Below are 121,303 nucleotides of genomic sequence, written 5' to 3'. Positions count from 1 at the left end.
CTAAACAGAGCCACCCTCCTAACACATAGACTGGAAATAGAGAAAAGCATGTGCTGTTTGAAAGTACTGAGCTGGGAGTGTTTGTCACAAAGCCCTGCTGTAGCATTGCTGAAGCAATACAACATGCCTGTCTAGCCTGTCTAATATCGGTGCTATTTCTATTCTTGGGAGTGGCTTTCTCAAAGATAGCACTTGTCAGCTCCCCTTTATACTGTGTCTTAGCCTATATAGTCTGTCTGTTGCTGAGAGGCTAAGGGTGACCATGGCTGAACTGTATTTAATAGGAGGTCTGATAGAACAACTTTTCACACATCAATGTATGGAGTAGTAGTTCTGGCTTATATATGATTTAACTTTAACTAACTAGAATGGCCTGTTTTATGGTTATTATACACATATACTATACCTCTGCTTTTAACTATTAAAGAAAAAAAACACATTTGAAAATCAAAATGCAGTAACTATGGTTCATGCATTCAAAATGTAGCTGCAAGGCCATTGTGTCTGGGTAGATTGATTGATTTTTATGGATGTGGTTTTAGACACATTTCTACATTACTGAGAACTTGATTTTCTAAACTTTCCGGTCAAGGATGTGACCAGTCATTCTCAAACAATACTTGCTACCAGCTGCCAGCTTCAACCTTATGGCTTCAAGGCCTCCCTTGTAACTATGCAACCGTTTTGGACTCCAACCAATTCTTACTTATGAAGCATCCTTACTTCTTGCAACATCCAATCCTAATTTTTGGCAAATATTTTATGTACTTTCGAGACTTTTGCCTCTATAGAAACATCATGTATTTTGTAGTCCAGCAGAATACAATTCAAGGGCTTCTTCAATCTGCGTCTCAAGGGCCATAATGCTCAGTTTGGCCCTCAAATAAAACACTTTTCTATTCCTATTGATTATTCCCATCAACAGGTCCTTGTGGCTCTCAAACTAAATCAAATTCCCCAGTGTATTTTCTAATAAGGATATTTGTCTTCTATATTTACTCTTTCACAAAAGAAGGAAGGTACTATAAATTAAAGACTCACTGGAAATGTAGGCAAAAGGAGCATAATTGTGAAACCTTTTTTTTTTTTAATGGATTTTTTTTTATTTATTTTTAAACTTTACAATATTGTGTTAGTTTTGCCAAATATCGAAATGAATCTGCCACAGGTATACATATGTTCCCCATCCTGAACCCTCCTCCCTCCTCCCTCCCCATACCATCCCTCTGGGTCGTCCCAGTGCACCAGCCCCAAGCATCCAGTATCATGCGTCGAACCTGGACTGGCAACTCGTTTCATACATATTATACATGCTTCAATGCCATTCTCCCAAATCTTCCCACCCTCTCCCTCTCCCACCGAGTCCATAAGACTGTTCTATACATCAGTGTTTCTATGCTGTCTCGTACACAGGGTTATTGTTACCATCTTTCTAAATTCCATATATATGCATTAGTATACTGTATTGGTGTTTTTCTTTCTGGCTTACTTCACTCTGTATAATAGGCTCGTTTCATCCACCTCATTAGAACTGGTTCAAATGTATTCTTTTTAATGGCTGAGTAATACTCCATTGTGTATATGTACCACTGCTTTCTTATCCATTCATCTGCTGATGGATATCTAGGTTGCTTCCATGTCCTGGCTATTATAAACAGTGCTGTGATGAACATTGGGGTACACGTGTCTCTTTCCCTTCTGGTTTCCTCAGTGTGTATGCCCAGCAGTGGAATTGCTGGATCATAAGGCAGTTCTATTTCCAGTTTTTTAAGGAATCTCCACACCATTCTCCATAGTGGCTGTACTAGTCTGCATTCCCACCAACAGTGTAAGAGGGTTGCCTTTTCTCCACACCCTCTCCAGCATTTATTGCTTGTAGACTTTTGGATCACAGCCATTCTGACTGGCGTGAAATGGTACCTCATAGTGGTTTTGATTTGCATTTCTCTGATAATGAGTGATGTTGAGCATCTTTTGATGTGTTTGTTAGCCATCTGTATGTCTTCTTTGGAGAAATGTCTATTTAGTTCTTTGGCCCATTTTTTGATTGGGTCATTTCTTTTTCTGGAGTTGAGCTATAGGAGTTGCTTGTATATTTTTGAGATTAGTTGTTTGTCAGTTGCTTCATTTGCTATTATTTTCTCCCATTCTGAAGGCTGCCTTTTCACCTTGCTAATAGTTTCCTTTGTTGTGCAGAAGCTTTTAAGTTTAATTAGGTCCCCTTTGTTTATTTTTGCTTTTATTTCCAATATTCTGGGAGGTGGGTCATAGAGGATCCTGCTGTGATGTATGTCAGAGAGTGTTTTGCCTATGTTCTCCTCTAGGAGTTTTATGGTTTCTGGTCTTATGTTTAGATCTTTAATCCATTTTGAGTTTATTTTTGTGTATGGTGTTAGAAAGTGTTCTAGTTTCATTCTTTTACAAGTGGTTGACCAGTTTTCCCAGCACCACTTGTTAAAGAGATTGTCTTTAATCCATTGTATATTCTTGCCTTCTTTGTCAAAGATAAAGTGTCCATATGTTTCTTAGAGGCATGACCATTGATCTTAGAAGGATTTTTTTCTTTTGTAAAATAACAGTTAGGCCTGGGCTAGGACACAGGTCTAAATAATTGAAATGCAGGAGGAAAATAAAAGGTTTATAATATGGTCCTCAGCAGATTTTCAAGTCTCCCAGAAATCTATTTGCAGACGAATTCAACATTTGTTTAGCTATATACATTAACAGTGTTCAGTCGTCCAGTTGTGTCTGCGTCTTTGCCAACCCCAAGGACTGCAGCATGCCAGGCTGCATTAACATAGGTTTCTGCTTTTTAGAGGGTTGATTCATCCATTTAAGGACCAAAATCAATAATTTTTAGAATGTTCTTTTTGTGTCAGCATTGAAGAATCAGGCTTTAAACTTTGCTAAAAACCAGTAATCCACATCTGCTCAACTGTCAAATCATCTAGGTAATTGCTAAGAAGGTCCTTTAGTGACACTGTGTCCAACATGTTCTTTTCAAGAACACATGGACTCTTTACCGAAAGAGATAGAACACAGTATACACAGAAAATAGCCATTAACAAACATCTGACAGGAAAAAAATGTAAAGGCAATATGTTCTATTTACATGAACACAAAAATTCCAAATAAACTATGATGCAACACAATCCATAAATATTTCATTACTATATGGGGTTTACTAGAAAAAATTCAAATTAGTTAACACTCAAAAATTATTCAAAGTAATTCAGCATATTGAGAATAAAAAATCAACAAGATCTTTTTGCTAAATAAAATATTGAAATAATTGATAAAGCAAACACAGATGACGGTTAAAGTAAATCTTAAAAATATGCAGAATAGGAGCATCTTAAGTCTGGAAAGAGATAAAAATATGCAACTAACATTCTACTTAAGAAATCAGCTTTCTTCTGAGTTTGAAAAGAAAAAATAATTTCCACTGTCTTCAGTTTTTAATATATTGTATTGAAGGTCACCTATGGAAATAAAACAAAACAAAGGAAATGAAATTAATACTGGTAAAGAATTAAAACTTTAATTATTTTTGAAAAACCAAACTGTGTGCAAATTATACTCTAAAGGAACTATAAACAAATAAGTAAACAAAAACTAGAAAATTAATACATAAATTTGGTAGTTTTCCTGGAAAAAAATCAACATAAAATTTCCATTTTATTTTTAAATTCTAGCACACTGGCATTATGCCTTCTGAATTTTTCAGGCTGTATAACAGAATATTTTAGATATTAAAGTCATTCACATAATGACACTTGAACAGACAATTCCTGTGCTCTTAATATATTCTAGGTCTCTAGTACTCTTGCCTGGAAAATCCCATGGATGGAGGAGCCTGGTGGGCTGCAGTCCATGGAGTTGCGAAGAGTTGGACACGACTGAGCAACTTCCCTTTCACTTTTCACCTTCATGCATTGGAGAAGGAAGTGGCAACCCACTCCAGTGTTCTTGCCTGGAGAATCCCAGGGACGGGGGAGCCTGGTGGGCTGCCGTCTATGGGGTTGCACAGAGTTGGACACAACTGAAGCAACTTAGCAGCAGCAGCAGCAGCAGAATGTTTATCTAACTATATAACTATAGAACACTAACTATAGAACACTAACATCCTTAAAACTATGAAACACCACAGAGTAAAACAAAGACCTTTGTAAATGTAGAAATATTATAAGTTCATGGATTGAAAGACTCTTTTAGCGCTAGTGGTAAAGAATCTGCCTGCCAATGCAGCAGACGCAAGAGACGGGTTCAATCCCTGGGTTGGGAGGATTCCCCTGGAGGAAGAAATGGCAACCCACTCAGATGTTCTTGCCTGGAAAAATCCCATGAACAGAGGTGCCTGGCAGGCTAGAGTCCATGGGTTGCAAAGAGTCAGACACGACTGAGCTCTTGTTAGCAGCAGCAGCATAATAACACAATATTAATTCTTACCAAATTGATTTAGATATACAAAAAGAGCATAAGAAAAATCTCAATAGTTTTATGTGGAATTCTCTTTTCAATATCGATTCTAAAATTTAGAGGGAAATACAAGTAAGTTAGTAAGTGTTAGTCGCTCAATCATGCCTGACACTTTGCGACCCCAAGGACTGCAACCCACCAGGCTCCTCTGTCCATGAGTTTTCCAGGTAAGGATACTGGAGTGGGTTGCTATTTCCTTCTCCAGGGGATCTTCCCAACCCAGGGATCAAACCCGGGTCTCCTGCACTGCAGGCAGATTCCTTACCGATTGAGCTAAAAGGGAAGCCCTGGGAAATACAAAATGCCTAGAAAATCCTAGACAAGCTTAAGAGGAACAAAATTAATAGGATTTATACTCTCAGAATTAAAATATACTGTAAAGCTACTCCAGACACTCACATGATTATATCATAATTTTAAAAAAGTAAATATGTATAGAACAGTCTTATGGACTCTGTGGGAGAGGGAGAGGGTGGGAAGATTTGGGAGAATGGCATTGAAACATGTAAATATCATGTATGAAATGAGTTGCCAGTCCAGGTTCGATGCACGATACTGGATGCTTGGGGCTGGTGCACTGGGACGACCCAGAGGGATGGAATGGGGAGGGAGGAGGGAGGAGGGTTCAGGATGGGGAACACATGTATACCTGTGGCGGATTCATTTTGATATTTGGCAAATCTAATACAGTTATGTAAAGTTTAAAAATAAAATAAAATTAAAAAAAAAAAAAAAAAAAGTAAATATGTATAACAACAGTTTTTCCAGTGGTCATGTATGGATGTGAAAGTTGGACTGTGAAGAAAGCTAAGCACTGAAGAACTGATGCTTTTGAACTGTGGTGTTGAAGAAGATTCCTGAGAGTCCCTTGGACTGCAGGGAGATCCAACCAGTCCATTCTAAAGGAGATCAGTTCTGGGTGTTCTTTGGAAGGACTGATGCTGAAGCTGAAACTTCAATACTTTGGCCACCTCATGTGAAGAGCTGACTCATTGGAAAAGACTCTGATGCTGGGAGGGATTGGGGGCAGGAGGAGAAGGGGATGACAGAGGATGAGATGGCTGGATGGCTTCACCGACTTGATGGACATGAGTTTGAGTGAACTCTGGGAGTTGGTGATGGACAGGGAGACCTGGCATGCTGAAATTCATGGGGTTGCAAAGAGTTAGACATGACTGAGCGATTGAACTGAACTAACTGAAGGAAGAAAAGTGCTACATCAACAGAAACAATGGAAGACAGAGGACAATGGAATCATAAATTCTATCCTCTGAGAGAAAGCAAAACTACTCTTGGCTTAGAATTACATACCCAGCAAGTGTATATTTTAAATAAGTGTAAATTAAATACATTCTCAAATGAACAGGTATGGGGTGTTTGCAATATTTGTTGAAAATTATGTTTTTGCCTTTGTTTGACTTTTGATAATCAATTGAATTCATTTCATGTTTACAGGCCTGCTCTTGTCATCTCATCTATCCTTATTCATTTTAAGAATGAATTTTCAGGAAATATGAAGTTGGGGAAAAGAACTTGCTATATTGTAGCACATGTGTTGCAAGATATTTGAATTTTCTTTCACAAAATACTTTGGAATGTTGCTTTCTAATTAATTTCCAGCAGGATAACACTGATCTTTTTGCTCACTGTGAAAGCATTTTAACGTCTTCCAACTGCATGATGAATAACACTTAAATTCTTTATCCTGTCATTGAAATTCCTACAAAGTCTTTCCTACCATAAATTCTCACTGCTTCCTGTGGTCCAGCTGATAATAAGCTACCTGTTTTCTTGTATGCTTCAAATGTCCTTCTGCACATACAGCTCCTTCTTTCTGAATTACCCCTAAACCCTTACGTACACGTTTCACCCTTTCCTCTAAGGTTCAGCTGGATAGAACAATATTTCTCTGGAGAATTTTTTGATCCCATTGAATAATACAATTGCACTTTTCTCTGAACTCCTTAGTTATTTAATTTAAACTTCTATCAGTTCCTTAGGAAAATGATCTATGACTACTTCACTCATAGAGCCCTCTAAACTCAAAGTGCCTTGCATATTATTGACAATGAATATAGTTGTTGAATAAGAAAACAAAGCAAAAATAATCTTTAACCAACTGTCAAATTTCATCTAATATAGGTTAGTACTATCTTATGGGTTTTTAAGTATTAACAAGAATAATATAATCAAATTTGGGGGCCAGAATATAGATCCATATATTTAAAGAAACAAATTCAAAGTATGTAAACTGTCACAGAGGATAGAATCAGTTTTTGGCTGGGAAGCTCTCCCTGGAATAATAACGACCTTCCAGTCCCAGCCATACTCACCTGGTGAGTCAACTGTGATCACCACATTCATATATATCCTGCCTGGATTCAGAAGGCATGTTTTTGTTGACTTTCATTTGATACTTTTCTATATCCTGATTTACATAATATAGTATCTAGTAAATAAATGGAGTTGGCCTGAAATCAAGTGGAAATGTTATATTAAATTTACACCCAAATATATTGTGAAAATGTTTTTACATTTATGCACTGCATTATTGAAATAGATATTATATAGTAAATCATTCAAACACTCATATTTAACAAGCCATTACATTCAAATCATTGATTTTATTAACTTATTTCAATCTTCTGTAACATTAAACATAATTTAGAGCAAATATATGAACATGAACGTATGCTTTTCTTTAGAACTTAAAAAATCATTGAGATGGGTTTTAAAACACATTGAGAATGCCCTTATAGCTAAACAAATATATATTATACATTCTAGAATTAATATTAAGAAAATTATCAAAGTGGCTCATAATTCTAGCATAAAATTAAGGTACTATGTGATATATGTGACAAGTAATATGAAAGTAATACATTTAAAAATAAACTATGGGTTTGATAATGTAACAAAGTTTAGGTAAACTTTCATTGACTCTACAGTTTATTGCAATTTAAATTTTCTGTTCTACTGTTTAAAAATAAATTCCATGTTTCTTTTTTTTTAATTTTATTTTATTTTTAAACTTTACAATATTGTATTGGTTCTGCCATATATCGAAATGAATCTGCCACAGGCATACATGGGTTCCCCATCCTGAACCCTCCTCCCTCCTCATACCATCCGTCTGGGTCGTCCCAGTGCACCAGCCCCAAGCGTCCAGTATCGTGCATCGAATCTGGACTGGCGACTCGTTTCATATATGATACTATACATATTTCAATGCTATATCTCCCAAATCATCCCACTCTTTCCCTCTCCCACAGAGTCCAAAAGACTGTTCTATACATCTGTGTCTCTTTTGCTGTCTTGTATACAGGGTTATCATTACCATCTTTCTAAATTCCATATATATGCGTTAGTATACTGTATTGGTGTTTTTCTTTCTGGCTTACTTCACTCTGTATAATAGGCTCCAGTTTCATCCACCTCATTAGAACTGGTTCAAATGTATTCTTTTTAATGGCTGAGTAATACTCCATTGTGTATATGTACCACTGCTTTCTTATCCATTCATCTGCTGATGGATATCTAGGTTGTTTCCATGTCCTGGCTATTATAAACAGTGCTGTGATGAACATTGGGGTACACGTGTCTCTTTCCCTTTTGGTTTCCTCAGTGTGTATGCCCAGCAGTGGGATTGCTGGATCATAAGGTAGTTCTATTTCCAGTTTTTTAAGGAATCTCCACACCATTCTCCATAGTGGCTGTACTAGCTTGCATTCCCATCAACAGTGTAAGAGGGTTCCCTTTTCTCCACACCCTCTCCAGCATTTATTGCTTGTAGACTTTTGGATCGCAGCCATTCTGACTGGAGTGAAATGGTACCTCATAGTGGTTTTGATTTGCATTTCTCTGATAATGAGTGATGTTGAGCATCTTTTGATGTGTTTGTTAGCCATCTGTATGTCTTCTTTAGAAAAATGTCTATTTAGTTCTTTGGCCCATTTTTTGATTGGGTCATTTATTTTTCTGGAATTGAGCTGTAGGAGTTGCTTGTATATTTTTGAGATTAGTTGTTTGTCTGTCGCTTCATTTGCTATTATTTTCTCCCATTCTGAAGGCTGTCTTTTCACCTTGCTTGTAGTTTCCTTTGTTGTGCAGAAGCTTTTAAGTTTAATTAGGTCCCCTTTGTTTATTTTTGCTTTTATTTCCAATATTCTGGGAGGTGGGTCATAGAGGATCCTGCTGTGATGTATGTCGGAGAGTGTTTTGCCTATGTTCTCCTCTAGGAGTTTTATAACTTCTGGTCTTGCGTTTAGATCTTTAATCCATTTTGAGTTTTAACATCATCCTGAGAAAGTTCCTTGAATATAGATAGATTAGATGAATTTTGCATTTTTAAAAACACTAAAGAGGAGATACGGCAGTTCCATTTTGAATGTCCATGATTTACCCAATGAAGAAGGCTTTGCATAAATTGTGATGGTTCTGACATGTTCCTGCAGTAGTTTCATAACAAAATTGAGAGAAAATTCATTAAAAATGGCTTTTATCTTCCTAAACTTGTGAACAATACCAGCAACTGTTTAAGTCAGTTAAATAAAACTATGCTTTCATAATTTACTAAAATAAATCTCATTTTATGTGATATTTTACTTTTTTACATGAATTAATATAAAACATTGTATCAAATGACAGATGTTTTTAGAGCTGGGAGCAAATTATATTAGAAGACTTGAATGATGTTTGCAAAGCTTTTGACTTGCCTATATATCTCTTCTAAATATTTGAAAGTTCTTTAGAACAAAAACTGGAAAAAAACTATAGAGAATATGAAATAAGTAACAATTTTAGTAATGTACAAAATCTATCAAACTTAAATACCATAAGGCTGCTTAATTATATGGGTGTATGAATGAAGAATAATAGTTCCAAGTTTCAGACTGAATAGGGTATCATATCATGATATTGTAAGGCAGCTTAGGAAGAATTTAAATAAATTAGATAACTATAATCTGTATACAGTAAATACACACACACACACACACACACACACACGCACTGTGTCTTATACTTGTGTTACGTGTGTCTGGGCATATGTGTTCTCAATCATCCTTCAATCAGTCATGTACATATGGCTTGGAGCCATAAACACTGGGAGACATGAACTGGGTTTACAGTGAGGGTGAGGTTCAGTTCAGTTCAGTTCAGTCACTCAATCGTGTCCGACTCTTTGCAACCCCATTAAATGCAGCACGCCAGGCCTCCCTGATGTGTATAAAAGGAAGAAATTGCAAAAACAATATTTTGATGGTTATGATTTATTTAAACAGTAGTTGATATTGACTTTGTTTTTTTACTAGTCCCTGTACTAACCATCATGATTATCTTGGTAGTGAAGAACCATTAAGATGGCTGCTGCTGCTGCTGCTAAGTCGCTTCAGTCGTGTCGGACTCTGTGCGACCCTATAGACGGCGGCCCACCAGGCTCCCCCGTCCCTGGGATTCTCCAGGCAAGAACACTGGAGTGGGTTGCCATTTCCTTCTCCAATGCATGAAAGTGAAAAGTGAAAGTGAAGTCGCTCAGTCGTGTCCGACTCTTAGCGACCCCATGGACTGTAGCCCACCAGGCTTCTCCACCCATGGGATTTTCCAGGCAAGAGTACTGGAGTGGGGTGCCATTGCCTTCTCTGTTAGGATGGCTACTACTGACAAAACAAACCACAAATGAGTACTAGTGAGGATGTGGAGAATCTTATGTTATGTTGATGGGAACACTAAACAATGTAGCTGCTGAGGAAAAGAGTATAGCAATTCTTCAAAAAATTAAAAACAGAATTGTCACATGATTCAGCCATTCTGCCTCTGGGTATGTACACCAAAAAATGGAACATGGAGTCTCAATGGGACATCTGTACACCCTTGTTATAGCAGCATTATTTCCAATATCCAAAAAGTAGAAGCAAGCCAAATGTCCATCACCAGAGGAATATATAAAAAAAATGTGGTATATAAATACAATGGAATATTATTCACTGTAACACTGTGACTACATGAATGAACCTTGAGGACATTAAGCTAAATGAAATAAGTGTTCACATAAAGGAAAATACTACATGGTTCAATTTATATGAGATAGCCTTAGTAGTTAAATTCAGAGTCAGAAATGGAGTGGTGGTTGTCAGGGGCCGGGACAAGGGGAGAATGGGTAGGTATTTAGTATGTGCTAGATAGAGAGTTTCAGTTCTGCAAAAGAGCTCTGGAGATGGATGGTAGTGATGGTTACACTATAGTGGGACTATAGCTAATACCCCTGAACTGTACAATTAAAATGGTTAGGATGGTAAATTATGTTATGTATATGTTACTGAAATTAAATAAAAATAGTTAAAAAATGACTTGTCAGTCACTTATAACTGTAGACAGCATGCTTTAAGTAAAATAAAGCTATCTACAAATTTAGTAGAGATAAATCAGTAATGATCTATATGTACTTGAAAATTCTGACTTTTCTAAAGTAATAATAGATAAAACTCTGAACATTCCCCCATAGGAAACCCAGAAAATTGAGCCTTAGAAAAAAGAGGGGAAAAATGCAAAATTAGATACATGACACAAAGAATCTAGTCAGTACATTGCTTCCCTAAGTATTAACATTAAACAAATAAATATCAATATCTACATCTATATTTATCTATCTACCTTGCAAATATTTCCACTGCTGAAAAACATTTATATATCACTCTTAATTGCAGCATAACAGAACTGAGATAAAAATAAGTGAGAGAAAGTGTGAATGTTAAACTAATGATTAACAGAATAATACTCCATGAAGAAAAAATAATAGCAAATTTTCATGCACCAAATATATCTTAAATTGAAATAAAAAAAGGAAATTTTGAGAATATTCAGCAGAGATGGGAAGAATCCACTAAGCTATACATTAAAATTCCTTGCTTTGAAACATATACTGACAAAAAGTAAGAAAATGTAGAATATATTTGAAGAACACAATTAAGAGCTTGCATGCAAATAAATATTGATAGAGCATTCTTTTCAAAAAAAACTTTCACAAACCTAAATTACCTGAGTACTCCTACTTCCCATAATCTATTTGTCTAAAATTAAAAGGAAAATGTCTTAATTTTATTGAATCAAATTAAAAATGGAATCAAAGCACAGCATCTGGTACAAATAATATTCTTAGGGAGGATGGCAGGAGGTGGAGGAGGGGCAAGGAAAGGACAAAAGATAACAAGGACCAAAGATGTATTCATATCTCAGAGATTAAAAATATACTATATTCCTCAACCTCCACCTCTTTAATATTTTTAGTTTAAATCCTAAATCCTTATGTTGTTGTCATTGTTGTTTAGTTACTAAGTCATGTCCAACTCTTTTGTGACTTCATGGACTATAGTCCAACAGGCTCCTCTGTCCATGGGACTTCCCAGGCAAGAATACTGGAGGGGATTGCCATTTTCCTTCTCCAAGTCCTTATAATAAGGTTTAAAACATCATAAAGCAGAAAGGGGAGGGTAAGGAGAAGATTGAGGGGAGAAAGAATGAGAGGACAATGAAAAAAGCATGGGGATCAGAAGTAAAGAATGAAATCTGCAGTGATTTACAGATGATAAAGAGAATACAACAAAGTATTGGAATGAATAAATGAGCTTATCAGTTTTGGCAGAAGTCAGATAAATACACAGAAATCATAGCATTTCTAGTTGCTAGCAGTTAAAATCATAAAATTTAATTTTAAAAGTATTGGAGAAGGAAATGGCAACCCACTCCAGTATTCTTGCCTGGAGAATCCCATGGACATAGGAGCCTGGGAAGCTATAGTCCATAGGGGTGCAAGAGTTGAACACAACTTAGCAACTAAACTACTACTACTACTACTACTATATTAATAAAAATCACCAAAATACGCTTAGGAATATATCTAACAAAACATGTGTAAGATTTTTAAATACTGAACAAATGGAAAAGAAAGATAATTTGTGTAAGTTGAAAGTATAAACTGTTTAGATGTCAATTTCTACCAAATTTATAAATTTAACACAATTTTAATAAAATTTATTAAAATACAATTATTGAGTTAGTAATTTTAAATTTCAAAAGGAACTGTGAAGTTGTATAAGTATTCAAAATAATTCTGAGAACATATTAACACTTAGACATACCCTATCTAATATTGAGACATAAACAATGGTAGCTCAGAAGAATGTATAATTAATAAAAATGGAAACTTTCACCAAAACAGTCATCAAAATTACAGATTTAAGCACACAAAATTTGTTCATATTTATACCAAAAGACATATTAGGGTAATTAGATATTATTATGTTTTATATATTGGTTTCTATTGTGAAAAGCATAGTTGGATTCACAAAACATATGACACACTAATCAAGATCCTGAAAGTAAAATAAGAAAAAAAAAATATAAGATAGAATAGGGCAGGAGACCTAACTATAGATTTCTCCAAAGAAGACACCCAGATGGCCAAAAACCACATGAAAAGATGCTTAGTGTTGCTAATTGTTAGAGAATGCTAATCAACACAGCGAGGTACACCTCACACTGGTCAGAATGGCCATGATTAAAATGTCTACAAATAACAAATGCTGGAGAAAGTGTGGAGAGAAGAGAACCCTCCTACACTGTTAGTGGGAATGTAAGTTGGTGCAGCCACTATGGAAAACAGTATGGAGGTTCCTCAAAAAGCCAAACAGAGTTACCATATGATCCAGCAATCCCACTCCTGAGCATATATTCAGACAAAACTATAATTCAAAAAGATATGTGCATCCCTATGTTCACAACAGCACTATTTACAATAGCCAGGACAAGGAAACAATCTAAATGTCCATGGGCAGATGAATGGATAAAGATGTGGTACATATATGCAATTGCATTAGTAAAGAATACTACCATCAGTCAAGGTAATATTATTATCATCAGTCAAGGAGCAGAGAAATTAATAGTAAAAACAAAATAATGCTTACTAAAAAGATGAGTAAGTGTGAACAATCCTGAAATTTTGAAAAACTAACAAAATTAAATAATGGGAGAAATAATAACCATGGAGTCTAGATAGTGTTTAAAGTGTTAGTCGCTCAGTCATGTCCGACTCTTTGCATCCCCGTGGACTGTAGCCCACCAGGCTTCTCTGTCCATGGAATTCTCTAGGCAAAAATACTGAAGTGGGTTGCCATTTCTTTCTTAGAACTTAATTTTTAGAATTACAAATTGACCTTTATATATATATATACACATTTTTCCTAATGTATGTACTAATAAATTACTCATTTATATTTCATAACTGTAAATATGCCTCCACACTCTATATAAGATGTATCCAGTAACCAGTTCTTTATTTATAGAACTGAAAATATTCTGTAAAGTTTAAGGAAAAGCTCAACTAAATGTTTCATCCTAATATGTACACACAGAGAGTAAATATATCTTGGTTTTAAAGGCATGCAATTATAATTCAATTATTATTCTCTTCAATTCAATAATATTCTCCTGAGCAAAACATTTAAAACATTTTATTAAAATATATTACAGCTTTGCTTTCTTCACATGAACACTTTGAAAATATGCTTAGTTCCAATTTTCTTAAAACATTTTGACATGTTTCCTTTTTTCAGTACATTACATAGCATCAGATTCACAAAGTACATACAAACAGTACTTTTAGAATATATAACCAAGTTATTATGTAATATTAAATCAAATAATTTAATTTGTAATATGTGCTTAAGAATTTTATTTCCCAACATGGACTTAATTAGAAATCTAGAATTGTATGTTAATTTTACTCATTAAAAATATTTTAGCATTTTCATTTAAATATACTTCCTCCTCCAAAGCAGTGAACCCAAGATAAAAGTTTCATGAACTAGATTTTATATATTTGATTCTTATACTACATATTAATAACTGGAATTCACTAGTTGCAAAGTTTGTACAGTTTTCAGGAAATAGACAAAATATACATGTGTTTTCAGACAAAATTTTTAGAGAGGATGATATTTGTGGATGACATCCATATTAGAGTTCTCCAGAGAAACAGACTAATAGGATATATAGATAGATAAGAAGAGATTCATTATGGGAAGAGATTCACTATAGGAATTGGCTCATGCAATTTGGGAGGTTGAGATGTGTGATTATCTGGGGCTTGCAAGCTGCAGATCCGGGAAAGTTGGTGGTATAATGCAGTCAACGTCCAAAGGCATGAGAAGCAGGACTCTCATGTCCAAGGGCATGAAAACAGACGTTGTATCTTGAGAATGAGATACAACACTCACTTTTTGCCTCTTCTTTGCCTTTCAGTTCTACTTGCACCCTCAACGGATTGGGTGATGTCTCCTTCAATCACATTGGTAAGGCTGGTTTTCCTTATTTAATCTAATAAATGATCATCTCTTCTTGAGACATCTTCATGGCTATACTCAGAAATAATGTTTTACCAGCTATCTGGGCAACTCTTAGACCATTCAAGTTGATACATTAACCATCACAGCACCTCATAAAATGTGTGTACCACAGTATAATTCACAGAGTTGGTATAACTGGCAACCACTGGAAGGATAATTTGCTTCTTATATGCATTGATTTTTAAATAACTTAGTGTTATCTATATATAAGTATGATGATAATGTCAAGAAACACAGGTACTGATATTTTGAAAAATGTGGCTCCATAAAACAAAGGCACCAAACAAAAGGGTAAATATTTTGGCACAGAAAGTAGATACTTGACAAGTTTTGTTAAAATGAAAATCATTCTTATGTGTGTGACATCAGTGTAGCATGATGATTTAAGTTTTAATACATTTAAAAATTATTTTTGAGGAAAATATTTCTAAAATGAGTATATCTTCTCTTTTATCTTAGTTTCAAAGTCATACACACCCATGTAAAGTATCTAGAAAATGTAAATTGAGCAATTGTATAAATATTATTAAAATACTGTTTAAATAATTTCACAAACTCAAATAAATAATGTATAACATTAAAATTCTCAACCTGTGATTTATGGTCTATGAGATGAATTCAATCTGGCTTTAATTTTAATCACATCTTGACCTCCAATTATGCATATTCTGTACTTACTATTGTTGATGTATGTGACTTTTCATCCAACCTTGACAGTGTCAGATAGGAAACTTTGAATGCTTCAAGGTAAAGATGACAAATTGATGTGTGCACACAACTATTTCTCATATGCTTCATTAGTCCTAGGATGAACTTAAAAGTTATTGTGCCCCATATTTCCCTTCTTACACTGTACTTACACATTTACTTTGGAGATTCAGGAATCTCCATGCATATGTATATGCATTTGATCAGTTTAGGATTGTTTATTACAGAAAAAGAAGTGACTTTTTCTCTACCAAGGCACATTATTGTTTGGGATGAAGAATCTCCAATTAGGGTCCTTTACTTTTACTTAAAATGTCTTCATAAGCTTTATGATATAGCTCAGTATTTTGCAAAATACATTCTTCAGATGGCTAATTATTTTTTATATTCTCTCAATAGAAAGTTTCATTCAATTCAGGGTTTCTTTTTTAAATTCACTATAGTCTCTGCCAATGATTCTTTTTATGTGTCCACAATCAGATGCAAAGCCAAGAGACTTATCTATATTTTCATATTGTTTAGTTTATTATTTAATCCATTATCATTTCCATGCATTCATTAAAGAACAGACAATGTTAAGAGGAAACCACTCCGGGCTTTAAGTTACTTTTGTCACAAATCTGTTACATATATCTCTAGAGTTACTAATCAAAATATCTCCTTAACCATTCAAATCTTTTGGTATATCTTTACATTAAAAATATATTATTGACAGAGAATACTATTCTTAACAGTGAAAGTTTTCAAAATGCTCTCATCTTTAATAATTTTGATTAGAGAATTATTAGTGCCCACATTGTATATCATGCATTATGTGTCTAAATTCTGTATGTGGACATTTTCCCTCTTTTAAATGATTCTATTTACTCCTAGATAATTAAGTCTATATTGTTATTCTCATGGTAAACTGTAATCATGTTCTAAATTCACGTTAGATGTTATCTCCACTATAAAGGTCTTTCTGACCTTTATCCAATACCAAATATAATTAGCCTCTACTTTGTTACTATTACTGTTGCACCTCCTGCAATGATTCTGTACGGCAAATAACACACTGTTTTGTTATCTATTTATATGTTTGACTCTCCAATTATACATATAGCTCACAGAGGAGCTATATTTTATTCTTAATTGAATTAGAATTGCATTAAAGATATAAAATACATTTAATATGTTGTAATCAAAATATAAAACTAATAGCACTTATAAAATTCTTGAGAATTTAAAATGTGCTAAAATTTAATTAGTTAAAAATTAAATTAATTATATTTTGATAACATTTGTTAATTTTACATATTGATAATATATTGCAGATTTTAAGATAGATATAAAAATATTAAAGTTGAACTGCTCTTTTTTAAAAGTATAGGTAAACATGATATTTGATGAGTCTTGACTTTTTTCTAAATCATCATTTAAAAGTACTAAAAATACCATTTTGATGTAATGGAACAACAGAGAATACATAGTATTTTAGCATTAGGTAAATGATATGGTTTGTTTCCAATGCAAACCATTCAACATCACATTAATCCACTTCTCCACAAATTCAACCAATAATGCTGAAGAAGATGAAATTGAATGGTTCTATGAAGGTCAACAAGAACTTCTAAAACTACCACCAAAAAGAGATGTCCTTTTCATTGTAGGGGGTTGGAAGCAAAAGTAGGAGGTCAGAGACACCTAGAGTAGCAGTCAAGTTTGGCCTTGGAGTACAAGATGAAGCAGGGAAAATGCTAACAGAGTTTTGTCAAGAGAACACACTGAACATAGCAAACACCCTCTTTCAACAACAGATGACTCTACACATGGACATCATCAGATGGTCAATACTGAAAACAGACTGATTATATTCTTTGCAGCCAATGATGGGGAAACTTTCAGTGGTCAGCAAAAATAAGGCCTGGAGCTGACTGTGGCTCAGATCATGAGCATCTTATTGCAAAATTTAGATTTAAATTGAAGAAAGTAGGGAAAACCACTAGGCCATTCAGGTCTGACCTAAATCAAATCCCCTATGATTATTCAGTAGAGGTGACAAATAGATTCATGTGATTAGATCTCATAGACAGAGTGACTGAAGAATAATGAACAGAGGTTCTCAACATTATACAAGAGGTGGTAACCAAAATCATCCCAAAGAAAAAGAAATTCAAGAAGGCAAAGTGGTTGTTTGAGGAGGCTTTATAAATAGCTGAGGAAAGAAGAGAAGCAAAAAGCAAGAGGGGAAGGGAAAAACATGCTCAACTGAATGCAGAGATCCAGAGTAGAGCAAGGAGAGATAAGAAGATCTTCTTCAATGAACAATGCAAAGAAATATAGTTAAACATGAGAATGGGAAAGACTAGAGATCTGTTCAAGAAAATTAGAGATATCAAGGGAATATTTCATGCAAGGATGGGCACAATAAAGGACAGAGAGAGTAAGGACCTAAGAGAAGCACAAAAGATTAAGAAATAGCAACAATACATAGAAGAACTATACAAAAAAGATCTTAATGACCCAGATAACCATGATGTGGTCACTCACCTAGAGCCAAACATCCTGGAGTGTGAAGTCAAGTGGAAGCATGAGTATGAACAAAGCTGGCAGACGTGATGCAATTCCAGCTAAGCTATTTCAAATCTTAAGTGCTATACTCAGTATATCAGCTAATTTGGAAAACTCAGCAGTGGCCTCAAGATTGGAAAAGGCTCAGTTTTCATTTCAATCCCAAAGAGAGGCACTACCAAAGAATGTTTAAACTACTGTACAACTGTGCTCATTTTACATGCTAGCAAGGTTATGCTCAAAATCCTTTAAGTTAAGCTTCAATAGTACAGGAACAGAGAACTTCCAGAAGTGCAAGCTGTTTAGAAAAAGTAAAGGATCAGAGATCATATTGCCAGTATTTGACGGATCTCAAAGAAAGGAAGGGAATTCTATATAACAACAACAACAAAAAATCTACTTCTGTTTCATTGATTATACTAAAGACTTTGCGTGCATCACAATAAACTGTGGAAAATTCTTAAACAGAACACCTTACCTGCCTTCTGAAAAACCTGTATGCAGGTCATGAAGCAACAGTTAGAACTGGACATGGAACAATAGACTGGTTCCAAATTGGGAAAGGAATATGTCAAGGCTGTATATTGTCACCCTGCTTATTTAACTTGTATGTAGAATCAAGATTTCTGGAAGAAATATCAATAACCTCAGATATGCAGATGACACCACCTTTATGGCAGAAAGTGAAGAACTAAAGAGCCTCTTGCACAAAGTAAAAGAGGAGAGTGGAAAGTTGTCTTAAAGCTCAACATTCAGAAAACTAAGATCATGACATCTGGTACCATCACTTCATCACAAATAGATTGGGGAACAGTGGCAACAGTGACAGACTTTATTTTGGGGGGCTCCAAAATCACTGAAAATGGTGACTGTAGCTATAAAATTAAAAGATGCTTGTTCCTTGGAAGAAAAGTTATGGCCAACCTAGACAGTATATTAAAAAACAGAGACATTACTCTGCCAACAAAATCCATCTAGTCAAAGCTGTGCTTTTCCAGTAGTCATGTAAGGATGTGCGAGTTGGACTATAAAGAAATATGAGTGTGAAGAACTGATGCTCTTGAACTGTGGTGTTGGAGAAGACTCTTGAAGAGTCCCTTGGACAGCAATGAGATCTAACCAGTCCATCCTAAAGGAAACACTCCTGAATATTCATTGGAAGGACTGATGTTGAAGCTAAAACTCCAATACTTTGGCCACCTGATGTGAAGAACTGTCTCATGGAAAAGACCCTGATGCTGGGAAATATTGAAAGCAGGAAAAGGGGACGACAGAGGATAAGATGGTTGGATGGCATCACCGACTCAATGGACATGAGTTTGAGTAAACTCCGGGAGTTGGTGATCGACAGGGAGGCCTGGCGTGCTTCAGTCCATGGGATCACAAAGAGTTGGACACAACTGAGCAACTGAACTGAACTGATGATGGCTGTCTATTGTCACCCACCCTGCTTATTTAACTTCTATGCAGAGTACATCATGTAATATGCTGGGCTGAATGAAACATAAGCTAGAATCAAGACTGCTGTGAAAAATAACATCAGATATACAAATGATACCACTCTAATGGCAGAAAGTAAAGAGGAACTAAAGAGTTTCTTGATAAGGGTGAAAGAGGAGAATGAAAAAGCTGGCTTAAAACTCAATGTAAAAAACTAAGATCATGGCATCTGGTCCCATAACTTCATGGCAAATAGAAGGGGATAAAGTGGAAGCACTGACAGATTTTAATTTCCTGGTCTACAAAATCACAGCAGACAGTGACAGTATCTGTGACATTAAAATGCGCTTGTTACTTGGCAAACCTAGACAGCATATGAAAAAGCAGAGACATCACTTTGGCAACAAAGGTGCATATAGTCAAAGTTATAGTCTTTCTAGTAGTCCTGAAAGGATGTGAAAGTTGGACCATGAAGACGACTGAGCATTTAAGAATTGATGTTTTCAAATTGTGGTGCTGGAGAATACTCTTCAGAGTCCCTTGGGCTGCAAGGAGATCAAACTAATTCATGGGAAGGACAAATGCTGAAGCTGAAGCTCCAATACTTTGGCCACTTTATGTGAAGAGCCAACTCATTGGAAAAGACACTGTTGCTGAGAAATATTGAAGAGAAAATAAGAAGGTGGCAGCAGAGTTTGAGATGGTTAGATAGCATCACTGATTTGATGGACATGAGTTTGAGCAGACTCTAGGGGATAATGCAGAACAGGGAAGCCTGGCATGCAGCAGTCCATGGGGTCACAATATAAGTCAGGGCTTAGTGACTGAATAACAACAAATATACTATTAACATATCCTATAAAATGAAACATTTTAACAACAAATAAAGAATTCTATTTTGGTTCTTCCAAATGTTGCATAATTTTTGATAGTTACTGATCGATTCCCAACTCAAATTCTTACTGATGTTTCAAGCAGAAGATCTGCATCAATACAAGAGTTTTTCAAAGGGGTAAATTTCTGTGTCTATGCTGGGAAGTAGTAGATAAAGCATGTTATCCGTGAATTTGAAAAAAGATTCAATTATTTCCAGACCAAACGAGAACAGAAATTTAGAAATGTACAAATCTTCAATTTTTTTCTTCTATAAATGAGAATTAATGAAAATACTCAACACAAATTTGTTATTTGATTAAGTGTATGGATCTCTTAAATGATTCATCAAACAAAGATACCAAAATAATTGATTTTTACGATAGTGATATTGGTGGTATATGTTGTGTAGTCACTCAGTTGTGTCCAACTCTTCTGCAAGACCAGGGACTGTAGCCCACCAGGCTCCTCCGTCCATGGGATTTTCTAGGCAAGAATACTGGAATTGGTTGCCATTTCCTTCTCATCCATCACCATCTTTCTCCATCTCCATCTCCACCACTGGTGGTGCATAGTGAAAACTAACTAGAATTATTCAAAGGATCACAATATGAAAATTGTACATGGAAAAATTTAGAGATAATCTATGGAGTAGACACATGAGAATTTTACTAGCATCCCTGAGAGGACTGATGATAGATATAACATCCTATTTCCTTATTCTCAACAGTTACATGTCATGTGGACTGTAACATAGGCAAATAGCAGAAGATCTGTCCATCCTCTAGTAACCTTTATTAATTCAAAAAGTTAGCAGATCAAGATAGCAGAGTCGGAAGATGATGAGGTCACCTCCACTTATGAACACATCAAAAGTACAATACATGTTGAGAAATTCTCACTGAAAACAAACTGGCAGAAGACTCTCCTACAACCAAAGCTATAAAGAAAGATCCACATGGAGCCAGGTAGGAAAGAGAAGTAATCATATCAGGACTTGTGCCCCTAGGAGAGTACACAGAGGGGTGGGGTGTATCACAGAAATTTTCTGAGGAGTGAGGGAATCCAACAACAGCCCTAGGATCTAACACCAGGAAGAATAATCTCCTTAGTTTGTTTAAAAACCATTGGTACTATGAATTTGTGGGGGAGAAAGTGGTCTCCCCATTCTATTCCTATAGATTCAATACAATACCTATCAAGCTACCAACGGTATTTTTCACAGAGCTAGAACAAATAATTTCAAAACTTGTATGGAAATACAAACAACCTTGAATAGCCAAGGCAATCTTGAGAAAGAAGAATGGAACTGGAGGAATCAACCTGCCTGACTTCAGGCTCTACTACAAAGCCACAGTCATCAAGACAGTATGGTACTGGCACAAAGACAGAAATACAGATCAATGGAACAAAATAGAAAGCCCAGAGATAAATCCACACACCTATGGACACCTTATCTTTGACAAAGGAGGAAAGAATATACAGTGGAGAAAAGACAATCTCTTTAACAAGTGGTGCTGGGAAAACTGGTCAACCACTTGTAAAAGCATGAGACTAGAACACTTTCTAACACCATATGCAAAAATAAACTCAAAATGGATTAAAGATCTAAATGTAAGACCAGAAACTATAAAACTCCTAGAGGAGAACATAGGCAAAACACTCTCTGACATAACATCACAGCAGGATCCTCTATGACCCACCTCCCAGAATATTGGAAATAAAAGCAAAAATAAACAAATGGGGCCTAATTAAACTTAAAAGCTTCTGCACATCAAAGGAAACTACAAGCAAGGTGAAAAGACAGACTTCAGTATGGGAGAAAATAATAGAAAATGAAGCAACTGACAAACAACTAATCTCAAAAATATACAAGCAACTCCTACAGCTCAACTCCAGAAAAATAAATGACCCAATCAAAAAATGGGCCAAAGAACTACATAGACATTTCTCCAAAGACGACATACAGATGGCTAACAAACACATGAAAAGATGCTCAACATCATTCATTATCAGAGAAATGCAAATCAAAACCACTCTGAGGCACCATTTCACACCAGTCAGAATGGCTGTGATCCAAAAGTCTACAAGCAATAAATGCTGGAGAGGGTGTGGAGAAAAGGGAACCCTCTTACACTGTTGGTGGGAATGCAAACTAATACAGCCACTATGGAGAACAGTGTGGAGATTCCTTAAAAAACTAGAAATAGAAGTGCCTTATGACCCAGCAATCCCCTGCTGGGCATGCACACCAAGGAAACCAGAATTGAAAGAGACACGTGTACCCCAATGTTCATCACAGCACTGTTTATAATAGCCAGGACATGGAAGCAACCTAGATGCCCATCAGCAGATGAATGGATAAGAAAGCTGTGGTACATATACACAATGGAGTATTATTCAGCCATTAAAAAGAATACATTTGAACCAGTTCTAATGAGGTGGATGAAACTGGAGCCTATTATACAGAGTGAAGTAAGCCAGAAAGAAAAACACCAATACAGTATACTAATGCATATATATGGAATTTAGAAAGATGGTAATGATAACCCTGTATACGAGACAGCAAGAGAGACAAAATGTATAGAACAGTCTTTTGGACTCTGTGGGAGAGCTAGAGGTTGGGATGATTTGGGAGAATGGCATTGAAACATGTATAATATCATATGAAATGAATCGCCAGTCCAGGTTCAATGCATGATACTTGATGCTTGGAGCTAATGCACTGGGACGACCCAGAGGGGTGGTATGAGGAGGGAGGAGGGAGGAGGGCTCAGGATGGGGAACATGTGTACACCCGTGGTGGATTCATGTTGATGTATGGCAAAACCAATACAATATTGTAAAGTAATTATCCTCCAATTAAAATGAATAAATTAAAAAAAAAAAACATTGGTACTTACAGAAAGGCTGTAAGATACCAAGGTTTTACTTGTGAAGAACATGTAAATGCTTGCTTATTACTTACTTTCAGAAACAAGGTAGATGAAACAGGTTGAAACTGTCTAGAAGTCTTAGTAATATGCCAGAACCATCCCAGCATGTGCCTTGTCTACATTGAGAGCCAGCTCTGCCCACTTTGGCTTCATCACAACTCTCCCCTAGGGCAAACACTACCACCATGGAGGAGTGCCCACTTGGGAGACACAGCTGCTTGGACATAGCACTGCCTCTGCAAGGGAGAGGGCAGCCATCATTGACACACACAGAGGTGGTGGATTAGGAGCTATCTGGAGCTCTAACTGGTGTGCTGGAACTGGCCTAGTATATACCCAGGCTTGCACTAGGCACCAACTTCAGCTCTTCTTGCTTCCATGCTGCTAGCCACTGGGGTGAAGTGCTTTGCCAAGGACAGCAAACTTTGAATGAATAGTGTCAGTATGGACCTGATACTAAGGACTTCAGCTCCAGCACCTTGGAACATGCACCTATTTTTAACCAGAGAGCCATGACCACAAAGCATAGGAGAGTGCAAGGCTCATATCTAGCCCTTGCTCTAGCCCATTCATCTCCAGATCTACCTCCCATCCACTCATGATAAAGACTCTTATTAGAGTTGCTATAGAGGGAACATACCTCAACAGAATAAAGGTCATTTATAACAAACCCACAACTAACATCATACTCAATGATGAAAAGCTGAAAGATATTTTTCTTTTCTAAAATAAGTAACAAGAAAAGGATGCCCACTCCTGCCCACTTCTATTTAACATAGTATTGTGAGTCCTTGCTGCAGGAATTGAACAAGAAATAAAAAGGATCCATAATGGAAACAAAGAAATAAAACTCTCACTATTGCACGGGACATAATATTGTACTAAGAAAACCGTAAAATCTCCATTCAAAAACTATTAGAAGTAATAAATTAAGTTGCAGAATACAAGATTGAGATACAAAATTTTTTGCTTTTCTGTATACTAATAATGACTAATCAGGAGAATAAAGCAAAAAACAATCTAATTTAAAATCACATCAAAGGAATAAAATACATAAGAATAAGCTTCAACTAAGGAGAAAAAAAGACCTATGCTCTAAAGTATAAAACGCTGATAAACGAAATTACAAATGATGCAAAGAAATGGAAAGATATCCCATGTCCATGGATTACACAAGTTAATATTGTTAAAAGGTCCATAAAACACAAAGAAATCTATAGGTTAATGCTATCTCTGTCAAAAGGCCCATAGTATTTCTCGCCAAAGATGATGCACTTAAAGCCAGTTCAATTCAGTTCAGTTGCTCAGTCGTGTCCAAATCTTTGCGACCCTATGAATCGCAGCAAGCCAGGCCTCCCTGTCCATCACCAGGTCCCAGAATTCACTCAAACTCATGTCCATCGAGTCGTTGATGCCTTCCAGACATCTCATCCTCTGTCATCCCCTTCTCCTCCTGCCCCCAATCCCTCCCAACATCAGAGACTTTAGAACATAGCAGTAATTAAATTGCACGCAGTATAATTGCCCTATTTAGAACATAGGGGTATATTCGCATGAGGTGGCCAAAGTATTGGAGTTTCAGCTTCAGCATCAGTCTTCCAATGAACACCCAACACTGATCTCATTTAAATGGACTGGTTAGATCTCCTTGCACTCCAAGGGACTCTCGAGTCTTCTCCAACACAATTCAAAAGCACCAATTCTTTGGTGCTCACCTTCCTTCACAGTCCAACTCTCACATCCATACAACACGGCTGGAAAAACCATAGCCTTGACTAGATGGACCTTTGTTGACAAAATAATGTCTCTGCTTTTCAATATGCTGTCTAGGTTGGTCATAACTTTCCTTCCAAGGAGTAAGCATCTTTTAATTTCATGGCTGCAGTCACCATCTGCAGTGATTTTGGAGCCCAAAAATTTAAAGTCAGCCACTGTTTCCCCCTCTATTTGCCATGAAGTGATGGGACCAAACGCCATGATCTTCGTTTTCTGAATGCTGAGCTTTAAGCCAATTTTTTCACTCTCTTTCACTTTCATCAAGAGGCTCTTTAGTTCCTCTTCACTTTCTGCCATAAGGGTGGTGTCATCTGCATATCTGAGGTTATTGGTATTTCTCCTGTCAATCTGGATTCCAGCTTGTGCTTCTTCCAACCCAGCATTTCCCATGATGTACTCTGCATATAAATTAAGTAAGCAGGGTAACAGTATACAGCCTTGACATACTCCTTTTCCTATTTGGAACCAGTCTGTTGTTCCATGTCCAGTTCTAACTGTTGCTTCCTGACCTGCATATAGGTTTCTCAAGAGGCAGGTCAGGTGGTCTGGTATTCCCGTCTCTTTCAGAATTTTCCACACAGTTTATTGTGATCTACACAGTCAAAGGCTTTGGAATAGTCAATAACGCAGAAATAGATGTTTTTCTGGAACTGTCTTGCTTTTTCCATGATTTAGCGGATGATGGCAATTTGATCCCTGGTTCCTCTGCCTTTTCTAAAACTATGTTGAACATCTGGAAGTTCACGGTTCATGTATTGCTTAACCCTGGCTTGGAGAATTTTGAGCATTACTTTACTAGTGTGTGAGATGACTGCAATTGTGCAGTAGTTTGAGCACTCTTTGGCATTGCCTTTCTTTGGGATTGGAATAAAAAGTGACCTTTTCCAGTCCTGTGGCCACTGCTGAGTTTTCCAAATTTGCTGGCATATTGAGTGGAGCACTTTCACAGCATCATCTTTCAGGATTTGAAAAAGCTCAACTGGAATTCCATCACCTCCACTAGCTTTGTTTGTAGTGATGCTTTCTAAGGCCGAATTGACTTCACATTCCAGGATGTCTGGGTCTAGGTGAGTGATCACACCATCTTGATTATCTTGGTCGTGAAGATCTTTTTTGTACAGTTGTTCTGTGTATTCTTGCTACCTCTTCTTAATATCTTCTGCTTCTGTTAGGTCCATACCATTTCTGTCCTTATTGAGCCCATCTTTGCATGAAATGTCCCTTGGTATCTCTGATTTTCTTGAAGAGATCTCTAGTCTTTCCCATTCTGTTTTTTTCCTCTATTTCTTTGTATTGATCACTGAGGAAGGCTTTCTTATTTCTTCTTGCTATTCTTTGGAACTCTGCATTCAGATGCTTATATCTTTCCTTTTCTCCTTTGCTTTTCACTTCTTTTCTTTTCAGAGCTATTTGTAAGGCCTCCCCAGACAGCCATTTTGCTTTTTTGCATTTCTTTTCCATGGGGATGGTCTTGATCCCTGTCTCCTGTACAATGTCACGAACCTCTGTCCATAGTTCCTCAGGCACTCTATCTATCAGATCTAGTCCCTTCCATCTATTTCTCACTTCCACTGTATAATCATAAGGGATTTTATTTAGGTCATACCTGAATGGTCTAGTGGTTTTCCCTACTTTCTTAAATTTAAGTCTGAATTTGGCAATAAGAAGTTCATGATCTGAGCCATAGTCAGCTCCATAAAGTCAGTTAATGTATAGCAAAGGAAGTAAGAATATACAATGAGGAAAATGCAGTCTCTTTAATAAGAGAGTAGTGAGAAAGCTGGTAAGTGAGTGAGAAAACTGGAGTGCTACATGAAAAGGAATGTAATTAGGACACTTTTTCACACTATCATGCACACACAAAATGGATTAAAGACCTAAATCTACAATAAGAAACAATAAACTCCTAGAATAAAATGTAGGTAGAACCTTTTTGACATAAATTGTAGCATATTTTCTATATCCCAAAGCAAAAGAAATGAAATTAAAAATAAGTGAGAGCTAATTAAATGAGAGCAACTTAAACTTTAAAGCTTTTGTTCAAAGCGTGTGCTTAGACGCTCAGTCGTGTCTGATTCTCTGCAACCCCAGATTGTAGCCTGTCAGGGCCCTCTATCCATGAGATTCTCCAGACAAGAATACTGGAGGAAGTTGCCATTTCCTTCTCCAGGGGATCTTCCCGACCCAGGGATCGATCCCGGGGGTCTCCTGCATTGCAGGCAGATTCTTTACTGCTGAGCTACCAGGGAAACCCAAACTACTGAATAAGAGAAAGTCTCTGCAAATAATACAACCAATAATGTGTTAATATCTAGAATATATGAACAGTACATGCAACTCAATAACAAACAATCTAACAAATGGACAACAAATGGCCAGAAGACTGGAATATTTTTCCAGACTACATACAGATATCAACAGGTACATGAAAAGATGCTCAACACTTCAATCAGAGATGTGCAAATGAAAAACCACAAAAAGATATCTCACACCTGTCAAAATGGCTTTTATCAAAAAGTCTACAAATAGCAAACATTGGTGAGGATATGGAGAAAAGGGCACCCTTGTACACTGTTGGGGACATGTAGATTGATCCAGTCACTATGAAAAACAGTTTAGAGTTTCTTCACAACACTAAAACTAGAACTACCATATGGCCCAAAAATTCCACTCATAGGTATATATCCAAAAATAGAAAACACTAATTTGAAAAGACACATGTACCCTAATGTTCATAGCAGCATTATTTACAATAGCTAAGTTATAAAAGCAACCTGCTGCTGCTGCTGCTAAGTCGCTTCAGTCGTGGCTGACTCTTAGTGACCCCATGGACTGCAGCCCACCAGGCTCCTCCATCCATGGGACTCTCCAGGCAAGAATACTGGAGTGGGGTGCCATTGCCTTCTCCATAAAAGCAACCTAAGTGTCCATTAACAGATGACTGGATAAATAACATGTCTCTCATTCTCTGTCTCTGTCTCTCTCTCTCTCTCTCAAACACACACACTCAGAGGATGGAATATTAGCCATAAATAAGAATGAAATTTCACCTTTTGTATCAACATGGATGGACCTGGAAGATATTATGCTTAGTGAATTTAAGTCAGCAGAGATAGAAAAATACTATTTTATCACTTATCTGTGAAATCTACAAAATGAAATAAATGCATGATTATGAAAAAACAGAAATGGAGTTAGAGACATAGAGAATAAATTAGTGGTTATCAATGGGGAGAGGGAAGGTTGGAAAGGGCAAAACAGGGGTAGGAAATTAAGAAATACAAATTTAAAATAAGATATAGAACATACTGTACAGCACAGGGAAAATATCCATATTTTATGATAACTTTAAATTTAGTATAATCTATAAAATACTGGATCACTGTGTTTTACACTTGAAGCTAATAACTCATCTATATTTCAATCAAAATGGTGTGTTCATTTTTTTTTATCAGTTCCACATATGTGCTATAACTTTTTTGAGTTCAATGAATTTTATAAAGGACTTTACTGCCCTGCTTTAAGATTTGGCTCTGCATACTTTTCTCCCAAATATACAAATCTATAAACCAGTGAGAGCAAACTATAGTTAATTTAAATCCTTATGCTGTTCCTTTCTAATTATCTGAAAGAGTCAAGGATTTTTTATGTCAATTTCCACCAAAGAAAAATAAAATAAACTTGGATTTATAAAAATGACTACGGTACAGAACAAGAAAAGCATATAATTGAAAAATACTGTAGTTAAAGGGTAAATGAGAATAAGTTCTTAAAAACAGATTACAATGAAATGGGGCAATTATTGAGAAAAAATGTGGGTTCTCAATATGATTTAAGACACAACAACCATGAAATTAGAACAAGAAGAATAAATATGAAGTATATCCAAATAGTTTATAAAGATAGCAACACTATATACAATGCATACATTTCATTATAACAGTTAAAAGAGAAGTATGAATCTTGAGAAAATAAAATCGCTGAAAGTAAGGGAATGAAATTAAGTTTACTTGACCTTGAACCATCTGAGACAATAACATTTGGATCTGTCGTTCACAATAATGTTTTCAAAATAATGCTTGTTTGGAAATTAAAACATTAAGATAAATGTGAAATCATAACTGCCTCATTTGCTGTGAAATTCTGGATCTATGGAAATGTATCTGGTCATGAGTTACTGTGAGTGAGCCTGCAGGCCATGAAATATGTGCATGTTAGTTCAATTCAGCCACTCAGTCTTTGTGGCCCCATGGACTGCAGCATGCCAGGCTTCCCTGTTCATCACCAACTCCTGGACTTGCTCAAACTTATGTCCATTGAGTCAGCGATGCCATCCAACCATCTCATCTTCTGTCCTCTACTTCTCCTGCCTTCAATCTTTCCTAGAATCAGGGTCTTTTCTAATGAGTCAGTTCTTCACATCCGGTGGCCAAAGTATTGGAGTTTCAGCATCAGCCCTTCCAATGAATATTCAGGACTGATTTCCTTTAGGATGGACTGGCTTGATCTCCTTGTAATCAAAGGGATTCTCAAGAGTCTTCTCCAACACCACAGTTCAAAACCATCAATTCTTCAGTGCTCAGCCTTCTTCACAGTCCAACTCTCACATCCATACACTACCACAGGAAAAACCATAGCCTTGACTAGATGGACCTTTGTTGGCAAAGTGATGTCTCTGCTTTTTAATATGCTATCTATGTTGGTCATAGCTTTTCTTCCAAGGAGCAAGCATATTTTAATTTCATGGCTGCAGTCACCATCTGCAGTGAGTTTGGAGCCCCCAAAAATAAAGTCAGCCACTGTTTCCACTGTTTCCCCATCTATTTGCCATGAAGTGATAGGACTGGATGCCATGATCTTAATTTTTTGAATGTTGAATTTTAAGCCAGCTTTTTCACTATTCTCTTTCACTTTCATCAAGAGGCTCTTTAATTCTTCTTCACTTTCTGCCATAAGGGTAGTGTCATCTGCACATCTGAAGTTATTGATATTTCTCCCAGCAATCTTGATTCCTTGTGCTTCATCCACCCAAGAATTTCACATGATGTACTCTGCATAGAAGTTAAATAAGCAGGGTGACAATATACAGCCTTTACATACTCCTTTCCCAATTTGGAACCAGTCTGTTGTTCCATGTCTGGTTCTAACTGTTGCTTCTTGACCTGCATACAGATTTCTTAGGAGGCAGGTTAGGTGGTATGGTATTACCATCCATTTAAGAATTTCCCACAGTTTGTTGTAATCTATACAGTCAACGGTTTTAGCATATTCATTGAAGCAGATGTTTAAAATAAAAATTGTTGTGCAGTCACTAAGTCATGTCTGACTCTTTCTGATCTATGGACTGAAGTACGCCAAGCTTCCTTGTCCTTTATTATCTCCTGGAGTTTGCTCAGACTCATGTCCAATTAGTTGGTGATGCCATCCAAACATCTCATTCTCTGTCACACCATTTTACTTCAGCCCTCAATCTTTCCCAGCATCAGGGTCTTACCTCCAATGAATCAGCTCTTTGCATCAGGTGACCAGAGCACTGGAGCTTCAGCTTGAGCATCAGGGTTGGTTTGTTTCCAAATGAATCAGGGTTGATTTCCAATGAACATTCCAATGAATATTCAGAGTTGATTTCTTTCACGATTGAATGGTTTGATAAAAAATAATCTGTTGGAAACTTAGACTGTGGCTTCTGTGTGTTAAGAGGATTTTCATACGTCTACTCTCAAGCTCAGCAGATGCATGTGCCCCATTTTAATGAGTAAAGACACAGAGGTAGCTCCAGGGTCAAGTGATGAAATAAAGATGCTGAGCAAGCTGCATTTTCTGTTCAGTTCTTTTGTCAAGTCATGTAAACAAAGTATTATTTTAAAAACCCATTGCTTCTTTTAAGTCTGACTGACAACTGCTATTTGAAGAGGGTGAAATAATACATAAGATTCGACTTAGAGATGATCAGAATTACACATAAAAAGAGCTGACAGAGGATAAAAACAATAACTTAAAAATAACTTAAAAATTAAGTCTCATGCTGCTAAGTCGCTTCAGTTGTGTCCAACTCCGTGTGACCCCATGGATTGCAGCCTACCGGGCTTCTCCATCCATGGGATTCTCGAGGCAATAACACTGGAGTGGGTTGCCATTTCCTTCTCCAATGCAGGAAAGTGAAAAGTGAGAGTGAAGTCGTTCAGTCGTGTCTGACTTTTAGCGACCCCATGGACTGCAGCCAACCAGGCTCCTGTATCCATGGGATATTCCAGGCAAGAGCACTGGAGTAGGTTGCCATTTCCTTCTCCATTAAGTCTCATGATTAGTTGTAAATGAGAATTTGGTGAAAAGTTGTCAAAACCTAGATATATTCTAGTTTTTAAAATGTGTAAGAATAATGAAAAAGCTACACAAGCTAAACGTATTAATAAGGACAAAGAGACAAAGAAGGACAAAGGCAAAGACAAAGACACTTGGGCTTTGTATAGGATTCTCTCCTTTAAAATGGACATCATCAATCAATAAAGGGAAAATAATGAGATGAAAAAAAAACTAAATTATTCAGTAGATATTTAAGTGTGGAGGCAAATAAAAGATACTTCCTAATAAAAAATAATTTTAAGTTTATATTTATAAAAATCTCACAAAACACTCCTAATAACCATGAAATTCATAAATATAATTCCAGATGTGAAGAAGTTGTTATATAAAAGATCTAATAATGAGGTAAAAATAGGAAAGATTAGAAATTCTTTTAAATAAATATAATTAATTTAGTTATAAAACCTATGTGACTATCAAATTTGGGAAGGGTAAATCTATCCAATAAAAATTAATAATCATTTTCCATTTCTAAAATTTTAATGTATGATCTTCATATAAAACTCAAAATGTGAAAGTTTTTACAAGATCTGTATCAACTTTATAGAAGAGAAAGCTCAACATTCAGAAAACTAAGATCATGGCATCTGGTCCCATCAATTCATGGCAAATAGATGGGGAAACAGTGGCTGACTTTATTTTTGGGGGCTCCAAAATCACTGCAGATGGTAATTGCAGCCATGAAATTAAAAGATGCTTACTCCTTGGAAGGAAAGTTATGACCAACCTAGCCAGCATATTCAAAAACAGAGACATTACTTTGCCAACAAAAGTTCATCTAGTCAAGGCTATGGTTTTTCTTGTGGTCATGTATGGATGTGAGAGTTGGACTGTGAAGAAAGCTGAGTGCCAAAGAATTGATGCTTTTGAACTGTGGTGTTGGAGAAGACTCTTGAAGAGTCCCTTGGACTGCAAGGAGATCCAACCAGTCCATTGTAAAAGAGATCAGTCCTGGGTATTCATTGGAAGGAGTGATGTTGAATCTGAAACTCCAGTATTTTGGCTACCTGATGCGAAGAGCTGACTCATTTGAAAAGACCCTGATGCTGGGAAGGATTGAGGGCAGGAGGAGAAGGGGACAACAGTGGATGAGATGGTTGGATGGCATCACTGACTTGATGGACATGGGTTTGGGTGGAGTCTTGGAGTTGGTGATGGACAGGGAGGCCTGGCATGCTGCAGTTCATGCGGTCTCAAAGAGTCGGACATGAATGGGCAACTGAACTGAACTGAACTGTGTAATATTTTAAAATACTTTATTATTATCACTACCCCCAATGGCTCAGTGGTAAAGAATCCACTTACAAAGCAGGAGACACAAAAGTTGCAGGTTCAATCTCTGGGTCAGGAAGATTCCCTGGAGAAGAAAATGGAAACCCACTCCAGTATTCTTGCCTGGAGAGTCCCATGGACAGAGGAGCTCAGCAGGTCTACAATCCATAGGGTTGCAAAGAATAGGACACAGTGAAGAGACTTAGCAAACATACATTATAGACATCATTATAATTTTTATCCTTAGCACTCTGCTTATTGTTATTATTTAGTCTGTGTTTCTTAGCAGGAAGTATATACAATCATGCCAAAAAAGTTAGTTAAAACAGAAATATATTCTTTATAAAGCTCAGAAAACACTGAAGAGCTTATTACAAAGTAATAAATGTTTCTTAAAAGCACTTAAAATCTTTGATTATGCAGTGTAAGTATAAAGTAATAACAAAATAATTAACTTTAATAATTAAAATTTGTTTTTTACCATTGAAAAGAAGACTATCACACTTACATATGACAATCAGCCATGTTGTACTTGGAATAAATCACATACATATAAAGAAATTATAAAACAATAAACATAGAGTCCTACAATTTCATTGAGTTCCAATACCAGAGATCAAAATTTGAGAAAAGAAAGTCAGTAAAATTTGTACAATGTATTCAAATGGAGGAAGATATGAAGGACAGAGTTCTCAAAGCCTTACAGAAGTCTTCTTGAATCATCAGTTGAGTATCTACCTGAAGACACATAAGGTAAGTCACTGAAACTAGGAAAGACAAATTACCACAGGAGAAAATTAAATCTAGATATCATACAAAGCCAGAAATTGAGTTCCCAGTGTCCAGAGCAGAGAAATCTTATGAAACAAACAGGGCATTCATAAATAAGTACCACACCTTAGTGGGCAAGTATCCCTTAGAAGGAATGGAACAGCCCTCACAGTCCACAAAAAAGTCCAAAATTCAGTATTTGGGTGTAACCTCAAAAATGACAGAATGATCTGTTTGTTTCCAAGGTAAACCATTCAACATCACAGTTATCCAAGACTATGCCCCAACCGCTAATGTCAAAGAAGCTGAAGTTGAAAGTTTCTATGAATATATACAGGATGTTCTAGAACTAACAACAAAAAAATGATGTACGTGTCATCATAGGGAACTGGAATACAAAAGTAGGAAGTCAAGAGACACCTGGAGTAACAGGCAAGTTTGGCCTTGGAGTACAAAATGAAGCAGGGCAAAGACTAACAGAATTTTTCCAAGAGAACACACTGGTCATAGCAAACACCCTCTTTCAACAACACAAGAGACGACTCAACAGATGGACACCACCAGAAGGCCAATACCGAAATCAGGTTGATTATATTCTTTGCAGGTGAAGATGAAGACACTCTATGCAGTCAGCAAAAACAATACTGGGAGCTGACTGTGGCTCAGATCATGATCTCTTAATTGCAATATTCAGACTTAAATTGAAGAAACTAGGGAAAACCATTAGGCCATTCAGGTTTGAAGTAAAAAAATCCCTTGTTATTATACAGTGGAAGTGACAAATAGATTCAAGGGATTAGATCTGATAGAGTGCCTGAAGAACTATGGACAGATGTTTGCAACATTCCACAGGAGGCGGTGACCAAAACCATCCCCAAGAAAACGAAACGTAATAAAGCAAAATGGTTGTCAGAGGAGGGCTTACAAACAGCTGAGAAAAGAAGAGAAGCAAAAAACAAAGGAGAAAAGGAAAGATATACCTAACTGAATGCAGAGTTCAAGAGAAAAGCAAGGAGATAAGAGAAAATAATTCTTAAGTGACCAATGCAAATAAACAGAGAAAAACAATAGAATGGGAAAGACTAGCGATCTCTTCAAGAAAATTAGAGATACCAAGGGTACAATTCATGCAAAGATGGGAACAGTTTAGGAAAAAAACTGTAAGGACCTAACAGAAGCATAGATTAAGAAGAGGTGGCAAGAATACACAGAAATGTACAAAAAAGGTGTTAATGACAGGATAACCATGATGGCATGGCCACTTACCTAGAGCCAGACATCCTGGAGTCTTAAGTTAAATGGGTCTTAGGAAGCATTACTATGAACAAAGCTAGTGGAGATGATGGAATTCCAGTTGAGCTATTTCAAAACCTGAAAGACAATGCTGTTAAAGTATTGTGCTCACTAAGCCAGCAAATTTGGAAAACTCTATAGTGGCCATGGGACTAGAAAATGTCAGTAATCATTCCATTCCCCAAAAAGGGCAATGCCTAAGATTTTTCAAACTACCATACAATTTGCTCATTTCACATGCTAGCATGATAATGTTCAAAATCATTCAAGTTAGGTTTCAAAAGTATGTGGACTGAAAACTTCCAGATATAGAAGCTGGATTTAGAGAAGGCAGAAGAACAAGAGATCAAATTGTGACCATCCATTAGATTATCAAAAAAGCAAGAAAATTCCAGAAGAACATCTACTTCTGCTTCATTGACTATGCTAAAGCCTTTCACTGTGTGGATCACAACAAACTGTGGAAAATTCTGCAAGAGATGGGAATACCAGACCACCTGACCTGCCTCCTGAGAAATCTGTATGAAGGTCAAGAAACAGCAGTTAGAACTGGACATGGAACAACGGACTAGTTCCAATGGGAAAGGAGTATGTCAGGGCTGTATATTGTCATCCTGCTTATTTAACTTATATGCAGAGTACATGATGTGAAATTCCAGGCTGGATGAAGTACAAGCTGGAATCAGGATTGCAGGGAGAGATATCAGTAACTTCAGATATGCAGATGACACCACCCTTATGGCTGAAAGCAAATAAGAACTAATGAGCCTCCTGATGAACATGACCGAGTAGAGTGAAAAAGCTGGCTTAAAGCTCAACATTCAAAAAACTAATATGGCATCTTATACCATCACTTCATGGCAAGTAGATGGAGACACAATGGAAACAGTGACAAAGTGTTTTTTGGGGCTCAAAAATCACTGCAGATGGTAACTGCAGTCATGAAATTAAAAAATGCTTGCCCCTTCGAAGAAAGGCTATGACCAACCTAGACAGCATATTAAAAAGTAGAGACATCACTTTGTGATAAAGTCAAAACCATGGTTTTTCCAGTAATCATGTATGGATGTGAAAGTTAGACTATAAAGAAAGCTGAGTGCCAAAGATTTGGTGCTTTTAAACTGCAGTGATGGAGAAGACTTGTGAGAGTCCCTGGGATGAAATGAGATCATCCCAGTCAATCCTAAATGAAGTCAACCCTGAATATTCATTGGAAGGACCAATGCTGAAACTCCAATACTTTGGCCACCTGATGCAAAGAACTTACTCATTAGAAAAGCCCCTGATACTGGGAGGAAAAATTGAAGGCAGGAGGAGAAGGGGAAGATAGAGGATGAGAAAGTTGGATAGAATCACCAACTCAGACATAAGTTTGCACGAGCTCCAAGAGTTGATGATGGACAGGGTAGTCTGGTGTGTTGCAGCCCATGGAGTCACAAAGAGTAAGACAGGACTGAGTGCCTGAACTGAACTGAAAAACTAACTGAATGCCCATGCTGACCTAATCATAGGTAAGTTTCCAAGTGGCCCTAAACTATTTCATTACCCTCTTCTCTATTCCCCATTTCCATAGAAGAAATCTAAGTTCCTCTTTTCCTTTTCCAGAGGCATTTCATCTGTTTTGAATGGTATGCCATGAGTTCTCCAAAGGAAGTCAGCTGGGGATTTAAGAGCACATCATCTCCTGAATCTCTTTTACTCTGATAAGCTCTGATGCTTCTACCAGAACCATGATCCCTGCTGCTCCACACCATCTCCAAGACTCAAACCCATCTTGTCTTCAGTAACTACAAAACTTAGATTTTGGATAAAATTTAGCTTGCCTGTAAATTATTTATAGAACATTTGCATGTTTAAACCATTCAATATCACAGTAATCCAAGTCTATGCCCCAACTAGTAACATTGAAGAAGCTGAAGTTGAATGGTTCTACGAAGAACTACAGGACCTTTTAGAACTAACACCCCAAAAAAGATGTCCTTTTCATTATAGGGGACTGGAATGCAAAATAAGAAGTCAAGAAACACCTGGAATAACAGGCAAGTTTGCCCTTGGAATACAGAATGAAGCAGGGCAAAGACTAATAGAGTTTTGCCAAGAAAATGCACTGGTCATAGAAGACACCCTCTTCCAACAATGCAAGATAAGACTCTACACATGGACATCACCAGATGGTCAACACCGAAATCAGATTGATTATATTCTTTGCAGCCAAAGATGGAGAAGCTCTACACAGTCAACAAAAACAAGACCAGGAGCTGACTGTGGCTCAGATCATGAACTCCTTATTGCCAAATTCGAATGAAATTGAAGAAAGTAGGTAAAAGCCACAAGACCACTATGGCCTAAATCAAATCCCTTGTGATTATACAGTGGAAGTGAGAAATAGATGGAAGGGACTAGATCTGATAGATAGAGTGCCTGATGAACTATGGACTGAGGTTCATGACATCGTACAGGAGACAGGGATCAATACCATCCCCATGGAAAAGAAATGCAAACAAGCAAAATGGCTGTCTGGGGAGGCCTTACAAAGAGCTGTGAAAAGAAGAGAAGCGAAAAGCAAAGGAGAAAAGGAAAGATATAAGCATCTGAATGCAGAGTTCCAAAGAATAGCAAGAAGAGATAAGAAAGCCTTCCTCAGCGATTAATGCAAAGAAATAGAGGAAAACAACAAAATGGGAAAGGCTAGAGATCTCTTCAAGCAAATCAGAGATACCAAGGGAACATTTCATGCAAAGATGGGCTCAATAAAGGACAGAAATTGTATGGACCTAACAGAAGCAGAAGATATTAAGAAGAGGTGGCAAGAATACACAGGACAACTGCACAAAAAAATCTTCACGACACAGATAATCACGATGGTGTGATCACTGACCTAGAGCCAGATATCCTGGAATGTGAAATCATTGGCCTTAGAAAGCATCACTATAAACAAAGCTAGTGGAGGTGATGGAATTCCAGTTGAGCTATTTCAAATCCTGAAAGATGATGCTGTGAAAGTGCTGCACTCAATATGCCAGCAAATGTGGAAAACTCAGCAGTGGCCACAGGACTGGAAAAGGTCAGTTTTCATTCCAATCCCAAAGAAAGGCAATGCCAAAGAATGCTCAAACTACCTCAAAACTGCACTCATCTCACACACTAGTAAAGTAATGCTCAAAATTCTCCAAGCCAGGCTTCAGCAATACGTGAACCATGAACTTCCCGATGTTCAAGCTGGTTTTAGAAAAGGCAGAGGAACCAGAGGCCAAATTGCCAACGTCCGCTGGATCATGGGAAAAGCAAGAGAGTTACAGAAAAACATCTATTTCTGCTTTATTGACTATTCCAAAGCCTTTGACTGTGTGGATCACAATAAACTGTGGAAAATTCTTCAAGAGATGGGAATACCATACCACCTAACCTGCCTCTTAAGAAATCTGTATGCAGGTCAGGAAGCAACAGTTAGAACTGGACATGGAACAACAGACTGGTTCCAAATAGGAAAAAGAGTATGTCAAGGCTGTATATTGTCACCCTGATTATTTAACTTATATGCAGAGTACATCATGAGAAACGCTGGGCTGGATGAAGCACAAGCTGGAATCAAGATTGCCAGGAGAAATATCAATAACCTCAGATATGCAGATGACAGCACCCTTATGGTAGAAAGTGAAGAGGAATAAAAAGCCTCTTGTTAAAGGTGAAAGAGGAGTGAAAAAGTTGGCTTAAAGCTCAACATTCAGAAAACGAAGATCATGGCATTTGATCCCATCACTTCATGGGAAATAGATGGGGAAACAGTGGAAACAGTGTCAGACTTTAGTTTTTGGGGCTCCAAAATCACTGCAGATGGTGACTGCAGCCATAAAATTAAAAGTTGCTTACTCCTTGGAAGGAAAGTTATGACCAACCTAGATAGCATATTCAAAAGCAGAGACATTACTTTGCCAACAAAGGTCCGTCTAGTCAAGGCTATGGTTTTTCCTGTGGTCATGTATGGATGTGAGAGTTGGACTGTGAAGAAAGGTGAATGCCGAAGAATTGATGCTTTTGAGCTGTGGTGTTGGAGAAGACTGTTGAGAGTCCCTTGGACTGAAAGGAAATCCAACCAGTCCAATCTGAAGGAGATCAGCCCTGGGATTTCTTTGGAAGGAATGATGCTAAAGCTGAAACTCCAGTACTTTGGCCACCTCATGTGAAGAGTTGACTCATTGGAAAAGACTCTGATGCTGGGAGGGATTTGGGGCAGGAGGAGAAGGGGACGACAGAGGAAGAGATGGCTGGATGGCATCACTCTATGGATGTGAGTCTGAGTGAACTGTGGGAGTTGGTGATGGACAGGGAGGCCTGGGTGCTGCGATTCATGGGGTCGCAAAGAGTTAGACTCGACTGAGCGACTGAACTAAACTGAATTGAACTGAAGGTACTATTTAGAAAAATGAAAAAAATTGCTGACAGTAAACCAATGGCAGATCAGGAATGGAGAAAATTATACAAAACAAATACATATTTTAAAATGTAACTTATCATATCATGTTTGCCATAAGAAACAACATTGTGCAATATTACAATAAATGTTTCAGGTGTTTTACCATACAATTTCATTCAAAATTTACAATTTCATTCAATATTATGGCAAAATGTTCCTAAGGTTCTCATAGATGTATTACTAACCACTAAAACAAATGACAATATTTATATAAAATGAGACTTTATTTATATACTTTTTAAAATGTCTGATACAACAGTGATTGAACAACAACAAAAAAATAAAACATACAATGAGACAATAAGAAAATATTGGTGTTAAATAAAAATAGATCAATATCTTAACACTTAAATTTCTACAGACGTTGTCAAATTTTTTAAAAAATGTTTTTGACTTGCCCCAGGAGGAAATAAAAAAAATACAGAGGATATAGACTTTGCATTAAAATTATTAAACCTGCAAAATATATTTTAAATTTTGGACAATTTTTCAACCCTGTGCTTGCATGCTGCTCTAAATTAAATGTACATGCAAAATTTTGCAAAAGCTATTCTGGATGTGGCTCTGGGAGTTAACAATGCAGTTGTAGAGCAGACTTATACAATAAAAAGAAAATATGAATTGCTTATATAAAAATAAAGTGTACAAAAAATGACAGAGAAGGGGCAAACGTTAAAGACCTCCAAACTACCCATGATACTTCTCATTGTTTTAGTTGTTGTTCAGTCATTCAATCATGTCCAACTCTCTGCAACCCTATGAGTGCAGCACACCAAGCTTCCCTGTCCTTCACCAACTCCTGGAGCTTGCTCAAACTCATAATCATTGAGTCTGTGATGCCATCCAACCATCTCATCCTCTATAATCCCCTTCTCCTGGCTTCAATCTTTTCCAGCATCAGGGTCTCTTCAAATGAGTTGGTTCTTTGCAACAGGTGGTCTAAGTATTGGAGCTTCAGGATCAGTCCTTCGAACAATTATTCAGGGTTGATTTCCTTTAGGATTGACTGGGTTGATCTCCTTGCAGTCCAAGGGACTCTCAAGAGTCTTCTCCATTACAGTTCAAAAGCATCAATTCTTCAGCACTCAGGTGTCTCTATGGTACAACTCTCACATCCATACGTGAGTCCTGGAAAAATTATAGCTTTGACTATACAGACCTTTTAGGCAAAGTAATGTCTCTGCTTTTTAATACTCTGTCTTTGTTTGAGACTTCCTTCCAAACATACCCATTCTGTTTCAGTCTTACACAGCACTAATAACTCTGATTACACAATATAGCATCAAGCTTCTTGGGTTGGTAAACATATATTTCTTCAGATTTCCTCTAAAGATAGAAAATTGCAGCTTAACTTCATAATTTGAGGGAGTTTCCTTGAACTCATAAATTTTTTCATTGAAGTGTGGTTAGTAATTTAAATACAGTATTTGGAGAAGGCAATGGCACCCTACTCCAGTACTCTTGCCTGGAAAATCCCATGGATGGAGGAGCCTGGTAGGCTGCAGTCCAGGGGGTCACGAAGAGTCGGGCACGACAGGGTGACTTTACTATCCCTTTTCACTTTCATGCATTGGAGAAGGAAATGGCAACACACTCCAGTGTTCTTGCCTGGAGAATCCCATGGGTGGAGGAGCCTGGTGGGCTGCTGTCTATGGGGTGGCACAGAGTCAGACACGACTGAAGCGACTTAGCAGCAGCAGCAACTAGAGTATTATAGAAAATGGTGGGATGATTCGGGAGAATGGCATTGAAACATGTATAATATCATATATGAAACAAATCACCAGTCCAGGTTCAATGCATGATACAGGATGCTTGGGGCTGGTGCACTGGGATGACCCAGAGGGATGTTACAGGGAGGGAGGTGGGAGGGGGGTTCAGGATGGGGAACGCGTGTATACCCATGACGGATTCATGTTGATGTATGGCAAAACCAATATAATATTGTAAAGTAATTAACCTCCAATTAAAATAAATTAATTAAAAAAAAAGAAAGAAAAGAAAGTCAATACTTTAGCCATGTAGCTACTTCAATACTTAGTGCTATGGACTGAACTATATCCCAAATTTCATATGCCACAGAATTAAACCCAGCATGACTGCATTTGGAGACAGGGTCTACAAGGAGGTAATTAAGGTTAAATAACGTAAAGAGTCCACCTTCAAAGCAGGAGATCCAGGTTCAATCCCTGGATGGCAAAAATTCAGCAACTAACACTTTCATTTTTTACTTCAATGTCAATATAACATAGTAAATCAACTATACTTCAGTATAATACATAAATTTAAATGATGTCATAAAGTAAGGTCCTGATATAATAGGACTAGTGTCTTTATGAGAAGGGCATGGCAACCCATTCCAGTATTCTTTCCTGGATAATCCCCATGGACAGAGGAGCCTGGCGGGCTACAGTCCATAACATCACAAAGAGTTAGACACGACTAAAGTGACTTAGCACAAGCCCACAGTGTCCTTATAAGAGGCACTGAGAGCTTGCACTCTTTTGCCCTCCTTCACCCTGCCATGTTTGCAGGTAGGTAGCTACAAACCATGAAGAGTGTGTTACCAAAACTAAATTCTTCCAGAGAATGATCTTGGACTTTCCAGCCTTACAAACTGTAAGAAAATAAATTTGTCATTTAAGCCACCTACTGTTATAGCATCTTGAGTCAAGAAAGATGCTTATTATACTCAAATTTGCATTTGGGAACAATTACATGTTTATGGTTATGAGTGGAGGTAAGTTAAAGAGAAAACTAACTGCAAAATTCTGCAGATGGATGGGTGGACAGATAAAATTGTTAAAATTAAATATTCTTCCCACAATTATTAGGAGTGAATAACATATGGTATGTCCATGTTCATCGTGTCCTGCTATGAAATCTGTCTCTATTCAAACCATTCTTGAGGAAGACTTCCTGGGTGATCTGGAAACATATCAGTGAAAGCAAAGAGTAGGTGAAGGTAAAAATTTTCAGAGGATGTTTAAACATCCTCAAGTAGTTGCATAATCACATCTCAGAGATGTAAATAAAAAGCAGAATTCTTACATGCAAGTGGACAAAGTAATATGCAAAGTGGACAAAGCAGAATCTTCCAAGCAGAGTGAAAATCATGTATTGGTAAGTGAACACCCTCTTCCAACAACATAAGAGAAGACTCTACACATGGACATCACCAGATGGTCAACACTGAAATCAGATTGATTATATTCTTTGCAGCCAAAGATGGAGAAGCTCTATACAGTCAACAAAAACAAGACCAGGAGCTGACTGTGGCTCAGACCATGAACTCCTTATTGCCAAATTCAGACTTAAATTGAAGAAAGTGGGGAAAACCACTAGACCATTCAGGTATGACCTAAATCAAATCCTTTATGACTATACAGTGGAAGTGAGAAATAGATTTTAGGGACTAAATCTGATAGATAGAGTAACTGATGAACTATGGAATGAGGTTCATGACATTCTACAGGAGACAGGAATCAAGACCATCCCCAATAAAAAGAAATGCAAAAAAAGCAAAATGGCTGTTGGAGGAGGCCTTACAAATAGCTGTGAAAAGAAGAGAAGTGAAAAGCAAAGGAGAAAAGGAAAGAAATACCCATTTGAATGCAGAGTTCCGAAGAATAGCAAGGAGAGATAAGAAAGACTTCCTTACCAATCAATGCAAAGAAAGAGAGGAAAAGGCAAAAAATAGAATGGGAAAGACTAGAGATCTCTTCAAGAAAATCAGAGATACCAAGGGAACATTTCATGCAAAGATGGGCACAATAAAGGACAGAAACGGTATGGGCCTAAAAGAAGCAAAAAATATAAAGAGGTGGCAAGAATACACAGAAGATCTGTAGAAAAAATATCATCATGACCCAGATAATCACCATGGTGTGATCATTCACACTCACCTAGAGCCAGACATTCTGGAATGTGTAGTCATGTGGGCCTTAGGAAGCAGAACTATGAACAAAGCTAGTGGAGGTGATGGAATTCCAGTTGAGCTATTTCAAATCCTGAAAGATGATGCTGTAAAAGTGCTGCACTCAATATGCCAGCACATTTGGAAAACTCAGCAGTGGCCACAGGACTGGAAAAGGTCAGTTTTCATTCCAATCCCAAAGATAGGCAATGGCAAAGAATGCTCAAACTACCACACACTTGCAATCATCTCACATGCTAGTAAAGTAATGCTCAAAATTCTCCAAGCCAGGCTTCGGGAATACACGAACCGTGAACTTTCAGATGTTCAAGCTGGTTTTAGAAAAGGCAGAGGAACCAGAGATCAAATTGCCAACATCCACTGGATCATCGAAAAAGGAAGAGAGTTCCAGAAAAACTTCTATTTCTGCTTTATTGATTATGCCAAAGTCTTTGACTGTGTAGATCACAATAAACAGTGGAAAATTCTGAAAGAGATGGGAATACCAGACCCCCTGACCTGCCTCTTGAGAAATTTGTATGCAGGTCAGGAAGCAACAGTTAGAACTGGACATGGAACACCAGACTGGTTCCAAACAGGAAAAGAATACATCAAGGCTGTAAATTGTCACCCTGCTTATTTAACTTCTACGCAGAGTACATCATGAGAAACGTTGGGCTGGAGGAAGCACAAGCTGGAATCAAGATTGCCGGGAGAAATATCAATAACCTCAGATATGCAGATGACACCACCCTTATGGCAGAAAGTGAAGAAGAACTAGAGAGCCTCTCAATGAAAGTGAAAGAGGAGAGTGAAAAAGTTGCCATAAAGCTCAACACTCAGAAAACCAAGATCACTGCATGTGGTCCCATCACTTCATGGCAAATAGATGGGGAAACAGTGGAAACAATGGCTGACTTTATTTTTCTGGGCTCCAGAATCACTGCAGATGGTGATTGCAGCCATGAAATTAAAAGATGCTTGCTCCTTGGAAGGAAAGTTATGACCAACCTATATAGCATAATTAAAAGCTGAGACATTACTTTGTCAACAAAGGTCCATCTAGTCAAGGCTATGGTTTTTCCTGTGGTCATGTATGGATGTGCGAGTTGGACTATAAAGAAAGCTGAGCACAGAAGAATTGATGCTTTTGAGCTGTGGTGTTGGAGAAGACTCTTGCGAGTCCCTTGGACTGCAAGGAGATCCAACTAGTCCATCGTAAAGGAGATCAGTCCTGGGTGTTCATTGGAAGGACTGATGTTGAAGCTGAAACTCCCAATTCTTTGGCCACCTGATGCAAAGAGCTAACTCCTTTGAAAAGACCCTGATGCTGGGAAAGATTGAGGGCAGGAGGAGAAGGGGACGACAGAGGATAAGATGGTTGTTTGGCATCACTGACCTAATGGACATGGGTTTGTGTGGACTCCGGGAGTTGATGATGGACAGGGAAGCCTGGCATGCTGTGGCATGGGGTCGCAAAGAGCCAGAGACGACTGAGTGACTGAAATGAACTGAAGGAGGCATTGAATCTCAAGGAATTAGCTAGCTCAACAGAAGCTAGGATTGAAAAGGAAGGATGGAGAGCTATGCTAGGGAGTTTATATAAATATATATAACATAAGTATGTAACTATACATATATATGTATATTTGCATGTCATAGATTGTGGAGTTTATGTCAATACAAATGGTAAAACAGAATCTTATAAGCATGGAGTTATACAATCAGATGTATATTTCTAAAGATCACTTTAGTTATGGTGTGTGAAGTTGGTTCCAGGAGTAGAAATGAATGTGGAGAAAGCTTGTATTTGGTCAATGAAGCTGTCCAAGTGTGTATAAAAAGTATTAAATTGGGGAGAATCCCAAGGATGGGGGAGCCTGGTGGGCTGCCATCTCTGGGGTTGCACAGAGCCGGACATGACTGAAGCAACTTAGCAGCAGCAGTAGGGCATACTAAGGAATTTTTAGAAAGAGGACTTAGTGATAAATTGTTAAGAAAATGTGCAAGAGTAATTTATGGGAGATTCTAAGATGTGTATTTAAACACAAGTAAATGGCTGCACATTCACTGAGATTGAAGAGCCTAGGTGAAGAAAAGGTAGGGAGAGTGAGGGGTGATTATTTTGGGGGTACATTTTCAGACATTTAACAGAAACTGTTACATAGGAAGTAATTATAAATACAAACAACACAAAAGAGTGGTCTGAGCTAGGGATAAGTGATTGGGAAGTCATTTCATATACATAGTAATAAAGCCAGAATAGAAAAGGGGACCTAGTTGGACTACTACATGATGGTGCGAGTTTATATGTGAAGGAGACCACAAGAAAAAGAATTCAGGAAACTAAATCCATGCATACTGTGACAAAAAAAAAAAAATGACAACAGACGTATTTCAAAAGGAATGTGTGCTGGGCTGTGTGAAACACTGCTGCTAAATCAAAAGTTGTGTCTAAAATTGCTGATCAGATTTATTGGATGGAAATCTCTGGTGTGGTCCTTTCAGACATTAACCATAAAATTCAAAATAGTTTGGAAATGAAAGGGGTTGAGGAAAAGAAACTTCTTCACTAAGTTTATCTAGGAGAACATGCAGAGAATTAGGATGATATAGGTAAGAGGAGATAAAATTCTCTAACTTTTTGAGACATTTTAGACCTACAGAAGAGTTGCAAAGATAGTACAGAGGGTCACCATATATATTTTGAGTTGACTTTTTTTTATATGTTCTTTATGAGACACACGTGAAGAGCATTTTTAAAAGCTATTGAAGTTGTGTTATAGACAAGCAAGTTTGGACAATAATAATAAGAGATAATGAGTAAGATATTGAGTAATGGATATAATGTAAGATAATGAGTAATGGGTATTATGGATATTATGAGTCTCCTGAAAATGCTATCACATTTAAGACACTACTAGAGAAGATGGCTTTCAATGTATAATTATGAGGGAGGAAGGAAAAAATATGTTTCTATGTAGGAATATATGGAAATTTGATGCTATGAATTTAAAGAGGTTATCTCCTAATGTTTTGTTTTTCTGTTTATTGGTAGATTGAATAATCTTGTTACTTTGAAGTAAATGGGAAATGAGGCTCTGAAATGAAGGCCTAGAAGGAACAAAAAACTTAGATCCCTCTCCAGTGGTTGTAAGGATGGGTGAGCATAGAGACTGTGGGTTTGCCAAACAATTGGAGGTAGTCAGATCCTTAGTCTTGCCACCCACCTGGATCTCTGATTTTTATCTCTATATTCCTATAGCTGGCATAGGCTGGACAAGGCAGTTTAAAGAATATGGCCAGAAGTGTAACTGGGCTTCGAGTTTGAGAGAAAAACAAGCAAAACAATTTCTCAAGCACTAAGAAAAGAGAGTTTGGAATCAGAAGCCTAGGGATTTAAAACAGAGAAACAGAAATGAGACAAAAAGCCCTATTGATGAAGGAGTAGAAACGTTGTGGATTGGAAATCCCAGTAAAGAAGAGCAGGCATGGTGGGGCCTTAGACTACAAAAGGTGGAATTATGGTAAGTGATCATAAACTTCCTCTCCAGACTAAATTTTAAACTGATTAAGGATAAAAATACCCAATGAGATTTCTCATTAAATTTTATTATGTGTATACATCCACAAGGGAAAAATAATATATTTACACTGTTGGACATTCTCAGTCAAAAGTATGTTAAATAGTTCATGCAAACCTTATTTCACATTGTTTTGCAGTATTTGGTTATGGTCTGCAATACACCTTACGATTGTGTGAACCATTGGCATTCCACTAGGTGTACACTCTCATGTCTTCAGCAAATTAAATGTTTAAGTCACCAAATTGATGACTGTTTCTTTAGCTATTGAGCAGAATTCAGTAACAGGGACTCCATAGCCTGTCAGGGAAAATGTTTTAGTAAGGCTGGCTCTGGCTATTTGAGCTATAATTAAACCTTATGCATGCTTATTCTGACATACTGGCTTCTTAAACTGTCCAAAGTAAACATTACACTTTATTTTGTGTATGTTATTGACCTTTTGAATTTTAGTTTTCAATTCCATATCATGGATTAAGAAAATAAAATTTTATTCTAATAGAAAAGTTATCTTCTTTATTTCCTTTCAGCCAGCCTATTGCGAGGCTAAAAACAATGGTTAAATCAAATATTATACAATATAAATTATCATGAAATGTAATATATTAGCATCGATATCTACTAATATTTACAATATCTATCAATGTTTTTTTCCATGTTAACCTGAGAACTTCAAACAATGCCCAAGGAAAGCTGCTCTAATAGCATAATACTGGATTTTTTGAAGTGTTTTGTTCCCCATCAGAGAAAGAAACAAAATGAGACCCAAGGAGATATAAGAAATAAGTAATCTGTTTAAGAACAAAAAAATGGCCCTATGTTGGAACACAATGTGCCAGGAAAATAGATTTGAAATGATATAGAATCTAGATGTTCACAGGGGAGGTGGGGGGTGGAAGATGTGCCATAATGAAAGAGAAAGACTGCACAAGACCACTCCAGAAAGTACATTTCTATGCTGTTATCCCATTTTCCCTTCTCTTTCAGAAGTAATACCTCTCCAAATTAATTTCCATCCATGTATTCACCATGTATTACTTAGAAGAGAAGCGCTTCATGTTTTAAGAGAAGATAAGATTATAAAAGGAGGAAAGCTTAATGATGTAGAAGATTGAAGAAAAAAAAAACATGAAATTAAGATTGAGAGAAATATAAAAGAAACCATATAGTGGTATTTAATATTATAACCAAACAACTTTGTTGCAAAAAAACAGCTGCTGGCAAGACAGTGTGAATTTTCAGCCAGTGTTAAAATGCAATTCATTTTGTCCTTTTCTCAAAAGATATATTTAGATAATAGTTCAATTTTGCTGATTTTTCACCAAATCAGCTTTCTTAATTATTGCATTTAGGAACCATGTCCAAAATAATTCTCTGAGGGTGGCATTTATTAATACATTTGGTAATTTTCTTCTAGCCCTTGCTATGAGTTAAGACTTGTGTGAGGTACTGAATGCTCCACGAAAAGTAAGATGTGATTTCCACTTTCAAAGTCTTAACAGTCTATGGATAAGAAGCCAAAACATACTTGGAATGTGCAAAGTGATAAAATGGCAATGCGTTAGTTTCCTGTGCTTCCCATAAATACATCAGAAATTGGTAGCTTACATCTATACAAATTTATTGTCTCATAGTTTAGAGGCCTAAGGTCTAAATCAGAATGTTGGCAGGGCTACACTCCCTCTGAAAACTATAGTGGAACATCTATTTTTTCTACTTCAAATTTTGATGGCTCCAAGTGTTCTGTGGCTTGTGGCCACACTGCTGAAGTTTCTCTGGGTCAGACAGTCTCCTCCTCTTGTGCTTTTCTCCTTTTCTGATTGTCTCAAAATAGTCTCTCTCATAAAGATAAATGTGATTGTATTTAGGGCCATTCTGATTAATATAAAGTAACTTCCTTCAAGATTCTTAATCACAACTTCTTCCATCAATTCACTTCAGTTGCTCAGTTGCATCTGATTCTTTATGACCCCATTGAATGTAGAACACCAGGCTTCCCTGTCCATCACCAACTCCTGGAGCCTGCTCACATTTAGGTTCATCAAATCCGTGATGCCATCCAACCATCTCATCTTCTGTCTTCCTCTTCTCCTCCTGCCATCATTCTTTCCCAGCCTCAGGGTCTTTTCCAATGAGTCAGTTCTTCAAATGAGGTAGCCCAAGTTTTGGAGTTTCAGCTTCAACATCAGTCCTGCGGATGAATATTCAGGACTGATTTCCTTTAGGATGGACTGGTTAGATCTCCTTGCTGTCCAAAGGACTCTCAAGAGTATTCTCCAACACCACAGTTCAAAAGCATCAATTCTTCGGCGCTCAGCCTTCTTCACAGTCCAACTCTCACATAAATACATGACTACTGGAAAAACCATAGCTTTGACTAGATGGACCTTTGTCAGCAAAGTGATGTTTTGCTTTTTAATATGCTGTCTAGGTTACTCATAGCTTTTCTTAAAGGAGCAAGCATCTTTTAATTTCAATACTGCAGTCACCATCTGCAGTGATTTAGGAGGCCAAGAAAATAGTCTCTCACTGTTTCCATTATTTCTATTTGCCATGAAGTGTTGGGACTGGATGCCATGATCTTTGTTTTCTGAATGTTGAGCTTTAAGCCAACTTTTTCACTCTCCTCTTTCGCTTTCTTCAAGAGGCTTTTTAGTTTTTCTTCACTTTCTGCCATAAGGGTGGTGTCATCTGCATATCTGAGGTTATTGATATTTCTCCCAGAAATCTTGATTCCAGCTTGTGCTTCCTCCAGCTCAGCATTTCACTTGATGTACTCTGCATAGATGTTAAATAAGCAGAGTGACAATATACAGCCTTGATGTACTCCTTTCCCAATTTGGAACCAGTCTGTTGTTCCTTGTCCAGTTCTAACTGTTGCTTTTTGACCTGCATACAGATTTCTCAGGAGGCAAGTAAGGTGGTCTGATATTCCCATCGCTTGAAGAATTTTCCACACAAAGGCTTTGGCATAGTCAATAAAGCAGGCATAGATGTTTTTCTGGAACCCTCACTTTTTCAATGATCCAAAAGATGTTGGCAATTTGATCTCTGGTTCCTCTGCCTTTTCTAAATCCAGCTTTAATACCTAGAATTTTATGGTTTCACATACTGTTGATGTCTGGCTTGGAGAATTTTGAGCATTTCTTTGCTAGTGTGTGAGATCAGTGCAATTGTGCAGTAGTTTTAATACTTTGGCACTGCTTTTCTTTGGTATTAGAATGAAAACTGACCTTTTCCAGTTCTGTGGCCACTGCTGAGTTTTCCAAATTTGCTGGCATATTGAGTGCAGCACTTTTACCACATCATCTTTTAGGATTTGAAAGAGCTCACCTGGAATTCATCACCTCCACTAGCTTTGTTCATACTGATGCTTCCTAAGGCCCACTTGACTTTTCATTCCAGGATGTCTGGCTCTAGGTGAGTGATCACACTCTCATGATTATCTGGGTCATGAAGATCTTTTTTGTATAGCTCTTCTGTGTATTCTTGCACCTCTTCTTAATATTGTCTGCTTCTGTTAGGTCTATACTATTTCTGTCTTTGTGCCCAACTTTGCATGAAATGTTACCATGATATCTCTAATTTTATTGAAAAGATCTCTATCTAGTCTTTCCTATTCTATCATTTTGCTCTGTTTATTTGCATTGGTCACTTAAGAATACTTTCTTATCTCTCCTTGCTTTTCTCTTGAACTCTGCATTCAAATGGGTATATCTTTCCTTTTCTCCTTTGCCTTTAGCTTCTCTTCTTTTCTCAGCTATTTATAAGGCCTCCTCAGACAACCATTTTGCCTTTTTGCAGTTCTTCTTCTGGGGGATGATCTAGATCACAGCCTCCTATACAATCTTCAGGCACTCTGTCTGTCAGATCTAATCCCTTGAATCTATTTGTCACTTTCCACTGATAATCATAAGGGATTTGATTTAGGTCACACCTGAATGGTCTAGTGGTTTTCTCTCCTTTCTTCAGTTTACGTCAGAATTTTTCAATAAGGAGTTCATGATCAGAGCCGTAGTCAGCTCCCAGTCTTGTTTTTGCTGACTCTATAGAGCTTATCCATCTTTAGCTGCAAAGAATATAATCAATCTGATTTTGGTATTGACCATGTAATGATGTCCACATGTAGAGCCATCTCTTGTGTTGTTGGAAGAGGGTGTTTGCTATGACCAGTGCATTCTCTTGGCAAACTGTGAGCCTTTTCTCTGTTTCATTTTGTACTCCAAAACCAAACTTGCCTGTTACTCCAGGTATCTCTTGACTTTCTACTTTTGCATTCCAGTCCCCTATAATAAAAAGGGCATCTTTTTTGGGAGATAGTTCCAGAAGTCTTTTAGGTCTTCACAGAACTATTCAACTTCAGCTTCTTCAGAATTACTGGTTTGGGCATAGACTTGGATTACTGTGATATTGAATGGTTTGCCTTGGAAGTGAAGAGAGATCATTCTGTCATTTTTGAGATTGCATTCAAGTACTGCATTTCAGACTCTCTTGTTGACTCTGAGGACTACTCCATTTATTCTAAGGGATTCTTGCCCACAGTAGTTGATGTAATGGTCATCTGAGTTAAATTCACCCATTCCAGTCCATTTTAGTTCACTGATTTCTAAAATGTTGATGTTCACTCTTGCCATCTCCTGTTTGACCACTTTCAATTTACCATGATTCGTGGACCTAACATTCCAGGTTCCTATGCAGTACTGTTCTTTACAGCATGGGATTTTACTTCCTTTATCAGTCACATCCACAACTGGGCTTTTTTTTTTTTTTTTTTTTCCCTCTCGCTTTGCTCTGTCTCTTCATTCCTTCTAGAGTTATTTCTCCACTCTTCTCCAGTAGCATATTGGGCACCTACCGACCTGGGAAGTTCATCTTTCAGTGTCATACCTTTTTGCTTTTTCATACTGTCCATGGGGTTCTCAAGATAAGAATACTGAAGTGGTTTGTTATTGCCTTCTCCCTTGCCTTCTTTTTCCATACTAGGTAATGATTCAGACATTCTGATTATTAGGGCATGGAACTATCTTTTGGGGGTCATGATTCAATTCATTATGGTCAATGAAATACCAAAATCTAGAAGAAAAGAGAAGGAAGTCAGGGAACCCTTTGCTTTTAAGGTAAGTATTTTGAACCTGACAGAAAGTTTTATTTTTAAAGACAAAAAACAATCCATGCTGAGTAACTACTTCTGTGTTTATCATGATCCTATACACGAATACATGCCATTTAAACATCACAAAACCTTAATCAGCAAATGATTATCCTAAGTGATTTGTAGTGGATTTCAAGAATTTCAGGGACATGACCGTTCTAATTTCTCCAGCCATAATGCTCCGAAGTGTGAAAGCCAGGACTCCTACCCACATTTTTCTGAGCCAAAACTCAGCTTTTAAGAATAAAGAATATAATAAGTAGTATAGTTACTGTTAACTAGTGAAGTCGCTCAGTCGTGTCCAACTCTTTGCAACCCCATGGACTGTAGCCCACCAGGCTCCTCCATCCATGAGATTCTCCAGGCAAGAGTACTGGAGTAGGTTGCCATTTCCTTCTCCAGGGGATCTTCCCAACCCAGGGATTGAACCTGGATCTCCCATGTTGTAGGCAGACGCTTTACCGACTGAGCCACCAGGGAAGTCACCAGGGAAGTGTTAACTAGAAGAATATATTAATATTTTCTTTTATATTTTGAGTGTGATATGCTTACTCTGTTTGTTTTCTTTTTATTATCTCAGAATAAGGACAGCACTCTGGATTATTTTACCAGCTACCCAGTCATTGTTAGAACTGCTACTACCCTGAACTGGTGAGCCAATAAAAGCAGCCTTTAATAGCAAGAACCTTTCAGCCATATGCCTATGGGGCTTGCTGCCAAAGCAATCCTGATGCATCTCATACAGACAAAGAAAATGGAACCTCTGAGCCAGAGGTAACATCAGCAGAACTGATGAAATGAGAAGATGTGCTCGCAGGCTTCAGTAGCATCATCATCTCTTCCCATTTATTGATATATTCTTACTGAGGATAAGGAAAGGCTTTTTGAGGCAGGCTTACCATTGATCAGTTCCAGAATGCTTGGAGGTGAGGGAAGCTTAGCTTATACATGAAGCGCAAAGAATCTACATTTTATTAGGCTGAGCATCACATAGGCTGTTTTGCCTTAAAGCATAAATGAAGATCAAAGTGGAAAAGAGATTTAGTGGCACATTTTTTAGATCACTGTTTTTTTTTTTTTTTTTTAAAGAAATCATATAATGAACTAATAATAGAAGACAAGAAACTTTGAAAACTCTAAGGGAACTGGGCTGTTTATTTCCAGTTATAACACTGTTTGATGAAATTATTTTGAAGTTTTAGTAAGCTTCAGGCTTTGAGAGATCAAGCTATAAATCTAATAGATTGACCCTCCTAATTTGTAGTTTTGTTTTCTTGTTCTTCACTTTTTGATGGCATGAGTACTTCTAAGCCACCAGTTGATGATAAGACAAAGAGCAAATGATTGTATTAGTGTGGATCTTGATCTACATTTTGTACTCATTAAAAAGAGAGAAAGAGTGTAATTTGTGGACCAAGAGGTATCAAAGATAGTCATTCTTTTCATGGCTTTGTTTAATCTCATTTTGTAGCCTTGCTGCTGCTAAGTCACTTCAGTCGTGTCCGACTCTGTGCAACCCCATAGACGTCAGCCCACCAGGCTCCCCCCTCCCCGGGATTCTCCAGGCAAGAACACTGGAGTGGGTTCCTTAGTGTCTGGAAAACGTGTCTGTTAGTTGCTTAGTCGTGTCTGACTCTTGGCAACCTCATGGACTTGTAGTCTGCCAGCCTCCTCGTTTCTTGGAATTCTCCAGACAAGAATACTGCAGTGGGTTGCCATTTCTAGTTTCTTAATAAAGAAATATGTGATGACTCTAGATACATTGCATTTATAAGACCTTCAACGTTAAACCTACAAACTCAGGATCTTCTATATATTCCTGGCCTCTCCTTTTCTCCCAATTTCAGCCTAAGCAGAGGCACAGCCTGTCAAAGGGAATTTATTTTCTTTTGGTCGCAGGTGCTCACAGCTGATCCTCATTAGGGAAAACAAACCTCACTTTAAATAGAACTATTGAGGGCTAAGGCAGAGGTCAATGTAAATTAGTTCACAAAGTGAGACTTCAATAGTTACCTAGTGGAGAGGCAGGAAGCCATATAAATAGACACATCAATTTGAAAGAAAAGGCCTAAGGCCTGTTTTGTTCAAAGCTAAGCCTTTAAGTGAGTCTCTCTCCTGTCTTTCAGCTTTCTTTTTTCTCTTTCACAGATGTTTACCTGCCTATGAATAAGCACTGAGCATCCTTTTTGAAGTTTGTTTCCATGCAACATCTGTGAGAATTTTGGCTTTAGGTCTTACTTCAAAGCTTCTGTACCTAATGATAGCCCCCAACAGATGATTCAACAGTAAAGCACACCCTCCCAGGAAGGCATTTCCATGTGACACAATTTTTGATGTTTAATAGCAGCATAAACTTTCAAAAGGCAAACAAGATATGCTGGGTGCATGCTAGGAGACAAATCAACTTTTCTGGGCCAAAGAAATGATACCAAAATTGTAAAATGAGTTTCTAATACTATCTTTTTGGCAAATCTCAACTTGAATTTTTCTTAGCTCTAAAAAATAACAGAGCCTCTATTTAGTAAATGTCTTGATACTGAAAAGAAAAGCAAAGCAAAGCCAATGCCTTGAACAAGCTCAGAAATTAAGTATTGTGTGTTCTCGTTGCACAGAGACTTGTCCTAATAATCTTATACAGTCTACCATATTTAAATTTTACAATAAGGCAGGAGCTCAGTACTAGATTTACCTAATTTTATAGATGAGGAAGCTGTTATTTTAAAAAATTGTGTGAATTTTCCAAAATGACATACCTAATAGTGGATGAAATCAAAATTTAAACTCACTAGATTTACCAAGTACATGGAATCATTATTTAAAGAATATTCCTGGAATAATGAATACTTTAACCTATCTTATGTATAGCCACTTTTATATTTTTAAGAAATAGGGAAGACAATAAGTTCAGTTCAGTCGCTCAGTTGTGTTCAACTCTTTGCGACCCCATGGACTGCAGCTAAACAGGCCTCCCTGTCCATCACCAACTGCCGGAGTTTACTCAAATTCATGTCCATTGAATTGGTGATGCCATCCAACCATCTCATCCACTGTCGCAACCTTCTCCTCCTGCCCTCAATCTTTCCCAGCATCAGGGTCTTTTCAAATGAGTCAGTTCTTCACATCAGGTGGCCAAAGTATTGGAGTTTCAGCTTGAACATCAGTCCTTCCAATGAACACCCAGGACTGATTTCCTTTAAAATGGACTGGTTGGATCTCCTTGCAGTCCAAGGGACTCTCAAGAGTCTTCTCCAACACCAAGTTCAAAAGCGTCAATTCTTTGGCGCTCAGCTTTCTTTATAGTCCAACTCTCACATGCATACACGACTACTGGAAAAACCATAGCCTTGACTAGATGGACCTTTGTAGGCAAAGTAATGTCTCTGCTTTTGAATATGCTGTCTAGGTTGGTCATAACTTTCCTTCCAAGGAGTAAGCATCTTTTAATTTCATGGCTGCAATCACCATCTGCAGTGATTTTGTAGCCTAGAAAAATAAAGTCAACCACTGTTTCCACTCTTTCCCCATCTATTTCCCATGAAGTGATGAGACCAGATTCCATGATCTTAGTTTTCTGAATGTTGAGCTTTATGCCAACTTTTTAACTCTTCTCTTTCACTTTAATCAAGAGACTCTTTCAATTCAGTTCAGACGCTCAGTCGTGTCCGACTCTCTGTGACCCCATGAATCGCAGCACACCAGGCCTCCCTGTCCATCACCAACTCCCAGAGTTCACTCAGACTCATGTCCATTGAGTCAGTGATGCCATCCAGCCATCTCATCCTCTGTCGTCCCCTTCTCCTCCTGCCCCAAATCCCTCCCAGCATCAGAGTCTTTTCCAATGAGTCAACTCTTCCCATGAGGTGGCCAAAGTACTGGAGTTTCAGCTTCAGCATCATTCCCTCCAAAGAAATCCCAGGGCTGATCTCCTTCAGAATGGACTAGTTGGATCTCTGTGCAGTCCAAGGGACTCTCAAGAGTCTTCTCCAACACCACAGTTCCAAAGCATCAATTCTTTGGAACTCAGCTTTCTTCACAGTCCAACTCTCACATCCATCCATGACCTCAGGAAAAACCATACCCTTGACTAGACAGACTTTTGTTGGCAAAGTAATGTCTCTGCTTTTTAATATGCTGTCTAGGTTGGTCATAACTTTCCTTCCAGGGAGTAAGCGTTGTTTAATTTCATGGCTGCAGTCACCATCTGTAGTGATTTTGGAGCCCAAAAAAATAAAGTCGGACACTGTTTCCACTGTTTTCCCATCTATTCCCATGAAGTGATGGGGCCAGATGCCATGATCTTTGTTTTCTGAATGTTGAGCTTTAAGCCATCTTTTTCACTCTCCACTTTCACTTTCATCAAGAGGCTTTCTAGTTCCTTTTCACTTTCTGCCATAAGGATGGTATCATCTGCATATCTGAGGTTATTGATATTTCTCCCGGCAATCTTGATTCCAGCTTGTGTTTCTTCCAGCCCAGTGTTTCTCATGATGTCTTCTGTGTATAAGTTAAATAAGCAGGGTGACAATATACAGCCTTGACATACTCCTTTTCCTATTTGGAACCAGTCTGTTGTTCCATGTCCAGTTCTAACTGTTGCTTCCTGACCTGCATATAGGTTTCTCTTCTTTTTTAATTTTATTTTTAAACTTTACAAAATTGTATTAGTTTTGCCAAATATCAAAATGAATCCACCACAGGTATACATGTGTTCCCCATCCTGAACCCTCCTCCCTCCTCCCTCCACATACCGTCCCTCTGGGTTGTCCCAGTGCACTAGCCCCAAGCATCCAGTATTGTGCATCGAACCTGGACTGGCAACTCGTTTCATACATGATATTTTACATGTTTCAATGCCATTCTCCCAAATCTTCCCACCCTCTCCCTCTCCCACAGAGTCCATAAGACTGTTCTATACATCAGTGTCTCTTTTGCTGTCTCGTACACAGGGTTATTGTTACCATCTTTCTAAATTCCATATATATGCATTAGTATACTGTATTGGTGTTTTTCTTTTTGGCTTCCTGGTGGTCCAGTGGTTAGGATTTGGTGCTTTCACTGCATATAGGTTTCTCAAGAGGCAGGTCAGGTGCTCTGGTATTCCCATCTCTTTCAGAATTTTCCACAGTTTATTGTGATCCACAGAGTCAAAGGCTTTGGCATAGTCAATAAAGCAGAAGTAATTGTTTTTCTGGAACTCTCTTGCTTTTATTTCTTCACTTTCTGCCATAAGGGTGGTGTCATCCACATATCTGAGGTTATTGATATATATATATATATATATAGATAGATAGATAGATAGATATATTAGATAGATATAGAAGACAATATGAAACACTTATCAAGGATATATAGGTTTATACTGTGTTGGTCGAATTTAGGTTGCAGGTTATTCATGGTAATAACAATGTCCAATGAACACTGCTAGAATTTAAGCTGGATAAATGGGTTGATTGTTCATTTATCCCCAAAGTAGCTCCAGTTATCATAAATATACATGCAAGATACCATGGCTCCTATAGGAAAATGACGAGAAATTGTCAGACCTTCTTTATGTCATAAAGACAAGATTCTTGGGTTCACAGATATTCTATATAGTTTTTTTTTTTCCAGTTAAAAAAAAATATTATTTGATATCTTCATTTACCATTATAGGTCCTGTATGACTTTTATCATTGTGTTCAAAATAGCTTTAACAAAATAATCTGAATAATAACATCAAAAATCATGTATGTAAAATTTTGAATCAGCCAAGTGAATATCATCCACTATTTCCAGGAGGAATAGTGAATATGAGATTTTGTGAGGTTGTTTTGCATGCTTGTTAGCTAGTCAATAGTGGCATGCTTTAAAATGAGAGTTGGTTACTCTGAATTTATGAACAAATTTTGTCACTATCAAAAGCATTTACAATATAAAGTTTATTTTGTCAATAACTATCAAATCTTAATGGTAAACAAGAAAAGCCACTCTTGTCTCAAGGCATTTTATGATCTCCTAAAACTCAAACCCTAACAACAGAAGACCAAAAAACTTTATTATATAGTTATAACATGCTATTTATTTTTTGATAGTGATAGGTACTATAAAAAAAGACCACAATATTAAAGAAATATATTGTGGATGTTCTATATGCATTTTAGAAGTACCATGAACTGCTCATCTTAAATCATGAGAGAAAGCCCAGAACTTTAAATACTAGCAGTGGAAACTGAGTAGATCTGGTCTGAAGCAGGGATATAACCTTAGATGTGCATGTGTGAGTGCTCAGTTGCTCATGTCCAACTCTTTGGGACCCCATGGACTATAGCCCGACAAACTTCTCTGCCCATAGAATTTTACAGGCAAGAATACTTGAGCAGATTGCTCTTTGCTGCTCCAGGGATCTTTGCAACCCAGAGATAGAATCCATGTCTCCTGCACTGGAGGTGGGTTCTTTACCACTGAGCCACTTGGAAAGCCCAACTTTTAGACATGTACAATATTTCTCTTGTGTACATCGAGGAATAAAAAGTAAGACACTGATGTGAAATGGATCTCTATCAAAAAGACCAACTCAACAATCCTGAAGGGCAAGGACTTCAGATGCACTTCTACTACCAAAGCTGTCCTTACTAATAGATTTTGTAGTGAAATTGTTTGGAGAACTGATGCCGTCCTCTTTTGCATGTGTCTTAGGCATAAAGTCACTATTCTTAGTGTCTTTTGTCCACTTATAATGATATATAAAATAAAAACCCACCAGGAGAGTTAACATATTACCTTGTGTTCATTCACACGAAGGATGTTCATTGCCTATTCACAGACAGGTGAGCCTCTGTGAGACAGATAAAAAGATAGACTCACAGAGGGTTAGCTTTGAACAAAACTGGCTACTGGTTCTTTCTTTCAAACTGATGTTTCAGTACAACTTCTTGCCTCTCTACTAAGTAACTACTGCTCTTCTTTTATTAGGCTACATTTTGATATTGCCTGGCCATTTAGGCATTCAGGAAAGAGAGAAGGGAAACGAGAAAAAATTCTACAAATATAATTTGAAAAAATGAACAGCAGAGTACCAAAGTTGATTTTCAACTACTGAATACATTTTACATATAGAAGCCAATGGCCAGCGTTTCAGCCCCTGAAAGTTCATTCTTTTTTTTCAGATACTTCTATAAATTCTAGAATAGTTTGTGCAGTCATGCAAATCACAAACTCTGTTAGGAAGAAGGAAGTCAAATGGAGGTTTGCATATATACATTTACCGTCCTTTTCATACATGGATGGCAGTTTGTCAGAAAGTGTTTTCTGTACCGAGGCCTAGAGTCATTTCTCTCTGGTGACAGCACTGGGAAAAGAGCAAAGGGGCAACCAACCGGGGAGATCCATGCCACCTCTCCATTGACAACGTAGTCCTGTTCACAGACTCCACAGAGGAAGATAAATTGATTGCTTGGAAGAAATGGGCAGTGAAAGTCAAATTGTTGAAAATGTGCTGGGGTTTGTCCTCCAAGAGTGGAAAAGACTTCTCTACAGATGTTTTTGCCTGTAAATTTCAAAAGTACTTGTACTTAAAATTGCAAACACTTTAAAGAGGGCTTTATTTATAGATGTTTCTTTCAAAAATTCTGGATTAGAATAATCTGGTGTGATATTGGGAAAAAATAGCTATCAGACTGTGGGGAACTATAGAATTAAAAAGTTAAATCTGATATACAATTTCAAAAAGATGAACACATTAAGATAGTGATAGAAAGTATAATTTCCACAGGAAAAAAAAAATGTTAATATAGATGACAGAATTTAAGGGACTGATTTATTTGTACACTGAGGAAAAAAACATGAGTAATCAATAAGAAAATAAAAATTTTGTGTAAGCTACAAGATATTTTCTCTATCAAAATATCATCTTCCTCAAACTGCAATCCATTAAGGAAGCTTCTGCTAATGTGTTATGTGTTTATTGGATATAGGATGAAACACAGGAAAGAAATATATCCATTTATTTTCTACCCAAATATATTTGAAGTAAAATTTTGGAGATTACAATGAATGTCAAATTTGCTCTACTATTCTATCTTAGCAAGTAATATCTGTGCAAAAAGTTGTTCTATGGAAGATTAGATGTTTTGATCTCATACTATTTTAGCAATTCTTCAGGAAACATTTGTCTCATACGCACGAATGCTTAAGTATCATAGACATACATATAAATCAATTCAACTGTGAGGATTTGTATGCTAAATCTGAACATTTACTTTTATGTAATATATTTTGATGGTATTCCCTGTAATTTTTTAATTACAATTTTTCCAGCACATTATTTGCTTGGTTTTGTAGGTTTATTCTTAGGTTTTAGGTTGACAGTTGAAAAATGCAATGTTTAAGTAATAAAATGTTCCAAATCTGAACTGTAACACTTTAAAATTTATACTTGCTAATAGAGTGCTGGAGTGGATTGCCATTTCCTTCTCCAGAATAATACATATCAAGCATTGTTTTTAGCCATAATGCTATAAAGTCTTAAAATAAAATTCCAGTTCTCAGATGGCTTAAGTCCTAATCAGGGAGAGAGTATAGATATTAAATCTATTACATTATCATAAGGTCAATATAAAATTATATTAAATGCTATTAGAAACTATTAATCATAAGTAAATTACTTAATTAAATGATATAATAATACTATATTATACATAATTCATAATATATCACAACTTATAAATATATAATTATGCCTAAGTTTATCATGAAATTAAAAGATGCTTGCTTCTTGGAAGAAAAGTTATGACCAACCTAGATAGCATATTGAAAAGCAGAGACATTACTTTGCCAACAAAGGTCCATCTAGTCAAGGCTATGGTTTTTCCAGCGGTCATGTATGGATGTGAGAGTTGGACTGTGAAGAAAGCTGAGCGCCAAAGACTTGATGCTTTTGAACTGTGGTGTTGTGTTGGAGAAGACTCTTGAGAGTCCCTTGAACTGCAAGGAGATCCAACCAGTCCATTCTAAAGGAGACCAGTCCTGGGTGTTCTTTGGAAGGACTGATGCTAAAACTGAAACTCCAGTACTTTGGCCACCTCATGCGAAGAGTTGACTCATTGGAAAAGACCCTGACGCTGGGAGGGATTGGGAGCAGGAGGAAAAGGCGACGACAGAGGATGAGATGGCTGGATGGCATCACCGACTCGATGGATGTGACTTGAATGAACTCCGGGAGTTGGTGATGGACAGGGAGGCCTGGCGTGCTGCAATTTATGAGGTCTCAAAGAGTCGGACATGACTGAGTGACTGAACTGAACTGTAGTTTATCTATAATTTATATGAATATATAATAAATTTAATGGATTTTTTAAAATGAAAATTAACTTTGAGGTTGTAAAAAATGACCAACAATTATTAGCCCCTGCAACAGGACTATAACTGCAGCTGCTACTGCTACTGCTGAGTCACTTCAGTCGTGTCCGACTCTGTGCGACCCCGTAGACGGCAGCCCACCAGGCTTCCCCGTCCCTGGGATTCTCCAGGCAAGAATACTGGAGTGGGTTGCCATTTCCTTCTCCAATGCCTGAAAGTGAAAAGTGAAAGTGAAGTCGCTCAGCCGTGTCTGACTCTTAGCGACCCCATGGACTGCAGCCTACCAGGCTCCTTCATCCATGGGATTTTCCAGGCAAGAGTACTGGAGTGGGCTGCCATTGCCTTCTCCGAGCTATTTCTTTAAATCTCCTCAAATCTTTTTATGAAAAGACAGATCAAAAGAGATAAAATAAGTAATTCACAGATGACACATTCACCAGAAATCCTCTAAGGCCCTCTGAGTGGGGATGTGTGGCCAAACCATTCCAGGGCATCAGATCCATGCTGGGTCAGCTGCAGCCCAGTGGCAGAAGGGGAGAGAAAGCTGAACACCGAAGGACCATACACCTCGTGGAACCCAGGAGTAACAGACAAAAACTTCACTTCAAAAGTATCTAGAACAGTCTGCAATACTGTAAAAAGAACTTGTAGGCTCCAGGTTTCAGATATATTTGAAAAATAAATAAAGAGCCAAGGAAGCACCCTGGGGCAAAAAGATCAAACCATAACAACCTAAATCCTTAGGCATCATTTGAATGTACCACAAATAGGCTTTTTCAGAAAGACAAAGACCTACCCTGAAGGAAAGCTGTTGGGGACATAATCCATGCTGAGAAGATGGGAGTACTAGGAATTCCAAAGAAAGATTGCTTAGATGCCAGGGGTAAATGGATCCAGAATAAATGGACTTCAGAAAGCAATATTCCAAAATACCATGGTATTGTAAGTGAATTGTTACTTTAGAAAGCATGCAGGACAACAGTGTTACAGTCACACTAATGCAGACATGGCATCACTGGAAGTTGGTGATGGACAGGGAAGCCTAGGGTGCTGTAGTCCATGGGGTTGCAAAGAGTTGGACATGACTGACTGTGACTGAACTGAACACAGAGATGTGGAACCATGGCCACACAGAAAGGACATGTTTTGAATACTGGACAGTAACAACAGGAAAGGACTTCCTTGAGCATGAAACTCATCATGACTCCTACAAATGAAGTTCCTACTACAAAACCTACTGTATCATTCAGGGTTCTCCAGAGAACAGAACAAATAGGAGATGGACCTCTCCCTCTAAAGAGATTTATTACAAGAAAGAGCTCATATGAATGTTGTGAAGTTTCAAGATCTGCAGTCAGCATATGGAGACCAGGAACAGCTGATGCTGTCTTCCAGTCTGAGTTCAAAGGCCTGGAGCACCAGGAGAGCTAGTGCTGTAAATTCTGGTAGAAAGCCTGTAGGACTGAGAGCCAAGAACTCAGTTTCATGTTCCACTTTGAATCTGAAGGAAGGAAAATAACAATGGCCCAGCTAACATGCAGTTAGATTGGAAGTGTTCCCTTTAACTCAGCACTTTTTTGTCCTTTTCAGGTCTTCCATTGGTTGGATTAGATCTACTTACCTTCAGTTCAGTTCATTCACCCAGTCTTGTCCAACCCTTTGTGACCCAATGGACTGCAGTACACCAGGCCTCCCTGTCCAACATCCTGGAGCCTCCTCAAACTCATGTACATCGAGTCCATGATGCCTTCCAAACCTCTCATCCTCTGTCATCCCCTTCTCCTGCCTTCAGTCTTTCCCAGCAACAGGATCTTTTCAAATGAGTCAGTTCTTTGCATCAGGTGGCCAAAGTATTGGAGTTTCAGCTTCAGCATTAGTCCTTCCAATGAATATCGGGCTGATTTCCTTTAGGAGTAACTGGTTGGATCTCCTTGCAGTCCAAGGGACTCTCAAGAGTCTTCTCCAACACCATAGTTCAAAAGCATCAGTTCTTCGGTGCTCAGCTTTCTTTATAGTCCAACTCTCATATCTATACATAACTACTGGAAAAACCATAGCTTTGACTAGACGGGACGGACCTTTGTTGGCAAAGTAACGTCTCTGCATTTTAATATGCTGTCTAGGTCAGTCATAGCTTTTCTTCTAAAGGGTAAGCATCTTTTAATTTCATGGCTGTAATTACCATCTGCAGTGATACTGGAGTGCCCCAAAATGAAGTCTCTTACTGTTTCCATCATTTCCCCATCTATCTGCCATGAAGTGATGGGGCCAGATGTCATGATCTTAGTTTTCTGAATGTTGAGCTTGAAGCCAACTTTTTCACTTTCCTCAGTTTCATCAAGAGGCTCTTTTGTTCTTCTTTGCTTTCTGCCATAAAAAAGGTGTGTGGTGTCATCTGCATATCCGAGGTTATTATTTCTCCCAGCAATCTTGATTCTAGCTTGTGCTTCATCCAGCCTGGCATTTTGCATGATATACTCTGCATATAAGTTAAATAAGCAGGGTGAAAATATACAGGCTTGACTACTCCTTTCTCAATTTAGAACCTACCTTAGTGAGGGCAATCTTCTTTACTAAATCTTCTGATTCAAATGTTAATCTCCTCTAGAAACAGCCTTGGGCTTCCCAGGTGGCTCAGTGGTAAAGAATCTGCCCTCCTATGCAAGACAGGCAGGTCAGAAAAATCCCCTGGAGTAAGAAATGGCAACCCACTCTAGTATTCTTGCCTGAAAAATTCCATGGACAGAGGAGGCTGGGGGACTCCAGTCCATGAGGTCACAAAGAGTTGGACATGACAGAGTGCACACACACAGAAACAGCCTCACACACTCAGGGTAAATTTAACCAAATGTTTGGTCACCTTGTGGCATAAAATTAACCATTACACCTCCCATGAAACTCATTTCTTTGAAACGTAAGCAGCAGAACAGGAATACTTTTGAAACCCTGGCAGAAAATTATAAAAATAATCGATTGCAGTAACAAAACCACAGATACTCTCAGGATGGAAGATATTCAAAGTAGTTAACTTGCTGCTAAGTAGACAGTAAATCTCAAGAAATTATGTAATTTTGGAGCTTAGTTTTGGTCTTTTTTTTTTTTTTAACAAGTTGGACATTTGGCAGTAGCAGTAGCTAGATTAGCCTTAGTAAGAATTCATGCCCTCCAACTCTGCCATCATGACCACTTCATCCTCTAAATAAGAGTCTTACAAAATCCTTCTTGGTGCTAACTATTTGAATGGAATAACATTCTATCCTCAAAGCAATGGATTCATGTACTACTCTCAGCAATGTTCAGATAGTAAGAGATGCCATTGGACTACATTATAGCAGAGGAAAAGAGAGTTACAACTCAAGGGCAAAATTTACAAATGTTTATCACACATTGGAACTGAACAATAACTCTCCCTGATTCTCTTTTCTTATTCAAATAGAAAAAAAAGTACATGCCCAAACATGCCTGAACTTGAGACTACATCTCTTCTAGTAAAGTTACCACATCTGTCAAGGCAGTGTCAATCAGGACAACCACTGGGCTTGCAGGAGTTACAGTTATCTTCCAGGAGCCGCCTGGTTCCTGCAGAGTCAGTGCTAGGTAATTAAACTGGATGTGATGAGGCCCACCATTCTTTCATCTGTTAGAAACTCATGACTGACACAAATCTCCTAAACTTTATAGTAAATACATCATACAATGTATATATTTTTACTAACTTTGTCATAGTAGGAATAGTTTCAGAGGCTTCCACTTTGCTTTCCCCATTTTGGTAGTTATTCAAGGCTTCCCTGGTGGCTCAGATGGTAAAGAATTCACCTGCAATGCAGCAGACCCTGGTTCAATCCCTGGGTTGGGAAGATCCCCTGGAGAAGGAAAGGACAACCCACTCCAATATTCTTGCCTGGGAAACCCCATGGACCGAGGAGCCTGGAGGGCTTCAGCCCATGCAGTCACAAGAGTTGGACATGGCTAAACATGCATGCATGCACATAATCAAGGATCCAATTTGTGCCAAATTTCAAGTATGTTAATACCAATTAAACTTTCAGGCTCCAGGGAAATGACTACCAAGGAAATCTATGTAAGCCATTTATAATGTCCTCTTACATATAGGAAGGCCACAATAATGTTTTAAAGTATTCATAGTTCAGTGTCACAGAGATCAGATACCCTATGTCAACAGTCCGAGAAACAGAGTAATCCCTATCTCCCAATATACAGTCAACTGAGTAAATGGTCCTCGTTTTCTTTGGGGAAAAACTCAGCAAATCATTGTTGTGTAAACATGCTATGGTACTGCCATCCACTTGGAACTAATGTTAAGTGAGTTTTGATTTTTGAACAACGGTCTCTGGTGTGAGACATATGCAAGGAATCATGGCATTTTTATTAAGGTGGTTATCATCAGATGTCCAGACACCAAACCTTGGTTTCTTCTGCTAGTTCAAGCTGAGTAGTGCAGTAGTCAGCTCCCAATCTATTTTGCCCCTCTGGAGGTCATATTCTATTAACCATCCTGTAGTTTCTTATGTATTTGGTTCTCAGGGCTTCTACCCCAACTTTGCTAGTCATCACAATATCTGTGGTTAAGTACAACCTGGTTACTGCCAATTAACACTGCCACATAGTCTCCACTGTTCAAAGTCCATTCACGGACATCATTTTCAGCTATATAAATTCTTTAAAAAGCATTTCCTATCTCCAATGCTAAACTGAAAAGTGGAGCCACTATAGAACTTAATGCTTCTTTCTCACCAGGCATTCATGTGGCCATGAAAAAGTGTGTGTCTATTGCCAACAAAGGTCGGTCTAGTCAAAACTATGGTTTTTCCAGTAGTCATGTATGGATGTGAGAGTTGAGCTATAAAGAAAGCTGAGTGCCAAAGCTTTTGAACTGTGGTGTTGGAGAAGACTCTTGCGAGTCCCTTGGACAGCAAGGAGATCCAACCAGTCCATCCTAAAGAAAATCACTCCTGAATAGTGAAACTCCTAAATAACTGAAAATGCAATACTTTGGCCACCTGATGGGAAGAACTGACTCATTAGAAAAGACCCTGATGCTGGGAAAGATTGAAGGCAGCAGGAGAAGGGGATGACAGAGGATGAGATGGTTGGATGGCATCACCAACTCAATGGACATGCTGCTGCTGCTGCTAAGTCGCTTCAGTCTTGTCCGACTCTGTGCGACCCCATAGACAGCAGCCCACCAGGCTCCCCTGTCCCTGGGATTCTCCAGGCAAGAGCACTGGAGTGGGTTGCCTTTTCCTTCTCCAACGCATGAAAGTGAAAAGTGAAAGTGAAGTTGCTCAGTCGAGTCTGACTCTGAGTGACCCCATGGACTGCAGCCTACCAGGCTCCTCCATCCATGGGATTTTCCAGGCAAGAGTACTGGAGTGGGTTGCAATTGCCTTCTCCCAATGGACATGAGTTTGAGTAAACTCTAGGAGTTGGCGATGGAAAGGGAGGCCTGGCTGCTGCAGTCCATCGGGTTGCAAAGAGTCAGACACGACTGAGCGACTGAACTGACTGACTGAATTGGGCCTTTCCAAGGAACATAACAATCATGCTCATTTTCTGACTGTATATATTACATCCATTTGAGCATGTCTACTTCTCTGAACTTTTTAATCTCTTTATCCATCATCTGACATGGCAGTTCACACATTTCAATTTTGCTCAGGTTGGCCACTGTGTGCACCATGCTGCTGGGAGACACTTTATTAATTTGTAAAATATTCTGAGTTTCTTTCCAGAAAGCTAAATCCTTTATCTCCCAAGAATATTCTCAAGTAAATAAACTCTTTCCTTTCAATTCTATGTTCCAGTTCCTTTAATAAACAATCTTGTAACCCAATGTCATGCATACTTTCCAGATGTCTACTGATACATATCAGTAGATTTGCAGCATCTTAAAACTTTAGTACTTTTATTACGTAAGAAGCCCAATGCATCTTCTGTTCGTTGGCATTGTGTCTTAAAACCTAGGTATAAACCATGTGGCCAGGAAGAAGATAGAGGGCAGATCTTGAGTGCCTTTCAGGATTATTTGAGATGATTGTGCTTAATAGAGACAAATGGAATATTTCTACAGGCTTAGATGGTTCAGAAGAGTCAGAGGAATCAAAGTCTTCAGAAGAAATCATCCATATGTCTAGATCCTGTGTGTTAGGGATCCCGATTTTCCAATGGGGCACTGCTCCTGGCACAACCGATCTGTTGAGTTTAACCTCCTTTGAAGTTAGTCACGCAGAATGATAAATCTCAGGCCTCATGCTAGACTTTCTCTGCATTCCTTCTGCAAGACATGAGGGCTTCTTTGCTTAAGGAGTCCCTTTGGCTTTCACACCTCATTTTTAATTCATTCTTATTTTTGTCATCATCTATTATTATTCTGTAGAGAAATTACATCCCATGAAAGTGTGCCAGACAGGGGGCTGGAATTATAGAAATTGAGGAAGGGCCTGAAGGTTTCCTTGCTTCTGGATGAATTCATGTCTACATTCATAGTAGTGTACTCCTACTTGTGAATCCCATCATTTTACTCCCTTTCCCAAATCTTTTTAGGATAAGCCATAAGCATGACACGTTAAGACTGTACTATCTGTCGTCTACCTAAATATTAAACTCATTTAATATGCACTCCAGACGGTAAAGAATCCACTTGCAATTCAGGAGACCTGGGTTTGACCCTTGGTTGGAAAGATTCCCTGGAGGAGGGCATGGAAACCCACTCCAGTATTCTTCCTTGGAGAATCCCCAGGGACAGAGGAACTTGGTGGGCTACAGTCCATGGGGTTGCAAAGAGTTGAACATGACTGAGCAGCTATTTCAAATCCTGAAAGATGATGCTGTGAAAGTGCTGCACTCAATATGCCAGCAAATTGGGAAAACTCAACAGTGGCCACAGGACTGGAAAAGGTCAGTTTTCATTCCAATCCCAAACAAAGGCAGTGCCAAAGAATGCTCAAACTACTGCACAATTGCTCTCATCTCACATGCTAGTAAAGTAATGCTTAAAATTCTCCATGCCAGGCTTCAGCAATATGTGAACCATGAACTTCCCGATGTTCAAGCTGGTTTTAGAAAAGGCAGAGGAACCAGAGATCAAATTTCCAACATCCGCTGGATCATGGAAAAAGCAAGAGAGTTCCAGAAAAACATCTATTTCTGCTTTATTTACTATTCCAAAGCCTTTGACTGTGTGGATCACAATAAACTGTGGAAAATTCTGAAAGAGATGGGAATACCAGACCACCTGACCTGCCTCTTGAGAAATCTGTATGTAGGTCAGGAAGCAACAGTTAGAACTGGACATGGAACAACAGACTGGTTCCAAATAGGAAAAGGAGTATGTCAAGGCTGTATATTGTCACCCTGCTCATTTAACTTATATGCAGAGTACATCATAAGAAACACTGGACTGGAAGAAACACAAGCTGGAATCAAGATTGCAGGGAGAAATATCAATAACCTCAGATATGCAGATGACACCACCTTTATGGAAGAAAGTGAAGAGGAACTAGAAAGCCTCTTGATGAAAGTGAAAGTGGAGAGTGAAGAAGTTGGCTTAAACCTCAACATTCAGAAAACGAAGATCACAGTATCTGGTCCCATCACTTCATGGGAAATAGATGGGGAAACAGTATCAGACTTTATTTTTTTGGGCTCCAAAATCACTGCAGATGGTGACTGCAGCCATGAAATTAAAAGACGCTTACTCCTTGGAAGGAAAGGTGTGACCAACCTAGATAGCATATACAAAAGCAGAGCCATTACTTTACCAACAAAGGTCTGTCTAGTCAAGGTTATGGTTTTTCCTGTGGTCATGTATGGATGTGAGAGTTGGACTGGGAAGAAGGCTGAGCACCGAAGAATTGATGCTTTTGAACTGTGGTGTTGGAGAAGACTCTTAAGAGTCCCTTGGACTGCAAGGAGATCCAACCAGTCCATTGTGAAGGAGATCAGCCCTGGGATTTCTTTGGAAGGAATGATACTAAAGCTGAAACTCCAGTACTTTGGCCACCTGATTCGAAGAGTTGACTCATTGGAAAAGACTCTGATGCTGGGAGGGATTGAGGGCAGGAGAAGGGGATGACAGAGGATGAGATGGCTGGATGGCATCACTGACTCGATGGACATGAGTCTGGGTGAACTTCCGGAGTTGGTGATGGACAGGGAGGCCTGGGTACTGCGATTCATGGGGTCGCAAAGAGTCGGACATGACTGAGTGACTGAACTGACTGACTGACTGAACAACTAAGCACAGCAAGCCAATTTACTTTACCTACTGAGTAGTATAGATTAAAATCCTAGACATAATATTTTATCAGGAAAAAAAAATGACTAAAAAAGGCAAAAAAAAAAAAAAAAACAAAAAACAAGACAAAACCTTTCCCAAATTTCTGCACACAAATTTAACAATAAACCTTTAATACTGAAAAAATATAGTCAGTGTGTATATCCCCATGGTATATTATGCTATGCTATGCTATGCTAATTCACTTCAGTCATGTCTGACTCTGTGTGACCCCATAGACGGCAGCCACCAGGGTCCCCCGTCCCTGGGATTCTCCAGGCAAGAACACTGGAGTGGGTTGCCATTTCCTTCTCCAGTGCATGAAAGTGAAAAGTGAAAGCGAAGTCGCTCAGTCGTGTCCGACTCTCAGCAACCCCATGGACTGCAGCCTACCGGGCTCCTCCATCCATGGGATTTTCCAGGCAAAAGTACTGGAGTGGGATTTCTTTGACTTTCATGATTTTTTAAAACACACAGATTTAACAAGATTTTTGATTCAGATTTGATTGGTGAGATTTCTTCATAGCTGATGTGCTGTCCTTTTTATTACTTCACATCAGGCAGTACATATCTGGCAGTTCCAAGTTTTATGTTCTTAAAATTAATCACTAGGTTCATTTACTTAAAATCTCTTTAGAAATGCTATAATTCTTAAATACTAATACTTCTGGATATAGAATTTTCTCTATGGCTTTGAATGCCCAGAGCATACTTTTAAAATAATTATTATAATGCCATATGAGTAAAGAAATAAAGTAATTAACAAGGATTAATGCATAGGAACACTTATTATAGAATGATTGGAGATAGAAAAAATTAGAAATACATTTAATATTAAGTAATAAAGACAGATAAGTTAATGTGATACTTGCATCACATGGAATGTTTTGTAACATGCTTTCAAAAGTTTTTAACATGGAAAATGTTCTTAATGTATGCTACATTAAAAAGTGGTAATGACATACTTTTCCCTAAAAAAATACAAAAGCTTATCAGATGTAATTTCAAAAGCAAAGAACTGATATGTAATTTTAATTTCCTGGCTTTTCTGATACTCTGTAAATACACTAAATTTTAATTTTGGATAATGGATAATAAGAACCCAATATTGTTGTTGTTCAGTCGCCCAGTTGTGTCTGACTCTTTGTGACCCCATGGATAGCAGCACACCAGGCCCCCCATCCCTCACCATCTCCCAGAGTTTGCCCATGTTCATATCCATTGCATCAGTGATGCCATCCAGCCATCTCATCCTCTGGCACCATCTTCTCCTTCTGCCCTGAATCATTCTCAGCATTAGCAATTTTTCCAATGAGTCATCTGTTCGCATCAGATGACCAAGATACTGGAGCTTCAGTTTCAGCATCTGTTCTAGCAGTGAATATTAAGGGTGGGTTGAGCTCCCTTAAGTTTGACTGGTTTGACCTCATTGCTGTCCAAGGGACTCTCACGAGTCTTCTCCAGCATGACTGTTCGAGGGCATCAATTCTTTGGCATTCTGCCTTCTTTATGGTCCAATATTAATAAATATAAAACTAATTTGAAATTATATATGGCTGAATAAAGTTGTTTCTTTTGCCCTCAATAATTTTGTGCCAATAACCAAATAAAAGTTAATGAAAAATAATAAGTACATGTTTAGTAAAAACAGAAAATATGTTTTACCTCTCAAAAGATTGTTAGCATAAGGAAATATGATAAGATTGAGGAAGTACTGTGAGATCACAAGATTAACAATACAGATTTCAACAATGCAAAGCAAAGTTCTAAAATTTGGTGACCATCCTTGTGATTCCTGAATTAAATTCTGGGAAAAGGGGCAAGTTTCGCCAGGAGAGTTAATGAGTGTCAAGGAAACATATATCAAACCAAATTGTATGAATAAGGTCGTCCCCTATAGAATTGCTTACATAGCAACAAGTGAGGATAGCTCAATTTCCCCATAAGGATGGTGAATTATAAAGAATCTAGAATATATAGTACTATGAAGGTACTTTGAAAAATGTATACATTATAAACAGACATGAAAAGTCTCTAAATCTTATCAAATAGAAAGCAGGATCCAAAATGATACATAGTATTAGTATAATGTTTATATTTCTACCAATTTGAATAGTTTACATTTAACAAATTTAATTAAATGTACAGACAAAACATTCATATTATTTTTATTTAAAATTTTGTTTTGCTGAACACTGGTTAGTTTGAACATTTGATTGTATTTAGTTTTTTTACATTTGCTTTTGTGAATTACTTCTTCCTAGCATTTGTTCAATATAATGTTTATCCCTTTTTTTTAATGAAAACGTTTGTCCCTATATTGATTACTTTGCATTACATACATTATTTCTCTATTTTGAGATTTGTTTAAACTTTTTGAAGCTTTTGGTTTTTATGAAAATCTATCTTGATGGCTACTTTTATTGTACAGCTCAGTTTCAATTATCTCCTATAATATTTCAGTAATTTTATGTTCTATATATTTCTGCCCTTATTCCATTTGGATTTTATTTTGATTTGTATTTTAAGATCTATAGAAGGAGACCAACCATCTGCTAACAAATATGTAATATGTATTTTGCATTATCGTATGATATTTGTATCCTACAGAAATCATAGAATATAGCTTGCTACTGTAGCTGATGGGAAGAGTGAGGTAAGAGTGTATCCATAAAGGGAATAACTTATCATCAAGGGAAGAGCAGGTCCTTAGAGAGAAAACAGAAACTTAACAGAAAATGTTAACTTGTTGGGCAAGAGAAAATATATTTTGCTTTATTCATCTACTATGCTCTGCCTCCTGAGAAATTTGTATGTAGGTCAGGAAGCAACAGTTAGAACTGGACATGGAACAACAGACTGGTTCCAAACAGGAAAAGGAGTTCATCAAGGCTGTATATTGTCACCCTGTTTATTTAATTTCTAGGCAGAGTACATCATGAGAAACGCTGGACTGGAAGAAACACAAGCTGGAATCAAGATTGCCGGGAGAAATATCAATAACCTAAGATATGCAGATGACACCACCTTTATGGCAGAAAGTGAAGAGGAACACAAAAGCCTCTTGATGAAAGTGAAAGCGGAGAGTGAAAAAGTTGGCTTAAAGCTCAACATTCAAAAAACGAAGATCATGGCATCCGGTCCCATCACTTCATGGGAAATAGATGGGGAAACAGTGTCAGACTTTATTTTTCTGGGCTCCAAAATCACTGCAGATGGTGACTGCAGCCATGAAATTAAAAGATGCTTACTCCTTGGAAGGAAAGTTATGACCAACCTAGATAGCATATTCAAAAACAGAGACATTACTTTGCTAACAAAGGTCCGGCTAGTCAAGGCTATGGTTTTTCCTGTGGTCATGTATGGATGTGAGAGTTGGACTGTGAAGAAGGCTGAGCACCGAAGAATTGATGCTTTTGAACTGTGGTTTTGGAGAAGACTCTCGAGAGTCCCTTGGACTGCAAGGAGATCCAACCAGTCCATTGTGAAGGAGATCAGCCCTGGGATTTCTTTGGAAGGAATGATGCTAAAGCTGAAACTCCAGTACTTTGGCCACCTCATGCGAAGAGTTGACTCATTGGAAAAGACTCTGATGCTGGGAGGGATTGGGGGCAGGAGGAAAAGGGGATGACAAAGGATGAGATGGCTGGATGGCATCACTGACTCAATGGACGTGAGTCTCAGTGAACCCTGGGAGTTGGTGATGGATAGGGAGGCCTGGCGTGCTGCGATTCATGGGGTCGCAAAGAGTCGGACACGACTGAGCGACTGATCTGATCTGATCTGATGCTATAGAATGCCAACCACTTGAGAGTATTCACTTTTGATAGCAGGGGATAGTGTCTATTAAGTAATTTTGATACCCACTAGCCACAGACATCACTTTGCTGACAAAGGTCTATATATTCAAGGTTATAGTTTTTCCAGTAGTCATGTACAGATTTGATACTTGGACCATGAAGAAGACTGAGCCCTGAAGAATTGCTAGAGAAGACTCTTGAGAGTCCCTTGGACAGCAAGATCAAACCAGTCAATCCTAAAGGAAATCAACCCTGAATATTCATTGGAAGTACTGTTGCGAAAGCTCCAATACTTTGACCAACTGATGTAAAAAGCTGACTAACTGGAAAAGACCCTGATGCTTGGAAAGATTGAGGGCAGGAGAAGAAGGGGGGCGACAGAGGATAAGACGGTTGGATGGCACCATCGGCTCAATGAACATGAGTTAGAGTAAACTCCAGGAGACAGTGAAGGACAGGGAAGCCTGGCGGGCTACAATGCATGGGGTTGCAAAGAGTTTTCAGACACAACTGAGAGAATAAACAACAGGAAGATCCCCTGGAGTCGGAAATGAGAAACCACTCCAATATTCTTGCCTGGAAAATTCCATGGACAGAGAAGGCTGGTGGGCTACAGCCCACAGGGTGACAAAGAGTCAGACATGACTGAGCACATAATGATTGTGGCATTATGCTTTTATCAGATCAAATGTTCAGTAATTATCAGCTTCATCTTGACTTTATATTCAGAAATGTCGAAAGGAATCTGAAACTAGTAACTGATAAATTACTATGTCACTTTCTGGATTAAAAAAAAAAAAAGAATCTCATAATTTATAAAAGTTACCAGTGTGGTGTTACCTAATTTTGCCTTGTACTTTTATAGCTTTATAATTTTTAATTAAAAAAATCAAAGCTTATCAACTAGCCCTTCCTTTTACATTAACAAGGCATCTTTTCCATTCAATATTTTATCACTTGATTTTTTCATGAAGTTACAATTTTCTGTAGATTGGATTTTATGTTCTACTTTTCTCTCTTCACACCTCGTTTCTATTATTTTCCTCTGAATTCTGAGAAAAATTGCTGAGTATGTATTTAATTGTGTTGATTTTCTAAGGAATCTAATTTGCCGCTTACTGCTGCTGCTGCTAAGTCGCTTCAGTCGTGTCCAACTCTGTGCGACCCCATAGACAGCAGCCCACCAGGCCCCGCAGTCCCTGGGATTATCCAGGCTAGAACACTGGAGTGGGTTGCCGTTTCCGTGTCCGACTCTTAGCGACCCCATGGACTGCAGCCTACCAGGCTCCTCCATCCATAGGATTTTCCAGGCAAGAGTACTGGAGTGGGGTACCATTGCCTTCTCCCGCTTACTGCTATGTCAATGATTTTAAATTTGATAATTCTATTTTTAATCAGAAACAATAATTTTTCTCATCTATACAATAATTTTGTGAATTAAGAGGTAATGATAGCTTTGAATTGCATTGAAAATGGAAGTGCTGGCTAGACCCTGGGTTTCCGGGTCCTAGGTATATCCCAACCACATCTGGGGCTGCCCATGTCTAGACATGCTCAGAGTGCTCAGCTCACATGTGGTAGGTCCCTATTCACTTTGTCATGTTCCCCGGTGTGGCAGTCAGCATGCTGAAATCCTTTCTGTGTGCACCAGAGAAAGCATAAGAACCCAAGATCTTTGCCTACCTACATATCTGCATCAGGCCCAAGTTCTTTCCCTAGGGAGATGGTAACCATTCTTTACTCCATAACCCTCCTTTGAAGCCCTTCTGACCTGCAATCAAGATGAATAAAGAAAACCTGAACCACTGTTCTGCATTGTGGACCAGAGATCAGGTTTGGACTATGTCTGCACATGGACCAGTGAAGTGTACGGGATCTTAAGCTCATGTTTTTTGCATCAGATAATGACCGGTAGACTGATTTTCCCATCCCTTTGCTTGTAGCAGGAGATAAATAAGTATAAAAATAAAAGGAAAGAGAAAAGGTAGTAATAGGAAGACCATGCCTCACACCCTCCTTCTGCTTTTCTTGTTGCCCTAGGTTTCACACTTCCCAGTACAGAGAAACAGTCAAGACCTAAGTTCACAAGAAATACTTGACATTCTTGAAATAGATAAAAATCTTGGAAGGAAAGGCTTTCATTGATATTCAGCACAATTAAACCAGTGTCCAAACTATTTTAATATGTTGACCTGGGGTAAAGAAAACTACATTTTGCCCTAAAAGTTGTGGTAGGGTGAAATAAGAAATGGGTGATTCCTAGTATGTAGCATGAAATCAGAAGACAAATGCTTTTTGGAAGGAAAGCTATGACAAACCTAGACAGTGTTTTGAAGAGCAGAGACATTACTTTCAGCCAACATAGGTCTGTATAGCCAAAGCTATGTTCTTCCCAGTGGTCATGTATGGCTGTGACAGCTGGACTGTAAAGAAGGTCGAGTGTCAAATAATTAATGCCTTAGAACTGTGGTGCTGGAGAGGACTCCTAAGAGTCCCTTGCAGCAAGGAGATCAAAGCAGTCAATCTTAAAGGAAATCAACCCTGAATACTCTTTGGAAGGATAGATGCTGAAGCTCCAGTATTTTGGTCTCCTGATGCGAGCAGATGACTCATTGGAAAAGTCCCTGATTCTGGGAAAGATTGAGGGCAGAAGGAGAAGAGGGTGTCAGAGGATGAGATGGTTGGATGGCATTACTGATACAATGAACATGAACTTGGGCAAACTCTGGAAGATGGTGAGGGACAGGGAGGCCTGGAGTGCTGGAGTACATGGAGTTGCAAAAAGTCGGACATGACTGGGTGACTGAACAACAACAACAGTACGTACCACTGCATTTTTTATTTGCTTTGATCAGTTAACTTATTTTTGAATAAACTTTGAACATCTATATTTTTTAAAGTTTACTAAAACTGTATTATTTTCATTTTTAATTAACTATCAAACTTTTTATTTTGTATTGGAGTATAGTTGATCAACAACCTTGTGATATTTTCAGGTGGTTAGTGTATTTTATAATTATTTAAGTAGTTTCTGTGAACTAGTTGCAAAAAAAAACGATAAAAGTGGATCTCTTCAGTTCTTCTAGTAATTAGCAAATATTCTAGCATAGTAATAAAAATATTTTATGATGTGTTTTTGGTCAAGATGAAAATTGGCAGGTTAATGAAACTAAAATAACATTTACAATTTTTTACATGCATTGAAAATTTCTGTCTTAAATAAACTTCATTTTTTAATCTAACATTTGCAAAATGCATTTGAGAGGCTACCATATATTTTTCTATCATAATATCTACTAATATATAATTAATGGTCTGTTTCTTTCAGATTACTTATAAATATGAGCTTTAAAAAACAAGCATAGTGAGTAAAAACACAAGAGTTTGGAAAATCATCCATTTTACATTATTTATAAGAGGACCATAGTTTGGTCTACATGATAAAATTTTTTTCAAGAAGGTGGTATTTCATAACAATAGAAGCCTAGATAACATGAAATAATATTAAGAGTTTAAAAAAATTTCAACTGTGTTTACTTCAGTTCAGTTCATTCGTATCTGACTCTCTGTGACCCCATGGACTGCAGCACACCAGGTGTCCCTGTCCATCACCAATTACTTCTCAAGTTAAACGGTTTATCCAGTGACCCAGAATTGCTGAAAGTTTCCCAAAAGAGGAAAAGAGTGATTTAAAGGAAAAACAAAATGCAACTTCAAAACTAGTTTTTCTACAAAATGAAGGCTATCTTATGCCCCCAACTCCAGTACTTTGGCCACCTGATGCAAAGAGTTGACTCATTGGAAAAGACTCTGATGCTGGGAGGGATTGGGGGCAGGAGGAGAAGGGGATGACAGAGGATGAGATGGCTGGATGGCCATCACTGACTCGATGGACGTGAGTCTCAGTGAACTCCTGGAGTTGGTGATGGACAGGGAGGCCTGGCGTGCTGCGATTCATGGGGTCTCAAAGAGTCGGACATGACTGAGCGACTGATCTGATCTGATCTGAATGATATAGTCCCACTGGCAAAGCGGTTTGTAAATATTGTTTTTTAAAATATGATTTTAATTAGGGATAGGACTCAAATATGTTCATCACTTTCTCTTTATGCACTGTATTTAACACTTAAAAACAATTTTATAATAAGACATGATGCCTACAGCAACATTGATAACATATTAGAAAATTGTTTAAATTGTCATTATGTAAAACAAAACTCATCTAAACCTAGAAACAGTTTAATATAGGAAGCTAAGTTTATAATGAATAAAAGGAAGCTTACTGTTTTATGATTAAAAACATGATTTTTAAAAAAGCTCAAATATGTAAAATAAAGTCATTCAATAAATATATTGGCAATATTAAAATTTATTGTGTCTACTAATTAATAATTCAATTCTAGGAACATTAATCCTTTTAGGTATATAGCTATTTGGGCTTCCCTGGTAGTTCAGTCAGTAAAGAATGTGTCTGCAGTTCAGGACACCCTGGTTCGATCCCTGGGTCATGAAAATATGCTAGAGAAGGAAATGGCAACCCATTCCAGTATTCTTGCCTAGGAAATCCCATGGACAGAGGAGCCTGTCAGGCTACAGTCCATGGAGCTGCAAACAGTCTATTTGTGCCATTATTGGAAAAGTGGAGACAAATGTTATATTACTGAAGAAAGTTTAAGTTTCAAGTCAACCTTAGGAAAAAATTATCACAGGCTATGAAACCAAACAATCATTATGAAGATGAATCATTGGTTTAGTGGATGGTTCACTGAGGAAGGGGTCAGAAGAAGGAATTAAAAAGCTTCGAAAATCTCTACCATATTTTTGGGAATCTGGACACACATATACCCAGAGAAAAACCTATAAAGGTACTCTGACCTCTGCCTGAGCTTTAGGCTTGACACCAGCTGTAACTGAAGGTTAAAGCATCATTTAAGACTACTGGATAATGCATTAAAGATGTACCCTATCCCCCCACACAGAGACCTTGGCAAAGGCCCATAAATGTATCAGTTCAAGGTGTTTAAGTATATCTCTCTTTTGTGATATTCACCAAGTAGAGACTTCAGCAGATATGCACAGCAAAGAATGTAATTGAAAAAATAGTTCAGAGAAGTCCTAAACAAACAGAAACTACAAAAAGAGAAGCAAATAGCAAAATAAAAAAATTCAGAAGAATATGATTTCTAGAGTTGTTTTTAATAAGATTTTTTTGAAACACACAAAATCAATAAAAACTGCCCATAATGAAACTCAAGCATTGGCTTTACTAGACAAATAACTTTAACCAGGTTTTTGAGATATGTTTAATATAACAACTGAAACTATGACTAAAGAACTACAAGGAAATATAGAAGAAATCCATCACCAAATAGAGATTGTTAAAAGAGATGGATTTATAGAAAAATAATAAAAAATACATTCCAAATCAAAAGCTTAATAACTGAAATAAAAATTTCATTAGAGGGGGCTCAGCATCAGGCAAGACCTGACAGAAGAAAGAAGCTATTCATTACAGGTGAACTGCGATCACCAGTCTGAAGAACAAAGGAAAAAAACAAAAACTTTTTTTGATGGCAAAGTGTTATAGACATGGGATACCTCTTAGTACACCAATGTATACATAATGAGAAGACCAGAAGAAATAGTAGCAAAATGGACAAAAAAATGTTTGAAGAAATAATGGTTGAAAACTTCTCAAATTTGATGAGAAACTTTAATTTGCTGTTACGTTTTGAAATAACATCTTGAAATGTGCTAAAGGGAAAAGTAACCAAATTGAAACACTCTTTGTATCCTGTTTTGTATAACTTCCCTCAGAAGAAATTACCAGAATCTATCCTATATGGGGAAAAGGAAATACTAAATTCTAATATGTCCCTTAGTATTCCTGTCTTACCTAAATCAAAGCATTAGATAATAGGGGAAAGTTAAAGAGCAGTTATGAGGAAAGCAGTCTTTGGGGATAGGCCCATTAAAAGAAATGACAGTATATTACAGCAAAAATAACTGCAAGACTAAACCTCTAAGAAGGAATTTATAGGGAAATCTTGATTATTCACCTTATGTGTCAACTTGACTAGGCTATCTTTGGTCAAACACTTACTGAGATAATGTCCTAAAGGGATAATTTTTAGAAGGAATTAACATTTAAATGTCCTTCAGGGATCACTGCCTTGTCATGGCAAAAGGGTTTGCCTAACTCAGTGAAGCTACAAGACATGCCATTGTAGGGCCACCCAAGATAGATGGGTCACAGTGGAACGTTCTCACAAAACACAATCCCCTGGAGGAGGGAATGGCAAACCACCCCAGTATACTGCTGCGAGAACCTCATGAACTGTATAAAAGGACAGAAAGACACGGCACTGAAAGATGAGTCCCCCAGGTCAGAAGGTGTCCAACATGCTATTGGAGAAGAGCAAAGAACTACAATAGCCCCAGAAAGAATGAAGTGGCTGGGCCAAAGCAGAAAAAACGCTCAGTTGTGGGTGTGTCTGGTGATGAAAGTAAAATCTGATGCTGCAAAGAACAGTATTGCATAGGAACTTGGAATGTTAGGTCCATGAATCAAGGCAAATTGAAGTGGTCAAGCAGGAGATAGTAAGAATAAACATCGACATCTTAGGAATCAGTGAATTAAAATGGACAGGAATGGATGAATTTAATTCAGATGACCATTATATCTACTACTGTGGGCAAGAATCCCATAGAAGAAATGGAGTGGCCTTCATAATCAAAAAAAGATTCCAAAATGCAGTACTCGGGTGTAACCTCAAAAATGACAAAATGATTGTGGTTTGTTTCCAAGGCAAGCCATTCAACATCACAGTAATTCAAGTCTATGCCCCTACTATGAATGCTGAAGAAGTTGATCAGTTCTATGAAGACCTAAAAGACCTCATAGAACTAATACAAAAAAAAAAAAAAAAAAAAGTTCTATTCACCACTGGGGTTGGAATGCAAAAGTAGGAAGACAAGATACCTGGAGTAACATGAAAATTTGCCCTTGGAGAGCAAATGAAGCAAGGCAAAGGCTAACTGAATTCTACTAAGAATGCACTGGTCATAGGAAACACCCTTTTCCAACAAACCAAGAGACGACTTCACACATGGACATTCACCAAATGGTCAACATTGAAATCAAATTGATTACATTCTTTGTAGCCAAAGATGGAGAAGCTGTATACTATAGTCAGCAAAAATAAGACCTGGAGCTGACTGTGGCTCAGGTCATCAGCTTCTCATAGCAAAATTCAGGCTTACACTAAAGAAAGTGGGGAAAACCACTAGGCCAGCCAGATACAACTTAAATCAAATCCCCTGTGAATATGCAGTGGAGGTAATGAATAGCTTCAAAGGATTAGATTTAGTAAACAGAGTGCCTGAAGAACTGTGGACAGAGGTCCATAGTATTGTACAGGAGGCAGTGAGCAAAACCAGCCCAAAGGAAAAAAAAAAAAAAAAAAGCAAGAAGGCAAAGTGGTTATCTGAGGAGGCTTTATGAATGACTGAAGAAAGAATAGAAACAAAAAGCAAGGGAGAAAGGGAAAGGTACATCCAACTAAAAGTAGAGTTCCAAAGAGCAGCAAGGAGAGACAAGAAGGCCTCCTTCAATGAACAGTCTGTAAAACCAGAACAAAACTAGGGAAGGACTAGAGATCTCTTCAGGAAAATTGGAAATATCAAGGGAACATTTTGCCCAAAGATGGTCACAATGGTAGACAAATGGTAGAGACCTGGTAGACTCTGAAGAGATCAAGAGATGTTAAGTATACATGGAAGAATCATGCAAAAAAGATCTTATTGAGCCGTATTACCACGATGGAGTGGTCAGTAAACCAGAGTCAGATATTCTGGAGTGTGAAGTCAAGTGGGCCTTAGAAAGCACTGCTGTTACTAAAGCTAGTGGATGCGATGGAATTCCAGTAGAGCTATTCAAAACCCTAAAGGATGATGCCATCAAGATGGTGCATCCAATATGTCAGCAAATCTGGAAGACCCAGCAGTGGCCACAGGACTGGAAAAGGTTAATCCTCATACCAATTCCCAAGAAGGGTAGTACTAAAGAAGGTGCTAACCACCAGATGTTGTACTCATCTCCCATGCTAGTAAGGTCATGCTTAAAATCTTGCATGCTAGGCTTCAGCATTATGTGAACCAAGAACTTCCAGATGTCCAAGCTGATTTTAGAAAAGGCATAGGAACCAGAAATCAAATTGCCAATAATTGCTGGATCATAGAGAAAGCAAGAAAATTCCAGAAAAAACATCTACTTCTGTTTCATTGACTACACTAAAGCCTTTGACTGTATGGATCATAAGAAACTGTGGAAAGTTCTTAAAGAGATGGGAATACCAGACCATCTTACCTGTCTCCTGAGAAACCTGTATGCATGTCAAGAAGCAACAGTTAGAACCCTATACGGTACAAGTGAATGGTTTAAGATTGAGAAAGCAGTATGACAGGGCTGTCTGCTGTCATCCTGTTTGTTTAATCTATATGCTGAGCATATGAGGTACCATTTCACACCAGTCAGAATGGCTGTGATCCAAAAGTCTACAAGCAATAAATGCTGGAGAGTGTGTGGAGAAAAGGGAGCCCTCTTACACTGTTGGTGGGAATGCAAACTAGTACAGCCACTATGGAGAACAGTGTGGAGATTCCTTAAAAAACTGGAAATAGAACTGCCTTATGATCCAGAAATCCTACTGCTGGGCATACACACTGAGGAAACCAGAAGAGAAAGAGACACGTGTACCCCAATGTTCATCACAGCACTGTTTATAATAGCCAGGACATGGAAGCAACCTAGATGTCCATCAGCAGATGAATGGATAAGAGAGCTGTGGTACATATACACAATGGAGTATTACTCAGCCATTAAAAAGAATACATTTGAATCAGTTCTAATGAGGTGGATGAAACTGGAGCCTATTATACAGAGTGAAGTAAGCCAGAAAGAAAAACACCAATACAGTATACTAACACATATATATGGAATTTAGAAAGATGGTAACAATAACCCTGTATATGAGGCAGCAAAAGAGACACTGATGTATAGAACAGTCTTATGGACTCTGTGGGAGAGGGAGAGGGCGGGATAATTTGGGAGAATGGCATTGAAACATGTATAATATCATATATGAAATGAATCGCCAGTCCAGGTTTGAGGCATGATACTGGATGCTTGGGGCTGGTGCACTGGGACGACCCAGAGGGATGGTATGGGGAGGGAGGAGGGAGGAGGGTTCAGGATGGGGAACACATGTATACCTGTGGTGGATTCATTTGATATATGGAAAAACCAATACAATATTGTAAAGTTAAAAAATAAAATAAAATGAAATTTAAAAAAGAAAGTGAAAGAAGAGTAGAAATGTCAGGCTGGATTAGTTCCAAGCTGGAATCAAGATAGATGTGAGAAACATCAACAACCTCAGATATGCAGATGATACCACTCTAATGGCAGAAAGTGAAGAGGAACTAAAGAGCTTCTTGATGAGGGTGAAGGAGGAGAGTGAAAGAGCTAGCTTAAAACTAAATATTAAAAAAAAAAAAAAAAAAAAAACTAAGATCATGGCATCCAGCCCCATTATTTCATGGCAAATAGAAGGGGAAAAGATAGTGACATATTTCCTTTCTTGGGCTCTAAAATCACTGTGGATGGTGACTGCAGCCATAAAATCAGAAGATGATTGCTTCTTGGCACGTAAGCTATGATAAACCTAGACAGTGCTGGAGAAGACTCCTGAGAGTCCCTTGGACAGCAAGGAGATCAAACCAGTCCATCTTAAAGGAAATCAACTCTGAATGCTCATTGGAAGGACTGATGCTCCAGTATTGGAAGCTCCTGTATTTTGGTCAACTGATGTGAACAGCTGACTCATTGGAAAAGACCCAGATGCTGGGAAGGATTGAGGGCAGAAGGAGAAGACGGTGTCAGAGAATGAGATGGCTGGAAGGCATCACTGATGTCATGAACATGAACCTGGGAAAACTTTGGGAGATGGTGAGGAACAGAGAGGCCTGATGTGCTGCATTTGCAAAGAGTCGGACACGACTGGGTGACTGAAAAACAACATTTAAATAAACAGATTTTGAATAAAGCAAATCACCTCACTCCCCATAATGATAGTGGGCTTCATATAATTAACTATTCAAAAGGTTTAAGAGCTAAGATGCTAAGACTGATGTTTCCAAAGAAGGGATCCTGGGATTCTGTCTCCATACTGCAATTTAGACATTCTTCCTGAATCTCCCGTCTCCAGACTCAAGACTACAACAGAGACTTTTGCTGGAATTTCCAGTCTGCTGGCCTGCCCTGCAAATTCTGGACTTGCTAGTCCCCACAACTTCATGAGTCAATTGCTTAAAAGAAAGAAAAATCTCTGAAATGAAGTCCTTAAACATCTCTCTCCCTCTTTTCACCTTTCTGCTCTCTCTGCCAACACACTCTGTCTATTTTCTTCCATTCTGTCTTTCTTTACTTATCTATCTTCCCTATTGGTTCTTTTTTCTAGAAAACCTGATTAATAGAAATCAAAAGACAATACTGGAAACAAAACAAAAATATAAAATTGGCACCAGAGGAAACAAGACTGCTACAGTTGCATCACACAATAAAAACGGGCTAATTCCCAGCTGCTGCTGTTGCGGCTGCTAAGTCGCTTCAGTCACATCCAACTCTGTGCGACCCCATAGACGGCAGCCCACTAGGCTCCTCTGTCCCTGGGATTCTCCAGGCAAGAACACTGGAGTGGGTTGCCATTTCCTTCTCCAATGCCTGAAAGTGAAAAGTGAAAGTGACGTGCACAGTTGTGCCTGACTCTTAGTGATCCCATGGGCTGCAGACCACCAGGCTCCTCCGTCCATGGGATTTTCCAGGCAAGAGTACTGGAGAGGGGTGCCATTGCCTTCTCTGAACTCCCAGCTAGATAAACTTAAAACTTCACACTAAAAGCCTATTTACCTCAGCAACTTTTCCCAATACGGTAAGTCTGACATGAAACAAGAATTACAAGAAACACTAGAAGACAATGAAAACCATAGTTTGAAGAGACAAACCAGGTAACAGAACCAAACTCAGAACTGGCAGACATTCTGAAGTTACCAGATAAGAAAATTTAAAATAACTCTGCTTGATACATGCAGAGCTATAATTTAAAAAGTGCACTGTATTCAACAACAGATGTAAATAGAGATATGGAAACTTAAAAAGAAATGCTAGAAATCAAAATCACTGAAGAAGAAAGACTGCCTGTCATGAGTTCATCAGTAGACTGGGTATGGCTAAGGAAAGAATCACTGAGCTTGAAGATATGTTAATATAAACTTTCCAAACTGAAATATATGGATAAAAAAATAATATGAAAAAGGACTGAACAAGATATCTAAGAACTGTTTGTACAATGACAACAGGTGTAATACAAATGTACCAGGAACCCATAAAAAGAAGGAAAAAAAGAGCAGAAACAATTTTTGAGGTGAAAGCAGCTAAGAATTTTTCAAAAATCATGACAGACACCAAACCATAGATCAAGGACCCAGAGGACGGTAAAGGATAAATAACAAAAAAAGAAGTTTCACCTAGGTATGTCACATTCAAACTACAGAAAACAAAACAGAAGATCTTGAAGCATGCACACAGAAAAACACCTTATCTATGAAGAAAATGTAGACGAATCACAGCAGACTTCTTGTCACTGACAATACAAGCAAAAACAGTAAAGTGAAATATTTAAAATGTTGAAATAGAGGAATCACCAACCTAGAATTCTTTATTAAGGAAAATTGTTGTTCAAATATGAAGAGGAAGTAAAGATATTCTCAAATGAATAAAATTGAGGAATTTTCACCATTAGATCTGCCTTTTTAAAACTTTAAAAGGTGTTTTAAGTTTAGAGAAATAAAATGATGCAGGTCAGAGACTGAGATCTACCTAAAGAAATGAAGGGCATTTGAGAGGGAATACATACAGGTAAAGTAAAACCTTTTATTTTTCTTTTTCATACTTGATTTAATATATAATGTTCAAATTGATAACAGCAACAATATATTGGGTGATTATAGCTTATTAGTAAGTGAAATGAATGACAACAATATGTGAAGGGCTTAATTCTAAATATTCTGTTATAAGGAACTTGCACTGCTCATAAAAAAAATACAGACCTTTTTGAATATGGGCTTAGTTGTAAATATATGTTGCCATCCTTAGGAAATCACTAAAATAATTTAAAAACTATAATTTGTTAAAAAATGAGAGAAGACAGAATCATATAAAATGCCCAATGAAACCAGAAAAGGCAGAAAAAGGGTGGAAGATTTTAAAAGTTTAGAAGCACAAGGATAAAAACAGAACAAAAAGGGGAGAGATTAATCCAACTATATACGTAATCACTTTAAATGTGAATAGATTCAATGCAACTATGGAACAAATAGGAAATGACAGAGGAGATAAAACAACAATGACTGACTATATGTTGTCTGCAAGAAAGCCACTTAAAATAGAAAAAACATAGATTATAAGTAAAATTATGGAGAAAAATATACCACACTAACACTAGTGAAACGAAAGCAGGAGTTAGATATATCATTTTGGGCGAAGCAGATTTTAGATAAGAAAAATTATCAGGGATAGAGAGGAACATTACATAATAATAAAGAGGTCAGTTTTCTAAAACAACAATCCTTAATGTATATGTGCATAACAGCAAAGTACCAAAATAAATGAGGCAAAAACAGAATAGAAAGATCAAATAAACAAGTTTTAATATAGTTGAAGGCTTCAACAGATCTCTATCAATAATTGACAGATTCTGCTTTCAGAAAATCAGTGAGGATACAGCTGAACTGAACTACCAATCAACCTGATCTAACTGACATTTACAAATGCTTATCTAACAGCTGAAGAATGCAGTCCATCCTTGGGTTTCTGAGGGGAACTGGTCCCAGGAGCCCTCGCATATACAAAAATCTGCTGACGCTCAAGTCCCTCATATAAAATGGAAATGTACAATGAATAAAAATTTCAATCCAAGTTGATTAAATCCATGAATGGGAAATGCAGGAATAGGAAGAGCTGACTCTGCTATAGAACAGTCTTATGGACTCTGTGGGAGAGGGAGAGGGTGGGAAGATTTGGGAGAATGGCATTGAAACGTAAAATACCATGTATGAAACAAGTTGCCAGTCCAGGTTCGATGCACGATACTGGATGCTGGGGGCCAGTGCACTGGACGACCCAGAGGGATGGTATGGGGAGGGAGGAGGGAGGAGGGTTCAGGATGGGGAACACATGTATACCTGTGGCGGATTCATTTTGATATTTGGCAAAACTAATACAATTATGTAAAGTTTAAAAATAAAATAAAATTAAAAAAAAAAAAAAAAACAAGCCAAATGGACCTGCCCAGTTCAAACCCATTTTATTCAAGAGTCAACTGTTTATTCCTTTCAAACTCACAGGGACATTCACCAAGGCACATCACTGTCAAGGACATAAAACAAATTAAAAGAATTGAAAACATCTGAAGTATGCTCTCAGTACACAATGGAACTAAACTAGATATCAAAAACAGAATCCCATGGACTAAACAGTCCATGGAATTCTCCAGGCTAGAATACTGGAGTTGGTAGCCTTTCCCTTCTCCAAGGGCTCTTCCCAACCCAGAGATCAAACCCAGGTCTCCCGCATTGCAGGTGGATTCTTTACCAGCTGAGCCACAAGGGAAAGCCAAGAATACTGGAGTGGGTAGCCTATCCCTTCTACAGTGGATCTTCCTGACCCAGGAATTGAACTGGGGCCTTCTGCATTGCAGGTGGATTCTTTACCAACTGAGCTATCAGGGAAGCCCCTAGAAGTCCCTAGAGAATCCCAGATTATTTGGAGATTAAACAACACACTTGTAAATAAAACATAGGTCAAAAAAGAAATGTCAAGAGATATTAAAAATAATTTGAACTTAATGAAAAAGAAAATAAAACTTTCAAAATTTGTGGAGTGCAGTGAAAGCAAAGTAGTGGTAAATTTGTAGCACTGAATGCATATTTTATAGAAAAAGAAAGATTAAAACCAAAAATGTAAGCTTTTACCCTAGGATACTAAGAGAGAAGAACAGTATAAATCAAAAGAAAGGAGTAACAAACTTCAAGCAGGTATTAATGAATTTTAAAATAAGGAACAGAAATATCAAGAGATAATGAGAAAATTAATGAAAATAAAAGATGGGTCTTTGAAAAGATTAATATAATTGATAAACCTTTGCTAGGCTAAGAAAAAATAAAGAGAAGATGTAATACCAGAAATGAAAGCAGGATTATCATTTAAGAATAGAGTATTATACAAAACTTTATGATCATAAACTTGACAATTTAAAAGAAATGGACGAATGCTTGAAAGACACATTTTACCAAAACTGACACAAGGAGAATACAAATGTATCAGGAAGGAAATTGAAATTACCAAAACCCCTCACAAACAATACATCAAAATATTCTCATTTTTTTTCCTGAATATATTACAGTTAAGATGCTTTTCAGTTTTCTAGGATGATTACTATCATAAAAGTAGTCATGAGAAATTTCCCTTATAGAATGACATGTTTGATTTCAAAAAAATTAATCAATGATGTGACAGCTAAGAAATGTGCTACAAATGGAAAAATCTCTCATATTTTTGCCCTCAGCACATCTGCATTTTAGCAAAAGCTACCATGAATTTCAATAAATCTTACATGTCATGTCCCATGCTAAATGTAATGTACATATTTTCTATAATAGAGCTATTCTTTAATGTAATTATTTCCCTCATCTCACACAGGAAACACCTGAGTTTTATGAAGATAGAAAACATTGTCTCATACCACAGTAAGTAGCAAAAAATCGAATCAAACAGAGCAAGAATCTACTTTACCATTTTTAAAATGGTATCTTTCATTTTCATCCTCTGTTCACCAAAAACACATTTAGAAACAACTGAACTGTATTTTCTGATTATTTTGGTCATATAGAGTAGGTAGGCTTGATAGAACCCTGAAATACAGCAAGTACAGGTACAATTACTATATGTACACTTCACGGTTCAGAGATTATAGATATATTTTTATACATTGAATACTTGAAAAATTCTATTAAGGTCACTGGCTAGTCCTAAAGGGGAAACCCAAATTAAAGGAAGTGTTTGATTATTTCTTGTCTATTCACTAGAATGAAGTTCTAAGAGGGCAGGGAGTTTGTTTTAGTAAGAGATCTATTCCTAATCCCTAGAAAAGTGCCTGACATGAAGATACAGTGTTGAAAATTATCAATATTTGTGGGGAAGTGTTAACTTAATGTATAATCATTTTTCAATGTAATGCTACCAGATTTGGTTCTATTTGTATAGATGAACAAAACCAGAGCAATAAAATACTGCTTTCATAGAGCTCAAATTTTAGTAACTTATAGTCATTTCTTCTCATTTATTCAAGGAGGCTTTCAATTTGTTCATTTAAAGTGATGTTTTAATGGAATTGGTTAATCTCAATAAAGTATAGTCTTAATAATTATGTTGCACTCTTAAGACTACCTCCTAAGAATATGCTCTTAAGAATGGCCTCTCCATTTTGTAGTTGTGAATATCTTCACAAGAAAAGAGTATTTAATAGATATATTAATGTCTGTTGGTATAAACTGAATGAAATGTGAAGTACAAAATCATGTACAAAGCTCTTTTTAGGAGCTAAAAATTTGTTTCCATTTTGGTTTTATACATCTAGGAAAGTTAATTTTCTGTTCTTACTGAAGTGCTAAGTGAAACTGTGGTTATAAATGAACTGAATTTCATAAGCCAAATGAACCTGCAATTTTTGTTCAAGTAAAAATATGGTACATAATACACATGCAATTAAAAGTTAAATCACAAAGGGTACATATTATTGGTTATATATCTAAATATATGTGTGTATAATATATAATATTTGTATCATACAAAATAACAATCCAGAGGTAAAGTGCACTTATAGGCAGAATTATGTTTCTCCAAAATTCACACATGGACTTCCTAATATTCAATGTGCCTGCATTTGGAACCAGGGACTTTGTGGAGGTAATTAAGATTAAATGAGGTTGTAAGGATGGGGCCCTAACCCAGTAAGACCAGTGTTCTTATGAGAAGAGAAACCAGATAAAAAGTCATATGAAGACACAGAAGGCAGGAAACCAAGGAAAGAGAGCTCGGGGAGAAACCAAACCTTCCAACAACACCTGGGTTTCTAGCCTCCAGGACTGGCAGAAAATAAACTGTCATTTAAGTCATCCACTCTGTGGCATTCTGTGACATCCCTAGATGACTAATACAATTGCCTAAACTCTAAGAGCACAAGAAAGAAATCCCCTAAGCAAAACTTGATAGAGTGTGTGTTAATAGAAAGCTTTTTTCAGATATTTAGTAGTTTTATGGTTTGTGCCATGTGTGTGTGTGTGTGTGCATGTTTGAAAATACATGTCATGCTATAGAGACCAAGCAACTTAAGCAATATGTATGATTTTTTTGTTTTTGTATATTGATGAACAGAAATGACTCTACAGGTGTTAAACATAAATGAGCCAAAGATTTCCCCTGCTTATAGTGGCCCCTATGTTGTTACTCCTTCAGAGCAGTCCAGAACTGTTAGCTCAGGAGCCTACTGGAGTGAAAAATTCTTAGACATGCAATTACCTTAAATATAGCCTCAATAGGCATCATTTCTTGTCATTTAGAAGCCAGCTTTCCTTGCATACCCCAAGAAACTGCCCTAGCTATAAGATAAATTGTGGACCATTCAAAACCCCAATCCCTTGCTGGCTTTGAAAGTTCTCTGACCCAGAAACCTCTGTCTGGCACTTTTATTGTGCCAGGTCACTACATGGTACGACTTTTCCATAATTGTTCCTCTTAATATAAAGAGAGTATTTCGCAAGGAACTTTCTTATTAGATGAAGAGATTTTCCTGTCCAGATTAGTAAATTTTAATCATAAATCATTTATGAGATTGTTCTAATAATCACTGGAAAAAGTTGATCAAATACATACAGATTACATGAGTTTAAAGTCATTAAATTTATCTTATAAAGGGAGATGATTCTAGGACAATTTATAAAAGCCTGTGTTTTCCTCCTATATGCTTTCCTTTTGTGATCATGCTTACTATTTCCTTCTACTTTGCAGTTTCTAGGGTACTGAATAAACTGGCTTATTTTATTCTTCAATTTTTATCAAAACTTATTATGTCTATATACCTATAACATATAAAAAAACATCAAAACTAAAAGGTATAAAGTTTCTCATGTTAAATCACTTTGAAAATGAGAAGCAATGCGAAAGACACATGCATTCCAAGTTGTGTCAGTAGCTTCTATCCAGGAATTTGTTCAACTTTCTTTCAATTAACAGAAATATATGTGTTAAAGAGTTAACAGCAGTTAACACTGCTGTGGAGAAGGCAATGGCACCCCACTCCAGTACTCTTACCTGGAAAATCCCATGGATGGGGGAGCCTCGTGGGCTGCAGCCCATGGGGTCGCTAAGAGTCAGACACGACTGAGCGACTTCACTTTCACTTTTCACTTTCATGCATTGGAGAAGGAAATGGTGACCCACTCCAGTGTTCTTGCCTGGAGAATCCCAGGGATGGGGGAGCCTGGTGGGCTGCCGTCTATGGGGTCGCACAGAGTCGGACATGACTGAAGCGACTTAGCAGTAGCAACACTGCTGTATGATGTATAGGAAAGTTATTGACAGTAAATCCTAAGAGTTCTTATCATAATGAGAATTTTTCTTTTTCCTTTTATTTATTTTCATTCCAGATATATGATATGCTGGATGTCAGCTGAACTCATTGTGATAATCATTTCAGAATGATTAACCTATGCAGTAATATGTCAATTAGTTCACAATAAAAATAGAGAAAAAGTGGTTTTAAAAATTTACTGAAGTGAAATTTACTAATGTGAAAATAAAACACCAAAAAAGAAAAGCTTCCACATAGCAATATGAATTTTCTTTTTGCTCCCTCACTTCAAATAATTAAGCCTTTGAAAAGAAAATTTATAAACAACTTAAGTGTGTTTAAAAACATAGAACTCTTTTGTTAGAAAGCCCTTTATGCTTTCTTTTCATCATGTTCAGATTGAAAAAGTCAATAGTTAAAGATTAGATAATTAGGAAGCTAAAAATCTCCAGGTTTTGGAGCTTTTACTTAGTTGCGGTGCTTAAAGTTTGCAAACAATAAGATGCTGAAATGTACCAGTACACAAGTAAAGGAACAATTCACGTGACCTCGAATTTGGCGATTCATTTTTAGACACAGTATCAAAAGTACTTCCACAAAAGAAAAACCTGGTTAATTGGATTTTTTTTAAATAAAAATTTATAAGCTGTGAAGGAAAGTTTTAAGGGAATAGAAAGACAAGCCATGGATTGAGATAAAGTATCCAGAAAACACACATCCGATAAAGGTCCTATATGCAAAATACAGAAAGACATTTTAAAACTCAACAGTAAAAAATACTTAATGCGCAAAATATCTAGATATCTCACCAAAGAAGACAAGCAGATAGCAAATAAACATGAATATACCAAAAATTATATGTCATTAGGGAATTGCAAATGAAAGAAAGCCACATCACTACACAACCATTAGAAAGACTTAAATCAAAAATTTTAACAATACCAATTGCTGACGTGGGTGCAGAGCAACAGAACTCTCATTCACTGACAGTGAGTATGCAAAACGATTAAGTTACTTTGAAAGACAGTTAGAAATTTCTTACAGAGATAAACATACTCTTACCACACAATCCAGCACTTGTGCTCTTAGGTATTTGCTTAACTTAGCTGAAAACATATTCACAAAATCCCTATAGATTTCAGGTTTTTGCTCTACATGAAAGAAGCTTAGAAGTTACCACTCTGTCCTAACAACAAATAAAACTCTGAACAGACTGGAAAATCAACAACTCTTCTTGAATTCATAAGAGCGGGGAGGACACAGTTCAAACTGCTGTCTCCAAGACTGAAGAGTCAGATAGATAAACACTGGCAGTCACGACTCACCTGAGCTGTCTCATGCACAGAAACTGGCAAGGGAACCAGCTGCAGGAGGAAACACCAAACTGGAACTGACGAATTGCTGGAGGCTCAGTGTGGACTGTTCTGACATTGAAAAACTCCAGGGGAACCCAGTCATGGTGGGGGAGCTCCCACAGGTTAGTGAGTTTTACTTCCAGGAGCTCATGCAGTTTCTCACTTTAAGTAATAGAGGAAAATCCCCCTATTCTTTCAGCAGCAACAGGAGAAGAGGAACCATTTTGAAGTGCGTCAGAGCATGCTGTTATTCTTCTTAATAAAGTCTGCCCACAGGAGAAATTAATTAACCAGAGTCTAATTGGCTGGGGTATTAGCAGAGCCTAGCTCACCTGGGAGAAGGGAAATACCCAACTCTAATCAGCTGTAGCCTTCCACATAGGAAAGGGGAAATATACAACTCTAGCCCACTCTAGCCATCTTCATTCACTTAAGGAAAGATAGGTGAAGTTCACAATCCAGAGGCACTGTCCCACTATACAACTGAGAGCTAATTACAGGTGGGATCCCTGGGTTGGGAAGATCCCCTGGAGAAGGAAATGGCAACCCACTCCAATATTCTTGCCTGGAAAATCCCATGGACGGAGGACCCTGGCAGGCTACAGTCTACTGGGTCACACAGAGTTGAACATGATTGAAGCGATTTAGCACAGCACAGTACAGAATTATAGAACACTTCCCCTCACCCCACATCTTACCACCAAATTACTGATGACCTATTTATAGCAGTTCTTTGTTCAAATCTGGCTGTCAAGAAAAATTACAAGGCATACTAAAAGGTAAAGGAAATACAAGAGATAGAAGGAGCCACACATAGCAGGGACTGAGAGTAATCACACCAGGATTACAAAATAGCTGTAATTAATATGCTAAGAGTGCTAATAGATAGATTAGACAGTATCCAAAAACAGATGGAGAATGTGGGCAGTGAGATGGAAATCCTAAGGAAAACAAAACAAAACAAAAATACTAGAAATCCAAAACACTCAACAGAGATGGGAAGAATTCCTTCAATGGGATAATCAATAGCCTACACAGGACAGAAGAAAGCATCTCTCATATTCAAGGTCTGTGGGACAACTACAAAAGGTGTAACATCCACGTATAAGAATACCAGAAGGAGAAGAAAGAAAGTAGCAGAAGACATATTTGAAACAATAACAACTGAGAATTTCCCCCAAATTCACGTCAGTCACTGGATCACAGATCCAGGAAGCTCAGAGAACATCCAGCAGAATAGACATCAAAAAATCACATGTAGGCACTTCATTTTCAAACTATAGACAATCAAAGATAAAGAAAAAAGCCTAAAAAACACCTTCATGCAAATGCTTATAGCAGCTTTATTCATAATTGTTAAAAATCAGAAGCAACCGAGATCTCCATTAATAGGTATAGGAAAACAATGTGGTACATCTTAACAAGAGATGTTATTCCACAAAAAAGAAACGAGGTACCAAACATGAAAAGATATGGATAAATTACAAATGCATATTGATAAGTGAAAGAAGCCAGTCTTAATAGGATACATGATGGAAAACTGTATGACATTCTGGAAAAGGCAAAACTGTAGAGATGATTTAAAAAGTCAGTGGTTGCCAGGTATTTGGGGACCAAAATGTATTAAACGATGAAGTACAGAGATGAAGTACAGAGGATTGTTCAGGGTAGTGAAACTATCTTATATGATACTGTAGTACACTGTACCAGAGAAGGCAATGGCACCCCACTCCAATACTCTTGCCTGGAAAATCCCATGGACAGAGGAGCCTGGTAGGCGGCAGTCCATGGGGTCGCTAAGGGCTGGGCACGACTGAGTGACTTCACTTTCACTTTTCACTTTTATGTATTGGAGAAGGAAATGGCAACCCACTCCAGTGTTCTTGCCTGGAGAATCCCAGGGATGGGGTCGCACAGAGTTGGACACGACTGAAGCGACTTAGCAGCAGCAGCAGCAGCAGTATACTGTATCACCACTATGATACCATAGTTGTGGATACTTGATACTGTGTATCTGTGAAAACTCAAATTTACAGCACAAAAAAATATTAATCACTTAGTCATATCCAACTCTTTGCAACCCCATGAACTGTAGCTCACCAGACTCTTCTGTCCATGGAATTATCCATCCAAGACTACTGGAGTGGGTTGCCATTCCCTTCTCCAGATCTTCCTGACCAAGGAATGGAACCCAGGTCTCCTGCATTGTAGGGAGATTCTTTACCACCTGAGCCTCCAGGGAAGCCCTTAAGCACAAAAAGTGAACCTTAAATATATGTAATTTTAAAAAAATAATTTAGATATTCAGGAGAATCTCACAATAGAACAAAGAATGTGACAAAATTTCTAATTGTATTACAAGTACTGTATGAAACAATGGGCTTCCCTGGTGGCTCAGATGGTAAAGAATCTGCCTTCAATGCGGAAGACCCAGGTTCGATCGCTGGGTTGGGAATTTCCCGTGGAGAAGGGAACGGCAACCCACTCCAGTATTTTTGTCTGGAGAATCCCATGGACAGAGGAGCCTGGTGGGCTACAGTCCATGGGGTCACAAAGAGTTGGACACGACTGAGTAACTGGCACTTTCACTTTCTTTCATATGAACAATTTCTCTTACTAAGTTTGGGAGAAAATGGTGTTGACCTAAGTAACTTTGGAACTGAGTGGAGACCATAAAATGAAAGCCAAAATAAACTACATAAAAAGCACCATAATAAATTAATGAATAGATATTTCCTATGAAAAAATAACTCAGATAATATATTTGCTTGAATTAAAGTATAATATAATTGATATTCCTCATCTCTGACTCAAGGAAACTGAATGACTCACCTTGGATCGCCACCTCTGTTGTCTTTGAAACCACTGTCTCAAGCAGATGTTTAAGGCTTTTCTTAAGACTTTACATACACTGATCCCAGGAACAAATTTACCTAAAAAGAAATTTGCAAAATGTATTAAAGCCATGTAGGATCTTTACTTTGGTGCTGCCTGTACTCGGCACCCCACTCCAGTACTCTTGCCTGGAAAATCCATGGGCCGAGGAGCCTGGTGGGCTGCAGTCCACAGGGTCGTGAAGAGTCGGACACGACTGAGCGACTTCACTTTCACTTTTTACTTTCATGCATTGGAGAAGGAAATGGCAACCCACTCCAGTATTCTTGCCTGGAGAATCCCAGGGATAGAGGAGCCTAATGGGCTGCCATCTATGGGGTTGCACAGAGTCGGACCCAACTGAAGCGACTTAGCAGCAGCAGCAGTACTCAAGTTGCAGACTCTCTTAAGACTCAAAATGTACACTTATCACAGCTGACGGGTTCAAGCAGATGTGTTGGCTGCCGAAGCTCAGAGCAGAGACAAGTTGAAGCACCTTGCAGAGATTTCTTGGAACTCAGCTCCTCTTCATTAAAACCAATGGCAAATGTAAAGTAAACAGGAGGTGACAAAGGGTGCAAAGACATTCATTGTGTATGTTTTCCCTGGTGTGTGCTGATTGCCTGGAGTCCCTTCTCTCTGTCATCTATTCCCCAACACAGCATGAGTTAGAAATTTTATCAATAAGTTTTTTCACTCTCAATGTTTGGCCTGTTCTAATAGACTGTTAAATACAGTTTTTAGGTTCACAGCTAGTCATCATTTGTCTATACCTATGGCAAGGAATGTGGAATAAGCTGCTCTTAGTGTTTTTTGCACACTAAAGTAAGATGACAAATGCTGTGTATCAGAATGATCAAGCAAATAAAATTCAGACACCCAACTGGCATGCTGTAGGTATTTGGATTTTATTTTTAAAATGTTAATAATAAAGGGTTGTAAGTTCAGTATTATAGTCAGGCATACATTATAATGAAATGAGCTACATGAATTAACAATATGCACAATACAACTTATTCTTTGATTCTGATTTTTAGAATTCATGTTATGCTTATTGATTTATGCATTAGAGTTTTAGAGTTTTTCTATTTGAATACAGTCAAAAACATAGCTATAATAAAAAGCACTATGTTTTATAATTGGGACAAGCTCTCTCAATAGGTAGAGGGAAAGAATCTGACTGAGTCATCTTTTATTTTCTTATATGCATATAAGAAAATCATTTTATTTTTGCATGCCTCCATATTAAAATTAGCTTTATATAAAATATTCCTGTAATCCCTAATTTTCATGCTAGGTCAAGATTTAAATAGAAGTTATAAGAATGGCACTGATAAAGATTTATGATACTCCAGAAAACATCAATTTGGTCTGTGAGTTAAGAGAGCCTATGGCTTCAGAAAGACATACTAGATTTCCAAAATTCTTCAGCATTATAAAATATGCATCATAATCCCTAATTGCAATGCAGATGAAGTCTGCCAATGCCCTATAACATATAACCCCTTTAATCACTGCTTCAGATATGTATTGGTAAATTACAAGTTATAATTAATGAAAATAAAAATTACACAATTATTAATCAAATAGTGTACTATCAAGTAGGATGGATTAAATTATACTGTGATAATTTACAATCACAAAATCTCACTGGCTTAACACAGTCACAATTTATTTCTTGCCAATTAAACATATCTATTGTGGCACCCCACTCCAGTACTCTTGTCTGGAAAATCCATGGGCGGAGGAGCCTGGTAGGCTGCAGTCCACAGGGTCGTGAAGAGTCGGATACGACTGAGCGAGTTCACGTTCACTTTTTACTTTCATGCATTGGAGAAGGAAATGGCAACTCGCTCCAGTATTCTTGCCTGGAGAATCCCATGGATGGAGGAGCCTGGTGGGCTGCAGTCCATGGGGTCGCTAGAGTTGGACACGACTGATTGACTTCCCTTTCACTTTTCACTTTCATGCATTGGAGAAGGAAATGGCAACCCACTCCAGTGTTCTTGCCTGGATAATCCCAGGGATGGCGGAGCCTGGTGCGCTGCCATCTATGGGGTTGCACAGAGTCGGACATGACAGAAGCAACTTAGCAGCAGCAGCAGCAGCATTGTGGTACTGCAAGGACTTTCTGCTTGTAATTGTCTCTCAGGATTCTAGGGTGTGGGACTTCCCTCATGGTCTGGTGGTTAAGAATCCACCTTCCAATGCAGAGGACAGGGTTTGATCCCTGGTTGGAGAACTAAGATCCCACATGCTACAGAGCAACTAAGCCCATGCACTGCAACTACTGAATACAAGAGTCTCAACCAGACAGTCCGTGTGGTATAACTACAGAGCCCATGAGCTCTGGAGCCCACAAGCCACAGCTAGAGAGAGACCCCAGCATCATAATTAAGACCCAGTGTAGCTAAAAATAGAAACAAATGAATAATACTTAATAAAAAAAGGAAGGAATCTAAGGTAATAGAGACTCATTCTGGACACATAATTCTGCAACCATTTCAGTAGCGAAACGGCTAGAGGGAAAGTTGGACCTGGATTCCAAAATTCCCAATAGAAATACTCTGTTGATATTTCACCTGCCAAAGCAAGTCACATGGCAATTCTAATTCAAAGAAAATGGAGAAGGAATAAACCTGGGCTGATTCTAACACCAATCACAAGTGCCCAAAGCTTTTCACAGGCATACCTGTGTTAAATTTACTCTAGTCATTAGCTTCAGCTGAGTGTCAAAAAGAACGCTGAGCTCCTGGAAATCAAACTGCTGCTGCTGCTAAGTCCCTTCAGTCGTGTCCGACTCTGCATGACCCCGTAGACGGCAGCCCACCAGGCTCCCCCGTCCCTGGGATTCTCCAGGCAAGAACACTGGAGTGGGTTGCCATTTCATTCTCCAATGCATGAAAGTGAAAAGTGAAAGTGAAGTCGCTCAGTCGTGTCCGACTCTAGCGACCCCATGGACTGCAGCCTACCAGGCTCCTCCGTCCATGGGATTCTCCAGGCAAGAGTACTGGAGTGGGGTGCCACTGCCTTCTCCAGGAAATCAAACTACTACATGGTAAAGATCAAGATCAGCAAAATTACCCAGGGCTAGCCCATGACTGTTTTTGTCAATAAAGTTTTATTGGAATCAGCTATGCCCATTCCTTTATGTATTATTTATGGCTGCTTTTATATGACAACAGAAGAGTTATGTAGTTTCAATAAACAGGGTATGGCCTGCAAAGTCTAAAATATTTACTCTTTGAAGTTTTAAAGAAAACTTTGCTGGTTACTGGTTTAAGTGCATACATACACACATCCTACATGACAGGTGGTGAAGATTTTATTTTTGTTTCATCCTTTTTTCTTTCAGTAGTGCTTGTTTCTTATGTAATACTGTACATGTGAGATTTCAAAGCGGTCCCCACAGGAGCCTATGTTACTGATTAATGAGTATGAAAAATAGTAATCCTTATTTACCACAAGAAATTACTGAGGAAGGTTGAGTTTGCAAGAGTGAAAGGATAAATAGGAAGTCATGCATGCCATTTTTTGGTAAACATACTATTTTTTTAATATATGCTTGGTGTATTTTTGATTTTTTGAAAAATTATTTCATGGATAGCTAATTTTAACTTCTTTATTGGGACAAAATACACACAAAACAAAATTCACAGTTATCAAGACTTCAGTTTTGTGGTATTAAACATACCCACATTGCTGTGCACCTATCACCACCATCCTTCTCTGCTGCTGCTACTGCTAAGTTGCTTCAGTCGTGTCTGATTTTGTGCGACCCCATAGACGGCAGCCTACCTGGCTCCCCCGTCCCTGGGATTCTCCAGGCAAGAACACTGGAGTGGGTTGCCATTTCCTTCTCCAATGCAGGAAAGTGAAAAGTGAAAGGGAATTCTCTCAGTCGCGTCTGACTCGTAGCGACCCCATGAACTGCAGCCTACCAGGCTCCCCCAACCATGGGATTTTCCAGGCAAGAGTACTGGAGTGGGTTGCCATCGCCTTCTCCGACCATCCTTCTCTAGAACCTCCCTATCCTCCCCAATTGAAATTCTGTACCCATTACATACCAACTTCCCCATTTCCTCCTCTCAACAACCCTAGATAACAGTATCTGTCTCTATGAACATAATCACCCTAGGTATTCCCACACAAGTGAGATGCTACAACATTTAACTTTCTGTCACTGGCCTCCTCCTTCTAGCATAACATCTTCATGTTTCATCCATGCTGTAGCACATGCCAAGATTTCCTTATCTTTCAAGTCTGAACAATAGTCAACAGTATTTACACACTACATCCTGTTTATCCTTTCTTTCTTGGATACACACCTGGGTTGCCCCTACCTTCTGGCTACTGTTAAAAATACTGCTAGAACATACATGTACAAGCACTTGTTCAAGTCCCTACTCTCACCTCTTTTGGGTATATACCTAGAAGTAGAATTGCTGGATCACATGGCAATTTGGTGTACAATTCTGAACAATAGACATTCAGTCCTCCAGAGCTACTGCACCATTTCATATTCCCATCAGTAAAGCACAAGACCTCCAACTTCTGCATATCTTTGCCAACACCTGCCACTGTGTTTTGTTCTGTTTCAACAACATCCATCTCAAGTGTAGGAAGTGACACACCATATTGGTCTCAGTCTGAATTTCCTTAAAGATGTGCTGCACTTGTGCTTAGTCACTCAGTCGTGTCCAACTCTTTGTGACCCCATGGACTGTAGCCCACCAAGCACCTCTGTCCATGAGGATTCTCCAGGCAAGAATACTGGAGTGGGTTGCCATGCCCTCCTCCAGAGGATCTTCCCAACCCAGGGATTGAACCCAGGTCTCCCACATTGCAGGCAGATTCTTTACCATCTGAACCACCAGGAATATTTGATATTTAGCATCTTTTCATATGCTAATGGGCTACCTATCCATCCTCTCTGGAGAAATGTCCATTCAAGTCCTCTACTCTTTAACTGGATTGCCAATATTTTTATTGCTGATGTGCAGGAGATTCTATTCTGGATATCAATCCCTTATGAAATATATAATTTTCAAAAGTATGTTGTTTGGTTTAAATATATGATTTTCTCCCATTCTGTAGATTGCATTTCACTCTGCTGACAGTGTCCTTGGATATACAAAAGTTTTAAATTTTGATTAAGTCCAGCCTATCTATTTTTTTCTCTTGTTACCTGAGCTTTTAGTGTCATGTCCAATCAAGCATTGTCAAATCCAATGTCATGCAATTTTGCTCCTATTTTCTTCTATGAATTTGATAGTTTTATCTCTTACATTCAGTTTTTGATCTATTTTCAGTTAATTTTTACATATGATATTAAGAATACAATTTTCTTTTTTAATGCATGCAAATCATCTAGTTTCTAAAAATCATTTGTTGGAAAGATGTTTCTTTCCCTATTGAATAGTCTTGGCATCCTTGTAAGAAAATAATTGACCATATGGAAAAAGCAAGAGAGTTCCAGAAAAACATCTATTTCTGCTTTATTGACTATGCCAAAGCCTTTGACTGTGTGGATCACAATAAACTGTGGAAAATTCTGAAAGAGATGGGAATACCAGACTACCTGACTTGCCTCTTGAGAAATCTGTATGCAGGTCAGGAAGCAACAGTTAGAACTGGACATGGAACAAAAGAATGGTTCCAAATAGGAAAAGGAGTACATCAAGGCTATATATTGTCACCCTGCTTATTTAACTTCTATGCAGAGTACATCATGAGAAACGCTGGACTGGAAGAAACACAAGCTGGAATCAAGATTGCCAGGAGAAATATCAATAACCTCAGATATGCAGATGACACCACCCTTATGGCAGAAAGTGAAGAGGAACTAAAAAGCCTCTTGATGAAAGTGAAAGTGGAGAGTGAAAAAGTTGGCTTAAAGCTCAACATTCAAAAAACGAAGATCATGGCATCTGGTCCCATCACTTCATTGGAAACAGATAGGGAAACAGTGAAACAGTGTCAGACTTTATTTTTCTGGGCTCCCAAATCACTGCAGATGGTGACTGCAGCTATGAAATTCAAAGATGCTTACTCCTTGGAAGGAAAGTTATGACCAACCTAGATAGCATATTGAAAAGCAAAGACATTACTTTGCCATCAAAGGTCCGTCTAGTCAAGGCTATGGTTTTTCCTGTGGTCATGTATGGATGTGAGAGTTGGACTGTGAAGAAGGCTGAGCACCAAAGAATTGATGCTTTTTAACTGTGGTGTTGGAGAAGACTCCTGAGAGTCCCTTGGACTGCAAGGAGATCCAACCAGTCCATTGTGAAGGAGATCAGCCCTGGGATTCCTTTGGAAGGAATGATGCTAAAGCTGAAACTCCAGTACTTTGGCCACCTCATGCGAAGAGTTGACTCATTGGAAAAGACTCTGATGCTGGGAGGGATTGGGGACAGGAGGAGAAGGGGATGACAGAGGATGAGATGGCTGGATGGCATCACAGACTCGATGGACCATATGGAAAAAGCAAGAGAGTTGAGTGAACTCCGGGAGTTGGTGATGGACAGGGAGGTCTGGTGTGCTGCCATTCATTGAGTCACAAAGAGTCGGACACGACTGAGTGACTGAACTGAACTGAGGGATTATTTCTGGGATTTCTATTCTATTACATTGATCTTCATGTCAGCATGCCTGTGTATTACCATAGCTTTACAGTAAGTTTTGAAATCAAGAAGTGATTTCATCCTCTTTATTTTCTTCCAAGATCGCTTTACTATTTGAGGTCCCTTTAATTTCCATGTTAATTTTTAGGATAGATGTTTCTATTTCTGCTTAAAAAAGTCATTGTGATTTTAATCAGGATTGCATTGAATCTGTAGTTTGTTCTGGGTAGTGTTAACATTTTAATAATATTATATATTCCAATCAATACATATGGAATATTTTGCCTTTTATTCATCTTTCAAAATTTGTTTCTTTAATTTCAGGGTATAATTTTTTTCTTTTAATCAAAAATGTCTTTTTTGCTTTTTAGTTAAGTTTATTCATAAGTATTTTATTGTTTTCAATGCTATTTTAAATTGAATGATTCTCTTAATTTCTTTTTGATTGTTCATTGCTAGCATATAGAAATGCAACTAATTTTCATTTGTTGATTATGTATACTCCAACTTTGCTGAATTTATTTATTCAGTTTTTTTCTTTCATGGGAAAGGTGTAATTGCTTTGACCTCCCTGGTGTCTCAGATGGTAAATTGTCTGCCTGCAGTGTGGGAGACCTGGGTTTGATCCCTGGGTCAGGAAGATCCCCTGGAGAAGGAAATGACAACCCACTCTAATACTCTTGCCTGCAAAATCCCATGGACGGAGCAGCTCAGTAGGCTACAGTCTATGGGGTCGCAAAGAGTTGGATATGACTTTTTGCATTGGCTTTTTACATATAATTGCTTTGGTTTTATATATATATATATATATGTATATAAAATGCCATCTGAGAACAGAGATAAGATTAATTCTTTCTTTCTGATTTGAACCTTTTTAATTTCTTTTTCTTGTCTAACTGCGCAGGTTGAGTTCCAGTATGATGTTGAATAGAAATGGTGAAAGAGAGTATTCTTGTCTTGTTCTTGATATTAGAGAAAATGTTTTCAAAATTTTTTCATTGAGTATGAATTCCCAGGTTGCTCAAGTGGTAAAGAATCCACCTACTAACACAGGAGACACAGGGAACATGGGTTTGGTCCCAGGGCCAAGAAAATACCCTGGAGTAGGAAATGACAACCCACGCCAGTATCTTTGCCTGGAAAATTCCATGGACAGAGGAGCCTGGCAGGCTACAGTCCATGGGATAGTAAAGACTCAGACATGACTGAGAATTCATACAACAACAGTGAATTTAGCTATGAGTTTTTCATATATGGTTTTGTTTATGTTGAAGTAATTTCCTTCTGCTCCTAGTCTTTCAAGTGTTATATATCATGAAATCTGTTAAATTTTGTAAAATGTTCCTTCTTAATCGAGAAGGATGTTCCTTCTCAAATAATGTGCTTAGTTTTGTTTTCTGTTAATGTAGTATACTACCAATTAATTTTTACATGCTGGACCACCCTTTCATTCCAGGAATAAATCCCACTTGGTCATGGTACAAGTAAATAGAAGTTTATGGGGAAATTTAACAAATATTTTCTAATTATAAAATTTTTTGAATATTCACAAAAGAAGAAAGGTCAATAAATCTTATGAATAGATCATCTAGCTTTAACAAATGCATTTTAAATCTATCCTTTAATATTTGTTCTTTAAACCCAACAATTTTAAAGTTAATATGACTCTCAAAAGCAATGATGAAATAATAAAAACATTTCTTATGTAAACACAATCACATTAGCACTAGTTACAAATTGAATGACTTCCTACTATTATGTAATAATAATCAATATCCTTTATCCTCTAAAAAATATATTTTCACAGTTTTTGGCCACATTAGAATTTTAAAAACCTAGCAAAATCCTTCATGTTAACTTTTTGTTTTCAATTCCATTACAATTTTAAAGAAATGTAGGCAATTTTTCTATGGTATACTCCAAATTTTGGATTTTATTGATCACTTCCTTTTGAGGTTGTTTAATTTTTCCCCTGTTCTCCATATTTTCTGACTATTTTAGTTTGATATAAAGGTTTGAATATGTTAAACTTGAAAAATTTTGGCAACAATACTGTGTAGATAATTTTGGATGATTCAGTTGCATAACTTAAGTAAATATATCATTTGTTGGTCTCAAGTCTAGTAATTCTAATCAGGAATAAGTTTAAATTATTTAAGGCTTGAGGCCTTTACAATTTGAAGTCACTTCTTTAACAAAAATGTTACAAAATTACAAAACAAAGTAGCAAATATAAATAGTTAGAATACTAAAGAAATTACACACAAAAAAATTAAAAATCATAAAACCCAACTAATTTCCTCAATGGTCATACATTGTTCTGACCCCTTCCAGGATTTGGAAGTGAAATATGCAAATAAGGGAATATGAAGTTAAAGCCTAACTAACTTCATAGTAACCTGCTTCTGATACTGAGATTGATTACAGCATTCTAGTCGTGACATAATTTCATTGTAATTCTTCCCATCAGCATTCTGCCTCAACACAAGGGTACTAGCCATCATCACTGTTGCTAAATCCATTATTTCAATATAGATTGCAAAAAAAAAAATTTAAATTTGATAATTTCTTCTCCATTTTTGAGATAAAATTCATTTTTAAGAACAGTGCCCTCAAAGCTATTTGATTATCTCAAATACAGTTCTGACCATAAAGATAGTAAAATATTAGTTTCTTATCATTATCTATATTGAGAGTAATAAGTTGATGCTTAAGCAAATTCTAATGATCTTAACATTTTGATATGTTACTTTTTTCTTCTTTTTATCATTTATATCTCTGTGAACTAATTTTCTACATTTAAAAAGTTTTAATCAACTGTGTAGCCATTAAAAAAAAAAAACTATCTTATCATTGGCTTAAAGATCCTATTCAAGCTGACTCTTGGGTCCTCTTAATATAACCCCATTAATTTTGAGTAGCCAGTTTTTCTGACATTTTAATATGTGTCAGATTCATCTTATACATTTCCTGCCTCAAACACAGAACCAGTTATTGCTTCCAGGCAAAGGCCTGGCCCCCTTAATTGGGTAAATTGTATTAAAGACAACAATATTGGCACTGGGACAGATATTATATCAATGCAAAAAGTGGTATTGCCTGCTTCTTTACAAAAATTACATTTCAAATTACATCACACCAGACCAAGTAAAGTGATTATATACAGGCTACTCTGATATCACTGTATTAGTAAATACAGTTGGGTGTATTTTTCTTTTGACTCTCACAAACCTTGCATTTCTAACCAGACACCCAACTCACTGTTTTCATTTTTAAGAGCCAAGGATTAATACATTGTTCTAAAAACTGATACAGATATCATCTATAATAGGGTTACAAACAGATAAACACCTCTGAGTTTACTAAATATAGACAAATATATCTGGTGATATATACAAATTATGTGTGTCTCAAATATTTAATATGCACTTTACTTATAGCTGAATAAATAGGTATCATTATCATGGTTCAGCCCCAAGTTACTATTTTCTTACTTGTAATGACAAGTGCTATAACAAAAGAGAGTTAAGGATATTTTTGCACATAAAACCTGTCACATTTTTCGAAAACTCTTCCCCTTCAGGGCTGTCTTATTTAGAGCATACTGGTATCAATTATCAAATGAGTTCCTCAATTATCAATTTGGAGAAACGTAAATATTACTCTCAGTTGGTAAAAATAAAAAAGCATTGACATAAATAATCATTGCTCAGAATGCATTCAGTATTCCCCACCCTTCACTTAATACCCATGCCTATTATTCAACAAGTAAGTTGACTGTCATGGGACCTGTGGTGCTGGTATTGGTGCACTGCTTCCGTTCCATATACAGTAATTACTTCTACTTAAAATCTGTGGCATTGGACAGTGAGTGCCTGTCATGTCTGTCATCTAGCTTGCCCCTTAATTGGAAAAAATGATGGATCGATGGATAGACAGGAGGCAGGAAGATGGACAGAAAGATGGAAAGCAGAATATAAAAACAGCAGTGCACAGATTAAAATATATTGTAAGCTTTGCAAACACTGCAAGAGGCCAGACAGCTTGAAAGATGCTTATGTTCAGTTTATAGATTTATGACTTGCTCTCTCCAATATTCATGAACATGGAGAGTATTTGCCTAAGGCATGATATAGTGGCAAAGCATTAAAATCAACAATAATTGCCTAACACAATGAACAACATAATTATAGACTGCTGGCCATTTTATCCATTGAATTCAAGATACATTTACTACTCTTAAATATATCTGCATGTACATAAATGCATTCATCTGAAGCCGAGGTCAGTTGTCTACAAGATTTTAAAATCTTTTTATCTCTTAACTAATTTTTTTTTTCCCCTTTCATTTTGTTTACAGCATGTAAATTGCAGTTTTACTTAATTCAACAGATCCTTGACTAATTGGCTGTCAGTTCCATTGTGAATGTTATATTCAATAAGCTACAATTATAAATCTCTAAAACTCCTCTTATTATTGAAAAGAAGGTGAACACAAACAAAATAACATTATATTTTACATTTAACCAAGATTATTGGTTCTTTGCAGCAAGGTTTTCAGATGATAAAAACAACCAATGTCATTTTATTTATCTTCAAGTATTTTTTACAGAGCAGAGGAAATAATGTTCTTTTGTTCTGCTGGCTAGTTTTTATACAGTTGTGTAAACATAGTGTACTTTTAAATTTAAAAATTTAAAAGGAAAAGAAGGAAAAATTCATATTGAGTATCTGTTGCTTTTTCAATAGACTGAAATTTTCTCCAGTCCACAGCCAAACTTTTTGAAGAAACTATCTGCATCTATTCCGCCCCCACCTCCCTGCCGCACCCCACCAAAGGATCACCTAAACACTATTTAACTAATTAACTACAGTCTGGTGTCACTCCTCCTGTTCTATCAAAAGTGGTTTTGTGAGGACCCCAGCGAGGTTCATGTTGCCAAATCTAAGGGTCACTTCACCATCAGTATCTTACTGGAAATTTCAGTACTTGACTTTTCTCAAGCCCCACTTTGGTTTCCAGTTCATCACAAACCCTGGGCTTCCTTCTTCTTCCAATCCTTCGTGATTGTAGTAATAAATACTTTAACTCCCTAACACTAGTAATCACAATCACTATCTTTCTCTCCCTTTTCTTAAATAGGCAGGGATCTAATTATTTTATTAACTTTTTCCGGATAAATAACTTTTGTGTCTGTTGCTTATATTTATGTGGAGTATTTTTTTTTTTTAATTTCATTGATTTCTACTCATTGTTTATTTATTTTGTATTAGCTGGGACAGTTATACCATACAGTTATACCATATACAGTAATTATTTTGGCTTAATACAGACAGTCATTCTTCAACTAAACTAAGTGCAGGAAAAATGCTTCCTTTTCATTTTTTTTTTAAATAACTACAATTTCTTTTTCCTTCTTTTATCTGTACTGAGTTTCAATGAGTGGTGTTTTTCCCTTCATCCTAAAGAACATCATTTAGTGCTTTCATTAATACCATTCTACCTGCAATAAAGTATATCAGCTTCCATTTTCCTGATTTGGTCATTTGTTATCCTCATTATGATAGGATATTTTCTCTGTAGCTTCTGAGTCTGGCTTGTTAGTTGTTTTAAGCTACACTACATATCTAGAAGATTCTCACCTAAGTGTTCTGCAAATAATTTTTGTGACTAGTTAAGGTGCTCTGACCCAATATCCTGGCCTCAGACACCAACTGGAGGCTCACTGTAATAAAACTACAGAGGAAGCACGGATCGATAGTCGATCTCAGAGGCAGTTATGGCCCTACCACAGTGGGTCAGACTCCACTGAAGGGACTGCCCTGGAGGTAAACTTCTCAGATTCTAGAACCAACCTTTTCTGCCCCCTTCCACTTCCCATGAGGCATGTTGTAGAAGCTGACCTAGTTTTCAGAAAACTTCTCCTGACTTTTGGTGTCTTGTCACAGGGCACTTTCCCTTTTCTCCTCAGGCTTTGTTCATATATAAATTACTCCTCACAATCAATAAACAGATTCAAGTTTGTAAACAAACAAGCAAAGAAAAACTCACATTGGCATTAAGGTCACAGCATAACTCTAAAATTTGACTTCAAACTGGAATCATACTGAATTTTAATACAATTTTGGAAAACTTGACATTTTTGTAAATATGTATGTTTCCATCATATAGCATGGTATGTTATTTCCCTTTGTTCTATATTGTTTTATGTCCTTCAATAAAATTGTATTGCTTTCCTCATAAAAGTTTGTTATTTTTCCTTTCAGTTTATTCCAAAGTATCATAGCCTTTCTACTATGTTGAAAGGATTTTTATAAATCCTGTTACTACTACTAATAGGATTAAGTAAGTTATAAATTATTTTTTCCATTTCTTTAATTTCCCTAGATCTCTTGTTATATTTTAAATTTACTTTTCTCTTAGTTTCCATAGGTAGAAAAATATATAACCAAAATGGTAAAGTTTATCTTTTGATTTTTTTAATTTATAAAGATTATTTAATGTTATTGATTGGAACTGAAAATGTTTAGTAATATTACATAATAATGTGGATATTCAGTTCAGTTCAGTTCAGTCGCTCAGTCCTGTCCGACTCTTTGTGACCCCATGAATCGCAGCACACCAGGCCTCCCTGTCCATCACCAACTCCCAGAGTTCACTCAGACTCACGTCCATCGAGTCAGTGATGCCATCCAACCATCTCATCCTCTGTCATCCCCTTCACCTCCTACCCTCAATCTTTCTCAGCATCAGAGTCTTTTCAAATGAGTCAGCTCTCTGCATCAGGTGGCCCAAGTATTGGAGCTTCAGCTTCAACATCAGTCCCTCCAATGAACACTCAGGACTGATCTCCTTTATAATCCATTTCTTAATCTTGGTTTCTCTGTGGTGAAGAATTTAGAGCCCTGTTATCTAAAGTGTTGTTTGCTGTTAAAATTTGATAAATGATGATGATTACAATTTCTATTTTGCTTGGAGATTTTATTAAGGAACAACTTTTTAAATGATACCAATACATTTTCCTGCATATTAGAGAAAAGATTGGTGTATATTGGATATAATGAGATGTATTGACAGTGTTACTGTTACTGAACTAACTTTTGTATTTTAGGTTATTATTTTCTTCTTAGAATACAATCCTCCCTATTGACAAAACTAAAATGAAATAGAATGTTTCCTTATGAGCTCTCCAGCCACTGAAATAAATATCCAGTGTAATATTTTGCTCTTCAAGGAAACCTGAAGTCATATAGCTAAGTATTTGAATACTCCAGAAATGGAGTATAGACATATATAAACCATTCTGTTTTACAAGGGATTATCATAAAAGATAATTCAGTTTTGAATCCAATCCAAAAGAAGGGCAATGCCAAACAATGTTAAAATTATCACATAATAACACTCATTTCACATGCTAGCAAGGTAATGCTCAAAATCCTTTTAAAAGCTCAAAAACCTAGCTTTAGGGTTCAACAGTACATAAACCAAGAACTTCCAGATGTACAAGCTGGATTTAGAAAAGGCAGAGGAATTGGAGATCAAATGGCCAACACTGGTTGGATCATAGAAAAAGCAAAAGAATTCCAGAAAAGCATCTACTTCTGCTACATTTATTCACTACACTAAAGCTTATAACTGTAAGCTAAAGCTTTTTGACTGATCACATCAAACTGGAAAATTCTTAAAGAGATGGGAATACCAGACAGCCTTACCTGCCCCCTGAGAAACCTGTATGCAGGTCAAGAAACAACAGTTAGAACTGGACATGGAACAATGGACTGGTTCCAAATTGGGAAAGGAATATGTCAACACTGTATATTGTCACCCTGCTTACTTAACTCCTATGCAGAGTACATCATGTGAAATGCCAGGCTGGATGAAGCATAAGCTGGAATCAAGATTGCCTGGAGAGATATCAATAACCTCAGATATGTAGATGACACCAGCTTATGGTAGAAATGGAAGAGGAACAAAAGAGACTCTTGATCTTCCAGAAAAACATCTATTTAATTGACTATGCTAAAGCTTATGACTATAAGCTAAAGAGGAGAGTGAAAAATCTGGCTTAAAACTCAACATTCAAAAAACCAAAATCATGGCATCTGGTCCCATCACTTCAAGGCAAAAGATGGGGAAGCAATGGAAACAGTGACAGACTTTATTTTCTTGGGCTCCAAAATCACTGCAGATGGTGACTGCATCCATGATATTAAGACGCTTGCTCCTTGGAAGAAAAGCTATGACAAAGCTAGACAGTGTACTAAAAAGCAGAGACATTACTTTGCTGATAAAGGTCTGTAAAGTCAAAGCTATGGTTTTTCCAGTAGTCATGTACAGATGTGAGAGTTGGCTGAGCATAAAGAAGGCTGAGTTCATAAAGAAGGCTGAACACTGAAGAACTGATGCTTTCAAACTGTGATGTTGTGTTTCAAACTGTGGTTAAGACTTTTGAGTGTCCCTTGGACTGCAAGGAGATCAAACCAGTCCATCCTAAAGGAAATCAACCCTGAATAGTCATTGGAAGGACTGATGTTGAAGCTGAATCTCCAATACTTTGGCCACCTGATGCAAAGAGCCAACTCATTGGAAAAGACCCTGATGCTGGGAAAGATTGAAGGCAGGAGAAGAAGGGGATGACAGTGGATGACACGGTTGAATGGCATCACTGACTCGATGGATATGAGTTTGAGCAAGCTCTGGTAGTTGGTGATGGACAGGAAAGCCTGGCAAACTGCAGTCCATGGGGTTGCAAACAGTCAGACACAACTGAGCAACTGAACAACAACAACCATCATAAAAGAGGGCTTCCCAGGTGGTGCTATTGGTAAAGAACCTGCCTGCCAATGCAGGAGACATATGAAACATGGGTTCTATCCCCAGGTCTGGAAGATCCCCTGGAGGAGGAAATGACAACACAGTCCATTATCCTTGCCTGGAGAATCACATGGACAGTGGAGCCTGCTGGACCACAGTCCAAGGGATCACAAAGGGTCAGACATAAAAGAAATGAATGGATAAATAGCACTTCAAAGAAAGCGAAAGTCACTCAGTTGTGTCTGACTCTTTGGTACCCCATGGACTCTAGCTAACCAGGTTACACTATTCATGGAATTCTCCAGGCAAGAATACTGGAGAGGGCAAGCATTCCCCTCTGCAGGGGATCTTCCCCACCCAGGGATTGAATCCTGGTGTCCCACACTGTCAGCAGATTCTTTCTGTGTGAGCCACCAGGGAATCACTTAGTTTTCTGTCAAACTAAGCCATAGAGATGCTTAATGTATGGGATAACTGGATACCCCTGGAAAGCTGTCCTATATAGAATCTCTTCACAAGCACCCTCTAGGTTTCCCAGAGGAACTACATGGGAAAAATGATTATATTATTTAGAAAGTTTCTGGCTTAATAGGAATTCTATATTAACTTTCTAAAAGAATGAGAGGATTTATTGTCTCATAAAACAGGAAGTTTGAGCAGGTTTCTAAGCTTATTGAATACATGACTTAATGAGGTCATCAAAGTCATTGGTTTTATCTGTATTTTGTCTCTTTTATTTTCAGGGTTGGCTTTATGCTATGACTGGTTTCCCTCAGGCTTACAAGGTGACTGTCATGAGAGATCAACGTTAGAGGCTTATTCCTGTTCCTAGGTTCTTGGCTGAACAGAAAAGAACTTTCCCAGAAGCCCTCAGATGACTACTTAATTCTTTTAACTCTGAATAATTTCCGTGTCTATTTTCCTACCAATCACTGACAGGTAGAAAGATAAATATTGTGATTGATTTAGACTAAACAGAACCCACTCGGACCCCTACTGAATTCTATAAGCTTCATAGAAGGAGATGGATATTTTGGGGAAATGAATTCAGTTTCTCATAGGGTAATGGAAGGGGGTTTGTGGAATATGGGTGGATAAGCAACAATTAAAATGCATTATTACAAACTCTTTGGCTATCAAGAACTTTTCCACATATACATTTTCATTCCATACATTCTAACATAGATTTTTTTAAATGTATGAATGATTAAATATGTCTCAATTTCTCCCCAAAAGAAGAAAATCTAAAGTCATTTACTGCATTTATCCTGAAGTACAAGATCTCCAGGTAGTATTCAGTCCTTACATGTAGCTCCCAATGGTTCAGTGATTTCTTGCTCACAAGTGATTTATCTTCATTAAACGTACACGGATACAATGTAGTGAAAAGCATGATAATTACAATGAAAAAAAACCTCCCTCTTGTAAAGGTGAACAATAAGAAAATATGTGGTTATGTATAATATATTTAACTCATTGGACAGGGATGCAAAAGTTTCCTGTTCTGTCATTAAAGTGATTTTCCACAGCCTGTGAATCGGAGTTTTTATTCTCTCAGAGTATAGTCATGTCTGTTGTCTCTGTGACCTGAGAGTGGACAGCACAGAAAATTTCTTTTCTGGGTCTGCACCACTTTAACAATGTACTTTTTGAAGGTAAAAATTGCTGGGACTAGTGTTTGCTTTAGAAGATTTAGGTTTTGTTTGTTTGTTTTTTAAACAGTTGTTCAGTCTACTTGTTTTCAATCAACCCCATGACAAAAATACACAATCAGAAATTATTTGGGGCTATGAATCTAGAAGGTTCTGATTTATCATATCAAGCTCCGTGCTCTGTTTGTGCCATGAGACCTTAATGTAATATCTTCTTTTCCTCTTGGTCTTGGTTACCAGGTGGTTTAACAACTTCCTCTGGCAGGAACATCCCTGCTTCAGACAGTTGCATCTTCACAATAAGCAGACAGACTGCCCTTTTATCAGTCACACAGTGCTTTACAGGAGGTGCTTGGGAGAGGTTTGGGGAACAATTGCTTTGTTTCAATCCTATTTTCTCTCAAATTTTTAGATTATTATTCTTATAAGACTTAGCTTTTCTAAATTATCCTGGACTTGATTGCTAAATTTCCAATTGTTTTGATTATAATCCATACATGAACACATGTTTCTTAGCAGACAAATAATTTTCTCACTCAGATTTTAAATGAGTCATCTGCAGACAAAAGTTTTCTCCATATTTTAAGATGTTATGCAATGTCAAAAAAAAATGTTCAACCTAATCTTAAGGCATAAATTTTCTCTACTAAGATCCATGATGACCCCACCCATCATCAGAAGTTGATATGCCAATATACAATAGTTAAAAAAAAAAAAGTTTTCTATAGAATAACTAGTATTCTCAGATTCCTGATACACAAAAAATATTATTATTGTCTTATACCAGTTTTACCCATTCTATACTTTAGAATGTTATTTTCAGTTTTCTAATTCTAACACAAATATTTCATTCATTTAGCATGCTTAGTCTAGGAACTTCGATTCAAACAGCTTAAATATGATTGCTATGCATAAGCTGATCGAGAAGAAATCTAGGAGAAAGACAATCTTCTGAATTTATCAATTCAGGAGTTCACTAATATTATAAAAGTTCAAGTTTTACTATCTCTCAGGTCTCCTGGTCACAGGAGATGCCATCTGCCAAGGATGATCATGACTATTTGCATTCTCCTTCACATCAATGGAAAAAGAAGATATGTTTCTGGAAATAATTGCCAATTACAGAGAAAGAATTTTTCCAAAAGTAAATTTCTTCATGATTGATTCCTTTTACATTTGTATTACAGAAAAAAATCACTAACAAGTAGATTGCCTTAGCTTATCCAGACTGCTTAATGAAGGGCATATTATTGGTTTCCAATGTGTCATCCATATCCTATGGAAATTCATTATGCCTGTGGGAAGGATGTATATCTAATAAAAATCAAGAAAGTCTGTCCTATGTGCAAAACATCTAATACAGTTCTTAAGGAAGAAATATAAATGTTAAAATTAAATCACAATAAATATATTAAACATAAGATTTAATTTGGCTAAAGAGACAATTACTATTATTTATTTCTGACAGACCCAATTTTTGAAAGGACATAGAAAGCTTGAAGTATAGGTTACAGAAAGAATCTAAGGGGAGACTACTGACCAGAAATATCAGTATAATATTTAATTATAATAATAACAGAAAAAAGTCAAAAATATTACCAAGGACTAAAAGATATTTACTATGATCAAAGAAAAGTTAGTAACTCCAAATTCACAAACTTCTATAAATATGTCAACTCAGTTTTCACAAGGGAGAATTGAAAATCCACAAACTGGAAAATCTCACACTTCTTTCATTTAATGTTATGTTAAAAACATTTATAGACATACATAGATTACAGAAAGGTAGGTGGATAGATAGATGTGTGTTTGAGCATGCACACACATGCATATGTGTATGAATTTTGAATCAGTAACTGAATTATTGAATCTGACATTGACCTACAATAAAGAGAGTAGAAATGTCTGGAGCACTGAATTAGAGCATATGTAAGAAAGCTCAACGATGTAGTAATGTTACAATGAACTGACCATGGAAAGCCCAAGCTCACATACCTACTTTAAGCAATTTAAAAATGTACTGATGAGACGGACACTACATACTTTGACCTGGTTAAGTCAGGGTTAACAGTGAGTTATATCATCCTTGATTTGTGTTCCCTCATATCAAAAATATGAGGGGAGCCCAGGGTAACAGAGACCAAACAGTAGCACTTAACAGCTGGAAGCAAAGTAAATGTCATTCAATAATCAGAGTGCCTTGATCTACAGGAATCTGTGCTGGTTGCTAATAAATCATGGAATGCCTGGAGTGGAGAGAGACAGACAACCACCCTGTGTGAAATGTGTTTCAATTAATAAAGAAAATGAGAGCTGGCATGTGAAAGCAGACATCAGGCACTGCAATAGATAACCATAACCTAACAGGGGGCTATGAACCAATTCAGCTAGCATCCATTAATTTAAGGGGAAGCAGGCTTCCTTTGAAGAAAGACCTTGAAAACCTCAACATAAATATTGGGTTGGCCAAAAAGTTCATTTGGGGTTCTTGTTACATCTTACAAAACCCAATATATCTGGTAAAATGTTAGTTGATTCTTCTTCAAAGGATCCTGGAGCCATCTGAGAGGGCAACACTACATAGGTGAAAGGGTTAACATTTAGGCTCTTCAAAAAAATTTATATAAGTGGCCTGAGGTATCAATAATATCTATTAAGCTGAAATGATATCCTGTCAAGTCGTTAGCTTGATAGATATGGAGGACAGGTGAGAAACTGAATTCTGACCCAAGCCCAACTCATAGTGTGCTCAACAGGTTCATAATGAACACTATGGCTATTTCTTCAGTTCCTAAATATACAATCAGAATAAATACACTCAGTGATAGAACACCCCTTGTCTTGCTTCTCAGACTTGTGTTGCTGCTAAGTCACTTTAATCGTGTCCGACTCTGTGCGACCCCATAGACGGCAGCCCACCAGGCTCCCCCGTCCCTGGGATTCTCCAGGCAAGAACACTGGAGTGGGTTGCCATTTCCTTCTCCAATGCATGAAAGTGAAAAGTGAAAGTGAAGTCGCTCAGTCGTATCCAACTCTTAGCGATCCCATGGACTGCAGCCTACCAGGCTCCTCCATCCATAGGATTTTCCAGGCAAGAGTACTGGAGTGGGGTGCCATTGCCTTCTCCCAGACTTGTGTAGGAGAGCCAAATAAAACTGAACTTGTCTCTCATACCAAGCTTAAAATCAACAGCAATATTGCAGTCCTGGAAGCGATGTGTGTTAATGATTTTAAATGGTTTGTCCATGCTAAAGTCGCTTCGGTCATGTCTGACTCTTTGCAACTCTAGGGACTGTAGCCCTCCAGGCTCCTCTAAACATGGGATTCTCCAGCAAGGATACTGGAGTTGCCATGCCCTGCTCCAGGATGAAAGTGGTAGTAGTTGTGATTCGTAGATATTTCCATTTAATTTGTTCGCATGGCTTAGCACAACAGTAATAGATCATGGCAGATAAACATGGACTTCTGTGTACTTAACTAGGTGATAGCCTGATTGTGAATTGAAACTGCTAAGTTTACATGCGATACCTTGGCAGACAATGTGACGGTTACATAGCATCACCGACTCAATGGACATGAATCTGAGCAGACTCCTGGAGACAGTGAAGGACAGGGAAGCATGATGTGCTGCAGCCTATGGGATTGCAAACAACAACAACAAATCTGACTAGTAAAACTTAATATAGACATTATCATTGGAGACTTAGGTACACATCTGTTGGTGTGGAAAATAATAAATAAGTAAATTTTCTATCTCCATTAAGTGTGTGTGTGTGTGTTTATATGGTAAGGACTAAGGACAACAGTTCACCTTCATGGCTTTATATAAGTCTATATCAACTCTCTTGCATTCTACATAATATTGTATATAGGGGCATTTATGGTCTTGATAATCCATAGAAAATACTAGTAGTTTGCTATATTGATGATACCAAGGAAAACTGATTTGTTGAGCTGGAAATGTCAAGTTCTCTAGATGCCATATAAGATACATATATGTTTCTGATACATACTCAATACCCTTTTATATGGATAAGATTTTAATCCACCATCATGGAAATGCTGGGCTAAGTCCTTTAAGGTATAAAACACTTCCCTGGACCATGAATGTCCAACCACTAAAGTAAAAGACTCAGATCTTGGTTGACAACTCTAGATTTTGAAACAACACTAACTACAATTGAAAAGCAGCTCCAGTCTATACACTGCGTTACCTGGAGGTCCAGGGGAAAAAAACAACACATTCCCAGGTTACGGTAAACTTTTTCTTTTTCTTGTGTTGCCAACTATTATATATTCACTGACATATCAAGAAAAATAGAATGATAGATAATATATGTCAAGCCACAATATGGGAATAGTGGTAATTTCTAAAGTTTGGGGGAAAGAATATGCATTCTTTGTCACAGACCCAAGCTTTTTTTTTTTTTTTTTATAGCACCTAGAATGCTACTGAGAATGCTACTGGGTCCTAAAAGTGGGTGATTTCCTAACCAGGATCACAAATTGATGCTCACTAAATGCTCACCATGAACTATGTTTTATCACAGCAACAATGTTAATAAGTCCTGTGTGTCTTGCAGACATCCTTTATTTAAACCAGATCTAATCAGGTCTAGAAAGCATCAGTAAATTACATGAACAGAGTTCCATGACAAATATTTTTGCCACATTGTTGCTCATCCTTAATTCAAACCTCTGACTTTATGAAAACTTTCCAAGAGTAAATTGATAAGAAAAAAAGTAACCAGGACTGATTCATAGATGATTTGGCACAATGTAGAAGGCAATGGCACCCCACTCCAGTACTCTTGCCTGGAAAATCCCATGGACAGAAGAGCTTGGAAGGCTGCAGTCCATGGGGTCGCTGAGGGTCAGACATGACTGAGCAACTTCACTTTCACTTTTCACTCTCATGCATTGGAGAAGAAAATGGCAACCCACTCCAGTGTTCTTGCCTGGAGAATCCCAGGGACGGGGGAGCCTGGTGGGCTGCCGTCTATGGGGTTGCACAGAGTCGGACACGACTGAAGCGACTTAGCAGCAGCAGCAGCAGCAGCATTGGCAGTAGTCAGATGAATAATAGATGTCAACTACAAACTGGCACTTACCAAGAGCATTGCCAAGGACTGAACAACAAAGGCATTCACCATCTGCCTCTGCGGAGATTGAACCCCATGCTGCTGTAGCTGTTGACCTTCAACAATCCCTGAGGGAGTTCAGGGTGGAGTGAGGCTCTCTGTGCTCCAGGGAATCTGGTGGGACAGAACTTTAGATAACTGGATGTTTTTAGGAACAGATTTTATGGTCTGAATCCTTGCATCTCCTCATATCTAGAGAAGCACTAAATCCCTTCATGGTGACATCAGATCCTCATGACTAGCAAAAACGTTTTGTAAAATGAGTGCTTCATGGCATTGAAATCCTCCTTCACCAAAACTTTATATATTGACTTTCCCCCACTGCTGCTTTGGAGCAGTTTCAAAGCTCTCTGAGGTGCTGCCTCCTGGGCTGCAGTCCTCATTTTGCCCCAAATAAAACTTAACTCACATCTCTCAAGTTGTACATCTTTTTTTTAGTCAACACAAAGATTCATAATAGTCACATTTAAGGATATCCCGGAGATATAATAATAGTGAAGGAAAGTCTTCACAGTGAGGAGAGTGAATAGGAGTAGAACTTTCTAACCACTTCCTGTGGATTAGAGGCAGTCTGGGATTTTTACATACATGAATTTATGAATTGTGGATAATCTCAGGGTCATTTCTTCAGGGCCTAAACTAAACAAGACAAGATCACTGAAAACATGTTTCAGGAGAGAAATGCATGATGGACCTATGGGAGTGATATGAACTATAAGAATTTTTCGTGTTAAAATAACACCTGCCAAAAAGCATCATCTTGTACAGAATCATGTGTCACAATTACCCATATTTTGTATGTCAGACAAATTCTCTATTGAACCTCCCCAAATCCCATAAACAGAGGAATCATTGTGGCAAAGATGGAATATAGTCATATGTCTGATAACATGAAATTTCTCTCAGTGAGGCTAATTCAGTTATGTCATTGCTGAAATGTCGAAAATGATAGCAGAAACAGATATTGGGCCTCAAAACAGCACTATTCCTTTTGCCACCTTAAGGCTATTGGACTTATTTTCAATAGTCCAATTATATTGGACTATTTTCAACTTGAAGGAAGCAGCAATTTGTCTTTATTAGGGTTGATATACATTCCATATGAAGTTTTACACCACCTATTCACAGAATCCACACCAGCATCAGAATCTTGCCTTCAAACACCCATTGTATCAATGCGGCATCATACAAATATTGCCTGAAACCAATGTATAGTAATGGTTCTTCACTACGTGGCTTAATATGAACTCTATCTCTTTGAAACAGTCAGCCTGATAGAATATTGGGATACAGTGGTGAAACCTCATCCAAGACACAGGCTCTGGGAAAATATCATCAGTTTATGGCATTGTCTTTGATCTACACCTTGAGCTAAAATCCAGTGTATAAAATTGCTCACTAACACTATAACACACACCTCTGGGAGCCAAGGGAAATGTGTGAAGAGTAGACATTACCTCCCTTAAAATAATAACCAAAGGTTCATTTATAAAATTTGATTCCAGTCCCCTGAGATTGTATTCTTCTGGGTTAGCATTTCTGGTTCCTTCAAATCACATGTAAAATATCATGCATGAAACGAGTTGCCAGTCCAGGTTCGATGCACGATACTGGATGCTTGGGGCTGGTGCACTGGGACGGCCCAGAGGGATGGAATGGGGAGGGAGGAGGGAGGAGGGTTCAGGATGGGGAATACATGTATACCTGTGTTGGATTCATTTTGATATTTGGCAAAACTAATACAATTATGTAAAATTTAAAAATAAAATAAAATAAAAAAAAAAAAAACCATTTCTGCTAGAGGAATACAACTGGATATTCTACTAAATTGGAAGCTATACTTATCAATCAGGGACTTTAAGTTCATGCCACTAGTTTTATAAGCCAAATAGCAATTACATCAGCTAGGAAAATCAATCCAAAACATATAACCATAATTTGATTACTGAAACACAGTGTCATGCATGGTAATGACTATCAAGGTACAACTAAAGCAACAATCACCTAATAATGACATAGCATTTAACAGTTCAGACTCCTTGAGAATGATGATCTTGGTTCCTTTCCCAAACCAACAAACTAGACTCAACAAGGTGATAGCTAATTATGAGTCTCTTTTACTAAGTCTTCTAAGCAATGATAATTAAGTCAGTATTTTGGAGGAGACTCTCATTAATTAGACTAATACTTCTCCTTGATTTATAAAATATGGATGATTTATTAATATAAGGGGGAAAATTGATAATACAGAACTACTGCAAATGGGGAGTAATAAAGTATTTAAATGGCACAGCAAGTGGATCAAATTGGGCAAGGTTATGGATCTCAAAGCTATGGATTTTCCAGTAATGTATGGATGTGATAGTTGGACCATAAAGAAGGCTGAGTACTGAAGAATTGAAACTTTTGAATCATGGTGCTGGAGAAGACACTTGACAGTCCCTTGGACTGCAAGGAGATCAAACCTGTAAATCATAAACGAAGTCAACTGTGAATATTCATTGGAAGGGCTGATGATGAAGCTGAAGCTCCAATACTTTGGCCAACTGATGCAAATAGCCAACTCATTTGAAAAGACCCTGATGCTGGAAAAGACTGAAGCCAAAGGGAGCAGAATGAGGTAGAGGATGGAATGGTTAGATGGCATCATGGACTCAATGGACATGAATCTGAGCAAACTCAGAGATAGTGAAGGACAGGGAAATCTGATGTGCTGCAATTCATAGAGTTGCATAGAGTCAGGCATGACTTACTGACTGAACAGTAACAAATAATGGGCGTCAATCAAAAATTTACAGCCCGATACTGGATGCTCAGGGCTGGTGCACTGGGACGACCCAGAGGGATGGTACGGGGAGGGAGGAGAGAGGAGGGTTCGGGTTGGGGAACACATGTATACCTGTGGCGGATTCATGTTGATGTATGGCAAAACAGATAGCATATTCAAAAGCAGAGACATTACTTTGCCAACAAAGGTTCGTCTAGTTAAGGCTATGGTTTTTCCTGTGGTCATGTGTGGATGTAAGAGTTGGACTGTGAAGAAGGCTGAGCGCCGAAGAATTGATGCTTTTGAACTGTGGTGTTGGAGAAGACTCTTGAGAGTCCCTTGGACTGCAAGGAGATCCAACCAGTCCATTCTGAAGGACATCAGCCCTGGGATTTCTTTGGAAGTAATGATGCTAAAGCTGAAACTCCAGTACTCTGGCCACCTCATGCAAAGAGTTCATTCATTGAAAAAGACCCTGATGCTGGGAGGGATTGGGATCAGGAGGAGAAGGGGACGACAGAGGATGAGATGGCTGGATGGCATCACTGACTCGATGGACGTGAGTCTGAGTGAACTACGGGAGTTGGTGATGGACAGGGAGGCCTGGCGTGCTGCGATTCATGGGGTCACAAAGAGTTGGACACGACTGAGCAACTGATCTGATCTGATCTGATTGTAAAGTAATTAACCTCCAATTAAAATAAATAAATTTATATTTTAAAAAAAACTTACAACACAGATAAAAACTGTTGTAAGGTTATCGTTACCATCTTTCTAAATTCCATATATATGCGCTAGTATACTGTATTGGTGTTTTTCTTTCTGGCTTACTTCACTCTGTATAATAGGCTCCAGTTTCAGGGTGGGATGGTTTGGGAGAATGGAATTGATATCATATATGAAATAGGTA

The 121,303-nt window shown here is 37.7% G+C and overlaps 1 long non-coding RNA gene across 2 annotated transcripts; it reads right to left on the bottom strand.

Annotated features, from left to right (window-relative positions):
* Positions 1–3,092: 3,092 nt before the first annotated feature.
* On the bottom strand, positions 3,093–92,833 carry LOC129633096 (uncharacterized). Of its 2 annotated transcripts, XR_008704883.1 has the most exons (3): positions 92,492–92,786; positions 6,813–6,950; positions 3,093–3,482 (listed from the first exon to the last, which is right to left on the bottom strand). It is a non-coding gene; the product is annotated as an uncharacterized LOC129633096 (long non-coding RNA). The 2 variants fall into 2 exon arrangements; XR_008704882.1 differs by lacking the exons at positions 3,093–3,482; positions 6,813–6,950 and adding an exon at positions 51,619–51,908 and having other exon boundaries at positions 92,492–92,833.
* Between the last annotated feature and the right edge of the window lie 28,470 nt (positions 92,834–121,303).

Source organism: Bubalus kerabau, chromosome 18, assembly GCF_029407905.1.
Source record: "Bubalus kerabau isolate K-KA32 ecotype Philippines breed swamp buffalo chromosome 18, PCC_UOA_SB_1v2, whole genome shotgun sequence".
NCBI lineage: Eukaryota > Metazoa > Chordata > Mammalia > Artiodactyla > Bovidae > Bubalus > Bubalus kerabau.
This window is presented reverse-complemented; position numbering and strand designations above follow the sequence as displayed.